The sequence below is a fragment of the Diospyros lotus genome, chromosome 15 (genome assembly GCF_014633365.1).
Source record: "Diospyros lotus cultivar Yz01 chromosome 15, ASM1463336v1, whole genome shotgun sequence".
NCBI classification, from domain to species: domain Eukaryota; kingdom Viridiplantae; phylum Streptophyta; class Magnoliopsida; order Ericales; family Ebenaceae; genus Diospyros; species Diospyros lotus.
In genome coordinates this window covers 10,161,648-10,305,826 of record NC_068352.1, presented here as the reverse complement: position 1 = coordinate 10,305,826, position 144,179 = coordinate 10,161,648, and the positions used below count along the sequence as shown (strand labels likewise).

At 38.3% G+C, this 144,179-nt stretch overlaps 1 protein-coding gene across 6 annotated transcripts; it reads right to left on the bottom strand.

Annotated features, from left to right (window-relative positions):
* Positions 1-25,036: 25,036 nt before the first annotated feature.
* On the bottom strand, positions 25,037-104,891 carry LOC127792530 (uncharacterized). 6 transcript variants are annotated; one of them, XM_052323050.1, is made up of 10 exons: positions 104,136-104,891; positions 103,476-103,954; positions 101,539-101,668; positions 99,558-100,114; positions 90,454-90,534; positions 90,265-90,357; positions 89,796-89,909; positions 89,604-89,687; positions 38,355-38,426; positions 25,037-25,716 (listed from the first exon to the last, which is right to left on the bottom strand). In XM_052323050.1, exons 2-10 carry the CDS (start codon positions 103,794-103,796, stop codon positions 25,447-25,449), a joined length of 1,722 nt encoding a protein of 573 aa, XP_052179010.1. In that variant the 5' UTR covers positions 103,797-103,954; positions 104,136-104,891; the 3' UTR covers positions 25,037-25,446. The 6 variants fall into 6 exon arrangements, 5 of the variants coding, with proteins under 5 accessions (XP_052179010.1, XP_052179011.1, XP_052179012.1 ...); XM_052323051.1 differs by having other exon boundaries at positions 103,476-103,822; XM_052323052.1 differs by having other exon boundaries at positions 104,362-104,891.
* Positions 104,892-144,179: the final 39,288 nt, after the last annotated feature.

The following is a 144,179-nucleotide window of genomic DNA, read 5'->3' as shown; positions in this document are numbered from 1 at the left end:
TCTCTCTCTCTCTCTCTCTCTCTCTCTCTCTCTTTAACTAGGAATAATAACAATATCAACAATAGTACCCTAGATAATAAGAGGGTTCACAACACACCTAAAAGGTAAGGACATGATTTAAGAGGGGTGATGGGTAAAGCGAGGGTTATCAAAGAAATTTATTTTTTATGTAGGCTCAAAAGGGCTTAACAGAAGATGAAATTTTAGGAAAACTAATTAGATTTTAAGGCTCAATTATCAAGAAAATGATCCCACTCTCATCTCCTATAAGACAAATCTACTCAAACATAGCATTCAAAATAGGAAACTTGACTAGAATTCTTTTATTATCATGTTTAGCATTCAAAGTAATGTAGGGTATTGAAGCTATTGAAAAAAAAAAATTCAGAGCAAATAAAAGTATGTTTAAAGTAAATTTTAGTTTACTCGGAATCAACGACAATAGGCTCAAATGCTCATAATGGTCAATAGTCTCCACCTTTATTAAGAATTCATATAATGCACCAATTAACTAATTACAACCTCTTTTGATTTCATGCCATGCAGACAAATGGAACATCCAGTGCATGCACAATCCTTATTCTCAACTCATACAGTTATATTTTCAAACAAGAAATCAAGACATTTATGCGAAGGTTGTGAATTCAGTTTAATATAATCCAATATCGAAATCTAATGCGTAGGGATAGCATTTTTATGTGAAATGACCACACAATCAAACAAAACCAAAACAAAATCAAGCATGTTCATGGGTAAACATGAATTAGTTCCTCACAAAATTGTATCATCCCCCCAACTTGATTTACATATTACCTTTAAGCACTAATGAAACGAAAAGGGATAAGAATACCTAGCAATCTTCAATGTAGGACTGATTCCTTATGCTTACTGTGAATAGTTGAAACTAAACTAAAAAGAAACATTGACTACAAAACATATAAGTAATAACAATTGAAAGTACATCAGCCAAAGTGAACAATTTTTTTTTTTTTATTGTTTTCTTCCCATGTTTTGATCTGAAGGATCCATTTATTCCTTTCCTTCTCATAGTAGGCTTCATCTAATGCCCACTCTTGGCAAGGTTTTTGATGGAAGGATGGCACTGAACTGTTCTGTCAGAAATGCATTCTCATACTCATGAATTTTCCTTTTTATTGTTCATAAATCCTTGAAAAATTCAACAATTGAAGGTGTTTGTATTATTTCAGTTAGTGGGAACACCTCATACCGGTATGCATTTTATTGATCCTTCTGTGTGGTGGTAGACCTCTGAGGGAAAAGAGGTTTAGGCTTAAATTGGGTTTCCTCCATGACATTTTTTCCTTTTTCTCTTTTGTTCTTTTTTTTCCTCCAAGGCTTCATTGACATCTAGCTCACTGTGATCAACCACTCTCTCTTCTTGCACCATAGGGTGTACTATCCTAGGGGCATCAAGTTTTTGAATTATTTCTCCACTCCTTAAGACAATCACTCCTATGTCTTGCTCCTGACTTTCACTTTTGATGATGGGTTTTATTAATGGGATTTGGAGTGAGTTGGGATAGACAAGCTCTGGCATGCTCAAAGTCTGCATTAGCTGTGTCAATTGGTTCCTAATGTCCTCTGTAACTCTATTGGTCTATTCTTGACATTTGGACATTTGTGCAGAAATTTCCATTTGGCCTTGCATGAATAGATTGAGGATACCTTCTAAAGAACTTCCCCAAGGGGGTTGATATGCGTCGAATGTAGACCCTTCCTTCGTTTGAAATGATTGAGGCTGGGAAAGGAAAGGCTCCTATGGTTGGGTTACAAAATCATTCTCCCATGAGAAATTTGGATGAAAGTGCGAATTAGGATGATATGCATCAAAGTTTGAATAGTAGTTTTCCTTATGGTTCTGGTAATACATTCCCTCATAGTTGTGTGTGTGTGTGTTATTGGACTGACCATACAATACCTCCTTAAAAGCAAGTATTATAGGGCAGTCATCCGTCAAATGAGTTGAAGTCTCACACACAACACACCAAACCTCAATTTCATGATAAGTGGGTAATAAATGGATAGTGTCTGGTTGCAAATCAAAAGTAGTTTGCCTAGAAGGGTACAGATAATCCTTAAGAGGTCTAGACAAATCAGATTCAAAAGGATCATTTTTATCATGATAAGTATCTTGTGCAGACAGATTGTAGTAGTATTGAGACATGAGAGTAAAGTTGACAATCAAATTGCAAGTAAATAATCAAAATGATATGAAAATGTTGTTTTAGAACTCTACCCGATCTCAGCCTCATAAACAATGCAATTTTTTTCTTCTTTTCTCTTTTTTTCATATTTTTTTTATAAATAAAGCAACAACAAAATTACCAAATTGTTCTGAAAATTGACTCGAACTCATCGGAATATAAATTTAAAATTGTATTACGCGCACACTCACACACTGGCAAGTATAATCACCCTACACCTTCTTTAATAAGAGAATTAATGTTTGATGAATTTAGTTGTAGTTTTGATGAATAAATGTGCAGGGTAGTGTAATAGTCAGTTTTAAGAACAAATCTAACTGCTACGCTATGGATATGTTTATTTGATTTCTCATAAATCTGAAGCATTGGAATGCTTCAAACTATACACCAATTTGGTGGAGAATCAAATAGGAAAAACGATCAAAACTTTAAGAACAGATCATGAGCGTGAATATCTATTCAACCTCTTTAGAGAGTTCTATGATAAAAATGGGATTGAGACACAATTGACTCTCCCATATACTCCGCAACAAAATGGTGGTGTTGAGAGAAGGAACATGACCCTTTGGAAATGGTTAGGTCGATGATGGCCAAACAAATATGCCAATTTTGTATTGTGGAGATACACTATTGATTGCTACCTACATACTTAATCCAGTGCCCTCCAAATCAATGAATAATACTCCTTATGAGTTATGGACATGAAAAAAGTCTGACCTAACAAATCTAATAGCTTGGGGTCAGCAACATTTGTTCACAACCTTTCACACAATTTTGAAAAATCGGGACTGAGGGGTAAAAATTATATCTTTGTGAGACACTCAGAACACTCCAAAGGATATGTATTCACTGGAGAAAATAAAGATGGGAAAATTACTAATATTGAATCACGAGATGCTACATTTTTGGAAAATGATTTTCTTAGAAGGGGTGAGGTCGATAAGGTTTCCCAACTATATGAGTTAGGAGATCCTAAACTGAGTGTGCCTCAAATTGGATCTAATGAAGAGTATAAGGCAACATCAACTCTTGATCCAAATGGGAGTAATGCACATGAATCAATTCCTCAAAAGGAATTAGTAATAAGGAGTAGTCACAAAAGCATTCCTCGTTGTCATTTTGAGATTGAAGGGGAAGCTTTTATGGTATCTCCTCATGACCTTGACGAGCCTAACAATTTTGAACAAGTTATGAAATCCTCGAATAAAGAAAAATGGATGAGTGCAATGAAAGATGAGATGGAGTTTATGAAATCAAACCATGTTTGGGACTTGGTTGATCTTTTGTCTAATCGTGGAGCTATTAGCAATAAATGGGTCTCAAGGATCAAACAAAAGGTGGAAGGGACGATAGACAGATTTAGAGCTCGTCTTGTTGTGAAAGGCTATACGCAAAAAGAATGTATAGACTATGAAGAAACATTCTCTCCTGTTGTAAGGATAGCGTCTATACATTTAATTCTAGCCATCATCACACATATGGACCTTAAATTACATCAAATGAATGTAAAGACTGTTTTTCTCTATGGAGAATTAGAGGAGGATATCTACATAAATCAGCTTGAAGGTTTCGTTAAAATGGGCCAAAAAGTAAAGGTTTGAAAATTAAAAAAAATCTATCTATGGCCTTAAGTAGTATTCTCGACATTGGTATATATGATTCCATCAAGCAATTGTTGCTAACGGATCTGTAATGATTCAACAAGATCACTGTGTTTATGTCAAAAGGTCAAAAGATTTCTTTGTGATTTTAACCTTAATGTGGACAATATCTTATTGGTTGGAAATAATAGAGAGTTTGTCTTAGCTATCAAAAGTTGGTTGGGTTCCAATTTTGAGAAGAAGGGTATGGGTGAGGTTGCTTATTTTCTTGGAGTTAAGATTCATTGGGATCATTTAAGAAAACTCCTAGCATTGTCTCAAGAATTTTACATTAAAAGAAAACAAATTCCTGATCTCTTCAATATGAGTAAATGTAAACCCATGGATACTCCAATAGCTAAGGGACAAACTTTGAGCCTAAAAATGTGTCCCTCAACTCCAACATAGACAACTCAAATGAAAAACACACCATATTCAAGTGCTATTAGAAGTTTGATGTATTCCATGATGTGTACCAAATTAGATATTTGTTATGCCGTCAGATTGGTAAGTAGATACCAATCAAATCCAGGACTAAAAGAATCAAAAGCTAGCATAAGTATGTCAATCAAACAAGGATCGGTTCCCTCACATGAATAATCACCTCTATCACTTTTGTAGTGAGTAGAGATGAGACAATATTTTTGGAGGAAGTATACTAGAGTATAACATACACATAAATATTAGTGTCGCCTTGGATAGTTACCAAGATGAGGCTACTTTTGTAATAACCAAACATGATAATTCAACAATCATGCAAGTCTAATATGAGCTGGATCTAGCGCATAGCGGAAGGTGCAATTGAAGAGAGATCTATATTGTAACGCCCCGCCTTCCCGGGCGCGTTATAAATTGGGACAATTCCGGGACAATAAAATTTTTCTTTCAAACACTAAAGCTAAACCACATCATACCTCGAATCAGTCCCAGAACTCCCAATCATTTATCCCGAAAGAGAATCACTATACACATCAAATGTGGAAGCAATGATCGAAACCTGATATCTTAACATTAATCGTAAATAAATTCTTACATCTTCAACATTCCTCAAAATGTTTAGAATCTAAAGTAGAAGAACTTAAATGCATGGGCTACATAACATACATTTCATTCTTCATGCACCCTGCTAAATGTCATTTCATGCCTCATTTATCCTTGAATCTGCTACAATCTCCACCTGGAACATTTAAATATTCCAGGGGCAAAGCCCGAGTTAGATGATGAATCATCTAAGTAAGGGTACATAATGTTATGTCATGTTATGTTATGTCTTTCATCGTAGGTGTCAACTGCACCCCTCATGCTACCTATGATTTTTGCGGCCACCTCTTTTGAGACCGAGGTGTATGGGTGCACCCTTGGTAAAGCAGCGGTGCCAGTTCGTACTCCCTACAGCCTCAAATGCGTGTGATCAATGATATCAACGTGTATTTATGCATTTCATGGTCATGTCATGCATGCAGTCTACGTGATGGATACATATCAAGATATGTCAATATGATGAAAACATTTTCGAGGAACATAAATCACTTACAAACAAAGTACTAACTTTAATTGGGGAGTACCACTTACCTTCTCAAGCTTATCAAGCTATCTCGATATCTGCGTCTATCTCGAAGTGGGTGCATTGCCTCGATTTGCGTGCCAACCTCAAAATTTGCACCAGTCACTTCAACTTAAGCCTCAAAGTATCCTAATCACCATAATTATTTAAATAAACATTAAAACCTATTTTTCCATAATTTCTAGCATTTTCTATAATTTTCTCTCTATTTCTTCCTATTTTTCCTCAATAAATCCAGATTAAATATTTCTAAAAATATTTTCTCAAATATTTCACTATGAAAATTCATAAAATAATATTCTTAAATTTCTAAAATTTTCTAAGAAATTTTACTTACCTTAACTTAGCATCTCTGACTTCCTCGATATGCGTGCCACATTCTCAAAACGCGTGCCCGGACAATTCTTCCTGCCAAAATATCCGGAATAATAATAAATCACCAAATCCTATTTTTTTGGATTTTTCCAAGACCTTTTCCTATTTTTTTTCTTTTTCTTTCTTTTCTTTCCTTTTCTTTTTCTTTTCTTTTCTTTTTCCCTTTTTTTCTTTTTTTCTTATTTCTTCTCTTCTTCTCCACCTTCTTCTTCCTCCTGCTCCCGCCTGCAACGCCCTCGTCTTTCTTTTTTTTTTTTTCTCCTTTCTTTTCTTTCTTTCGTCTTCTTCTCTTCTTCTTCTTCTTCTTCTTCTTCTTCTTCCCCTCCTTCTCTTTTTCCTCTGCTTCTTCTTTCTTCGCACAGCACCCGCGTGAACAGAGCATCGCCCGCGGCCATCGACCTCCGCACACTTGCTGCAATCGGCCGCCGCTGCCCACCTCGCCGGACTCGCTGTCGCTTGCTCGCGCCTCCGCTAACGGCCTGCACATAGCCACCCAGCTGCAATGGTCGCGGCTGCCATGGCCGCTTGCAGTGTGGCCAACCCGAGCTGCTTTCGGCCCTGCCAGCAGCTGTACCGGCCTTCACTGGCCTCTATCACCACCTCCTTTCATCGCCTAGCTTTGACGAGCTTGAGGCCTGCGGCCATTACTGCCGAACAACAGCTTGCTGCTGCTGCCATGGCCACTTTTGGCCATCTCCCCCTCTCTCACTATCCCTGTCTCTCTCTCTCAATCTCCCACTTGCTTGCTCTCAATCGGCTAACTTCTTTGCCTATTTATAGGCATTCGATCTCTCCCTCACCTCACCGCCCCATACATCCTTGGCGTGCAAAATCTTTCTTGCGTGTGAAATACTTCATTTACTGCCATTGATTTGCAGAGGCATAGCCTCCACGCACACGCATACACATCACATTTAATGCCTATCCCAGATTTACTGCTCTAATTTTGATTCTGCCACTCACTCTCCAATTGCATTTTTTAATTTCAATTTGGCTCACTACTTGCCTCCAATTTACTCAATTTGCAGCCACTGCTTCACGCCCATGAATATACACACACATATATATATTATATATAACTATATATTACACTATATTATAAAGATATTTACACATTTAATCTCAAATTTTATCTTTATTTCACTTGAGCAATTCCTTAATTATAATTATACCCTCAAACATCGAATTAATTTGTATTTTAATACAGAAAACGCAAAATTAATAATCCAAGATTTACTCGATAAAGACGATTTTGTCCCAATGCCCTCATCAAGCTGTTGTTTCATTTCAAAACCACTGAAGGGTTGATCCTTACAGAAAACTGGAGCCCCCCTAAAGTTCTGTTGATTTTTCAGGAGTCTCCTACCACGATTCAGTTTTACAACCTAAATGGCAGCTGTATTTTAGCTGTATCGAAAACTGTTCCCGATCCGATTTCTTTTGATACCATAAATCCTAACTTGGAATGCATATCGAGACCATATCATCTTTCTTAGGCAATTTCACTCCGAGGCATTCCCTGCAGTTGATTCAGTACCTAAAATTGCTATAAAATCCATTTTTCAGTATTCTAAACTTATTAAAATTACGTGGCAGCCTTATCTAAACATGGGGTATTACATATATGGTGATTGGAGTGACATACGCCCCTTAGTGGGAGGAATTCACCATAGCATGTAATTCATACTACATGTGCTTATGAGTACGACCAATAAGGAAGTGAGAACAAATTGAGACATCCTTCATTCTCCCCATGTGAGTCCCTTGAGACTTTTTTTTTTTTGTAAATGTCTTATATTATGCCTTTTAGAATTCTTGACTAAATTATGAAGTAATGGGTCAGTAAATGCAACTTTGGTATGTTTCCTATAATTGTGGACATATTCAACTCATGGAACATTTCTGGGAGAGCGATTGATCTAAAAGTGATTAATATGTGATATACCCTACAAACTTGAAGAGTCACGGGACCTAAAAGAGTCGTGAGACACAGACATGAAGTCCAAAGGGAAAATGGGCTGCAAGAGATCAAAAAAACAAGCCGAATGAGCAAGAGGTCAAGCCGAGACCAAGTGGGAAGGACTGACTCGGTCATGACTGAGTGGGTGTGGCACTGCTTTGGTTTTCTATGCATAACTCTCTCATCCGAGCTCCGATTGGGGTGATTCAAAATCCTATGGAAATTCAAGAGAATTATTTACAACTTTCATGTTTTGAATTTTGAGAGATACTAGACGCATCAGTCTAAAATTAGTCGAGACAAAGTAAGGAGGACTCATTTGGTCATGACTGAGTGGGGTGTGGCACTACTTTGGTTTTTTAGGCATAACTCGCTCATCCGAGCTCTGACTGAGGTGATTAAAAATCCTATGAAAATCCAAGAAAATTATATACAACTTTAATTTTTTGAGTTTTGAGAGATACTGGCCACATCAAGGCTGAAATCAACCGAGACCAAGTAGGGAGGACTCACTCGATCATGACCGAGTAGGTGTGGCACTGCTTTGGTTTTTTAGGCATAACTCTCTCGTCCGAAATTCAATTGAGGTGATTCAAAATCCTATGAAAATCCAAAATCATTATCTACAACTTTCATGTTTTGATTTTTAAGAGATACTGGTCGAATCAAGGCTAAAATCATCCTTGACCAAGTGAGGAAGACTCACTCGGTCATGACCATGTGGGTGTGGCACTGCTTTGGTTTTTGGGGCATTACTCTATCGTCTGAGCTCTGATTGATGTGATTCAACATTCTATGGAAATATAAGATAATTATCTACAACTTTTATGTTTTGAATTTTGAGAGATATGGGATGCATCAAGGTGAAAATTGGGCTTGAAGGTGAGGCACGTGCATTGTTGACATTAAGGCATGGGAACTGCTCAAGTGAAGACTCACTCGGTCATATGATCGAGTGGGTAGGGGTCTCATCGTCCCTCTCTCTTTTACCCTCCAAATTCATGCAAAAACCAAGTCATTCATTCAAATGACCAAATGGGCAGGCACCTCACAACCCCAAGACTCCAAAATGCTCCAAGAGTTCAATATGCGCCAAGAGTCCAAATTGCGCTGAGAGTCCAAAATGTGCTGAGAGTCCAATATGCGCCGAGAGTCCAAAATTCACTAAGAGTCCAAAATGTAACAAGAGTCCAAAATGTGTCGAGAGTCCAAAATGTGCCGAGAGTCCAAAATGTGATGAGAGTCTAAACTGGGCCACGAGACTCTCAAGATGGGCCTCAACTCTCGGAATCGACCGCAAGACTTTTGGGATGGCCTCCACGTGTCCCCCTCTCCCTTCTTTATAAATAAGAGTCCACGCCTCCTACCTCAGGTATGCTCACACTCACACTTTGAATACATTTTTGCACTCTCGCTCTCAAGAACTAACTTAAGCATCGGAGGGTTAGCGCGGGGACACCTACCCGCGCCCCTAACCTTGTGTTCGTCTTCTAGGTCTCTCAGTCATCAAGACTTGCTCGATCATCAAGGGTCACTCGATCATCATACTCTCTCGATCATCAGACTTTCCCATTCATAACACTCTCTCGGTCATCAAACTTTCCCGTTTATCAAACTCTCTCAGTCACCAAGACTCTCAGTACACATTGGTGATCAGACTCTCAGCGCACTTGGTGACGAGACTCTCAGCGCACTTGGTGACGAGACTCTCAGCGCACCTTGGCGACGAGACTCTCAAGACACTTGACTCTTAGAACCCTCAAGACTCTCAAGTTTGTCGAAACTCCTGTGATCAACCATGCACCTTACATTCTCCCATGAAAAAAAAATAGATTGTTGTATTTTGGAAACAACAATTGGCACCGTCTGTGGGAAGAAGGATAAGAAGTCAACTTAAGATATGGAAAATACCCGTGGACATCGACGAACTCTCTCTCAAGGCGTAGCAACACGCCCACCTCTAGAGAACCCTCAACAACAGGGAGTGCACCCCTCTCCTTGGGACTCTCACCCACAAGGACTACCTCCTTTTATTCCAGACTCTCAGCCATAGGGAGGTGCTTGCTCTACTTCCCTGAATCTGCAGGTGGGGTACCAACCAGCCCCACCTCCACTTAACATCAGTTCACAAGAACACCCCACTGATCAATCTAGGACTTCGCGATAGCAACTGCATATGGTCCCGTGGGATGAGTATGAAACATTAAGACAACAACATGTTGAGAGTATGCAAGCACTTCGAGACATGGCTGGGATACTCCAAGGCATGATGCCCGGAAGGACACTGCCCAATACCTTGAGAAGGTTTATGCCAGAACCTATGTTGTCGCATGAATCACAGCCTGATGTGGGTGTCGATTCCTATCAGGAAGTCAATCTTGATTCTCATTCTCGATCCTCTCCTTGTCGGGAAGGTAGGCCGAGATCACCACCACCAAGAAAGAATCCTTATGTTGCGCCCAAAAGAAATAAAAACTCGCGAATGGAGAACAGGGCTAGGAGCCCACAAAGATAGAGGTACCATGAAACTGTGGCCAGTACGCCAATAAGATAGGATGAACAAACAACTGTAAGTATACGAGATGACATGAAAATGGTAGTCGAAGAAGTTTTTGAACGAAAGAAACTAATCCCGGCCATAGAGGAACAACAACGCAGAACATGTCCCTTTACTATAGATATATTAGAGAACCCATTGCTTAGAAAATTCAAGATGCCCCAAATCACTCCCTATTCTGGCAAAGATGATCCTTATGATCATATTCAAAACTATGAGTCCTTGATGATATTACACAGATGGGACAATGACATAATGTGTCGGGCCTTCTCCTTAATTCTGTCAGGAATCTCCTGAACATGGTTCAACAGTTTACCTGAGCCCTCTCTTCATTTGGGCAGCTTAGAACGGAAATTGTTAAGGACTTTATGATTAATAGTCAAAGGAAAAAGGATACCACATAACTGCTTAGTATTCAACAAGGGAATAAATAAACTTTACGTCAGTTCATGGACAGATTTTGGAACGCCATTCTCAAAGTTCCCAATTTTTTGGCCCATGTGGCATTGTCTGCCATGCTCTAAGGGACACGACTCGCCTCACTTTAGGAGTCACTCTCCTTGGATCCTCCAGCGTCCCTGGCATACTTGTTTGTCAGAGAAAATAGATATATGATGTTTTGCATTTGATATAATTTTGATGATGAAAAACAATTGTATTTTGATGATGAAATAAAGTTATGAGATTTCAATGTTAAAGAATTTTATGATTCAAAATATTCTTTTTCATGTTATCATTTATCGTTTCAGTTTTTATAAAAAGAATAGTCGTCTATGTGTTTATGTTCTGTTGACTATGTCAGTGGATAGTCGACTATGTGGTTTAGTGCTGTCGACTATGTCTGAAAATAGTCGACTATGCTGATTTGATCTGTCGACTATTTAAGGCTTCTGTCGACTATCATGTAAGGATAGTCGACTATGAATTTTCATCTGTCGACTATTTTTGTTCATAAAATTCAAAATCCTCTTCATATTTTTGCATCTGTCGACTATGTTTATGTGTCTGTCGACTATGAAAAATTTGTGTTATAAGATAGTCGACTATGCCTTCTTGTCTATCGACTATGCTTAGTTTTACTTGTAAAAATAGTCAACTATGCATTTTCTTTTGTCGACTATATCTTTTGCAGAAAGCTTCCAACGGCTAGTTTTTCAAACTCCAACGGTCACAAACGGCTACATTTCTCTTCAATCTCTTGGGAAGCTTATAAATACAAGTCATGGATGATCAAGAGAAGGCTAATGGATAGGAACGAGTTGATCTAATGAGTTCAAATCATTTTTACTCGAGTTTATAAATTTATGCTTTCACTGTTGTATTTTTCTCTCTTCAAGGCTTTGATTTAAATCTGTATACATTCATTTAAGCCTTGTTTAATCTTGAGAGACATTGTAACTAAGAGATTCTTCTCTTAGATTCTCTCTAATTATACACTTCTTGTATTTCCTAGCTTGTGTAGCTAGAGGGCCTACTTGGTTTAAGTAAGAGGTTGTATTTCATAGTTTGTGTAGCTAGAGGGCCTACTTGTGTAAGTAGGAGATTTTAGTGAATTGGTTCAAAATCCTTAGTGGGAGCTAAGGTAGTGGATTAAACTTGGTTTAAGCCGAACCACTATAAATCCTTTGTGTTATTTATTCTTCTTACTTTACATTTGTCATTTCATATGTTCTATGTTTTAAATCACTAAAACCTCAATTGGGTCAAAAAGTTTTTAAGTTCTATCGAGTTTAAAATAGTTTTTAATTATACCAATTCACCCCCCTCTTGGTGTGTGCCATAGCACCTCCCGTTCTATCAATATATCCTCCACACGGAGATCATGAGAAATGTGGGGGCAAATGAAAATAGGGAGTGAAAGAGAAAGGAATGCGAAGGAGAAGAAGACTCTATCCGATGACGAGAGAGGGCTAGGAGAGTAGATGCACCTAGACCCCAGTTTAATCACTACACCAGGCTTCTACATCCTTAATAAGCAATAGAGGAGGCGAGTCTTCTCAAGCTACCTCGAAGAGTTGATAGACCCATGGGAAAAAATCAAGAAGAGTATTACAGGTACCACCGGACCCGAGGATATTCTACGGATCATTGTAGAGAATTAAAAATCATATTGAAAAAACATAAACCCTAATTGGGGTCGTGAACGTACGCACACTTGGCTGAACTATGTAAAAAATGATTATGTGTTCACTACTTGCGCTCTTATTTTGTTAGGTATATACTTGCATAACTCACTTGTAGAAAAGAAAACCAAGTTAACACAAGCCCGTTGTCCCATTTACAGCTTGACAATGAGGGATAAACAAATTCAAGCCCGTTGCCCCACTCACAGCCCGATAATAAGGGAAAAACAGATTCAAGCCCGTTGCCCCGCATACAGCCCGACAACGAGGAAAAAATAAACTCAAGCTCGTTGCCCTACTTACAGCCTGGCAACAAGGGAAAAATGAATTCAAACCCATTGTCTCGCTTATAGCCTAATAATAAGGGAGAAATAAACTCAAGCTCGTTGCCCAGCTCATGGCCCGACAATGAGGGAAAAACAAACTCAAGCCCATTGTCCTGCTTATAGCCCGATAACCAGGGAAAAATGAGCTCAAACCCGTTGCCCCGCTTACAGCCCAGAAATGAGGGAAAAATAAACTCAAGCCTATTATCCCACTTATAGCCCGACAACGAGGAAAAAATAGATTCAAGCTTGTTACCCCGTTTACAACTCGACAACGAGAGAAAAAACAAACTCAAACCCATTGTCTTGCTCACAGCCCAACAATGGGGGAAAACGAACTCAAACCCATTATCTTGTTCACAGCCCAACAACAAGGGAAAAATAAATGCAAGCCTATTATCCTACGCATAACACAATAACTGGGAATAGAATCAAACTCATTCTCAAGTGCATAGTTCGACATCTATGGAAAGTGAACTTACTAGTGTATCTATCTCATACTTTTGTAAATGAATTGAAAAACACAAGAGCCCAAAAATTCAAAGGCACGGTGCACGAACAAACTCAAAAGGATGTGCAGAAGATGAAGTGGCTAAAAGAGAAGTAATGTTAAAAAAGTTTACCAAACATGATACTCTTCCACCCGAAACTCCCGGCCAAAATAGTAGGGAGCAATTGATATACCATGCAAACTTGGAGAGTCACAGAACCTAAAAGATTTGTGAGACATGGACATGAAACCCAAAAGGCAAGCGAGCTACAAGAGATCAAGGAAACAAGCTGAAGGAGCAAGAGGTCGAGCCGAGACCAAGTGGGGAGGACTCACTCGGTCATGACCGAGTGGGTGTGGCACTACTTTGCTTTTCTGGGCATAACTCTCTCATCTGAGCTCCGATTGGTGTGATTCAAAATTCTGTGGAAAGAAAAAGAGAATTATCTACAAATTTCATGTTTTGAGTTTTGAGAGATACTAGCTGCATCAAGGTTGAAATCAGCCGAGACCAAGTAGGGAGGACTCGCTCGGTCATGACTGAGTAGGTGTGGCATTATTTTGGTTTTTTTGGGCATAACTCTCTCGTCCGAGATTCGATTGAGGTGATTCAAAATCCTATGAAAATCCAAAATCATTATCTACAACTTTCATGTTTTGATTTTTGAGAGATATTGGCCAAATCAAGGCTGAAATCAGCCAAGACCAAGTGGGGAAGACTCACTCGATCATGACCGTGTGGATGTGGCACTGCTTTGGTTTTTTGGGCATAACTCTCTCGTTCGAGCTCCAATTGAGGTATTTCAAAATCTTATGAAAATCCAAGATAATTCTATACAACTTTCATGTTTTTAGTTTTGAGAGATACTAGTCGCATCAAGGCTAAAATCAGCCAAGACCAAGTAGGGAAGACTCACTCGGTCATGACCAAGTAGGTCTAGCATGGCTTTGGGTTTTGGGGAATAACTCACTAGTCCGAGCTTAGATTGAGGTAATTCAACATCCTATGGAAGGATAAGAGAATTATCTACAACTTTTATGTTTTGAGTTTTGAGAAATATTGTAACGTCCCGCTTTTTCGGGCGCGTTTTATAACTTGGGACAATTCCGGGACAATAAATTTTTTTCTTTCAAACATTAAAGCTAAACCACATCATACCTCGAATCCGTCCCAGAATTCCCATACATTAATCTCGAAAGAGAATCACTATACACATCAAATGCGAAAGCAAAGATCGAAACCTAATATCTTAACATTAATCATAAATAAATTCTTACATCTTCAACATTTCTCAAAACGTTCAAAATCTAAAGTAGCAGAACTTAAATACAGGGGCTACGTTACATACATTTCATTTCTCATGCACTCTTCTAAGTACCATTTCATGCCTCATTTATCCTCGTCTCTGCTACAATCTCCACCTGGAACGTTTGAATATTCCAGGGGTAAAACCCAAGTTAGATGATGAATCATCTAAGTAAGGGTACATAATGTTATGTCATGTGTATATGCAATGTCTTACCTCGTAGGTGTCAACTGCACCCCTTATGCTACCTACCATTTTAGCGGCCCCCTTCTTTCGAAGCTGAGGTGTATGGGTGCACCCTTGGTAAGGCAGCGGTGACAGTTCGTACTCCCTACGGCCTCATATGCGAGTGATCAATGACATCGACGTGTATTTATGCATTTCATAATCATGTCGTGGGTGTAGTCTACGTGTGGGGTACATATCATAGCATGTCAATATGATGTAAACATTTTCGAGGAACATAAACCACTTACTAACCAAGCATTTTCCATAAAACTAACTTTAATTGGGGAGTATCACTTACCTTCTCAAGCTTATCGGGCTACTTCGATATCCGTGCCTTGCCTCGTGCATCGCCTCGATTTGCGTGCCAACCTCAAAATTTGTACTAGCCACTTCAATTCAAGCCTCAAAGTATCCTTGACTTAGCCTCTCTAGCTTTCTCGGTATGCGTGCCCTATTCTCGAAACGCGTGCTTGAACTGATTTCTAGCCCAAAATCTTCGAAATATTAATAAATATTCAAATCCTATTTTTCGGGATTTTTCTGGAATTTTTTTTTCTAATTTTTCCTATTTTTCTTCTTTTCTTGTCTTTTCTTTTCTTTTCTTTTTTCTTTTTTTCTTTTTCTTTCTTCTCCCTCTCTTCTTCTTCCTCCTCCCGCTCCCTCCTGCGCGACCTGCAACTCCCCTGCTTCAACTTCTTTTCTTTCTTTTTTTTCTTTCTTTCTTCTCTTCTTCTTCTTCTTCTTCTTCTTCTTCTTCTTCTTCTTCTTCTTCCTCTTCTTCTTCTTCACCCGCGGCTGCCTGCAACTTCCGCGACGACTGCCGCCCACCGCACCAGCCGGCCTTGCTGCAGCCTTCGCCGCTGCTGGCGTCTCCTGCCGGCCGAGCCGCGCTCGCCATCGTGAGCTGCTCGCGTCTCCACCGTGCACAGCCGCAGCCACTGCGACACTGCACCACGCCCGCGGCCATCTCCCCTGCCTCGCGGTGCTTCCATGGCTGCTACCATGGCCGACTTTGGCCTTCCTTGTTGCCTTCAACGGCCGCTTCTCGGCCTTCGCTCGCCGCCATTGGCCTTGCCGGCCACTGCCAGGCCGCCACCGGCCTCCTTGCAGCTGCCTCAGCTCTGCCCGCTCGCTGCCCACTTTCTCTAGCCGCGGCTGCCATGGCCGAAACTTGGCCTTGCTTCAAACGCTCTCTCTCTCTCGCCTTCTCACTCGAGCTCCCTCTTGGTGCTTTCTCAATCGGCCAAACCCTCCAATTTATAGATCCCCTGCCTTGGCCACCAATCCACCCATATACATATAAATATATATATAGCACTGTTGCATGCTTGCTCGCCACGCCCATCAGAAAATCCCCACAAATCTCGCCTCAAATCTTGCTGCCACAATCCCCCTATTTTGCGGCCAATATCTCAGCCATGAAGATCTCACAGAGGCTGGTCATCACACACACGAGCACTGCCACGCCCACTTATATATTATATATATATATATATTAAACTTATATTAATAGAGAAATTATACTATTTCATTCTAAATTTATTAGGACAATTGCCTAATTGCAATTACATTCTTAAATACTGAATTACATTGCATTCAGATACTGAAAATCCAAAATTAATAATTCGAATCTTAGTTAAAAAAACGATTTCGCCCCAATATCCTTACCGAGCTGTCATTTCATCCCGAAACCACTGAAGGGTTGCTTATTATGTAAAACCGAAGCCTCCCTAGGGTTCCGTTGATTTTTTGGGGAGTTTCCTACAACGATTCGATTTTTCAGCCTAAATGGAAGCTGTATTTTAGCTATACCGAAAACTGTTCCCGATCTGATTTCTTTCGATACCATAAATCCTATCTCGATACGCTCGTCGAGACCATATGATTTTCCTTAGATAATTTCACTCCGAGGCATTCCCTGCAGTCGATCCGGTACTTGTAACCAATTTTTTGGTATTCCAAACTCATTAAAATTACGTGGTAGCCTTATCTAAACATGGGGTATTACAAATATGGGCTGCATCAAGTTGAAAATTAGGCTTGAAGTTGAGGCACGTGCGTTGTTGACGTTAAGGCATGAGAACTGCTCAAGTGAAGACTCATTCAGTCAAGACTCACTCGGTCATATGACCGAGTGAGTAGGGGTCTCATCCCCCTCTCTCTCTTTTACAATCCAAATTCATGCAAAAATCAAGTCACTTTGTTAAATGACCGAGTAGGCAGGCACCTCACGGCCCCAAGACTCCAAAATGCCCCAAGAGTTCAATATGCGTCGAGAGTCCAAATTGCGTCGAGAGTCCAAAATGTGCCGAGAGTCCAATAAGCGCCGAGAGTCCAATATGCGTCGATAGTCCAAAATGTAACGAGAGTCCAAAATGCGTCGAGAGTTCAAAATGTGACGAGAGTCCAAAATGGGCCGCGAGACTCTGAGGATGGGCCACAACTCTTGGAATTGGCTGCGAGACTCTTGGGATGGTTGCCACGTGTCCCTCTCTCCCTCCTCTATAAATAAGAGGCCACGCCTCCTACCTCAGGTATGCTCACACTCACACTTTGAATACATTTTCATGCTCTTGCTCTCAAGAACTAACTTAAGCATCAGAGGGTTAACTCGGGGACACCCACCCGCACCCTTAACCGTGTGTTCGTCTTCCAGGTCTCTCGGTCATCAAGACTCACTTAGTCATCAAGGGTCACTCGGTTATCATACTCTCTCGATCATTAAGACTCATTCGGTCATCAAGGGCCACTCGATCATCATACTCTCCCGTTCATCACACTCTCTCGGTCATCAGACTTTCCTGTTCATCAAACACTCCCATTCATCACACTCACTCGGTCATCATACTCTCTCGGTCATTAGACTTTCCCATTCATTAGACTCTCTTGGTCACCAAAACTCTCAACACACATTGGTGACAAGACTCTCAGTGCACTTGGGTGACGAGACTCTCAGTGCACTTGGGTGACGAGACTCTCAGCGCACGTTGGTAATGAGACTCTCAGCGCACGTTGGTAACGAGACTCTCAGCGCACTTTGGCAATGAGACTCTTAGGACACTTGACTCTCAGAACCCTCAAGACTCTCAAGTCTCTTGAAACTCCCATGATCAACCATGCACCTTACATTCTCCCACGAAAAAAAAAAAAATAGATTGTTGTATTTTGGCAATAACAATATGAGTAGAAGAAAAAGACTTAACCATTTTCATGAATATATATATTCTTTGGTCAGACAATTGTGATACCTTTGTGATATTTGAACAATTGTGAATACGTATATATGAAGGAATAATTTCTCATTGAGCGAATGAGATAATGTTAAGTCTGGCACAATAAGATGTTTCTTTAGATTGGAATGGAAGGCTCTTTGATGAATATTTTGCTCATGTTTTTCTCAATTATATCTCGCTGGTCGCATGACCCATTTTACCGTATGAAACTCTACTCTGATAAGACTGGTTATACTCATATTTAGAGTATTTGTTAACCCATCATGCTCGAGTGGGAGATGTAGATAATTGATCATTGTTAATTAATATTCAAATACGATCAAGATGAGTCAATCTGATTAGCAATAAAATAAGATGAGATGAATCTCATCTTAAAATAAAATTATCTTTAAGTGAGATAATGTAATAAAATTATCTCTAAGTGAGATAATTCTGAAGCTAATTCAAGAGTGGCTAGATCAAAAGCAACCCACGTATATACACAAGCATATATATATATATATATGTGGGGGGGGGGGGGGGGGGGGGTGTATAGATACTACACTGGCAGCTGAATAAATAGGTTCAGATTGTCTCCATGAAATCCAAAAGTGTCCTGTGAATTGATGTGTGCAATTAATTATATGTTGTTCATTCCAATAGTATTGGATTGTTTCGGAAAGGTGAATGAATGGCTGGGGGGGAAGGGGCATCATCTATCAATCACAGCCACAACCACCCCTTTATGGCATCACTTCATATCTTTCCTAGTGTTTGGTTTACGACACCTTCATTTTAGGGGTCAGCTAGCCATGCAGTAGGTTATTGTCCAGTGTATTTATGTCATTAAAGTGAAACTATCTATAAATAGGATTTTTCATACCCCAAACGTGCGAAAAAAATTGTGTATCATATATGCGAAAAAAAATCACATTACTTTGATGTACATAAGATTATGTTGTGACAGAGATAACCCAAGGGCCAGCTCCTGGAATGTTGGTCAGTGATGCAGTTCGTGAGATGGCATATTTTACATGGAACAAATGGATATATGGGACACACAAAATAGGAAAAATATATTATTATGAAATAATTGATGAAGATAAAACTGAAACTTCAAAAAAAAAAAAAAAAAGGGTGACAATGTGACTTCTTTGGTATTTGCAGAAGTGGGTAGTTTGATGAAACACTGACATAATACAGCCAAACATCATTTTGTCACTTATATAGTTTCATATATCTATGTAAAACTTTAGATTCTAGTTTCCTTAATTCTGTCATATTCTTAGGTTATATACATACAAGTCATTTTATGTCCGTTTCTCTATCTTATATTTGGTATGATTAGATTATATATCTTTTTTTTCATAAAGAAGTTGAAAAATATTATGGTCAAGGAATAGTCTGATACAGCCCAAACATCATCGACCTGCAACAGCATACACCTACAAGATCTAGCCATATGTTTTAAGAGTTGCAACAAATTAAGAGGTGTTTGGCTTACGAGTTTAACCACTTATAAGGTAAATGGGTAGTTTATAAGCTATCTAACTTTTTTTGTTACGAGATTTTTAAAATTTAAGAATTTAAACGCTGTCAAACTTATAAGCTATTTTATTAGCATTTTCAAAAGGCTGCACCCCCAACTTTTCCAAATAAGCTCTTGATACCTTATTTTGTTGACCAAGTAAAAGACAGATTTACTCTCACACAACTTCCTAATTTTCAATCTACCCATCTCCTTCGTCTCACTCTACCATCACCATCACCGCCTCTCTATGTGTTCCTCATCACCGCTGCTACCTCCCTCCAATTTCGACTATCGCCATCGATCGTCGCCTCTAGACCCATCCCTATCGCCCACTGCCTCCAACCTCCATCGCCGCTTCCTCTATTGGCCACCTCTGTGTGTGTATATGTGTGTGTATATATATATATATATTTAACATATAAATATATTGTATTAATATATTTTTTAATAATTATGTATAATTTATCAAAGTATAATTTTAATAATTTTATCAGTTAGATATTAATTTATAATTTATTTTTATTAAAAATTAAGACTGCGTTCTCTTTGTGTTTTCAATTTTCAGTTTTAAATTTTAAATTTATTTTTAGTTTTCTATTTTGATAGTCTATTTTTAGAAAATTAAAAATGTATTTTTTTTGTCATTTTAAAAAAATTAAAATAAAAAATTAGAAAACGCATTTAATTTAGAATTTTGAGAAATATTATTTTATGATATTTTATTCAATAAATTTTATTATTAAATGATAAAATTAACTCTTTTTAATAAAATTTTACTATTAAAATAAAATAATAAATTTAATTAATAAATTATTGACATCTAATGATAATTTATATTAAATATTATTATGCATAATATGTGTAATATACTTAATAATATACTATATGTTATCTTATATTTTTAATTATAATATAGATATACTATAATTTTTAAATTTTAAATAAATATATAATTTTATTTTTAAAATTTAAGAATAAATTTTTCTTCTTTTTTTTCCTTCTTTTCTTTTTTTCACTTTTCTTTTTTAGAGCCAAAATATGAAAAATAGATTGTATTTTCCATATTTTGAATTTAGAGATTGTTTTGGTTGAAAACAAACTTGTTATTTTGGGTTTTCTTTACAACTTTTTTTCTTGTTTTTGAAAATAATAAAGTAAACACATTTTTATTAGTTTTGAAAACTAAAAAGTAAAAACAACTTGAAAACATCAAAGAGAACGCAACTTAATATTTTTATAAATATTATTTATATTATTCAGTAACATGTATATTTTCATCTTTTTGATAAATTCTAATAACTTATCAAGATTTTCAAATCAAACACAACTATTTAACTGATAGGTTAAAATATATTTATCCAAATATATTATCAATTTAAATGTTATCTAATTTTTTTTGGTTAACGCACCATTTGTAACATCCCGTTCGAGCGATAGGAATGACCGAAACAACTTACCCTGATGGGCCTACACGAACTTCCCAGGGGGGTCACCCATCCCTGAATTACCCCAGGTCAAGCACGCTTAACTTGAGAGTTCTTTGCCAACATTCAGCCCAAAATGTATCCAGCTGGTGTTGTTTCCTTTCTTACACTATTTTTGATATATCCTAACTTCTCTGGGCTCTCGGGGTATTACATTTTCCCCCCCTTGAGCACATGACGTCCTCGTCATGCGACCTTATAACTGGTCCCAGACCTTCTTCCCTTGGGGGCTGCCATCCTTAGAAGCCTGCCAGAAGCCGCTCCTTGTACAGGCCCTCGAGCCCCGGCGCCACTCCCCGCCCTCATCGGACCGCCTTCACCAAGGGTCGGCTCTGATACCATTTGTAACATCCCGTTCGAGCGATAGGAAGGACCGGAACAACTTACCCTGATGGGCCTACACGAACTTCCAGGGGGGTCACCCATCCCTAGATTACCCCAGGTCAAGCACGCTTAACTTGGGAGTTCTTTGCCAACATTCAGCCCAAAAGGTATCCAGCTGGTGTTGTTTCCTTCCTTACACTATCCTCAATATATACTATTCTCCTCTGGGCTCTCGGGGTATTACATTCTCCCCCCCTTAAGCACATGACGTCCCCGTCATGCGACCTTACAACCGGTCCCAGATCTCTCCCCCCTTGAATGGCCGATGTGGGATTCGCCTAAGGTGCCTACACGCACCCCCCATAGGGGCCTCACGCCCCCCTCGGGACTCAGCCTCCTCGCTGAGGTTTGCCCCACCACCGTGCTCAGAGGCTCGGGGGTCGGCTCTGATACCATTTGTAACATCCCGTTCGAGCGATAGGAAGGACCGGAACAACTTATCCTGATGGGTCTACGCGAACTTCCCAGGGGGGTCACCCATCCCTGGATTACCCTAAGTCAAGTACGCTTAACTTGGGAGTTCTTTGCCAACATTTAGCCCAAAAGGTATCCAGCTGGTGTTGTTTTCTTTCTTACACTATCCTCGATATATACTAACCTCTCTGGGCTCTCGGGGTATTACATTCTTCCCCCCTTAAGCGCATGACGTCCTCGTCATGCGACCTTACAACTGGTCCCAGACCTTCTCCCCTTAGGGGCTGCCATCCTAGAAGCCTGCCAGAAGCCGCTCCTTGTACAGACCCTCGAGCCCCGGCGCCACTCCCCGCCCTCATCGGACTGCCTTCACCAAGGGTCGGCTCTGATACCATTTGTAACATCCCGTTCGAGCGATAGGAATGACTGGAACAACTTACCCTGATGGGCCTACACGAACTTCCCAGGGGGGTCACCCATCCCTGGATTACCCCAGGTCAAGCACGCTTAACTTGGGAGTTCTTTGCCAACATTCAGCCCAAAATGTATCCAGCTGGTGTTGTTTCCTTTCTTACACTATCTTCGATATATCCTAACTTCTCTGGGCTCTCGGGGTATTACATTTTCCCCCCCTTGAGTACATGTCGTCCTCGTCATGCGACCTTACAACTGGTCCCAGACCTTCTCCCCTTGGGGGCTGCCATCCTTAGAAGCCTGCCAGAAGCCGCTCCTTGTACAGGCCCTCGAGCCCCGGCGCCACTCCCCGCCCTCATCGAACCGCCTTCACCAAGGGTCGGCTCTGATACCACTTGTAACATCCCGCATTAAGCCATAGGAAGAATCGGAACAACTTACCCTAATGGGCCTACGCGAACTTCCCAGGGGGGTCACCCATCCCTGGATTACCCCAGATTAAGCACGCTTAACTTGGAAGTTCTTTGCCAACATTCAGCCCAAAAGGTATCCAGCTGGTGTTGTTTCCTTCCTTACACTATCCTCGATATATACTATTCTGCTCTGGGCTCTCGGGGTATTACACCATTACAAGTGCCCCCGTTGTTCGGCCCCACGGTTTCAGTAGAAGAGGTAAATCAAGAAATCCAGCAGGCAAATTTTGACCCCTAGCACAACCGCAAACGTGAGGGCAGCAAGCATTTTTCATTTTTCAAGATCACTCATTGCCTGCTGAACTATCTCCTGGCCAGAGCTCGAACACAGAACCTGGGGGGCCAAAGAGTAACACCCCAGCACATTCATCCTTTACCAGTTAATTTACGTCATGGGGTAATGCTGTCTAATTTTTAAACTTTACACAGCTGAAGAAAGACTTATATGCCTTAAAAAAGGGGGGGGTATGCCAAACACCCTCTTAAAAACCCAGTATCCATCTGATAGAGCAAACAAGAGAGGGATGAAGCCAACCCACATTCAAAAACCCGAGAAGACACCATTCATAATATATATCAAGTTTTAGTTAGAGAAACCAGAACTAACGACGTTGGAAAAACAAAGGCATAACCAACCCCCAGCTAGATCGTAATTAATTAAAAGCCACTACCAGTAACCACATAGATAGAATACGGGAAATCCAGTCCAAAAACCACCCCCCTCAAAGATAAATTAGAATCCTTACAAGGGTACCTAGCAGCACATTAGAATCCAGTCCGAAGATGGCTTGACTTACGAAGAATGGTGAGTAGGAGAAGAACAAGGAGGAGGTGGAGGAAGAGGAGGATGATCTTTACATCAATTTGCGTCTCCATCTTCTAGGTTTTTCTAGATTTGAGGATTAGAGATTTTTGCAAATTGGGAAGAAAATCAAATTTGGTTGGGGGTTGGGGGGTGGTTAGGACTTCTCATCCTCCTCCTCCTTGTGTACACACACCAACACACATATATGTGTGCACACACAGAAATGGCAACGAAGAAGAAGAAATTTGAAGAATAAGCAATGGTCGATGGAACCCATTGATGGGTTCCTCTATCAACTGGAACCAATCGCACGCATGCACACACATATATACAGACATAGAAACGACAAAGAAAAAGAGTGTAATCTAGAGTCTGTGAGCCATGAGGAATCAAGAGAAGTTTTCAATGTCTTTGGCACGATTTTGTATGTTTTGTTGATTTGGGTAGTTTTGGTTATCTTGATATGACTTCTCGATTTGTATTATTTGACTTAATCTACACTACCAAACATATGCCTCGAGAGAGTTACTGAAGGACAACAAAAAGATGAAAATGCTCTTGTTCAAATTGCAAATTTGTAAACCCTCTGATTTCCTTGCCCATCTGCTCTCTCTTCTCTCTCCTTCCCATGGTTGCCGAATATATCAAATATTTTATTGAGTAATTTTAGAAGACAAAAAATTTGTCTAGTGAATCAAATTGGGTGGTTTTGATAATGAGAACAAATTTCAACGGGGGTATAAATAGCAAGACACTAATCATAAAAAAATAGAATAAGAGGAGGAGAGTGGAAGAAAGGAAGGAAAAACAAAAGAAGAAGAAGAAAGAGAAGATATGGTAAATCTTGGAGTAGTCCCAAGTTCTTCTTCTAGTATGTCTCTTGAGGATTTGGTGAATTTTTGTAAGACATGTTTTGAGAATGTTGCTGCTATCATATAATTTTGAACTATTTTTGTAAAAATGCTTGGAGGAATATCATTTATGAGGAGGTTTAATGTATAATAATCCCAAATGCAAGGCCCACTCAGTTTCTTTGAGTCACAAATGACTCAAATCACTTGCGAGTGACTCAATATTTATCTCAATAAAAATTCGTTTAAATTCATTCGTTAAGGTAAACAAATCAAAGTTAAACCTAATTTTAAAAATCAATTTATAAATGAGTTGAGTTTAAACTTAATAAAACTTGACTCATTAAACCTCATGAATATGTTCGATTAAAGAATCATGAATTTTAATAAGCTCAATTAAATTTGACTAAAAATTCATGAATAACTCATGAACGAGTTTGCTCATAAATATATTAATATATTTATTTATAATTTTATAAATATATTATTTAACATAAATTATTAAATTTTAAATAATTTTAATAATATCATTAATTTAAATATATTTAAAATTATTATACGTATGCATTTTATCATTTAACATAATATAACATATATATAGATATATATAATAAAACAAAATAACAAATTAAATTTAAACAATCAAACGAACAAACAAACAACCAATCAATCAATAAACGGCCAGCAATGGTAATCATTCTTCTCCCAGAAAATGAGCCTTTGTCCATACCCAAACACTACGTCCCAAACAACTGCTCTCTTCCCTCAATTTCTATTTACTACCAAGCACAAGCGCAAACTAGAAGGCAGGGAGGGGAGTTCATAATATACACACTTGCTCATGTGTGTGAACCCTAAAGGCCTAAACCCTATTAAGGAGCAGACATCCACATTATTCGTCTGCAATGCAATAGAAGATATGCGACAACAAAATAAATTCTGATGCCATTTACAATTACAGGCATGAAGAAAGAACGGACCAGCCACCAGATGGCAACTTCAAAATGATTTCTACTCAACTTCTTGAGGAAGAATCTGGGGGAATGAGATCGATCCGCGCCCATAGAATCTTCCCTGCTGCACTCATTGAGATGATCGTCGCCATTGTTTCTTCCCTTTCTTTCGATGCAACTTGAACGGACTCCAGCTTCTTCTGCGTTTGGATGTTCCGCAAAAGAGGCCCGAGGCGAGAGCTTGCTGCAGCCACAGTTCAAACTCTTCCTCTTCATCCGTCATTTCAGCATCCAGATCCAAGGGATCTCCGCATGAGTTCGATCTTTGAGTTGTTTTCTCCAGCCCAACCACGTTTACGTGGAAACTAGGCCGATGAGTATTCGGCCTACAAGCCATTCCCTGTTGCAAGTAACAATTTTGAGCTCGTAAACTAACTGTTTAGAGATGGAACTGAAAAAGAATTAACAATTAATTATTCCAGCATCACATGAATGGAACAGATTGATGGGTTCCTGATAGCTTCATAATTTATGCGTCATTGATTTTGTTTGGACTTTTTAATACATTGATATATGTGGAGTCCAGCGAGTTTAGTTTTTTTCTTTTCTGTCTTCCAGAAACAAATTAGTGGATATCAGCAGAAGAATTCCAATTCATCACACTGTGTCATCTCAGGTAATACAGTCGAAGGGAAGACAACAGATTTACCAAGAAGCAACTTACTCAAGGAAGAATTTATAAATGATGAAGACAACTAGCCACCCTCACCCCCACCCCCACCCCCAATTATGAAGGCTTTGGAAAACTCCTCCTGTGGATTAAATAATCATCTTAAAACTTTTAGTGTCAATCAAGTCATTAACTGCTTATCACATCAAATCCCAAGCCTTGATTTAGGTAGCTGAAGCTGATAATAACAGTAAAAACCACTGGATCTCCTAACGTAGATTCTATGCAAAACCATAATTAGTTTGGTCATGGTTTTCTTAATGAAATATTAACACTGCCTGAGTGCAGTGAAAAATAAGCTAGCGTTGGTACGTCAGCACCCTTGTATAGAGAGAAATTCGCAAGGATTCCCACATCTTCTTGAACAAATGCAAGTAAAATGTTAGTCCAGGACTAAAGTCTAGAGATTGGATAATTGAAAGTTGGAACTTTGTTAGAGAAATTTAATGAGGTAGTGGATGTGATGATTAGGAGAATAATCAATATTTTTTGCCTCTAAGAGAGAAAAGAGGGCGGTGCGAAGGCTAAAATATTTTCTTGGTCAAGATACAAACTTTAGCAATCAAGGAAGAATGGTATAATAGGCAAAAGAAAACAACGTGAAAAATTCATATGCATAACATGAGAGATATAATGGCATTATAAAAAATATGATGATAGATAGAAATAATGGTGAGTTAGAATCCATATAATGGATCTTGTGGACTTGAGGCTAGGTGGTGGCGGTGGTGTTGAAAGTGTGAGGAGCATGAATATAAAGGAAAGGAATATGAGAGGAAAAAATATATATAATTAGGAATTCAAAGAGGTCCAGAAAGGCTCTCTCAGAGAAACAAAATCTCCAAAAAATATTTGATTTTCATGTCCCAAATCTTCTTCTCATGATATGAAAATTCTACAAGCGAAACTGAATAGTCAACAGAAAAAGAAGAACTAATAACCAAATACAATAAACAACTAAATTTAAACAAAGTACAATTCAATTAACAAAATAAAGTTCATTATCCTAGGAGATTTGCTCCGAATTTACAGTTGGAAGAAACTGTAGATCATAGACCTTTCTAAGCCCACTCAATCTATGAATGGAACTTGGATGGTCTCGCAGAATACCAACTTATAAAATTGGTTAGACAAGTGTATATTAGTAGGGTATGGATATAAATCAGCTGACAGAATGACTGAAGAAGATGCCTGCAAACACTCAGCCTTTGGTTTTGTTGGACAATTAGATGGTTGGTGGGGTGCACTCCTCGCCAATGAACAAAAAGAATCAATTGTTAAGAGTTTCGAAGAAAAAGCAAAAACCATTCCAAACCCTGAACCCAAGCCCAACCAACCCCAGTTTATTCAAATAACAAGAAAAGAACCAGATGATTATATACTCTCTGTCAATATTCTGCTCCACTTTGCTGGAACAAGTGGAGACAAGAGAGACAATCTGCTCTTGTACACCAAGTAAGATGTAAAAATACGGGAGACTTTTATCGGTACGGAGATGAAATTTCTCAAAAGACTATTCCAAAGACCAGACAGTAGAGCAGTCAATTCGAAAGAAAAATTTATTTCTTTACTCCCCAGGGTTTTAAGGAACATGTCCAGACACAACTCTTAACAATCTGTGACAATCAAACCATAAATTATGATAGGTTTACTCATGGAGACCTAATCTCTATAATAACAAACGCAGGCTTACAAGTCTATATTCAAATAAATTTACAAACAAAAGCCTGAAGGGCAAGACAGATGGGTAGAAACGAATTTGGAAACTGGTGTGAACTGTTTGGTTGGCCCAATTAACTTTCACCTTCAGATTCCAAGAGGAAAAAACAAAAACAAATAAGAGTTTCAAAATATTATATAGCACAAACTCCAAAGGAAAGGTATTACAGAAAGCCTCAGAAACAAAAGATTTACGAAAGACCAAAACCTACTAAGACTATAAACAAAGGAAAAGCTAAAGTAGGAGACCAAGTCTGTTGCAAATGTGGCAAACCTGGCTGTCGCTGGGCAAAACAATTTAGTATGTATTTATCAAAAAATAAGAAATCTAGAATTTGATATAGAGGAAAAAGAATACTTAAACTATCTGTCAAGAAGAGCCCGATTCTGAATCAGAGAAAGAAAAAACTCCTTCAACCTCATCAGAAGAAGAATATATGTACGTGTGATAACAAAGAAATTTGCAGTTGCATAAACAAATTAAATATGTTAAAAAATGATCACTAGAGCTCACTAATAAAAATGATTGATGAAAAGGAAAATTTAAGTCTAAAGAGTAAGTATTTAAAGAAACTAAAAACTCAAATGGAACTTGGAACTTGCCATGCCTTAGCATTAGTCATCCCCATGCACCAAAATAAAGTTCAAACTGATGCGTCAGATTTAGGATTTGGAGGGGATCCTTTTCCAGATCATAAATGATCATCCACACACAGTTAGGTTTCACTCTGGCTTGTAGAAACAAACCCAGAAAAACTACAGCACTATCAAAAAAGAAATTTTATCAATAATATTATGCATTATGAAATTCCAAGATGACTTGCTAAACCAGAAGTTTTATTAAAAATAGATTGTAAAACTGCCAAAGAATTTTACAGCGAGATGTTAAAAAATTGGCATCTAAACAAATCCTTGCAAGGTGGCAAGCTTTACTTTCAATCTTTTTTATATAGAAATTATTAAAGGTGACTCCAAATTAGATCCTGACTTTTTGACTAGAGAATTTTGGCAGGGTATAAATGAATAGTTCTCAGAAAGTAAAAACAATTTTTATGGAAAAACTATAGCTCCGACTGCAGCAAGGCCTGTTACAACTCCTTCCAGACTACCCCAAAACCCTTTTACAGTCTTAGTCGACCTACCAGAACAACCAAAACTCCATTGAAGAAATCCTTCAAAACTGCTAGCCCCCAAAACGTATAACTTTTATCAAACCAGGAATTTCTTCAAAATTAACTCAGGGGAAACACAAATCCTCCTACATCCAACAAATGTCCTAACCAATTTGTATACTCGAACCGATACCTTTTTTTACCAGACTTCAGGAACAACCAAATGTTTTGTTCAGCCACATTATTAACTGAAGGAATTCTCGTGATTCTTTGTGTATTTTCAGAATAGGTTTACAGTCCTATTTAAGGTGAATCTTGACACCTTCATAAAAAACTAGCAATCAAACTTCTAAGGAAACTAGCACAAAGGAAACCTAACTGTGTTTCATGTTTCCCATGTTTCATTCTTCTCCAAAGCTCTCATCTCCTCGTTCATTGCATATGTCCAGTTCTTGTCCTTTAAAGCATCATATATTGTTTTGGATATTTCGATTGAGTTCAAGTTGGGGAGAAAACTTTTATGCTGAGAGAATAATCTATGTAAGGAGATGAAATTTACTATGGGATGTTAAGTACACTTTCGTGTACCTTTTCTCAAGCCAATGGGAAGGTCAAAATCACAATTTGCATGAGCATCTCGAGAAGTAATACTATTAGTTTCAAAACTATGCAAGCTGAAAGTGTTTACATTACCTAAGCTCAGAGTTGATTCTTGAACTCACTGGAGAGGGTGTGACGATTGTACTCTTCTTGAGTATTGTTTCAGTGGCTTTAAAGGGTTCTGGGTTTGAGTTGGTCCAAGAGCTGTGGTAGTGTCATTGGCTGGTTTGAGAACATTAGCAGTATCATTGGCAGGTTCAATAGCAGTGATATCTGCAACCTGTGCAATGGTAATGGCAGGTTCAATGGCAGTGATATCTGTATTCTGTTCAATGGTTTGTTGGGGCAAGACTGATGATGATGGTGGTTTGTCAAGTAGCTCTAGAAAGGAGACGGAACCTAAGCACACATCTTCTCCTCTGGATTGCTCCCCCTGAAGATGGGTGTGAGGAGATCCATAGAAAGGTTGAAACTCATTGAAAGTAACATCAAGAGAAACAAAGGTGCACTGACTGGAAGGATCATAGCATTTGTAACCCATTTGAGTAGAAGAATAACCAACAAAGAGGCACTTCTTTGCTCAAGGCTTAAATTTAGATCATTGAGTTTTATGGATATGCAAGAAAGCAACACACAGCCAAACACTTTTGGATACAAATTTCTAGTAGACACAATATCTGAAAAATGTGTGGACAACATAGTTATAGGACTATGATTGTCTAGGACTCTAGAAAGAAGACGGTTAATGAGATAAGTAGCTGTTAGAACAGCTTACCCCCATAGAAATTTTGGAGCATTTAACTGAAAAAGGACATCTTGCCCCATGAGTATCGAGAATTTTTATTGGCCCCCGATATCAAAATTTATCAAAGTAAAAGGCTGACTGCATTTCATTGAATTTAGAGAAAATGAAGTACAACAATGTTTTACAAATTGACACACCTCACACTGAAAATCTAACACAATCATATCTTTAAACAACAAAGGAAACATATGTTTTAAGAGAGAAAAAGGTGGATGAACGAGTCAAAGATGATGTGCCCAGATCAATTGTTTATTGGATATGGTTAAAAAGGCTTGAGAGAGGGCAAGATGGTTTCCTTTTATTTGACCACCTCCAAGATCTTCAAGGTAGTACAACCCATCACATTCTCTAGCAAATCCAATCATCTTCCATCTTCCCCAAGATTTAATCTTGAAACACAAAATGGGAGTCAAAGAATCTTATTTTGCAATGGAGTTCTTTAGTAATTTTTTGAATAGAAATAAGATTAGTTGAAAGGTTCAGGATATGAAAAACATTTGTAAGAGATATGGAGGGCTTAAGTTGCAAACTAGTATTTCCTTTATTTCCTCCTCTTCTGGTTTCATGGAGTTCTATAACCAAGACATGATCATTGAATCTTCTTCATCCCATGCCCTGAAACCTGGATCTTTTTCTTTTGGCCAGGATCAATAAGATGTCATATCTTCCCTCGTCCCTTGAGAAACGTGCAAACTACTTGACTCTATTGCAGATAGTTAGTTACATTACTCTGGAAAGGATTTATACTCTGGAAATCACTTCTAGTTTCGGTTGTGTTGACCATTGTTGGTGTGGCCAACAGTTCACCCATAGTAACAGAGGTTGAATCCTGAGAAACGGTTAACATACTGTGATAGAGACGGGAAAAAGATTAAGGAAGACTGCAATGAAGGCAGATCTGTAAGTCTGAGGTGGAAGCAATGGAGGCCGGAGAAAGGCACTGAAGGCTAGAGAAAGTTGCCCTAGAACAATGGCTCTAATACCATGAAGGAATTCTCACGATTCTTGTGTATTTTCAGAATAAGTTTACAATCCTATTTAAAGTGAATCTAGACACCTTCATAAAGAAACTAGCAATCAACCTCCTAAGGAAACCAGCTACAAAGGAAACCTGTACAATTGAAAACTACTTGATACAAAAAAATATCTATACATTCCATATTTATTATTCTATATCTCGAGTAAGTCCTCTTATTATTCAGCCTCTTTCAACATTAACATTACAACTTACACCCATGATCCTATGGATCACCCCCAACAACTCTATGAATTCATCCTTTATGGCTCTGGGTTTACTGAATTGGAATTTACACAGGATTCCCAAGACCCCACCCAAATTTCTTTACACAAAGTTGAACTTTTGAAGATTATTACACTTCAAGAGTGGGGGATAGCCCATATAGACTCCAAACTTTTTCAGAATCATATTTACCACAATCTTATAACTACTACCAGTACAAAAATGCTTGAACTTGCTGATTTTACAAGAAGAATATGAATAAAACTATATCTTGGTTCTTTTATTTTGACTAAAACTTCAAAGCCACTGTTCCAAACTATTTCTATTTCAGCCCCAGCAAAAAAATCCTTCCTACCCTGTAAGGCAAGGGTATGAACTTTTTTTTGATAAACTCGTAGGGAAGGAAATAGTTCTTCCTTCACCATGGGAGGAATGCCCTGAACTCTGGACATTTTTCAACACTTCCTACTTTCTCGAATTATGAAAATGTCATACACAGTTCAAACTTCTAATTATAGCACTTAAGTAAACCAACTCTGCCGCACCATTTAAATTAAATGGTGGGATGATATGTGAAGAAACTAGGTAGAAGAATGAAGGAATCAAACCACCGTATAAACTTCCATTGATCTGTCAAATATTTATACACAAAAGTCCTAAAAAATCTGCTAAAAAACCTCCTAACTTTTCTCCTAACTATTCTCCTATTTTATAGGAGTAGATTACAACACTTTAGCTATATACTTTATAGATTTAGATCAACAAGAATTTGGATAACTTGTGATTGAATTATCTTTATTCTTCCTTATCTTTTAGGATGAGTTTCCCCGATTACACTAAATTGTAATCTCGAGCCTTTGTGGTTCCTTATCTTCCTCCAACACTCCCCCCCCTCAAGTTGAGAAATAAATGTCCATCATTCTCAGGTTGCCTCTAAGTGATTCTAAACCTTGTTTTTGCACGTCTTTAGTTAGGAAATCTGCTTCTTGAACTCCAGTAGGAACATAAGTAAGTTTTATGTCCCCTCCTTCCATCTCTTGCTTGAGAAAATGCATGTCTATTCTAACATGCTTTATCCAGTCATGCTGCACTGAGTTGTTTACAATGTCGATAGCTGATTTGCTATTACTATAGAGTAGTTTAGGAGATGATATAGGCATAGAAAGATCTTTCATCAGTCTTTCTATCCATATGATCTCACAAATTCCTTGAGCAATGGCTCGATACTCGGCTTCCGCACTATAACAAGCAACAACTTGTTGCTTCTTGCTCCTCCAAGTTACTAAGCTTTTCCATAGTTTGGTACAATACCATGATGTGGATCTACTATCCTTAATACACCTTGCCCAATCAAAATCTACATAGCCAATAATTCCTCTATCCTGACTTTTCTTGAACAACCACCTTTTCTACTTGTTCCTTTGAGATATCTTAGAATATGGTAAGCTGTTTCAAGATGTCTTTTAGTTGGTAGATGCATGAATTGGCTGATGATGCTCATAGCATAGGCAATATTTGGCCTTGTGTGAGATAAATAGATAAGCTTTCCCACTAAGCGTTGATATCTCCCTTTGTTAACCTGATATTCTTATTTCTTTTCTTTATTCTTCCAATTTGGCTCTAGGGGAGTATTTGCTAGTTTACACCCTAGTTTGCCTATTTCCCTTAGCAAATCTAGGATGTATTTCCTTGCTTCTTGCCACTTCCAATCCAAGGAAGTATCTTAATTCCCCCAATTCTTTACCTCGAATGCTTGTCTCAGTTGATGCTTTAACTTCTCAATCTCTTGGTTGTTGTCTCCCGTGATGATGATATCATCTACATAAACTATCAAAATTGTTCTCCTTCCATCCTTTTCAAATCTTGGCGAAAAGAGTGTGATCTACCTACCCTTTCTTGTATCCAAGCTCGTGTAAGGTGTCACTAAACCTCTTAAACCAAGTTTTAGGAGATTGTTTAGACCGTATAATGATTTCTTTAGCTTGCATACTTTCCTTCTCGTGTCATTTTTCTCAAAACCTGGTGGTATTCTCATATAGATTTCCTCTTCCAGCTCTCCATTCAAGAAGGCATTTTTTATATCCAATTGATGTAGTCTCCAGTCTAGGTTTACTGCCAAGGATAATAAAACCCAGATTGAATTTAGTTTAACCACTAGAGCAAATGTTTCCTCATAGTCCAAGTCGTGAGTTTGAGTGAATCCTTGAGCTACAAATCTTGCCTTGTACCTGTCAATACTCCCATCAGATTTGTACTTCATAGTGAATACCCACTTGTTGCCTACTGCTTTCTTTCCCTCTAGTAGCTCCATAATTTCCCATGTATCATTTTTTTCCAAGGCTTTCATTTCTTCCATGACTGCTGCCTTCCATTTTTCATCTTGTAGTGCCTGATAAATATCTCTAGGAATAGCCACACTATCAAGACTGATAGTAAATGATCTTTATTGTGGAGATAATCTTGAGTATTCGAGATAATTTGAGATAGGATGTTTAATACAATATCTTATCCCTTTCCTGAGAAATTGGAATACCTAGATCATCTTCGAATCTGTTATGTACCTCAGTATACCTTGTAGCCACATTTTTTGGACCCATCTCTAGATTAGATGATTTAGTTGGATGAGGATAGGATCACGAGGCATTCTTGAATAAACCATTAGTGGTGGTTTGTTTTGGACCTGATCATCTTCTTAAATTTTGGTGTTATCTTTCTCTCCTCCTTGATGGTTCCCTAGAGGAATGGAATCTGAGCTGGATTCAAGAATGATTTGAGGTGTTTCAGGATTAAGGACAAGGGTTTGTAATGGATCAACGAGTGTAGTCGGAGAGGAATAATCAGGTAAAGTCATGATTGTACTCCAAACATCTTCTGTTTTCGAGGTACTCCCTGCAGATGGGTGTCTTGAAAAAATGGTTGATGCTCGATGAAAAAGACATCACAAGGGATAATGAATTTTCAGTTAGTGGGGTTATAGCATTGACATCCTTGCTGAGTAGGAGAGTATCCAACAAATATGCACTCGAGTGCTTTTGGGTCCAATTTAGATTGAGTAAGCTGGGTTTTTGTGTACAAAAATAGTACATCCAAAAACCTTAGGAGAAATAGAATTTAGAACCTTGGTATGGTGAGGAAAGGATTCAAGAAACACAATCAAGGGAGTTTTATACTCAATTTTTTAAGGGAGCCTATTGATGAGACAAGTTGTTGGAAGGATAGCTTCTCCCCAATAGACATTTGGAACTAATTGAGTAAACATAAGGGCTCTTGCTGTCTCAAGAAGATCCAATTCTTTCTTTTAGCTACCCCATTTTGTTGGGGATTGTAGGGACATGAGCTTTAGTGAATAATACCATGCTCATTTAGGTATTGATTAAATTTATTAGAGAAGTACTCTCGGCCATTATCAGATCTCAGTATATGAATAGGTGATTGAAAAACATTTTAGACCATTTGATGAAACCTTTTGAAAACAAGATAGATTTCAGATTTGTCTTTCATTAGGAACACCCAACACACTCTTGTCTGGTCATCAATAAATGCGATGAACCATCGTGTATTTGTTAGGTTGGGAGTCCTAGCTAGTCCCCAAATGTCGCTATGGACCAAATGGAATGGTTTTGAAGGTTTATAGGTATGATTAGGATGAGAACTCTTGGTTTTCTTTGCAAGGATACAATGTTCACAGTAGAAATTCTGAATTTAATTGCTAGAAAGGGAAGGATACAAAACTCTAAGATACTCAAGGCTATGATGTCCTAATCGTTAATGCCATAACATTAATTTAGATTCTGAAATAGTAGCTAAAGAGGATGGAATAGATGACCTAAATTCTATAGGATGATCAAGTTTTGAAATTTGATAAAGTCCTCCCTTCTCCTCAACTTTGCCAATCATCTTCCCTGATGATAGATCCTGAAAAACACAATGAGAGTAAAAAATATCACTGATGAGTTCCTTTCTTTAGTTATTTTACTTACTGGTAGCAGGTTGCATCTTAAATCAGGTATATAAAGTACTGATATTAAGGTTAAGCCTGCTATGTAAGTGGTTCCCCTCCCTTGGGCTAAGGAGGTTGTACCATCAGCTATAAAAATAACAATGCCTTGATCACAAGGTAAAATTGGATAAAATTTTAAGAGAACCTATCATGTGGTCTGATGCTCCAAAGTCTATGATCCAAAAGTTTGTAGAAAACCTTTAAGAAAGTAGAGAGTGACTTGTATTACCTTGTTTTGCCAAGGATACCACTGGATTGTTGTCTACACTTTCAGCCACCTTATGCACCTTAGTTTGGCTTAGTAACTGTTGTAGGGTCTCCAATTGATCTGTTGTTAAAGAAACTATAGTTGAATTCTCTTTTTCAGCTTCTACCATGTATGTGGACTGACCTCCTTTTCGTTGATTCCTTGGCTTCCAATTTGCTGGCTTTCCATGTATCTTCTAACAAGTTTTCCTCGTATGATAGGGCTTGTTGCAGTGGTCACACCACTGCTTATCTTTTTGCATCTCTCCTTTAGGTGGGATAGGAAACTTTCCACGAGATATATTCAGGGCAGAATTCTGAATATATACCTCATTGTTTAAATGACTAGAAGTAGGCAGCATCACTTTCTTCCAACTCTCTTCTCTTCTCACTTCACCAAACACCTCTCTCATAGATGGGATGGGCTTAGTCCCGAGTAATCTACCTCTTCATCTAAATTTGAGTTTAGACAAAGCAAGAAGTCAAAACTCTTTCTTTCTCCACCATCTTGTCATACTTTCTTCCATTTGTAGGACACTCTCATGTAATCTCATAGAAAAGATCCATCTCCTTTCATAATTCAATTAAGATGTTATAATACTCAGTGACATAGTTATTACCTTGCTTTGTGGTTCGGATAATAGACTGGATTTGAAAACTTTGGGCTATGTTTTTCAAGTCTAAGTAAATCTCTTGAACAACCTTCCAAATCTCACTAACTATCTTATAGAATAAATAGGTTCTTCCAATCTTGAGTTCCATGGAGTTTACTAGCCAGGCCATAACAATAGCATTCTCGGCCTCTCATACTCCATAAGTTGTAGACTCGGGGCTTGGCTTTGCAATATCTCCAGTTAGATAGCCTACTTTACTCTTCCCTCAAACTACCAGAATAACTGATTAGGACCACTCTCAGAAGTTGGTTCCATTCAGCTTGTGTAGAGTAATTTGGAGTGAATGGCTATCAAGAGCTGTTGGAGTAATTGGAACTTGATCATTTTTCATTGGAAGAGGATTGGTGGTTGAAGTCTCGCTTCTTGTTGGATTCTCAACCATTGTGTGAGCTTAAGAGTCCTATTTGAAATAGAACACTAACTATCGGGTGCCACAAAAATGTGGCTTTGATACCATTAAGAAACTAGGTAGAAGAATTAAGGAATCAAACCACTATATAAACTTTCATTGATCTAACAAATATTTATACACAAAAGTCCTAAAAAATTTGCTAAAAAACCTCCTAACTTTTCTCGTAACTATTCTCCTATTTTATAGGAGTAGATTACAACACTTTAGCTATCTACTTTATAGATTTAGATCAACAAGAATTTGGATAACTTGTGACTGAATTATTCTTATTCTTCCTTATCTTTTAGGTTGAGTTTCCCAATTACACTAAATTGTAATCCCGAGCCTTTGTGGTTCCTTATCTTCCTCCAACAATATGAGACTAGACAAAAATGGTGTCGCAAAGTGGATTCAAGAGAATCATCAACTCAAAGAAAGGGGAAAGCAAGTAGTAGCCGAAACTGAGCAATTATGTCTGGACAACGCCCAATTAGCTGTTGTGTTATCCCAAGGTAGTGCCCAACTCAAAGGAGTGAAGTTTGAGGAAGAACAACTAGCCATTCTCCAAACTTTGCAAGAAACCTTGTCTGCAGAAGACTCAAGATCAAATAAGGGTTCTTCAGCACCCTATGATCCAGCTGAGGACAAACAAGATCCTTGCAGTGGTCCGTTCTCACAACTATAAAAAAAAAAAAAAAAAAAAAGAATTCTAACTTTTTCTTTACAAGAACCACAGGTGATAAATCATCTTATTCATCATCTGAAGAAGACTGCAAATTACATTAAACATTTATGGAGGAGACTAGACTCAAATGAGATTCCAATAAAATGCCATTCAAGCTCAAGGAATAATACTATCAGAAGACTTAAAAAAAGGAAAGAAGACTGTGTTCCATCCAGATCAAAAGCCTGCACGGCAAGAGAAGTTGTCTACAAAACAAACCAAAAGCCTAAAGATGCTTCTGAAAAGCAATTTCAACTTTGGACAATTGGTACCACTATTGATAATTCTGAAAAGAAAAAGTTGAAGAAAAGACGATCACCTCGGATTATCTGCTCAGCTGTTCACCAACTTGACAAACTTTAATAATGTAACTCTTATCATTGTACCAACTAGTATGCTAGCTGTAAACTTATAGTGTCATCCATGATGCACTCCTTCAACTTTTTGCATCTATAAATAACTCAAAATGTATGTAGAAGGCAGAGCCAAAAAGATCCGTCTTTTTCCTTCTCCTTCTCCCATGTATTAGTTCTCCTGCTAAATAAATGCTTGAAAGTTATTTTACATTGTGAGTTGCATTTTAAACTTTCTATTTATTGCTTCTGGTTCTATTTATTTCATCTTGTTATTATCAACTGGTTACTCCCTCCCTCCCTCTCTCTCTCTCTCTCTCTCACGCATGCACGCGTGCACAAAGATAGGAATATGATTTATATACCAACAATCAAAATTTGTTTGCATCCAAACAGGAATTCAAGTAAACACACATTTTCCAGGAAGGTCCATGTTAAACTGACCTGGCAGATAGCCCATTCTGATACATCGAATATCTTGCTTCCAGCACAAACAAAAGCACGTGGTATTCCCATCTAAATGCCAAATGAATAAGTCAGTAAAATGATCAATTAACATCAATAAACATCAAACCTAGTACATAAACTAGTGAGTTTTAGAAGCACACTACATGACAAAAAAAAAAATGACAGAGCATGTGGTTTCCCCAATAAAAGGAAAGCAAAGCAAACAGCTAATGAAAAGAATAATATTTGCTTATCACCAGCACAATATGGGAATCAGAAATAATAACTGCATCAGTGCACCATCTAAATAATGGGAAGCAATGCAGGACTGATGCAGATGCAAAGCACAAGAAGAAAACCAATAGAAGAAGAAGAATATGGAGAGAGAAGGGAAGAAGAAAAAGAAACAGGCTGGGAGAAGAGAAACTGAGAGAGACAGGGAAGAAGATATACTGAGAAGAAAGAAATTCTGTACCAAAGTTAGCAGGAACTTTGAACATTCCAGTCATGGTACAGGAACAGGTATGGGGTACATATGCTAATTTTGTGGTATAGAAGGTCTAGGCTTAATTGGTTCATTACTTTGGTTGTGGTAGACTTTATAGTTCTACTTGGGTCAAAATTAGCTGGACTGACACTTTGTCATTATTATAGAAGCTAGTTTGTTTTGTTATGTTTTGTTATGTTTTGACTTTTTTTTTTCTAATGTTCTGGTACAACTTACAAATTGAAGAATCCTATGCAAACGAAGTCAGGTTCGAATATAATTCAAAATGCAACAAAATATGCAATAAGGAAGGAAGGCAAGCCTTCTTGTAGGAAATCAGAATAATTCTTCCTTACTAGTCGTGTACACAGTTACATCCTCTTATAGAGGAGAAGAGATACAACATAAGGAAACTAACCTAATTACCAGGAAGGAAAGAAAACAAAAAAGGAAAATATACATATGAACATTCTTAGGAAAGTTTCCTAAGTCTGAATTAGGAAATATCCTATTCCAGATTTGGAAACTTCTAATCAGATCTCTTTCTTAATATTCCTTCGAGAACCAACACTCTTCGTCAACCTAGTGAATGAATGTCCATCATTCCCAATTTGCCTATTAGTCCTTCAAATCTTTTTGCAGCAAGCCCTTTAGTTAGTACATCAGCTACTTGATTTTTAGATGACGCATAGGGAATATGAATTAGACATGCATCCAACTTCTCCTTTATGAAATGCCGATCTATTTATATATGTTTTGTCCTATCCCTTGTTAGCAATTCGCCGAATTATTAGCGTATTATAAGCGAATTATTCCCTATTTTTACCAAAAGTATTATACTCGCATACTTTTGAAATATTCGGATTAATTCGTGTATTTTAAACCTAAAAAGTATAAAACATGTATCTGCCGAATTTTTTAAAAATTCAGCTAAAAAATTTGTTGCCTGCTCCCAATGCCATACGGCCATGTGCAGTCTTGCAGTCTCTGATTAGGGAGGTCTTTTCATTATTTCCATAGTGATGGCTGATGGCTGATGATGGCCCCATTATTTTATAATCCGACACTACACAAACATGTCCACTACCATTCCCAATCCCACATCTCGTTTTGTTCTTATCAAATATTAATGAATATTATTATTCATCAATCCCATGCGGCCATGCGCCAATGCCCATGTTGTGTAGTTGTGCCTCTATGACTCTTTCTACCGGGCACAACCACACATATATGTATATAATATGTCGAATTTTTGTGTGTATATATATATATATATTTGTGTACATATATATATAATATGCCAAATTTTTATTGTCGAATTTATTTAGTTAAAACGTATTAAACACGAATTAATTATATCTCGAATATTTGATTGTATTTAAAATATGTCAAGCCGAATAATACTCGTACTTTTACCGTCCCGAATTTTTTTCATTCGTTGAATAGCTAACAAGGGTCTTATCATGCTGAATAGGATTATGAGAAATACTAATAACTGATTGATTATCATAAAATAGCTCAATAAAACCTTGAATCTTGATCTTCAAATCCTCTAGGACAATCCGTAGTCACAGCAACTCACATAAACCAAGGGCCATAGCCCTAAATTTTGCCTCTGCACTAGATCTTGCCATAATGCTTTGCTTTTTACTCCTCCAAGACACAAGATTTCCCCCTAAAAACACACCATATCCAGTGGTATATCTCCTATCAATTAGTGAACCTCCATAGTTTGCATCCATGAACCCTTGGACATTTAATTCAACCCTCGTTTTAAACAAGATGCCTTTACCAAGTGTGGCCTTTAGATAGCTCAAGATCCTCCTTAGTGCCCGCATATGCTCCTCAGTTGGGTAGTGCATGAACTGGATTACTAGGCTAACAGCAAAAGCTATGTCAGGTCTAGTATGAAAGAGGTATATTAGCCGGCCAACTAGTCTTTGGAACCTTCCTTTATCCACTACCTGCCCATCAGGATTTTCCTGCAATTTCATGTTAGGTTCCACGGGTATGCTGGCTCCTTTTCCTCCTGTTATCCATGTTTCAACCAACATATCTAACACATACTTATGTTGGGATAGGAAAATTCCAGCCTTAGAGTAGGCAACTTCTATTCCCATAAAGTACTTGAGGGCCCCAAGGTCATTAATCTCAAATTCCTTAGCCAAATTCCCCTTGAGAATATGTTATTGTTCTTCATCATTTCCAATGACCACTATATCATCTACACACACTAACAAGGTTGTAACCTTTTCTCCTGAATGTTTGAAGAAGAGGGTATGATCCTCTCTGCTTTGGTAGTATCCCATAGACTTCATGGCCTTAGAAAATCTGTCAAACCATGCTCGTGGGGACTGATTGAGCCCATACAAAGCTTTCTTAAGCCTGCACACTTTCCCTGCATCTCCTTCCTAAAATTTGGGAGGTAACTCCATGAACACTTCCTCCTCCAAGTCTCCATGTAAGAACGCATTCTTCATGTCTAGTTGTTGCAGGTTCCACCCAAAATGGGCTACTAATGAAATAAGGATCCCCACGATGGTCATCTTTGCCATGAGGGAAAAAGTCTCAAGATAATCTATACTATAGGACTAAGTATAGCCCTTGGCCACCAGCCTATCTTTATATCTCTCCAAAGTTCCATCAGCCTTGTATTTCAAATTAAAGATCCACCTACAACCTACTGGGGTGACCTTGAGGTCTAGGCACCAACTCCCATGTCTGATTTTTATTTAAAGCTTTCATCTCTTCTAGCATAGGTTGCTTCCAGTTCTGGTCTTTTAGAGCCTTATCCACTGACTTAGGAATAACAATAGTATCCAATGAGGTTAGGAAGCTTTTATGGTTATGGGAGAGATGATGGTAGGAAAGGTAATTAGACAAAGGGTGTTGAGTATAGCTTCTGACCCCTTTTCTTATAGCAATTGGTAGGTCCAAGTCATTAGAAACAGGGCTAGGTAGGGTTGAAACCAATGGTTGAGAGAATTCCATACCTAGGTTGAGGTTTGATGCTGATGCAGGCAAAGAATCCACAATGGGCTGCCTTCTTTTGAACACATAAGGGAGCCCTTAAACCTTACCGAGGATGGTAGCCGTTGGGCTGCTTGCTCATTGCAGTTTGCAACCAAAGGAGAGATAGTAGGCTGAGGAGAAATAATAGAGGAAGTAGGAGAAATAGGAGTGGAGGTAGGCTGAGGAGACTGATTAGTGTCAACTATTTCATTGGAGCTAGTTGGTGTTGATCCTAAGTTAGGAAAGACATCCTCAGAGCTTTGGTCACCATAGTCTCCAATCTCTCCCTGGGAACCAATCTAAGGAGAACCAAAAAAGGACTGAGATTCAACAAAGGTTGACATAGAATTTCTGAGAGGAAGGGTTGTAACATTTGTAGCCCTTTTGAGTAGGAGAGTAACCAATGAAGACACACCTAAGAGCTCCAGGATCGAGTTTGCCTCGGTGAGTTCTAGGAATGTGAACAAAGCGCACACAACCAAACACTCGAAGTGGAAAAAGAGTATGCAAACTTAGGTCTAGGGAAAATGAGGACAGACAGTAGAAAGGACTTTGGTTATTTAAAACCTTAGATGGAACCCGATTAATCACATAAGCTGCTGTTAGAATAGCCTTCCCCCAAAATTTTTTAGGAACGTGGTGATGGTGGAGAAGTGCTCTAGCAACATTAAGGAAATATCTCATCTTCCTTTCAGCTACTCCATTTTGTTGTGGAATATATATGCAAGAAAACTCGTGAATAATCCCCCTCTTGCTGAAAAAACTGATGCAAGTGATTGTTGAAATAATCCCTTGCATTATCAGTGCGGAACTTCTATATGGGAGTGCCAAATTGAGTGAAAATCATTTAGCAAAAGTAGAGTAAGACAGTTCCAATGGAAGCTTTATCTTTTAATAGAAAGATCCAACACATACGAATACAATCATCTATAAAGGAAATGAACCACCTTGCCCCAAAACAGTTGGGGATCTTGGATGGTCCCCAAACATCATAATGAACTAAGGAAAATGGTTTAGATAACATTTTATTACTGATTGGATAGGACACATGGTGGTGTTTAGAAATTACACACACATCACACTAAAACATACTAGGATCTAGAGTCCTAAACAAGGCAGGAAATATATTTTTTAACAGAACAAAAGGAGGAAGACCTAGCCTATAATGATGGAGCCAACAATTGGCAAGGTCAAAGTTTGACTGGGATACAAAAGCAACATTTTGCTGCCTCCCTTTAGGATCACTTTCCCTCTGTAAGAAGTACAATCCATTATATTCCTCAGCCACACCAATCATCTTCCCCGTGCTCATGTCCTGAAATTCACACATATGAGGATAGAAAATGGCATAGCAATTTAACTCCTTAGTAAGTTGGTGAACAAAGATAAGGTTGGTAGCCAAGTTAGGTACATGAAGTACCAGTTAGATAGGGCTAAGGTCAACCTTATCATGTCCAATGATGGGAACTGAGGTTCCATTAGCAATGGTTATCTATTTAGAGGTTTCTAGTGGCTTATATGTCTCAAAAATATTCAAGTCAGGGGTCATATGGTCAATGGCTTCCGAATTTAGGATCCACATGTTATTCCTATCAGTTTTAGAGGCAAGAAAAGAACCAGCATGTAGGCATTTACCTTGCTAAGTAAGAGAGAAGGCTCCATCCTCGATTGTCCTTAGGGAGCTCTTGAGTTTACTAATCTCTTCTGCATTCAATTGAGTAAGATCAAATCCAATAAAATCTGTTTTTTCAATGGATTCAACTTCCTCTTGCTCCTTGCATGAGATATAGGCCCGGTTCTTAGGAGTTAGGTTCTTGAACCATCCCATCTTGCTCAAAACAACTTCTTTCCCATGGAGTTTGAAGCATGTATCCCTAGTGTGCCTAGGTTTCTTGTAGTAGGTACACCACAGTCCTTCATTGCCTGAGTTCTTCATTGAAACCTCTAATTTTCCTATTTTAAATCTTGTCCCTTCTCTGCTACTGGACACCATAGTCGAACTTTCTGTACTGGGTTCATTAAGCATAGCCCCCCTTCGATTTTCTTCACTTCTAATGATGGCAAACACTTCATTAAGAGAAAGTAGTTTCTCCCTACCAAGAACCTGAACTCTCACCTGATCATACTCTGGATTTAGGCCTGCTAGAAACTCTACAATCCTATCTTGCTCAAGAATCCAATTGAGGGTGGCAGCATCCTCACTTCACACCATTTTGATGTCTTGATAGTAGTTGAGTTCTAGCCATAATCCTTTCATCTTATTGTAGTACTTCGTTATAGTCAAGGTCCCTTATCTAGTGCCACTAATTTTAGTTTTAATCTAAAAAATTGCCGAGGCATCTTGGACCTTAAAATAGGTTTTCCTCACTGTCTACCAAATATCCCTTAAAAACATGTAATTCTTACTAACCTCCAGCTACATGGCACTCCATAGCCAAGACATGATCAAAGAGTCTTCAAATATCCCAAATATCCCTTGTTGAAGTTAAAAACATGTAATTCTTACTAACCTCCAGATACATGGCACTCCATAGCCAAGACATGATCAAAGAGTCTTCAATATCCCATGTTGTGAAGATGGGATCCGAGACCTTTGGAGGGGGTGCAATCAAGTGGCCCATCTTCCCTTAGGCTTTGAGGAAAGTCCTCATAAGTTGGGGCCATTGCAAGTAATTCCTACCGTCTAAGCAGTAGGAATGGTGCATTCCAGACAGCTCTCCGACTCCAGTTAGCTAATCAATTAGAGTTGATTCCCCAGTTATCATGGAGGATGTAGCTTCAGATATTTCAAACATGTTCACCGGAATAATCAGTTGAATAGAGTGAAAGCAATGAAGGCACACTAAGGTTTTAGGAAGAACAAGAAGGTATCGATGGCTCTGATATCAAGTAGGAAATCCAAATAATTCTTCCTTACTTCTCATATGTACACGATTACATCCTCTTGTAGAGGAGAAGAGATACAACATAAGGAAACTAACCTAATTACTAGGATGGAAAGAAAACAAAAAAGGAAAATATACATATTAACATTCTTAGAAAAGTTTCCTAAGTCTGAATTAGGAAATATCCTATTCTAGATTTGGAAACTTCTAATTAGATCTCTTTCTTAATATTCCTTCGAGGACCAACACTTCTGTTCTCTATTTTTCATTGAAAATATTTTGAATTTAATTTACTTCCCAAGTTTTAAAGCATTTTTACTAAATTCATGCACTCCTTGGGTCCTCTTGGGGATTCAGATCACATTCCTTGTGATCCGGTGGCAAAAAACAACCACAACCAGAACACACGATTTAGATCACAATTCCATAGCTGAGGAAGTGAACCTGGTAACTATATTCTGAACATAATCAACAAGTTTTCTCTTGATTCTTCATCTAGTTGTGTAGAAGAAACATAATCCTACCAAAAATCAACTACTAGAATTTAACTATAATTATGCTATAAGAAATATTTAAATATGAAAATTAAATAAATGTAATCCTAATTTGTTTTCAAATTGTTGTTTCTCCTTTCCTTCTCATAAAATGCGTCTATCTTCCTTGATCCCTATCAGCTGGTTCTTGACATTCATCTAGGTAAGAAACTAATCCTCTCATATCCAATTGCACTATATTGTTTAGTTTGTAGAATTTCATACCTGTAGATAGGTTAAACATCACTTGGTGTATGATCCTGTTGAATGTGTGGTCCATAGAAGAAAAGACAAAATAAGAAATGAAACCATATGTAATGCAGTTGGAATGGCATTTAAGATGCAAAGAATTAAGATGGTTTTGATATGATAGGCTCACTGAGAAGGCAGTGATCAGCCCAAGGACTTAGACAAATAGAGTGAAGAAGGGATGAACACAGAGAAGAGGTAATTCTGAATTTTCATTGATTTTGCTAAAAGTCTTGCAATCAGTTCTTATACAATAGTTTTGGCGCCAAGACTGGCCATGTGCCAGTCATTCTCTCTTATTCTAGAAACTGCACTTTTAGTTACAAATGTAACTGAAATGCAAATTAGGACAGATTTAGAGCTTTAGAATGTATCTACTTTTAGATAGTCTTCCCTAGAATCAACACTTCATTCTAACAGTTTGGCTGGCCTCTTCTTCATTCTTCGGCTCCTTCTCAGTATTAGTTGTGTTTCCTGAGCTTGGTTCCTATCAGCATCACTCCCCTCTAAATCAAACTTGTCCTCAAGTTTGAAATTTGGGTGTAGTCTTTTGAACTGGTGGTAATCCTCCCAGCTTGCTTCCTCTGAAGGGAGCCCCTGCCATTGAACCAATATTTGTCTCCTTTCCTGCCCCTTGTACCACACCACCCTAGTGTTGAGTACAGTCAAAGGTAAAAACAGGGTCCTGTTTTCATAGTTTTCTTCAGGTAATGGGCTGATTTGCTCCAAATTAGGCCTTCCATGGTAGGGTTTGAGTAGGGAGACATGGAACACTTGTGGAGTATTTTAGAGTTAGTGGGTAGGGCTAGCCTGTAAGCAACTGCACCTATCTTGAATTCCACTTGGTAGGGTCCAAAATACTTGGGGCTGAGTTTATATTACCCTCCGTGGGCTAGAGAGTGTTGCCTATAGGGTTGGAGTTTCACACAAACCCACTCCCCTTTTTTAAATTCAACTTCCCTCTTATGCTAGCTTGTTGGCCTTCAACAAGTTGGTCCTAAGGGATTTCAGTAGGTTAGTCCTTCTGAGTAGTTCATGCTCAGCTGCTTCAATCAGGGTGACATTTTTGACAGTCTACCAATCCAGATGGTTCTCTGTCGTATAAAGCTTGATAGGGTGACATTTGAATAGAGGAATGATAGGCGTTGTTGTACCATAATTCAGTCCCGGGAAGTAGTTGAACCCAGTCAAAGGAAGTTTCTTGGGCATTTGCTTCCAGCACTTTATTGGTAACCTCTGCCTGACCATTTGTTTGAGGGTGGTAGGACATACTATAGTGGAGTGAGGTTCCATTCTGTCACAATAATGCTCGACAAAATTGACTCAAGAGCAAGGGATCCTGTTGCACAAACAGAGAACAAGAATACACACGCACACTTTGGAATCACTGAAAGCCTTTAGACCAAACAGAGACGATCTGAAAAAGCAAAACACAACCAGCAAACACAAACAAAAATGATGGAAAGAAAAATAACACGAGAGATTTATCGTGGTTCACCCAAAAGGGCTACATCCACATTGAGCTCTAGTGAGAAGAGCTCACTGCACTATACGAGAAATAAAAATTACACCCTCAGAGAAAGCTCACACAAAAACACTCTGTACAACACTGATTTGATAACCAAAATCGCCCAAGAATCACTAATACAGATTAGGGCATAAACTATCAAACCAGAAAAATACATACAGAATCATGTACAGAGCTTACAGATCATAAACGAGGGAAGCCACAAGACTACTTCAAGAGAAGAATCCCGAACCACTCACCTTTTCTCCCCCTTTTGTCTCTAAACCTTGACCTTACCCCTTCTTCATCACTGGCGAATGTATTCCTTGTCGCTCAAAATCCCGATGACATAATTAATAACAGATTTGGATGACTGAGATAGGGCTCTAGAAAAGGCGAGATGGAGTGCTGGGATTGAATCAAGCAGCACGATATTTCTCAGCACAGAAGAGAATAATCAGGCGCCATCTGGAATGCACGGATGGTTGCCACGTGGCCTTCCATCAAGCGCCATAGGCAGCCCAAGGTTGCTGATCGTGGCCCTCCAAGTCCTTTGCATAAAACGGCATCGATTGATGCTTCACTTATAACAGATCCCTATCACTTACAATGCTCTTTGGGAATCCACAAAGTCTGACCACTAGGTCTATGAAAACTTGGGCCACTTTAATAGTTGTGTAGTGTGTAGGTAAGGGTCCAAAGTGTGCAAACTTGGTGAGCCTGTCCACCACAACTAATATGGCACAGTTACCCTGAATTCTTGGTAGCCCTAGCACAAAATCCATGGATCAGTCCTCAAAAACTTCATGTGATATCAGGAGGGTGACTCAATGGTTATGTCGTGGCTTTGGAATGCCATGGAGCCAGAGATTAATGACACGTGTATGTTCCTATCTACTGCACAAGAAATTTGGGATATCGTCCAACAAACTTATTCCAAGAAAAATGATTCTACTCAGATCTATGAAATTAAGGTTAAATTAATGGCTGCTAAACAAGGTAATCTGTCTGTTACGGAGTATACCAATTCACTGAAAAATCTCTGGCAGGAAATGGACCACTATCGTTCTCTTCCTATGAAGGACAAAGAGGATGCTACAATATTGCGTCAGTATTTTGAAAAAGACCGTATCTATGATTTTTTGGCTGGTCTCAGGCCGAAATTTGATCAAATTTGGGCGCAGATATTTGGAAAGTAGAAGTTACCATCGTTAAATGAGACTATTGCTATTGTTAGGGCTGAGAAAAGCCAACGCAATGTGATGCTTACAAATCAAGGACTAGAGGGTTCTGCACTGGCCATACATGGTACTAAAGATACTCCCACAACTGAACTTAATGATTCTCCTCCAACAAGTAAGAAGCCTAATCAGAGACAACAGAACAAATCCAATTTGATATGTAATTACTGCGAGAAGAAGGGACATGTTAAAGATGAATGTTACAAGCTCTATGGCAGGCCACATGGGACTGATAGGGGATTTGGTGGACAAGCAAATGTGTCAAAATCAAAAGAAGTACACTAGCCCAAGGAAGAGATTGGATCTATGAGTCGTCTAATTCTGCAGGGCTAGATAGACAGGATATTGAACAGCTGAAAGCTCTTCTCGACACTCTCGGTTCATCTTCTCTTAATCTAGGTGTTTGTTCCTTTGCACAATCAGGTATGTCACTTGCTTCTCATGATTATAGTGCTTCAAATCCTACTTCAAGGATAATTGATTATGGGGCGACTAATCACATGACTTTCACTTCAACTTCATTCTCCACTTGTAGACTTTGCTCTAGTTCCCGGAAAATTCTAAATATTGATGGTTCTTCTATTACTATGGTCGGGTTTCGTGATATTCATCTTAGCCCTTCACTTATACTCCAAAACGTAATACATGTTCCAAATCCCACCACCAATCTTGTCTCAGTTTATCATTTTCTTCATGATATAAATCGTGTCCTAACTTTTCATCCTGATGGTTGTGTTCTTCAGGACTGAAGTCTGGGGAAGAAGATTGAGAGTGTGAGAGAAAGTAATGGACTCTACTTTCTTAAATCACCGATAAAATTGGCAAGTTTGACAAGGTTTGTGGTTATACTTTGTTATTGTCCCATAGTTCTACTTTGCATCAGATTTGGTTCAAACATCATCATTTTGGTCATCCCTCTAATAGGGCCCCTATTTGTCACACTTACCAACGACGTAAAATGAAGGGAGACGCCAGGGTAGTCAAGGAAAAAGACACAAGGGTAGAAGAGTCACATTCGGTTGAGAGAGAATAACAACTCATGTGGCTGCAACAGATTTGGGAATACATATAAAAGTCTAGGGAAAAGGGGAGAGAGAGGTAGCTAGAGAATTCAGAAGGAGTTGTGGGAAAGAAGGCCCTCTCAAATAGGTTAATATTTGTTTTCTTTTTGTTCGTTCATAACTTTGTAATCGGAGATTCCTATCGTTTAATTGTTAGATTCTATCCTTTGTGAGAATTCTATCATTTTTGGTATCAGAGCACTAATCCATGGGAGTGACTGCCTCTGAGAGAGTGGGAGAGTTGGAGGGGAGATTAGAGAGCTACCAACTACAGATGGAGGGGAGAATGGAGGGATTGTAGGTCGGATTGAATTCATTGAAAATTGAGTTTCAGAGGGTGCAAAATATACAGAAGAACATGGCAGTGATGTTGGACCAATTCAATTTGTTGATGGAGAAATGGGAGCAAGAAAAAAGGAGGAAGGGGAAACAGAGTGGGGAGAACAAACCTATGGATTCCTCCCTCACCTTGGAGGACATGCAGGATCTTGGAGGGAAGCGTAGGGACGTAGGCAATGGATCCAATGGATTCTGGAGGCTGAAAATACGAAATAGGTGATTAGAGATGCCACTCTTCAATAGAGAAGATCCTGATGGATGGGTTTTCAGGGCCAAACGCTATTTTGTTGTGAATCAGTTGACGGACGCTGAGAAATTGGATTCTGCGGCCCTTTGTTTTGAAGGTGCTGCTCTTTCATAGTTTCAGTGGGAACAAAAGAGACGAAGGGTGAGGAGTTGGGAGGAACTCAAGGGGCTGATGAGGAGTCGATTTCAGTCCACGCAAGAAAGTACTGTGGAGAAGAGATTTCTAGTTCTCCGCCAGTGGGGATCCATCAAGGATTACTGTCTCTTCTTCGCGACTCTAGCATCACCGATCGAAAACTTGCTAGAGGCTATGCTGGAAGGGCATTTCATCAATGGGTTGAAACCAGACATAAGGGCAGAGATGAGGATGTTAAGACCTACTAATGGACTTGGCCCAACAAATTGAGGAATGAAATTAGGTGATCCATGGAAGTACTTTGGGATCCAACCCAAGTAAAGGTTAGGCCCCTTAAACCCCAATCCCAAATTATCAGCGAATTGCAATTCCTCAACCTTCGCATCCTCCCCCCAAATCGAGAGACGCTCAACCCAACCCCCTCATACCAGCCTCCGACTGCCAGAAAGTTGAGCAACCCACCTTTTAAGCGGCTTAGTGAAAGCGAGTTGCAAGCCAAACGTGCGAAAGGATTGTGTTTTCACTGTGATGAGAAATACACGATTGGGCATAAATGCAAGAATAAGGAGCAGGTGATGACCATTTATGAAGAAGAAAGGGAAAAATAAGAAGGAATGGAAGAGGAGCCAAGGCAAGGGAGAATTCTGGGGATTTGGAAGACACAGTAAAAATGGGAGAAATGGTGGAGTTATCATTGAATTCAGTAGTGGGATTAACACCTCCATAGACAATGAAGGTTAAGGGGAAAATAAAAGGACAAGAAGTGGTGGTCTTAATTGACAGTGGGACTTCCCATAACTTCATAGCCGCTGATCTGGTGCAAAAATTGGGACTATTATGGACACAAACTCAAGGCTATAGAGTGATGAGGTTCAGGCATGGCGATACAAGGGGCTGGAGTATGTAAGGGGGACCCTGTTGTTGCAAAATGTGGAGATAGTTACATCATGCCATTAGAATTGGGAAGCTCGGATGTTATTCTCGGGATGAAATGGTTAGCCACACTTGGGAGACACAAGTGGAATGGGGGGCACGACTATCACATTGCATTGGGATCCCAACCTCACCAAAACATTAGTAACTTTGAAGTCGATGATGAAGGCATTCCAGGAAAATAGAGAAGGAGTGCTACTGGAATGGGGAAGCCTGACGGCTAAAGTAAAAGAGGCGAGGGTGGAAGTTCCTGGCAGTCTGCAAGAGCTGCTAACATAATTCAAGTCTATCTTTGAGGAGCTGTGTGGGCTTCTCCCACACTAGAGGCAAGATCACACTATTACGTTGCAACTAGGGGTCCCTCCGGTAAGTGTAAGACCTTATCATTATCCCCACCTCCAGAAAAATGAGATTGAAAGGCTAGTTAGGGAGTTGTTGGCAACAGGGATCATTAAGTCAAGCATTAGCCCATTTTCCAATCTCGTGTTGCTAGTCAAGAAGAAGGAAAGTGGGTGGAGGTTTTGCATGGACTACAGGGATTTAAACAAGGTAACAATCCCTGATAAATTCCCAATCCCAGTCATTATAGAACTTTTGGATGAACTAAATGGGCCTATTGTTTTTTCTAAGTTGGATTTGAAATCGAGTTATCATCAGATATGAATCGCACCTGATGATATTCCGAATACTACTTTTCACACGCATGAGGGTCATTATGAATTTTTGGTGATATTGTTTTGGATTAACAAACGCACCTGCCACATTCCAGTCATTGATGAATGAGATTTTTAAAGAGCACTTGAGACAGTTTGTCTTTGTATTTTTTGATGATTTAGTAAGAGTATGGCAAAAAATAAGGAGCATTTGAGGTGTGTATTACGAGTCCTAACAGCTCATCAATTGTATGCTAATGAAAAAAAATGTCAATTTGGGCAAAGGGAGATTAAGTATCTGGGACATGTTATTTCATGACTGCAAATAATACTAACGTAAAGGCTGTTATGGAGTGGCCTAGCCCTCAATCTCTGCGCGAACTTTGAGGCTTTTTAGCCCTTATAGGGTATTACCGAAGGTTTGTGAGGAATTATGGCAACTTGGCATGGTTGTTGACAGAGCATCTCCGAAAAGATAACTTCTATTGGGATGAGCTATCGGAGAAAGCCTTTCAATCACTAAAAAGGGATATGACAGATTTGTCGGTGTTAGCCTTACATGACTTCTCAAGGGAATTCATTATGGAGATGGATGCTTCGGGGCATAGATTAGGGGCAGTTTTGATGCAGGAGCAGCGATCTCTTACTTTCTTTAGCCACACCCTAAATCCGATTGGTTGGAATAAATCGATGTATGAGAGAGAGTTGATGGTGATTGTATTCGCAGTGAAGAAGTGCAGACATTATCTGTTAGGACGAAAATTCGTCATTCGAACTAATCAACGAAGCCTTAAGTTTTTGATGGAGCAGTGGGTGGTCAGCCCAAAATGTCCAAAATGGGTGGTGAAGCCAATGGGGTACGATTTCGAGATTCAATATCACCCCGAGTTGGAGAACCGAGCAACTGATGCACTTTCATGCCTCCACTCCCCTGTTACGCTGATGGAACTCATCATTCCTTGAGTCTTACAATTGGATCATCTAAAAAACGAGGTAGAGGAAGATAGTAAACTCTAGTAGATCATTAAAGAGGTATAGTCTAATCCTTCCAACCAACCAAATTTTGCGTGGATAGATGGTCATTTGTTGTTCAAGGGGAAGTTGTATCTTCCTAAAGGCTCCACTTTAATTCCCCTGATGTTGGAGGAGGGTCATGATAAGCAAATCGGGGGCCATTCTGGTTTCCTCAAGACATAAACGAATCTCTGCCAATGTATATTGGGTTGGGATGAAGCGGGACATTCATCAATATGTTCGCCAATGTTCAGTGTGCCAGCAAAATAAATATGTGGCACTTGTCATGTGCTTACTAAATAAAGAAGATGGGAAGTAATAGTAGTTGTAGCACATGGTAGTTAGTGATTGTTAGAATTTTGGCAGGAACTATTCAAATTGTCCACTTGATTGTCCACTTGATTGGTGAGATCAGTATAAATACACACTAATCTCACTCGAAGAAGGCATGAATGAATTGAATCTTGAATTTCCCTCTAAATTCTCCCGCTCTCTCTTTCTTTCTTCTTCTTCTCTCTCTCTCTGATCAAGTCTCTTCTACACAATTCTCCAGAATTCCTTATGGAATTCTGCAGATAAATTGATCAAATCCGTTGGACCTGACAGCACTCTCTTCGAGTGGTCTGTTACAGCCACTCCCTATTCCTCATTAAGTCTGGGAGGATGTGTCGATGGATTTCATCGAGGGGCTGCCAAAATTAGCTGGAATGGATTCTATTTTGGTGGTTGTAGATCGACTAAGCAAGTATGGATGTTTTATTGCTTTGAAACATCCATTCTCAACAACCAGTATAGCAGGGGCCTTTGTGAAAGAAATTATCTGATTATATGGTGTTCCCAACTCTATCATTTCCGATAGAGATAAAATCTTTGCCAGCCATTTTTGGGAAGAACTTTTCCGGTTGCAAGGCACTAAGTTGAAAAGAAGCACCTCTTACCACCCTCAGTCTGACAGCCAAATAGAGGTCTTCAACAGAACATTGGAAACGTACCTCAAATGTTTTTCTTCCTCCAAACCAAAGGCGTGGTATAGTTGGCTTCCTTGGGCTGAATATTGGTATAACACTTCTTACCAAGTCTCCTCTAAATTAACTTTATTTCAAATAGTTTATGCGTGTGAACCTCCCCCTTTGCTGGGATTTGAGAAGGGAACAATGGTTGTCTCGGTGTTGGAACAACAATTGTTGGAATGTGATTTGATTTTGGAGGAGTTCCAAGCCCAGTTGTTGAGGGCGCAAGCAAAAATGAAAGCTATAGCAGATAAAAAGAGGAATGACATTCATTTTGAGGCTGGCGAACTGGTTTATGTGAAAATCTGGCCCTATAGGCAGAAGACATTGGCTTCTAGGCCAAATAAGAAACTATCACCAAAGTTTTATGGACCTTTCGTAGTAGAGAAAAGGATTGGGAAGGTGGCATACAAGCTGTCTCTACCACCCTTTTGTACAATTCACCTCGTATTTCACGTCTCCCAACTCCGCAAGGCTGAAAGAGCACTGCAAGAGACTACTAATATCCCTGACCAGTTGATTGCAGAGCTAGAGATGCCATCAGACATTGCATCAATTTCCCAACTTGGGAGCCATACCATCAGATGCTGCATAAATTTCCTGAATTTCACCTCGAGGACAAGGTGAATCTCATAAGCGGGAGTAATGATAGGGCCCCTGTTCGTCACACTTACCAGCAACGTAAAATGAAGGGAGACGTATGGGCAGTCAAGGAAAAAGACACAAGGGCAAAAGAGTCACATTCGATTGGGGGAGAATAACAACTCACGTGGCTGCAACGAACTAGGGAATACATATAAAAGGCTGGGGAAAAGGAGAGAAGGAGGTAGCTAGAGAATTCGGAAGGAGTTGTGCGAGAGAAGGCCTTCTCAAATAGGCCAATATTTGTTTTCTTTTTGTTCCTTCATAGCTTTGTAATCAGAGATTCCTATCGTTTAATTGTGAGATTCTATCCTTTGTGAGAATTCTATCACCCTCCTTTAAAGTTCTTAAGAGTCATGTTTATGTCAGGACCTCGTGTCCTAACAGTGGAATTCTCCTCGGATGAGGGAAATTAGGGTTTAGAAAGAAAAGGGAAGAAAGAAGAGAACGAGTGAGAGACTGAATAGGAGAATCTAGGGAGAGAAATTAAAGAGAAAGAGAAGGAAATGTATGATTATGCTATGAATTTCGATGCCTCTTTTATTAAATAGGGAAGCCATTATATAGCCCACTCTTCCCGCCACTCTTTGGTAGTTACAGCCCTAACAACCTGGTTGTTATTCTAACAGTACTAAAAGCCCCTTTAACCATCTAACCGCCCCCAACACCTCAACCATCTAACTACAACCCACAACCTAAACCAACTACCGTTACATCCTTCAACCATTTTAGCCATCTATTGTTACAACCATAGTAAGTAAAGATACAATTTGCCTCGGAAACTCAAAACCCATAGGTCCTAACTTCGTTGTTTAAACATGTAACTGTTGAGACATTACATTGTGATACCTATGAATTTGCTAAGAATCGTTGTGTCTTTTCCTCCTAGTGTTACCCAATCTTTTGAGCCTTTTTATCTTGTTCATACCGATATCCGGGGACCCACACCTATACACAATATCTCGAGTGCCACATGGTTTGTCACCTTTATTGATGATTGCACTCGAGTCTGTAGAGAAAAAGAATACTTCTCCTTTCTTAATAAATCCAATATCCACGAGCAAGGTCCTCTTATAGAGGACAGGAACAACCCAAAAAGAAACTATACAAATTTAGAAACAATAGACTCTATAAACATTCCATCTACAAACACTACCAAAAAACATATACACATTTTTAAGAAAGCTATAGTATTAAGAAAGTTTCCTAAGCTTAACTTAGGAAACTTCTTAATCTATCAAGGTAGTTGCCTCCTTGATTGGTAAGCTACTATCATGCACATGCACACATAGATCCCCATATATCACAAACATACTTACTCATATAATCTCACTATTCACAACACCCCCCCTTAAGCTGGGGAGTGGACGTCAATCATACCCAACTTGTTTACTAGAGTTTCAAATTGAGTACTAGGTAGCCTTTTGGTAAAAATATATGCTACTTGATGACTGGAGGGAACATAGAAAATTTGGAAAATACTAGAATCTAATATTTCCTTATGAAAGTGCCGGTCAATTTCAATATGCTTTGCCCTGTTATGCTACACAAGATTATGAGCAATACTAATAGCCGATTGATTGTCCCCCAAAAGTTCAAAAGGTCTTTGCACAGGAACTTTTAAATATTCTAGGATAATCTGTAACCACAAAAACTCACACACACCGATGGCCATGGCTCGAAATTCTACCTCAGCACTGGATCTGGCCATCACCCCTTGCTTCTTACTTCTCCAAGACACCAAATTCCCTCTTAGGAAGACACAATACCCGGTTGTGGATCTCCTATCCATGAGAGAACCACCATAGTCAACATCTGTATATCCTTGGATCTTCAAACCAGCTCCTTGAGTAAATAAAATTCCCTTACCCGGTATAGCTTTTAAGATAGCTTAGGATCCTTCTCATAGCATTCATATGATCTTCAGTGGGGTTATGCATAAATTGACTCACTATGCTGACAGCAAATGCTATGTCAGGCCTAATATGAGAAAGATAAATTAGTCTTTCTACTAAACGTTGAAATCTCCCTTTATCCACTGCCTTTCCACTAGAATTCCCCTGCAATTTTATGTTAAGATCTACGAGTATCCTTGCTCCTTTTCCCCCTAGCAAACCAGTTTCAACAAGTAAGTTTAGCACATATTTCCGTTGGGACAAGAAAATCCCTTCCTGTGAGTAAGCTACTTTACTGCCTAAGAAATATTTCAGTGGTCCAAGATCCTTTATTTCAAATTCTTGAGCCAAATTCTGTTTTAGAAGACCCTGTTCATCTAAATCATTCCCAGTTACTACAATATCATCAATATAGACAAGTAGAGCAGTTACCTTTTCTCCTATGTGCTTGATGAAGAGGGTATGATCCCCTCTACTTTGGTGATAACCCATAGATGTCATAGCCTTCGAGAATCTATCAAACCAGGCCTGTGGAGATTGCTTGAGCCCATACAAGACCTTAAGTTTACACACTTGCTCATGCCCTGCTCCCTCATGTTGAAATCCTAGTAGTATTTCCATGAAAACTTCTTCTTCTAAATCTCCATGTAAAAAAGCATTTTTAACATCAAGTTATTGTAACTTCCACCCATAATTGGCTGCCAATGCTAGGAGAACCTGGACAGTAATCATTTTGGCTACAGGAGCAAATGTTTCAAGATAGTTTATGCCAAAGGATTGTGTATAGCCCTTGGCAACAAAATGTGCCTTATACCTATCAAGTGTACCATCAACTTTGTATTTCACATTAAGATCCACCTGCAGCCTACTGGTTTTATTCCCTTGGGTCTAGATACCAATTCCTAGGTATGATTCTTTTTAAGAGCTCTCATCTCCTCTAACATGGCCTCCTTCCATTTGAGATCTTTCAAAGCCTCTTCCACTGATTTAGGAATAACAATTGCATCCAATGAAGTGAGGAAGCCTCTATGGTTTGGTGACAAGCGATGATAGGATAAATAATTGGCCAATGAGTGTTTTGTATAGGTTCTTACCCCTTTCCGAATAGCAATGGGTAAGTCTAAATTTGTAGGTTCAATTTGAGGAAGAGATGGGTTAGAAGTGCTGGGAGAATCCTCATGATGTGTTACTTCCAAACTAGGATCGAGGGCTGATGCTAGTGTTGGTTGTGGCTCATCAATGGGTTGTCTTCTCTTGTACACATAGAGAGAACCCTTGTATCTGATAGGAGATAACAACTTAGTTTCTGCTTGTTCCTTGCTAGGAAAAACAGAATGCATCGGAGAAGCATGCATGGGGAAAGTATAAAGAATAGAATTAGCAGGCTGATTAGATTGACTAGGACCCAATGGTGTTGTTTCAAGGATAGGGATTCGATGCTCAAGTTCTAAATCAACATGTCTAAGAAATTCCTCCTGATGTCTAGATGGAGAAGGACCAAAGAATGGTTGGGATTCAATAAAGGTCACATCTTTTGAGACATAAAACTTGCGAGTGGTAGGGTGATAACATTTATAGCTCTTTTGAATAGGAGAATACCCAAGAAAAACACATCTAAGAGCCCTACGATCTAATTTGTCCTTATTTACTTTGGGTATGGGGACAAAATAGACACACCCAAACACTCTAAGAGGTAAGGGGGTATGAAGATTAAGATTAGGGAAAAAAGATGCTAAATGCCAAAAAGGGCTTTAATTATTAAGCACCCTAGAGGGAACCTTATTAATAACATAGGCGGCTATTAACACAGCTTCACCCCAAGAATGTTTTGGGACATGATGATGATGGAGAAAGGTTCAGGTGACATTGAGAAGATGTCTCATCTTCCTTTCAACTACTCCATTCTATTGTGGAGTATTGTTGGAACGAGGATAAGAATCTATGGCAAGATAAAGATAGGTTGTTTTATTCTTTTATATTTTGTATCTATTTTGTGTTTTATCTTCTTGTTGTATATTTAAATTTGATGTAATCTAGTCCTAGATATTAGATTAGGAATCTAGTCCTAAAATATAGGGATGTAATCTAGCCCTAAAATATAGGAGAATTCTTTGAAACTTCTTGTATAAATTCTATTATTGCTATCAATAAAATTATCAAGGAATACCGCTTCCTTTTTCCACATGGTATCAGAGCTCTCTGTCGAGTAGGATACCTGCTTCCTTTCAGCATAACCCTAGTGCCTTCATTGCACAGTTCTTGATTTGATCCTCAGTACATCCTCCATTGGTCCTGCCTTCATTGCCCTAAGCCTGGACCATCTCTATTTGCCCCTGACGTGCCTTTCTTGCATCAACGAGCCTGCTGGTTTCAAGAACTCACTGGTAGCCGAAAGCAAAAGGTTTAATGGCGGAACTATCAGATGTCGCAAGCCCAACCAGTGATACAAATCCAGCAGAAGGACATCAGCCAGATCACTCTCCAGTGGTTAGCAAAGTCCCTCTAGCCTCAGAACTCCCTATAGTCCATCCATCTTATTGGTTGGACGGTAAAAATTATCTTCAATGGGCACAACTAGTGAAGACTCTTCTCAAGGGCCGTGGGAAAGGCAACCATCTGATTGGAAGTCCTCCCAAAGAAATAGATTCAATGTACATAGCATGGGACATAGATGATTCTCGCATCATGTCTTGGTTATGGGGAACTATGCAACCAGAGATTAGTAGGAACTTTATGTTCCTAAGTACAGCCAAAGCCGTATGGGAGACAGCGCAACAAACCTACTCAAAAATCCAGGATGCTTCTGTAATTTTCGAAGTCAAGACAAAGATTACAGCCACAAAACAAAGCCAACTTAGCGTCACTGACTACTACAACATAATGAGAGGATTGTGGCTGGAACTTGATCAATATCAGCCCATCAAGATGGTATGCCAAGAGGATGCTGCAACACTCAATCGGATAATTGAACGAGACCGGATTGTTGAGTTCCTCGCTGGACTCAATCCTGACTTCGACCAAGGGTGCAAATTCTCGGTAAGGAGAAACTCCCAAATCTTAATGAGGTTTTTGCAATTGTAAGGAGTGAGGAAAATCGAAGGTATGCTATGTTAACTGAACATACCACTGAGGGATCTGCACTAGTGATCAGCAAACAAGAAGGTAGAGAAAATAAAACTGGAAAATTAAGGTTTCAGAACCCTGGCAAACCAGAATCCAGTTTCCAGCATCATAACCCTAGTCATAATCGAGACTCACAATGGTGTAGCTTCTGCAAAAAGCCTCGCCACACTAGGGAAACATGCTTTAAACTGCATGGGAAGGAGGCAGTCTTGAGTAGGATTGGAGGATTCAAGAACATGAAATCCCAAAGCTTTCATGTAAATAAAGAGCAAGAAGAGGAAGCTGATAAAAGGGAAGCAGAAGCAGATTCTGATTCACTGAATGCTGAGGAATTAGGCAAATTAAAAGCCTTTCTCCGGATGTTTCAAGATGGAGGAACCTGCTCCTTAGCCCATTAAGGTAATTCTCAAGGTAATTTCCTTAATTTCTCTTCTTATACAGTTTTTTCAGCTTCCAAAATTGATAAGAATAGCAGTTGGGTCCTTGATTCAGGGGCTACCAACCACATGACCCCTAATATTCATTGTTTTGTGACTTATGATACCCTTAAGCCTACCAAACATATCCTGATTGCCAATGGAACCACTATTCCTATCCTAGGTAAAGGCAAAGTATCATTAAACTCTCAGCTTTCCCTTGAACAAGTTCTTTATGTTCCAGCCTTAACTACCAACTTGATTTCTATACAGAAACTAACCTAAAATCTTGATTGTTTGGCGGTTTTCTCTCCTTCAATGTGTAAGTTTCAGGACAAGAAAACGGGGCGGATGATTGGTGTGGCTAGAGTTCGAAATGGGCTCTATATCTTGGATAGGGAGAATGATTGTTCTACAAGGAGACAACAGCAACATGTGGCTTATTCTTCATCAGCATCCTCCCAGTCAATCTCATCCTTCCAGTCAGTAGTATCCTCCCAGTCAGCCTCTAAATTATCTTCTATTTGGTTACATCATTTTAGACTAGGTCATCCTCCATTTAGATTGTTAAAACAAGTATTTCCAGATTTGTTTAAGTCATTAGACCCTAGGAGTCTTAGGTGTGATGAATGCATTGTTGCTAAACATCATCGAGTCTCATTTCCAATCAGTAATACTTTATCTTCAAAACCATTCTACTTGATTCATTCTAATGTTTGGGGGCCATCTAGAATACCCAATTGTTCTGGGGCAAAATGGTTTATTACATTTATTGATGATTGCACTCGTATGTGTTGGGTATTTCTTTTAAAAGATAAGACTACTATTGGGTCCACATTGATCACATTCTGCAAAATGATTCAAACCCAATTTGGAACTACTATAAAAAGGCTTAGAACAAACAATGCAAAGGATTACTTTAACATTCAGCTGCAAACTTATTTCCAAAAGGAGGGAATTATACATGAGTCATCTTGCATTGATACACCCCAACAAAATGGGGTGGCAGAGAGAAAGATGCGTCATCTTCTCAATGTCACTCGAACCTTACTTCATCATCATCATGTGCCAAAATATTTTTGGGGGGAAGCTGTGTTAACAGCCACTTACGTCATTAATAGAGTCTCATCTAGGGTTCTAAATGGTCAAAGTCCGTTTCAATCTTTAAAATCTTTTTTTCCAGATTTTATTCTTCATACTCAACTACCCTTAAGAGTGTTTGGATGTGTATGTTTTGTTCACATACTCAAAATCCATAGAGACAAGTTAGACCCTAGGGCCCTTAAGTGCATCTACCTTGGATACTCTCCAACACAAAAAGGGTATAAGTGCTACCACCCAAACACCCGAAAATTCTATGTTTCAAAAGATGTCACATTTAATGAATCTCAGCCCTATTTTTCTCCTATTCCAGCTAGGCCAGCAGGTACAAATCTTGTAGATTTGGATTGGGAATTTCTAAATGCAAGTCTAGAGACTAGAGCAGCCAATCAGGATCCTCCAGAAAATTCCAGCCCTAGTATGATACCTCAACCTTCACCAACTGATCATCCTCACTCCAGCCTCGGTTCTCCTATAAGATACAAAGGTTCTCCCTATGTTTACAAGAGAAGGCAGCCCATTGAAGAACTGCAGCCAGTCACATCATCAGCTCCAGATACCAGCCTGGAAATTATACCAAATAAAAATCCAGCCACCAACTTCAATACCTCTCAACCCCAATCTGAACCCCTGGACTTGAACCTTCCCATTGCCATTCGAAAAAGTGTTAGAACTTGCACCAAACATCCATTTGCCTCTTATCTATCATACCACCGTATATCCGATCAATATTAAAGCTTCCTAATATCATTGGATGCAATTGCTATTCCCAAATCAGTAGAAGAAGCTGTAAAAGACCATAATTGGAAGAAGGCGATGTTAGAAGAAATGGATGCCCTAAAGAAGAATCAAACCTGAGAATTAGTTCCTAGAACAAAGGATACCAAACTAGTGGGTTGCAGGTGAATTTTTAATGTCAAATACAAAGCCAATGGAACTCTTGACAGGTATAAGGCCCGCTTAGTGGTCAAAGGTTATACTCAATCTTATGGTATTGATTATCTAGAAACTTTTGCACCTGTGGCAAGAATGACTACAGTAAGAATTCTAATAGCATTGGCAGCTAAATTTGACTGGAAATTGCAACAATTCGATGTAAAAAATGCCTTCTTACATGGAGATTTAGAGGAATAAGTTTTTATGGAAATTCCACCTGGCTTTACACATGAAGGAGATGGGAAGACTCAGGCTTGTAAACTCAAGAAAGCTCTATTAGATCCTGATTCCTATCTCGAAAAGTGTTTTCTGTTCTTTGATTTCTTTCCTATCTTGCCCCTGCATAACTTCCTGAAGGATTTCCCAGAAGAAATATTTGAATATCAATCTCATCGATATCATCGATCTCATTCGAACAATTTTGAATTCGCCTCCAATAAAAAATGGATTCAGGAGAAGGGGTGCCTCCTCACAAAGGGGGTCACAGTGACCAGGCCCGGGCGACTGTTTACCAAAAACACAGGTCTCCGCAAAGTCGTAAGACCGTGTATGGGGGCTGACGCCTGCCCAGTGCCGGAAGGTCAAGGAAGTTGGTGACCTGATGACAGGAGAGCCGGCGACCGAAGCCCCTGTGAACGGCGGCCGTAACTATAACGATCCTAATACGGACTTAAACAGTCCCCTCGAGCATGGTTTGGAAGATTCTCAAAGGCCATGATTTCTATGGGATATCACCAAAGCCGAGGAGACCACACTCTATTCATCAAACATACAGGAGAAAATGTAACAATTTTGCTTGTCTATGTGGATGATATAGCGGTAATAAGGAATGACACAACTGAACAAGACCGCATCAAACAAAACTTAGCTCATGAATTTGAAATCAAGGAGCTTGGTCAATTGCGCTACTTCTTAGGCATAGAAGTAGCACACTCAAAGGAAGGTATTTTCTTATCTCAGCGAAAATATATCTTGGATTTGCTTGATGAAATAGGGCTATTAGGGGGAAAAGGAGGAAAGATACCAGTTGATCCCAATACAAAATTGCAAGCCAATAAAGGAGGTCAAGAGGTGGACAAAGGGAGATTTCAACGCCTAGTAGGACAATTAATATATCTGTCACATACTAGACCTGACATATCATTTGTTGTCAGTCTATTCAGCCAATTCATGCATGATCCTAATGAAGAACATATGGCAGCAGTAAGGAAGATTCTATGTTATCTTAAAGCTACACCTGGAAAAGGGATCTTATTCACTCCAGGGACAGACTTAAAGCTTCAAGGATATACAGATGCAGATTATGGTGGCTCACTAGTTGACCAAAGATCTACAACTGGGTACTGCGTATTTTTAGGAGGAAATCTGATCTCCTGGAGGAGCAAAAAGCAAGGGGTGGTGGCTAGATCAAGTGCTGAGGCAAAATTTAGAGCTATGGCCCTAGGTGTATGTGAGCTCTTATGGGTAAAGATTATCCTAGAAGATTTGAAAATTCCAATACAAAGGCCTATTGAACTCTTAGGTGATAATCAATCAGCTATAAGTATAGCTTACAATCCAGTGCAACATGAAAAAACCAAGCATATCGAAATTGATAGACACTTCCTAAAGGAAAAGTTAGACAGCGGTTTATTGAAGATTTCATATATCCCTTCCAATCATCAAGTGGCTAATGTTCTTACAAAAGGTTTGCCAAATACCCAATTTGAAGTCCTGATCAACAAGCTGGGCATGATTGATATCTACTCCCCAACTTGAGGGGGAGTGTTGGAACGAGGATAAGAATCTATGGCAAGATAAAGATAGGTTGTTTTATTCTTTTATATTTTGTATCTATTTTGTGTTTTATCTTCTTGTTGTATATTTAAATTTGATGTAATCTAGTCCTAGATATTAGATTAGGAATCTAGTCCTAAAATATAGGGATGTAATCTAGCCCTAAAATATAGGAGAATTCTTTGAAACTTCTTGTATAAATTCTATTATTGCTATCAATAAAATTATCAAGGAATACCGCTTCCTTTTTCCACAAGTATCAATGCAAGAGGATTCATGAATAATGCACTCTTGTTGGAAGTAATGATGCAAGTTATTATTGAAATAATAATCCCTTGCATTATCAGTCCTAAACTTCCTGATAGGAATCCCAAATTGAGTATAAATCATTTTGCAAAAAGAGGGTAAAACAAACTCAATGGCAGCCTTATCTTTTAGAAGAAACACCCAACACATACGAGTACAATCATCAATAAAGGATACTATGAGAAAATAATTATGAGGAAAAACCTAAGAGACTAGCCTCTCTTAGTTTGTTATTTATAATAAGTATAATGGGTCTTAAACCTATGGACTTAATCTAATTACAAAAATAAAACACACATATAATAACTATAATATATACTAATAATTCTAACACTCCCCCTCAAGCTGGAGCATAGATATCATATGCACCAAGCTTGTTACAAATATATTCCACTCGAACACCCTTTAAAGAATTGGTGAAGACATCTGCAAGTTGATCATTGGAGTTAACAAAATCTATAACAATAATACCTTCAACCAGCTTTTCTCTAACAAAGTGACAATCGATTTCAACATGCTTAGTCCGCTCATGAAACACTAGATTAGAAGAAATGTGTAAGGTAGCCTGATTATCACAAATAAGCTTCATAGGAGACACTTCACAAAACTTGAGTTCCTACAGAAGTTGTTTAAGCCAGAAAAGCTCACAAGTTACATTAGCCATAGCCCGATACTCTGCCTCTACACTGGATCTGGCTACTACATTTTGTTTCTTACTTTTCCAAGAAACCAGATTTCCTCTCACAAGAACACAATATCCAGAAGTTGACTGACGATCAAAAGAAGATCTTGTCCAATCTGCATCTGTATAACAACAAATATCTGTGTATCCCTTATCTTCATAAAATAGCCATTTACCTGGCACTCTTTTGATATATCTTAGAATCCGGATAACAACATCCCAATGAGAATCACATGGAGAACTAAGGAACTGGCTAACTACACTCACAGCAAAAGCAATGTCAGGACAAGTGACTATGAGATAGTTCAACTTGCCTACCAGTCTCCTATTCCTTCCAGGGTCTGAATAAAGCTCCCCCTGTCCCGGCAAGAGTCGGATATTCGGATCCATTGGGGTGTCAACTGGTTTGCAATTCACCATACCAGTTTCTTCTAAGATGCCAAGTGCATACTTCCTCTGAAAAATTGAGATACCATCTCCTGATTAAGCAACTTCAATACCCAAGAAATACCGAAGTAGACCTAGGTCTTTGGTTTGAAAGTGTTGATGTAGATGTTCCTTCAGCTTCTGTATTCCAACCTGATCACTCCCTGTGATAACAATGTCATCTACATAAACAACAAGGTAGATACATAAGGAAGAAAAAATGGTGATAGAAAACCGAATGATCAGCCTCACTTCGAGTGAGACCAAAGGCTTGAACCACAGTGCTAAACCTATCAAACCACACCCGTGGAGATTGTTTCAGACCATAGAGAGACTTCTTGAGTTTGCAGACTACATTGGACTCCCCCTGAGCAACAAAACTAGGTGGTTGCTCCATAGATACCTCTTCTTGCAAATCATCATGAAGAAATGCATTTTTAATATCAAGCTGATACAGTGGCCAATGACGCGTAGCAGCCAGAGAGAGAAAGAGGCGAACAGATGCCATTTTTGCAACAAGAGAGAAAGTATTGCTATAATCCAGCCCATAGATCTATGTAAAGCCTTTGGCAACCAAGCGAGCCTTAAGACGCTCCACCTGGCCATCAGGACCCACTTTGGGAGTGAATACCCAATGGTAATCAACGGGAGTCTTTCCTAGTGGTAAAGACACCAAATCTCAAGTACCATTTGAATGTAAGGTGTCAATCTCATCTAACACAGCCTGGCGCCAACCAGGATGGGACAAAGCTTCACCTGTGGTTTTAGGAATGGAAACAAAGGAAAGGCTTGAAACAAATGCACTATAAGAAGGAGACAAACAGTCATAGCATAAAAAGTTATAAATAGAATAGGGATAATGAATAGACCGTGTACCTTTGCGAAGAGCAACAGGGAGATTGTCGAGCTCGGGATCCGGGGCAGGAGGGACCACAGACGAAGAGAGCGAGTCAAGAGAATCCTGGGCTGGAGGAATGCTGGCGCCGGTAGCGGGATGAAGACAACGGTGATATGTAAGAAGCGGAGGAGTCGTGGTAGGTGGACCAGAAAATGGTAGGGTAGACGCCACAGAGGAGACAGATAGACCCGAGGAGGACAGCAGAAGAAAAGAAAAAAGAACAGGCAAAACCTGGTGAAGACTTTGTGAATCAGGCTGAGCAACCAAAAAAAAAGACTAATGTTCAAAGAATGTGACATCAACAGACAAAAAATAGCGATGCAGCTCAGGAGAGACACTTAAAGCCTTTTTGCAATCGGGAATAGCCGAGGAAGATACACTTGAGAGATTTTGCAGCAAGCTTATCATGTCCAGGTGAAAAAGAATGCACAAAACAAATACATCCAAAAACACGAAGAGGAACAGAATAAAGTGGTTGTGTAGGGAACAAAAGGGAATGAGGAATTTGCTCCTATAACGCTGAAGATGGCATGCGATTGATTAGAAAACATGCAGTTAGAACAGCATTGCCCCAAAATTTGGTGGGAAGATTGGCATGTAAAAGGAGCGTCCGTGCAGTCTCAATAAGATGGCGATTATTACGCTCAGCAACCCCATTTTGTTGAGGTGTATAAGGACAAGAAGATCGATGTAGAATGCCATTAACAATCATAAAGGTAGTAAATGGAGAAGAAAAATACTCAGGGGCATTATCACTATGGAAGGCACGGATAGAAACTCCAAACTGTATTTTTATTTCAGCAGTAAATGTCTGAAAAATAAAAAATAACTCGGACCGACTTTTCATAAGAAACAACCAAGTGCAACGGGAAAGTCATCAATGAAAGTAATGAAATATGAAAAACCAAGAGTAGAATTGATGCGACTGGGCCCCCATACATCAGAGTGCACAAGGGAAAATGGAGCCTCAGCCCTATTATTGACTCGACGAGAAAAAGAATGACGAGCGTGTTTACCACGCTGACACGACTCACAATTAAACGTGGACAATGACGACAAACTAGGAACTAATTTCTTCAGTTTGGAGAGGCTGGGATAACCGAGACGATAGTGGAGAAGATCTGGAGAAGCGGCACTGGTGCAAGCTACCAGCGAACTAGGCACAGCAAGATGATAGTGACCCTGTGACTCACGCCCGACGCCAATCGTCCACCCCGTACCCTGGTCCTGAACACAAACAGAGGTAGGAGTAAAGATAACAGAACAGTTAAGGGTTTTGGTAAGTTGGCTAACTGAAATCAAATTAAAAGGATTATCAGGAACATATAAAACAGAATTTAATGAGAAAGACGAGGTGGGTGTGATTTAACCGATTCCTTTAACTGCAGTTTTGGTGCCACCAGCCAAGGTAACAGTAGGTGAAGTATCAGAATACGTAAGTGAAGAGAAAAGAAGTTCATTATCACACATATGGTCAATGGCGCCAGAATCTATAATCCAAGGACTACTAGATGAGCCTTGAGCAACACAAGCAACGGGATTATCAGGATGAGAAGGCTGGGTAGCCTAAAACTTCAAGAAGGCATCATACTCAACTGCAGACGTAGGTACCAATTGCGAACCTGGTGGAGATTGAGCAGGACTAAGATTGCTCTGAAATACATGAGCTGCACTGGTAGATGATACAGGTGGAGCAGTTGGCCGACCATGTTTCTTCCAGCATTTGTCCTCAAGATGACCCAGTTTCTTACAAAAGGTACACTGCAGACGTGAGCAATTATTATTGCGTCCTCTATTTCCTCCTATGGCTTAAGCCTGAGACACAAGAGCTGAAGATTTGACTGGAGGAACAACTGTTAAGACTCCCATTAGTCTTACCTATCAAAGACGTAAAATGAGAGAAGCGATAGGGGCAGCCAAGGAAATTGGGTCAGGGGCAAAAGAGTCAGAAGTTGGTTAGAGGAGAATATTATTTTACGTGACTGAAACAGAATGTGGGAGAGATATAAAAGGGGAGAGTGCAGGAGAGAGAAGGGGTGGAAAATTTGTTGAAGAAACCATTGGAGAGTGAGGCACTCTCGAATAGGCTTGATTTCTTTTGTTTTCTTTCTTGTCTTTGCTATTTTCCATTACTAAAGCTACTGTAAGAGTTTGAATTCAATCAAACAAGAAAGGTTCTATCAATCTAGTATCAGAGCAACGTTCCATGAGGGTGACCGTCTCGGAGAGGGTGGGGGATCTAGAGGGAAGGATGGAGAATTATCAACAGCAGATTGAAGGGAAGATGGAGGGACTATAGATGGGATTAGAATCCATGAAAAAAGAATTCCAAAGGGTGCAGAACATTGGGAAAAACATGGCGACGATGATGAAACAATTTGGCTTGCTGATGGAGAGATGGGAGGACCAGGAGAAAGGGAGGAAGGGGAAACAGTCGGGCGAGCACATACCGGTGGGTTCGACACTCACTGAGGAGGCCACGCCGGAGCTGGGAAATCGGCGTAGGGAAGCTGGAGGTGAGTTCGATCCATATGGGAGGTCCGATGGAAGGGTCCGACGCCTGGAGATGCCAGTATTTGACGGTGACGACCCAGATGATTGGGTGTTTCGGGCTGAGCGGTACTTTGCCGTGAATCAACTATCGGATGCGGAGAAGTTGGACTCCACTGCTCTTTGCTTTGAAGGAGCAACTCTTGCTTGGTTCCAGTGGGAACAGCGAAGGCGACAGGTGAGAAGCTGGGAGGAGCTTAAGGCGATGATGAGGAACAAGTTTAGGCCCACACCGGAAGGCACGGTGGAAGAACGATTCCTGGCGCTCCGGCAGTGGGGGTCCGTCAAGGATTATCGCCTCCATTTCGAGACCTTGGCTGCTCCTCTCGAGGACATGCCAGAGGCGCTGCTAGAAGGCCATTTTATAAATGGATTGAAGGCCGACATAAGGGCGGAGATGAGAGTTTTGAGGCCAATTGGGCTGGAGGAGATGATGGACCTAGCCCAACGAATTGAGGAAAGGAATTTGGTGGTGCGAGGGGGCCATTCCAGTCCAGGCGCAGCCTGGTCACAGGCCCCTACAATTCCAGTCGCCAACCACCAACGAGTGCTGCTCTCTCCTTCCCCGGTGGCGTCACCCCGATCGGCTACCACCATTCCCGGCTTCTCTCACTGGCCACTTAATACCGGTAAGTGGAACAATTTCCCATTTAAACGGTTAAGCGAGAGTGAACTACAAGCTAAACGAGCTAAGGGGTTGTGTTTCCGTTGTGACGAGAAATATATGATTGGGCACAAATGTAAGAACAAGGAGCTGCAGGTGATGGTAATTCAAGAGGGGGAAGAGGAAGAGGAAGATATAGGTGAAGTTGAAACATGGAAGAATTCAGGGGAGGAAGGTGAAATCGTCAAAACAGGAGAGGTAGTGGAGCTGTCCATCAACTCGGTAGTTGGTTTAACCCCTCCACAAACCATGAAGATCAAGGGGAAAATAGGAGGCCAGGAGGTGGTGGTTTTCATTGACAGTGGGGCTTCTCATAACTTTATAGCGTCAGATTTGGTGCAGAAACTAGGACTGACCAGGTCGCAAACGAGGGGCTATGGTGTGATCATGGGGTCGGGCATGGCTGGAGTGTGTAGAGGGGTATCCTTAACATTGCAAAATGTGGAAGTAGTGGAAGATTTCCTACCATTGGAGCTAGGGAGCTCAGACGTTATCCTTGGAATGAAGTGGTTGGCCACTCTTGGGGAAACACAAGTGGATTGGGGCTCATTAGTCATGAAGTTTAGAGCAAGGGGGACCACTATCACACTGTATGGGGATCCTAGCCTTAGCAAAACTTTGGTAACATTGAAGTCAATGATCAAGGCATTTCGAAAGGGTGGAGAAGGGATGCTGTTGGAATTGGGGAGTTTAACTACTCAAGAGGAAGTTGCTGGCTGGGCAGTTCCTGGCAGCTTGCAGGAGCTTTTAGCAGAATTTGGGCATGTCTTTGAGGAACCGTGTGGGCTTCCCCCACACCGGAGGCGGGATCACATGATTACATTGCAGCCGGGAGCGTCACCTGTGAATGTGAGGCCCTACCGGTACCCCCATCTTCAGAAAAACGAGATTGAAAGGCTGGTTCGAGAAATGTTGACCGCTGGACTTATCCGACCAAGTGTGAGTCCGTTTTCCAGCCCGGTGTTGCTGGTTAAGAAGAAGGATGGTGGCTAGAGATTTTGTGTTGACTACAAAGTTTTAAACAAGGTAACCGTTCCCGATAGATTTCCAATTCCAGTTATTGAAGAACTTTTGGATGAGTTGAATGGGGTTGCTATTTTTTCCAAGTTGGATTTGAAATCAGGATATCATCAAATCCGAGTAGCACCTAATGACGTTCCTAAGACTGCATTCCGCACACATGAGGGGCATTATGAATTTTTGGTTATGTCGTTTGGGCTAACGAACACCCCCGCTACGTTCCAATCGTTGATGAACGAGGTCTTTAAGGAGCATTTAAGGAGCTTCGTGTTAGTATTTTTTGACGACATTCTGATTTACAGTAAGGATATGGCTGAACATAAGAAACACTTGAGATGTGTGTTGGGGCTCCTAACAGTCCACCGGTTGTACGCCAATGCAAAGAAGTGTCAGTTTGGGCAGCGGGAAATTGAGTATTTGAGGCACGTCATCTCTCAAGATGGGGTGGCTGCGGATAGCTCTAAGATTAAGGCGGTGATGGAATGGCCCAGCCCCAAATCCTTACATGAACTTCGAGGATTCTTGGGTCTTACAGCGTATTATCGGAGATTTGTGAAAGATTATGGGAAGGTGGCACGGCCACTGACCGACCGCCTCCGGAAGGGTAATTTTTTTTGGGATGAAGTGGCGGAGCAAGCTTTTCAATCCCTCAAATGGGCAATGACCAATATGCCTGTGTTGGCTTTGCCAGATTTTTCAAAGGAATTCATGGTTGAAACTGATGCATCAGGGCAGGGATTAGGGGCAGTGTTGATGCAACAATAGCGCCCAATTGCTTTTTTCAGTCATTCCCTAAGCCCCACGGGTCGAGTGAGATCGGTGTATGAGCGGGAATTGATGGCAATAGTATTTGCAGTGAGAAAATGGCGACATTACCTACTTGGGCGCAGGTTTGTTATCAGAACGGATCAGCGAAGCCTAAAATTCCTTATGGAGCAGCAGATGGTTAGCCCGGAGTGTCAAAAATGGGTCATGAAACTGATGGGGTACGACTTTGAGATTCAATATCATTCCGAATTGGAGAATCGAGCAGCCGATGCTCTCTCACGCCTCCCTTCTTCTCCCACCTTGATGGCCCTTTCCATTCCCCAAATCGTGCAGCTAGACCAACTCAAAGAGGAGGTGAAAGGAGATGCTACACTCCAACAGATTGTTAGAGAGCTGCAGGAAATTCCTTCCAGCAGAACCCACTATACGCTAGTGAATGGCCATCTACTATTCAAGGGCAGATTGTATCTTCCTAAAGGGTCAGAATTAATTCCGTTAATGCTGAAGGGAGGCCATGATGGACTGGTTGGGGGTCATTCCGACTTCCTCAAGACTTATAAGAGGGTAGCCGCCAATGTGTATTGGGTGGGCATGAAGAGAGACATTCAACAATATGTTCAGCAGTGTCAAGTGTGCCAGCAACATAAAAATGAGGCTCTATCACCTGGTGGACTGTTGCAGCCACTTCCGGTTCCTAGTCGAGTTTGGGAAGATGTGTCCATGGATTTCGTCGAAGGGTTGCCTAAGTCAGCTGGGATGGATACTATCTTGGTGGTTGTGGACCGCCTAAGTAAGTACGGACACTTTATTGCCTTGAAACACCCTTTTACAGCAGCTAGCGTTGCTGGGCTTTTTGTGAAGGAGATAGTTCGATTACATGGGGTTCCAAGTTCTATAGTCTCCGATAGAGATAAAAAAAAAATTAGCCATTTTTGAGAGGAGTTATTCAAGTTGCAAGGCACTAAATTGAGAAGAAGTACAGCCTACCACCCGCAGTCCGATGGCCAAACGGAGGTCCTAAATCGCACTTTGGAGACCTGCCTTCGATGTTTTTCCTCCTCCAAGCCCAAGGCATGGTGCAGCTGGCTACCGTGGGCGGAATATTGGTATAACACTTCTTTCCATGTCTCATCGAAATTGACCCCGTTCCAGATAGTTTATGGGCATGAACCTCCCCTACTTTTGAGGTTCGAGAAAGGCACCATAGCTGTGTCGTTGATTGAAAAGCAATTGATGGAACGAGATTCTGTTTTGGAGGAGCTGCAGTCCCAACTATTGCGTGCATAAGCGAGGATGAAGGAGACAGCCGATAAAAAAAGGAGGGATGTGGAATTCAAGGTGGGTGACCTGGTTTATGTTAAACTTCGTCCCTACCGGCAGAAGACCTTGGCTATTCGGATGAATGAGAAGCTGTCTCCTAAGTTCTATGGGCCTTACGTAGTAGAGAAAAGGATCGGGAAGGTGGCCTACAAGCTGTCCTTACCCCCTTAATGTGCAATCCATCCAGTATTCCATGTCTCCCAGCTTCGCAAAGCGGAGGGAGCAGTGCAGGCAATAGCTGACTTTCTCGACCAGCTAACAGCTGAGTTGGAATTAAAGGTACAACCAGAATTCTTGTTGGGGGTAAGGCCAAGCCGGGGAAACAATCTATGGAGCCTTGAGGTCCTGATACAATGGAAGGGGTTGCCACCCCTAGAGGCCACTTGGGAACCCTATCAGCAGATCCTACATCAACATCCAGACTTTCACCTCGAGGACAAGGTGAAACTTGTGGGCGGGAGTATTGTTAGGACTCCCATTAGTCTTACCTATCAAAGACGTAAAAGGAGAGAAGCGATAGGGGCAGCCAAGGAAATTGGGTCAGGGGAAAAAGAGTCAGAAGTTGGTTAGAGGAGAATATTATTTTACGTGACTAAAACAAAATAGGGGAGAGATATAAAAGGGGAGAGTGGAGGAGAGAGAAGGGGTGGAAAATTTGTTGAAGAAACCGTTGGAGAGTGAGGCCCTCTCGAATAGGCCTGATTTCTTTTGTTTTCTTTCTTGTCTTTGCTATTTTCCATTACTGAAGCTACTGTAAGAGTTTGAATTCAATCAAACAAGAAAGGTTCTATCAACAACATGAGAAGAATAGGACATACCATGTGTACTTGTCATATTCAACAACCTTTTGAAAGAGTCCTTCATGGTAGGGCTAGCGGAGCTGGTCAAGATTTGATGCCTGATGGCGTCAAACTCTGGTTTCAGACCGGAGAGAGCAATAACCATAAAAAACTTCTCTCGTTGAGCAATCTATCCGATGCGGGTCGTAGTGAGAGGAAGAAGAGCATCAAATTCTTGCATGAGAGCCCGAACCTGCCCCAGATAAGATTCCATTCACGACTCTTGCTTGAGATTCTTGATATTAGAAACCACAATGTACAAACGTTAGATGTCGTTTGTATAACACTCTCCAGCTTCCTTCCACACATCAACACAAGTTTCAAAGGGGCGAAAGAGCTGCATGATGGAAGGACCAATAAACTGCCATAGGAGGCTACATAACTGGCATCAACTTGTTCCCATCTAGCCCGATTCGCTTCTAGCACACTTTTAACCTTTGTGGTAAGATGATTTGCTTTGCCTTTCCCTTTGAACCACATTTTGACAGAGGCTGCCCATGAGAGATAATTGGCCAACCCTATCAACTTGACAGTGGTAATATTGGTTGTCCAAGATTGGAGACAGTAAAGGATTGAGAGGCGGCAGGGGCAACAGGTACCGAAGCAGGAATAGCACCAGCAGAAACGGCGTCACTAAAATCAGACATGGTGAGGGTTTCGACACTGGAAGTGGCTTGAGGAGTCGTCGGCAATCAAATTTGGAGAAGCTGGAAAAAAGTGGCCGGCGGACACGCTGTCACGCACCGACGCGTGGAGACGGAGGCAGCAATCTATGGCGGCGCGTGGGTGGTCCAGCGGCGGCGAGTCTTCGGCAGTCGACCAATCTAGGGGTGGCGAACTTGATGGTGGTGGCGGTTTTATCCAATGGTAGCCGAACAGTGGGGTTTTGGTATTGGGCAATGATGTTAGGGTTTGACGGCTAGGGTTTCTAAATGCTAGAAAAAAATACACAGCAGGGCTAGGGTTTTTTTTTCTCACTGGTGGCTCTGATACCATGTGAAAAAATAATTACGAGGAAAAACCTAAGAGACTAGCCTCTCTTAGCTTGATATTTATAATAAGTATAATGGGCCTTAAAACTATGGGCTTAATCTAATTACAAAAATAAAACACACATATAATAGCTATAATATATACTAATAATTCTACCAGATACAATCATTAATAAAGGATATGAACCATTTTTCCCCAGAACAGTTTGATATCTTAGATGGCCCCCAAACATCAGAATGAATCAAATTAAATGGTTTTGAAGAAAATTTATTGTTGATTGGATAAGAGACTCAATGATGTTTAGCCATAATACATTCATCACATTGAAAGCTACTAGGATCTAGAGTATTGAACAAAGTAGGAAACATTTGTTTTAACAAAACAAATGGGGGATGACCTAATCTAAAATCATGCAACCAAATAGTAGAGAGATCAAAAGCTAATTGGGAGGAATAAGCCATTATATGATGTCTCCTTTTAGAACAGTTATTCTTTCCTTCCAAGATATAGAGCCCATTGTGTTCCTTAGCCACACCAATCATCCTCCCCATGTCCTTGGGCTGAAACTTACACATGTGAGGAGAGAAAATAGCAAAGCAATTCAAGTCTTTAGTCAGTTTATGAATAGAAATCAGACTTCTTGTTAAAGTTGGAACATGAAGGACTTGATTAAGTGGCAGCCAAGGGTTAAAAAGAACGCTTCCTTTTCCAAAAATAGGAGCAGAGGCTCCGTTTGCAATGGTAATTTGTTTAGTGGTTTCAAGGGTTTCATAGGTTTCAAAAAAATGGAGATGAGGGGTCATATGATCAGTGGCTCTTGAATCAAGGATCCACATATTATTCCTATTAGATTTAGAAGCTGAAAAAGTCTCATAGGTTAGGGTTTTACCTTACTACACTAGTAAGCAAATGCTCCATCTTGAAATGTCCGAAGAAAGACCTTTAGCTTGGCTAGCTCCTCTGGATTTAACTGAGTAGGATCAGCCTTAGTTGAGTCTCCTTTATCAGCTACTTCCTCTGGATCCTTATTAGACAGATAGCTTTGATGCTTCATGTTTTTGAAGCCTATAATCCTGTTCAAGATTACTTCTTTCCCATGCAATATAAAGCATGTTTCCCTAGTATGCCGTGGCTTCTTGCAATAAGTGCACCATTGCCCCTCACGATTAGAACTACGATTTTGGACCGCTGGTTTTCCAGATTTGACTCCCCCTCCTTTGTTGCTAATCATCAGTGCTAATCCTTCAGAGTTATGCTCTGTAAGCATGGCACATCTTTGATTTTCCTCACTCCTAATGATAGCAAAAACTTCATTTAAATTAGGAAGTTTGTCCGCACTGAGAACTTGAATCCTTACTTGATCAAACTCAAGATTTAGACTTGCTAGAAACTCAACAATCTAGTCTCTTTCAAAGATCTGATTGAGGGTGGCAGCATCCTCATTGCACACCATCTTTATAGCTTAATAGTGATCAAGCTCCAACCATAACCCTTTCATCTTATTGTAATACTGAGTGATTGTTGATTGACCTTGTTTAGTAGAGTTTATCTTAGTTTTTACCTCAAAAATCACCGAATCATCCTTGACCTTGGAGTATGTTTGCTGAATTGTCTCCCATATCTCCCTTATTGTGCTCAAGAACATGAAATTCTTGTTGATTTCTAGCTGCATAGCACTTCAAAGCCAAGACATGATGCGAGAGTCTTCGACATCCCAGGCTATGAAGGCTAGATCTGCCTCCTTTGGTGGAAGTCTTGTTAGGTGGTTGCCTTTCCTGCGACCTTTGAGAAACGTCTTGATAAGTTAAGCCCATTATTGATAGGACTGATGAACACTGGGTAATTCCCCAGCTACATTGGATTGATCACCTAAAATTACATCTCTAAATGTTATGGTAGGGGCAGCAACTTCCGAGGTTTCAGACATGATCTCCGAACAAGTTGAAAGAAGCAATAAAGGCCTTGATGAAAGGAGATGAGCTTTAGATAGAATGAAAAAGGGGTTTTGCAAAAAAGGCACTAGGGTTTTAGGCGTATTAGGCCGAGATCAAGTGCTCTGATACCATGTAGAGAAAAAGAATACTTCTCCTTTCTTAATAAATCCAATATACACGAGCAAAGTCCTCTTATAGAGGATAGGAACGACCCAAAAAGATACCGTACGAATTTAGAAACAATAGACTCTATAAACATTCCATCCACAAACACTACCAAAAAACATATATACATTTTTAAGAAAGCTATAGTATTAAGAAAGTTTCCTAAGTTTAACTTAGGAAACTTCTTAATAACTTCTTAATCTATCAAAGCAGTGGCCTCCTTGATTAATCTATTGCTCCTTGATTAGCCTAATATGGTAAGCTACTGTCATGCACATGCACACATAGATCCCCACATATCGCGAACATACCAGCTCATATAATACCACTATTCATAACAGAGTCGCATGGGTTTTTCTACTCAAGAAAAAGTCTAATGTTAAGTGTGTGTTTTTTTCATTTTTCACAATATGATCAAAAATTAGTTTGGAGTAAAAATTAAAAGGATAAGGTCTAATAACGCGCATGACTATTTTAATCATACATTATCATCTTATTTCCACTCTAAAGGTATTATTCATAAGTCTTCGTGTGTTAATACTCCCCAGCAAAATGGGGTGGTGGAACGAAAAATGGACACTTGCTTTCTACTGCTCGATCCCTTCTCTTTCAAACCAAAGTTCCTAAATATCTATGGGGAGAAGTCGTCCTCACTTTAGCTCATTTAATCAATCGCCTTCAATCCCTTCCTCTTGGTAATTTGAGTCTGTGGGACTTATTTGCTCAATTTTATCCTCAATTCACAGCGTCTATCTCCTTGCCCACTTAGATTTTTGACTGTGTTGCATTTGTTCATGCTCACCATCGTACCAAACTCGATCCTCGATCCCTTAAATGTGTCTTCACTAGGTAATCCTTTACTCAAAAGGGCTATAAGTGCTATCATCCTCCTTCTCAGTGGATTTTTATCTCTGCTAATGTCACCTTCATCGAACATTAGCAGTTCCTTGACAATCCTGGTCTTCAGGGGGAGCCTCTTCCTCTGGAAGACCCGGATTGACTTCATTCGTTTTCTTTCCCAACTATAACTTCCTCTTCCTAGTCTAACCCCAGTGTCTCACAAAGCAAACATGTGTTTGTGTCCTTTGATCGAATGTCCCCTTTTCACAAGAGTTTCCTTTCCCATCTTATCTCGATTAAGATTCCTCAAACCCTATCTGAGGCACTAGAAACTGAGAAATGGAAACATGCCATGAATGTGGAATTGGAGGCCCCAAAAAAGAACAGGACATGGGAGGTGGTTGATTTACCTAAAGGAAAGAAACAAATTGACTACAAGTGGGTGTTCTCTATTAAGTATAAGGCAGATGGATCATTGGAAAGGTACAAGGCACGACTTGTCGCAAAGGCTATACACAGACATATGGTGTTGACTACCATGATACATTTGCCCTTGTAGCTAAGTTAAAAACTGTACGGGTCTTATTATCATTGGCAACAAACTTGGATTGTAATATGTCCCAATTTGACGTAAAGGATGCCTTCTTACATAGGGACCTTGAAGAAGAAATCTACATGGTTTGTCCACCGGGTTACAATTATTGTGCAAAAGGGAAGGTATGTAGACTTAAAAAGGCACTAGATTAAAGCAATCTCCCAAGGCTTGGTATGATAGATTCTCAAAAGCAAGGCTGTCAATGGGATACCGGCAGAGCCAAAGGGATATCTAGTCAAATATTTCATAAACTTATTGGCAAACTAGGGATGATTAACCTATATTCCCCAGCTTAAGGGGGAGTGTTAGAATATTTTAAATTTCCTATATTTTTCTAAATATTAGTATTAGCTTATTAGGTTTGATTCTACTTTTAGTTTATTTGGTACATTTAAGTTATTATACTTTGTGGTACAAGTCCTATAATTCATCTTGATCCATGTATATATATTGTCATGATAAATGAATAAGAAGTAACATTTTACTTGGTAGCACGTGTAATACCCGAGATTTCTTAATTCAAATGTTTGAGGAAAAATGACATTTCAAGAGATTATGAAAGTTCTAAGATAAAAGTACAATTTCAGAGCTAGTAGCAAAATCGTAATTTTTTAGCCGAGTAAAAGTGCAATTTCTGAAAAACTCGGGGCACAGGTGTAATTTACCAAAATTCTAGGATATTAAGGTAATAAACCCTTTCTCCAGGGGCATAAAGGAAATTTTAGGATGGCCTAGGAATCAAGTTGCAAGGGGTCTAAGTGCAATTACTGAAAAGTTCGAGGTGAAAGTGTAATATTTGAAAGGTTCGGGCCAAAGAGAAATAACACAAAGGTTGCGAATGTGAAGTCTTATTCCAATATAGCTTCATTGTATATTTAGAAAACGAGGCATTACAGTTGGTATCAGAGTTAAAATATATGATTTTGAATTGGGTCTTCATTTGACTAACCCTGAGGTTGTTTGGATCTATGGTAAGAATGGATCCGAAATTGAAGAGGAATAACTTTGTTGTTGCGAGACTAAGGATTGTATATATACATGTATGTACAGAATGGGTCTGATTCAGGTTTGGGTTTGATATTAAGTATGATCTTGATCTAGATTGATTTGTCTAATCTTGTGGATACTTTGGCCTGATGGCATGTTGGAACTCGTAGATGAACCCAAAGAATGAATTGTTATGTCCCCACCAGGGTTTGAAATCAAAGAAGAATGGTTTCTATTTTTACGAGACTGAGGATTATAATTTATATGTATATACACATATGTACAAAATGGTCTATGTATAACTAAAACATATAGTATATGATGATTATGATGTTGACAGATGTTGCTAATCTTTGAGGTTCCTTGATTTCAAGATAGGTATATGAATACTTGTGGGCCTTAAAGGGACTATCCACGACATCCAATGGGCAAGTAGATGAGGTTTAGTAAAAGCAAGTATTTTGATTATCTTGAAAAGATTAAACTCCAAGTCAAAAATTTTGAGGAAATCACTAGATGTTGGAGGAATAATTTCATACACTAATTGTTGGAATTTCTTTTTAAGAAATTTGAGAGAATTGGAGTATTAGGAGAGAAATTGAACTTTTGAAAATTTGGATTTTGAGATATTTTGATTTGTGGATCGATGGCATTAACAAATGTTTTGCAAGTATTTAAGGGATTTGAAAATCTTGAGAATTTTGGACAATCGATTCTTGGGAGATTATTATGTTACGAAAATTTTGGGGAATCAAAGATGTTTTGCAGTCTTGAGGATAGGATCCTAAAAGATTATTGTCTACAAGGAATTTTGGAGATTAATTGAGTCGAGGTTATTATTAGATAAGCATAGCAGATTTCTCACATGAATATAAGGGGATAGGTATGTGGTGGGGATATGGGTATTAGACATGTAGATGTTTGGTGGACAGATAATCAAAAGGTTAGGAAAGGTGGGAAATTTATGATTAGTTGCTTTGGTCTTCTTGACTGGTTATGAACATTTCGGGGCTAACTTATTACCAATATGTAAGTGTTGATCTCATGATTTCCTATGAGAATATTTTCAGATAGTGAACACTCCGCAAACCCACAACCTTATGCCAAATACTCCTAATCAACGTAGCAGCAACACTCAAGAGGAGGAGTTGCACCCCCATGAGGAAAGGATAGCAGAGCTTGTTGGAAAGGCATGGTAAGTGTTTTGGTAAAGAATAAACCCTTAGATGTAAATTTGTGCGAGACTAACTGGATTTGGGAGATATTGGAATCCGATGAGTAGGGTATACGTAAGCATTTTTATTATTTAATGAGATTAAACCATTAGTCGAAATCCTGAGTGACTCACGAGACTTTTGGAGACATTCCATACATGGTTAGTTAGAATATCTCATTAATAACTGCTTTGTAGAAATTTGATAAATATTGGGAGTCTTGGGAGACCAATCGGATTTGGGGACACGTCTGGATATGGATTGTTAGAATCTTGTATTAACGACTATTTTGCAGGACTTTGATAAATCCAAAATCTTGAGGATTCTAGGTAATAATCGTTTGAGGTATACCTAATTGTTTTACAAGATAGGGAAAGATCAAAGGAATTTGGAAGACTACTTTGTTTGCGAGAATTTTGGAATTTAGGGGATATAAATGTTGGAACATTTGGGTGACGATTAATCGGTCTCACAAAAGCCGGGGAAATAGAAGAAATAATCTTAAGATTTTTGGATTATAATTTATCAGTTTATTGTGGATATTTCGAGACCATTTTATCATTAAGAAATTTTTGGGAGACTAACTGGATCTTTGGAGACGTTTCGATTCATGGTTCGTTAGAATTTACAAATGTTTTACAAGTATTTGAAGGATTTAAAATTTTGAGGATTTTACATAACAAGTGCTCGAGAGACTATTTTATCGTTTAATTGTTTTACAGGAATTTTAGAATTTGGGAAATTATTTAAATTAAGATTATGAACCTGATAAAGGTTCGGTAAGTACCTAGTTCGTGAAATCCTTATACAGACTAGGGATATAGATATTTGGAATTTGTTGGATTAATAGAAAATACTTGATGTTCTCAAAAACAATTTGGAAAAAGACAACTTGAGAACTCGAGAAATAAACTTTAAGCCAAAGGGTAGTGTCACCGATGCTAGGATTGATTGTCGATTAAGAACAATAGGGTTACAAGACGATTATGGGACATGGGAAAGGCTTCAAGGGCAAGTTGTAATGACCTGGATTTTTGGGAATAGTAGGGTGATTAATTTATGATTCACCAATGATTAGTTGGTTATGAATGTTTCGGGAATTATTTTACCATTAAGGTTTAAGTATTGATCATATGATTTTGAGTATGACTATTCCAAGCAAGAAATACTCGACGATTTGGGAAAAGACACAGCCTGGGAACTTAAGAGAGGAAACTGCAAGGCGCCTTAAGGCGCCAGTTTGGCGCCTCGCCTGGGCTGAGGCGAGGCGGTTTTGGCGAGGCCCTCGCCTTGCGCGCTTAGGCGCTGGGGCGTGAAACGCGCCTCATAAAACTTAGGTCTTTTAATTAAAAATGGCAACCCAATCGCTTCTCACTCCTCTCGACTCCAGCATCCAGTCGCGCCCTCATCCTCTCTAGCCTCTCCTCTCCAGCTTGCCCGATCTTCCTCTTCCTCTCCCTCTCCTTTCCATCCCCAACCGCACCCGCCTCCTCTCTTCCTCTCCTCTCCAGCTCACCCGATCTTCTTCTTCCTCTCATCTCTAGCCGCACCCGCATCCTATCTTCCTCTCCAGCTCGGCCCGATCTTCTTCTTCCTCTCCTCTCTAGCCACGACCCCCTCCTCTCCTTTCCAGCTCGGCCCGATCTTCCTCTTCCTTTCCTCTGCAGCCACGCCGCCTCCTATCTTGTTAATTTCCTCTCCAGCCGCGCCCTCTTCCTCTATTCTCCTCTGCTCACCCTCTTCTCCTCTCTTCCTCACCTTTCTTCTCATTTGCTCTTCAAGTTCAAGCTGTTAAGAAGCAGCCCGCTGCCCACCAAAAGTAGCTACCAATCTTGGTTCCATTCCAACCTCCCCTCTTCTTGGTTCCAGCCTGCTCTTGTGAGTTCTTTACTTGTTTTTTATTTGATTATTTCTTGCATTCTTGCTTAATTTCTGTAACATCCCAGATTTTCAAACTCAAATACGATGTAATACCTGAGGTTATTAGGTTCTAATACTTAGGGAAATAGGTCTTTTCAAGGGATTATAGAAACCTTGAGATAAAGGTTCAGTTTCTGAACCAGTGGCAAAATCGTAAATACTGAAATTCGGGTAAAAGTGTAATTTATCTAAAACCTTTGGGTATTAGCGTAATTTATCCATTTTTCAGGGACCAAAAAGTGCAATTAAAAATGGTCTGGGGACCAAGTTGCAAGGATCTAAGTGCAAATTGTCCAAAAAGTTTGGACCAATGTGTAGTTCTTGAAACCTTAAAAATATCTCTTCAAGATATCATGGATTTCAAATTCAAATCAAATGGAGCTTTGGATTCCAAACTCTATTAAATTCAATTAAGAGACGAGTGGTGCATTTGGGTTGGATACACATGGGAGAAATGATGAAGCCTTATCTTCAATGACACATGGCAATCAACCATTGGCCACTTGGAAGATAAGATAAGGTCACATGATGGCTCATAATGACCCTTTGAGGTGGCATTGCGTGATTGGCCAAGGAAAAGCTTACTTAGCTTCTAAGTTTGCAAAAGTCTCCAAACCTTATCCCTAAGGACATGTGACAAGCATTCATTGGCCACTTGGAGATAGGATTTGAAGTATAATGATGAGAAATGTGGAAAATGCAATTAACTGTGTGGGATGTAATTGTAATGATGGAAAATGTAGAAAATGTAATTTACCATGTGGGATGTAATGATGGGGAATCTTGAAAATCTAATTAAACATGTGGAGGCACAAATCTCTAGAGACACGTGGCATATTTTAATTGGATGCTCATGGATGGAATGATGACGCAACACGTGGCGCGATTTGCTTCGCCGAAATTTCCTATAAATAAGGGCTTTGGGGTTATTCATTTTGGGCACCAAACAAGGAGGAAAAGGAAGGGAGTTTGAGAGAGAGAAAACACTGTCGAAAAGAAGGGAGAATAAGCCTTGACAGAATTTTTGGGTCTTTCTCGAAGTTCGTGCCAAACAGTAAGAAAAATTGCGAGAAAACCCATTCTGCTAATTATAAAATGTGCTTCCCAAGGTAATCGATCAAGTGAGTGATTCCTGCATGTTTTGTGACATTTTGAGCATTTGTTGCTTCACTTGTGTGTGGATGTTGGCTTGCATATCATGCATTTGTGGCTTACATGTCATATTTTCCATTGATTATGCATATTCTTTCTGCTTTGTCATATATCATGTTTGTGTTGGTGATTGTGGCTAGTTGTTGGGCCATCATGGAAGAACTCGTGCTCTTGCGGTGAGCCAAGGAGTGACTATGATGACTGCGGGGGTGATTGCAACACCTTGGCATTGCTACCACAGGGTGGATTTCATAATGGCATTATTGCATTTGCACGCACGTACTCTCATTTTCTGAGTCACTCACTTAGATGTTATTATCTAACTTAGGTGTTTCATACCCTTGGGACATTCAACATCCCAGGTATATTAGCATGCCAGGTATCCCGGAGACAAGTAGGAGAAAAAGCTACGAGGAGGCTGATGTTTAGTGTAACCCTATGTTGTTCATGTGTTATGGATCTTATGTAACCTTTGACTTGTGTGTCGCAATTGTATAAACAGGGGTTATGTAAGGCTTGGGTTTACCTTATATGTTATTGAGGGTGTAAGTCGGGGTTACTATGTATTGAACATGGTAGGAGTTGTTTGTTGGATTTTGGAAATTTTCGAATGATGCAGTGTGAATAGTAGCTAGGATACTCAAGGTTGTAAGAAGTGTGTGTGTGGGTGTCCTGCAATTGTACCTTCAGTGATGTATTGTCTTTTGGAGTATTGGAGGTCGTGAGCATTTCTCATTCTTGTAAGGAACTATAGTGGAAACCCCCTTTATTTAGCTTTGATTAAGCTTTCAGGTTCGATCCAACGCTTCCGTTGGTAAGAGTTTCCATAACGCCCATGCGATGTTAGCTTATATTTTGCATCATTGTGTATTTGGAAAAGTGGGGCGTTACAATTTCTCTTACTAGTTGTTGCTCTCTCTTTATAGTTTATATGGTTGTTGTTTTCGTGTAAGTTGGAGAATTTTGTGGAAGTTGGAACTGTGTTGCAGCAACCCAATAAATGTCGTCAACCATTCCAAAACTAACCCGACATGGAATTATTTTGAAGCTGATTCTAATGATAGAAATACTACCACATGTAAATTTTGTCATAAAGTAACAAAAGGTGGTATATTTTGGGCGAAACACCATCTCGTGAGTGGTTTTAGGAATACTAAAGCTTGTCCAAAATATCCTCCATCAGTAAAAGAAGAGATTGGAGAGTACATGCAAAAGAAGAAAAATAACAGGGATGAACGAAATATGGCACTATTAGATGATGATCTTCAATTTGGTGAAGGGTATGGTGATGATGATGAGACACCGCCTCAAAGTAAAAAAAGACCCAATGTATCTACCAAAAGTGGAAGCGGTACTGGTAGTGTTGGTAGTGTTAAAGGGCCAACACAAAAGGGTCCACTTGATGTTTTTCTTAAAGACCCAGAAGTTAATATGTTGAAAAGCAAGGGTAAAGGAAAGCAAACAAGGTTGGGTGAGAATGATTTTGCAAAAAAAGAGTTAAGAGCTCGAGTTTGTAAAAGCTTTGCACGATAGATGTGTGATGCAGGCATTCCATTCAATGCAGTGACATGACAGTTTTAAAATATTTATAGAAGTAGTTGGTCAGTATGGTCCAGGTGTGAAGCCGCCCAGTTACCATGAAGTCAGGGTTCTCTTTCTCAAACAAGAGGTGGAAGCCACTCATGAAATGATGAAAGATCATGAAGAGGCGTGGGCCAAATATGGATGTTCCATTTTGTCAGATGGTTGGAAAGACAAGATGGAAAGGACATTGATTAACTTTTTAGTCAATTCTCTTAAAGGAAGTATGTTTTTGGAGTTTGTTGATGGTTATAGCTATTCAAAGACTAGGGAAAAGATGTTTCAATTATTAAGTAAATGTGTGGAAAAGATTGGAGTAAGAAATGTGGTGCAAGTGGTCATCGATAGTGTTTCAAACAATGTTTTAGCAGGTATGAAATTTATTTTTGTAATTTGTATTATGTTTATAAATAGAACAATTTGAATATTCATTAGATATTTATTATTTACTAATATCTTGTTAATTTCACTCTAAATAATAACATGAAGATTTTTTGAGACAAAATATCCTACGTTGTTTTGGACACCATGTGCAGCACACTACTTGAATTTAATGTTGGAAGATATTTTCAAATTACCTAATATGAAGAAGACATTTGAGAGAATTGTTATAGTGAATAGCTACATTTATACTCATTCGGATCTAGTAAACATGCTTAGAAGGTTTACTAACAAGAAAGAGTTGTTGAGGCCTGCAAAAACACAGTTTGCAACTGCCTTTATTACTTTGGATAGGATGCATAGTCTGAAAAGCAACCTTAGAAGGATGTTTACCTCCGAGGAGTGGATGACAAGCAAATGGGTAAAAAAATAGGGGGCTAAAAAGGTTGTAGAAGTGATTTTGATGCCTTCATTTTGGAACAATGTTGTATATGCTTTAAAGGTGGCTGGTCCATTAGTGCGTGTACTGCACTTAGTGGATGGTGAGAAGAAGCCGGCTATGGGATACATATATGAGGCCATGGATAGGGCCAAAGAAGCAATTGCTAACTCTTTTAATGGGGATGAAAATAAGTATGCACCTATTTTTCAGATCATTGATAATCGATGGGATGTTCAGCTTCACTGCCCTTTGCACGCTGTTGGTTGGTACTTGAACCCAGAATATTTCTACAAGGCTAAACGTATAGATCCAGAGATCATGACTGGCTTATATGAATGCATTAGAAAGTTATGACTATTAGAAAGAGAGTTGAGAAATCACCAGGTACACATATATATATTACATTATGTATATAATCATTCTAGATAATAGATAATAATTAACCCATGAATTTTATTGGACAGCTGAATGGTGGGCTTCAAATGGAATGTCAACACCCACGTTGCAAAATTTTGCAATTAAAATTCTTAGCTTGACTTATAGTTCATCTGGGTGTGAACGTAATTGGAGTGTGTTTGAAAATGTAAGTGCATTGTACATATAACACCTACAACTTTTATTAGTAGTTGGTTTGTTTCATATAATTTATTCTTAGTATGTTTTTGCATAAATTGTTGCAGCTTCATACTAAACAGAGAAACAGGCTTGATCAACTTCGTTTAAAAGACTTGGTGTTTGTGAAATACAATAGAGCATTGAAGCGTCGGTATCAAATGCGTGATACCATTGACCCTATCATATTAACCCACATTGATGAAAGCAATAAATAGTTGACTAGAAAACTTGATGAGGAGAATGATAAAGATGATGAAATTGTTTTTCCAGATGACGTTGGGGATGGGTTGACATGGAGTAATGTCGGTGCGACAGCAAGAGTTGGAGAGCCTAGTTATCGATTTAGAATTAAACAAACTCGATCACAATCAGGTTCAACTTCGGCTTCGACTTCAAAGTGGCGAGTAACTCAGGAGATTGAAGAAGAGGAGGAAAGTGAGGCAGAGACCGAAGATGATGAAGACTTGGAAGAGGGAGAAGAATTGGGAGATGAAGAAGAAGATGGAGGGGTGATTGAAAGGGATGATGAAGATATTGACCTTGATGTTGATGATCTCCTTGATGATGATTGATTAAAACTTCTTTATATTGATTGTGGACTTGTAGTGTTTATGCGTTTGTTTAGAACTTTGCATTATGATTGGTACTTGTTTGAGTTTGAGACTTTAAGTTTGAACTTTGATAATATTTCTGGTTTAGAATTTGCATGATGAATGAATCAATTTTGATGTTGTTAGTTTAGAATTTGAAAATAATGAATCATGAATGATATCAATGTGTTATTATTGATAATTTGATAGTTGTTTATGATTTTATAATATTTTAAGTTTTTTTTCTAAAATGTGCGCCTCGCTTCGCAAAGGCGCACCTTGCCTCGGGCACCTCAGGCTCCAAGACCCTTTGCGCCTCGCTGCGCCTCTCGCATTTTAGAACTATGGTTGGAGGTTGAGTTTTCCTTGAAAACTCTGGCGACACTATATGAAAAATTCGAGGTCTTCACGGATCATGATTGCTTGAGGTACTTGTTCTCTCCTGGGATTTGAGTGGGGGCAGCGAGGGTAGATAGAGTTTTTGAAGGATTGCGATTGTGTGATCTAGTACCATCTCGAAAAGGTGAACATGGTGACTAACGAGCCTGCTCTAATAGCCTGTTTTGAGTAAACATGGTGGCTAATGCCGGAACGAGCTTGCTCTGATAACCTGTTCTAATGACCCGAGAGTGAGAACTGGTGGAGGCTTTTAGTCTATGGCACTGGATGTGAGTCTTGAGGGAACATCTATTTAGGTCACTAGCCTAGTGATTCACTCCCATTTGATGAATAAACCTGGCAAGCTATTTTGGAAGACTCGAAGATGTGGTCATGTGTTAACAATTAGGAATGGGTCAAAAACCCTGATTTCAGTTTTTAGATGAAATACTTCGATTTCTAAATCGACTTTATGTGCCTAGGGCCAAGAGTGACAAACCATATTGAACGAGGCACACCAAGCCAAATAAATCATTCACCCTAGTGTAAAAGCTTGAGGAATGAAATAATATCTCTTGAAAAAGGTGTCCTGGAGACACCATGATTTTGAGGAATTTGCTTGGGATGTGAAAGCCGGATAAGCCATAAGGTGAAATTTCGAGGACGAAATTTATTTTAAAGGGGGAGGCTGTAATACTAATACCCAAGATTTTTGACTTCAAATGTTTGAAGAAAAATGACATTTCAAGGGATTATGAAAGTTCTGAGATAAAAGTACAATTTCGGAGGTAGTGGCAAAATCGTAATTTTTGAGCCGGGTAAAAATGCAATTTCTGAAAAACTTGGGACACAAGTGTAATTTACCAAAATCCTAGGATATTAAGGTAATGAATCCTTTCTCTAGGGGCATAAAGGAAATTTTAGGATGGCCCAGGGACCAAGTTACAAGGGGTCTAAGTGTAATTATTGAAAAGTTTGAAGCGAGAGTGCAATATTTGAAAGGTTCAGGCCAAAAAGCAATAACACAAAGGTTGCGGATGTGAAGCCTTATTCCAATATAGCTTCATTGTATATTTAGACAACAGGGCATTACAATATGAATAAGTAGTGGGCCAAAATGGGCTAAGGGCTTAGGGAAAACAATGCTTGGGCCAAGCCACAAGGGATCATAAAAAAGGCATTCAAACACCCCCATGTGAGGGTCACCGGGGGTGTGCTTGGGTAGGGGCCCCCCGAGTGAGTGTCACTCGGGGGTATGCCTCCCCCAAGTGCGCAGCCACCACGTGGTCGAGAAAGGGCCACGTGCCACACACACGTTGCACAGCCAAGCGCAGAGGCCTCATGGTTGCTCGAGGGGGTCACCCCCAAGTGAGGGTCACTCGAGGGTGTGCTCGGATGAAGGCCACTTGCCCTCCCCCCCCCCCCCCGGTGCAACCTGCACACCGAGCTCCATGTGCTACATCCCAAACGCCTACAAGGCAAGGGCCCAGCAAAAGCCCCCCCCCCCCCCCCCCCCCCCAACCAACGCAATCCGAGCGCACATGGCCACCTCGAGGGCCACCCCCAAGTGAGGGTCACTTAGGGGTGGCTAAAAGGTTTCCATGAGGCAAAAGGGGCACCCACACACCCTGCACCCACGCCCACATGACCATGCCAAGCCACACACCACACCATGACCCCCCCCGAGCCTCTCTCATGGCACCACCAAGAGACCCTCCTAAGGGATCTACAAGTCACACATCTTCTTTGAAGACACTTGGGAAACCCTCATGGGCCACCTCACCCTGGAAGCCTTTCTAGGACTTTCGAGAGACCCTCCCAGAAAGCCGCAAGCCCTGATCAAAACCACCTCCAGGATACCTGCCAAGAATAGCGAGGCATGCGCCACTTGTTAGCCTCCTCCATCACTATAAATAGAGGTCCCCCCCCCCCCCCCTTCAAGTACGCCAACTCTCCTACTCGCATTTCCTTCTTGCACTCAAATACTCCTTACTTTCAAGGGGCTTAGGCATTGGAGGGTCTACACAGAAACACTCACCCACGCCCTTAACCAGTTTTCTTTCTAGACAAGTCATCCATCGGAGTCATCCAACCCCGGGAGAGTCATCCATCATCCGGAAAGGTCACCCGTGTGCCATCCTGAGACGGTCTCCCATACCCTAAATTCATTGTTGTAGTTGAGCAACAACGCCTAGTTTGTGGCTATAGGATCTTTGGAAGTATATCCACGTGTTGATAGGCCAGGCCATATTAAACACTTCTGTAAATGTTTTACGTTATAGACTTTTAGTTTGTAATCATATATCTCTATATATAATCTGCAAGATCATACAGCTTGCTTGCTTGGAGTACGAGTTATTATGTGACTTTCAGACTTTTTATGCTACCAACCTTCATACGATATGATAACCCTTGAGGTTTAGTGTATGCTACGATTTGTAGCGTGGATAGTTTTCAATCTTTCTAACAAAAGACACAGCATTTTGGTAGTGCACATACAATTTAGCTTCTAACTACCAGCCTACAGTAAGGGCAAATCTATTATGAGTTTTCAAAAAGAATAAAAATTGTTTATTGAAGACACTTGGGCTCCTAATTGTACCATTTATCTTGCTACATCCTTCTTGAGAGAGCTAGGACCAAAGCAAACATGGTATCAAAAATTAGGAACTCAACAAAGTAGAAGTTACAATGAGTATCAATTTAGAAGATGCTCCAAAAGAAAATCAATTTTAATTATTAAAAAGTGAATAAAGAACCCAAACAAAATATGCAAGCAACAAAAGGCTACCTTTTGAGGCTGACCAAGTACCAGTGAGCCTTTATATTCAACCCATCCATCTCCATTGTTTGCTTGGTGATGTTGACAGCAATCCTAAATTCAAAACAAGTCTAAAGTGTTATTAGAGGAAGAAGTTTGTCCATTCAGATGCAGAGACTGAACACAAGCATTAACATAAAGCAAAGTCAAAAGAAGTGTGACCTGACACCATCTTGCCTTGGCCTTAGTCCTAGTGGTGCAAAGCCAGATGTGGAAACCGCAGCACTTTGTGCATTGTATATGCCTTGACTCCTCAAAGCAGTAATCTTGGCCATCCTGCGAAGTGTCGAGAGATGCTTTATAAACATGGCTGGAGCACAGAAAACAAGCAGTGGAATATCAAAGAAACAAAAGGATGGATCATGGGCCACTCAACATGGCTGGAGCCATGAACAATACCTTTCTGGTCTGGAAACAGTATCACAACATATATTTCAAGAGATGTCAGATATTCTATATAAGCCAAAATGCGCACCCCCCCCCGCGCGAGTGTTGTTACCATCAATTAGAAGATAAATGAGTTCAACAATTGATGGTAAGACTTGTAAAATTAACCCCAAGGGGTAACTCAACTGGGGTTGGAGTTGTAAAATCTTTGAGTTGATCAAAAAGCTAGCCAACATAATGGTACCTCGCATGAAGCATTCTTCTCAGATACACTCATGGATTCTTCCTTTCTTAGTTGCTCATCATAGTCTCTCTTCTTCAAAGAATCTGAAAGGACCTGAATTTAAACCATTGTAAAGCATATTGTGTATAGCATCACCATATTTTCTGAGTAAGCTAACAATAGAATTAACTTGAAAGCATTGACCCTTGCCTCATATGCACATTGAAGTTTCTTAAAAGATTCACTTGCTAGTGGAATTCCCATATTTTTATCAGGATGCACAAGCATGGCCTAATGAAAAGAGCAAGTGTAAGCAAAGAGATGAAAGAACCAAAAAGGAGAGATCATAATTGAAAAAAGATGACAAGGAAAATTATTAAAAACTGAAAAACCATCAGATGATATATCAGTTTACATGAAATAACATGGTGTCTACTTGTGGGATATCAAGTCTATATACTACTCCATTCTAATGAATTCTAATTCTACTCCAGGATATCATATGCTACTCCATCCTCCTGATCCTTATCAAGTCCTTTATCTTGGAATTGGCGCATCTGTCACATCCAAATGAATACCTAAATGTCTAAATGAATAAATATGACTATTCAAACAAACATCATGATTTTCATGAATATTCTATGTCAAATCTCCTTGAATCGTCAAGTTCATAAGAATAGAATCTTGTTTGAATATAAAAGGGGAAAAGATATGGCCATATATAGAAACAATTGGCAAACTAAAATTCATGTAGCCAACTCCACCTAGTGGGGTTAAGGCTTGATGTATTGTTATTCATGTCGGAGCTGGACATAGAAGGGGAAAAGGCTTATTACTAACTGAAACTGATAAAAAAAAGTAGTTCCTGGGAGCATTCGTCACCTCTCACTAAGTTTATTTACAAGATTTTCATCAATTAACGTAATAGGAAAACATCAAAAACATGAGAATTTTTATTTTTCAAGTTTTTAATTTCTTGACTACTCAAAACTACTTAACTCCAAGGAAAAGGAAAAAAAAAAAAGAAATATAATAAAATAACTCTCAATACAGAGCCTAAAAGAGTTCACTTTTGGATCAATGTTGGGAAAAAAATGTCAGAACGCAAAAACCCAAATTTGACACTTGAAATAAAAAGACCAGCTTTACAATTATTTAATTACAAACCAAATAGTTGGCATGCAGGGTGGTGGGTGTATGAAATTATTGGTGTATGAATTGCATAACAAAGCAAATCATGCTGAAATTAGGGTCTTAGAAGGAGAGGTAAGAGGCAAGCAAGAAGACTAGAAAGGGAGAGGTAAAGTACGGGTGTTCCAATATTAATTCAATCATGCCTGAGCTTGGATAAAGTCCCCAATAGAGAATAGCAATTCACTCCAGAAATTTCATTTCTACCAAGGATAAGAACAAACCCAATCTTAATTTACAGATTTAGCTAATCTCTTAAACACATTCCAATAGGATAGAGACAAAAATAAACTCTATAAGTCAATTTGGCCTCAGCACACTAAACTATTAGTTAGGTGCAGTGCGAAGACAAACCTCTAGCCAAATTGTTAGACTAGCAAAAGTACCATGACACTAGCCAGCAGATCTAATTTCTCACGACCTGATTTGAATGACCTCTGAACCTGTATTTTATCATTCAGTGACACCTTATGTGGCCAACTTTGTTATTAACATGTGTAGTCATCTAAGATTGTCATGTGGTTCAAACGTGATGATATGATCATGTACCTATGAGGAGGTAATCCATAAAATAGATACTAGCAAAGCTAATTTACTAATGCCCAATAAGCATTTGATCTCTTCTCTGTCTGATGAACCCTCCACAAGAATTCATAAGTGGTGTAAAAATTGATTGGCCATAATGCCTTGATACCAACCATGTAAGGGCCCTTACCTATCATTGTAAGGAATCCCAGCAGTTCATAATATACCTTGGCTATAATACCAACTGCTGTTATGACCCCTTGAAACCCCTTTTGGCATGATATTGCCATTGTGACAATCCTCTAACCTTTGATATACTTCACTAGAGGTCTGTTCCTTCCAACCAACAAAATCTCAAATGAGTTTGTGTAAGTCAGGCTACACTGAATCCTCTAGTCATAAGCCACATACCTGAATCTAACCACTGATTTACTCAAGTTTTACATACCATACAAGATACCCTAATAAGCCTTAACTTACAGACCTCAAAATCATGTCTTATACAAAAGGGGGTATATATGTATATATATGTGTGTGTGTGTGTACTGTCCAAAAGCCATAATATCATTACACTATATGCAGATCAAATTTACAGCTCAAAACAGTGGGCATATCATCAGCGTATTTTCTACAACAAGGAAGCTCACTGTTCTTTTCCCTCGCATGCTAACATTTCCTGAACACATTTTAGCACACATAACATAAATGAGTATGGCCCTTTCCCCATGCCTCAAGCATCTTTCTTACCATGCAATCACAATGCAACAATACAAACTTGAGGGTATCACAAAACACAACCTCACCCCAGCTGATAAACCAGCTAGGCTCTTGGCTGCCTTTCATTCCCACTCACAGCCCTTTCCTTCTTAAGTTCAAAACCATGCATCACATATTTCCTCATTATGTATTAGTATACACATGCTAACCTTCACATTTAACACATCTATATGCATCAAACAGGCCACACAAGGTGACTGCTGCTGCAATGTGTTCAGCATAAGAGTGCATTCTCTTAATTCACTCAAAAGCTACCCTTTTTTGTTGGTGCCTGACTGAATTCAACCAACTAATCCCACAATTTCTGAAGAAATAACTAGGGTAAAAATAAATCTTTCACCCGTAAATCATACATCAGCTTTAGGAAGAATTTATACAGCAAAAGTCCTAAAAAATCTCCTACAATCTCTCCAAAGATATCTCCTAAAAACTCTCCTACTTTACAGCAGTAGATAATATATATTTAAACTAAAACTATGCATGATAAATATCTGAAAACACTTCTAGATTTTAGCTAGCATTATCTTCCAGAACTCCTCCTTAATCTAGGAGTTTAATCCATGCCATGTATGCCACCTTTCATGCCTTGGAACTCTTCAGGCCTCGGATTCTTCCAACACTCCCCCTCAAGTTGGTGAATAGATGTCAATCATTCCCAGCTTGCTTCTAATCACTTCAAAACCCTAATTTTGCATTGCTTTGGTAAATATGTCTGCTTCTTGATCTTTGGTGGGAACATAAGTCAAGTCTATGTCTCCATTTTCCAGCTCCCCCCTTGACAAAATGCCTATCAATTCGAACATGTTTCATCCGATCATGCTGAACTAGATTATTTACTATACTTATAGCTGATTTACTATCGTTATAAAGTACTTTAGGTCCAGTTATAGGAATAGATAAGTCTTCCATGAGCCTTTCCACCCAAATTACCTCACAAATACACTGTGCAATGGCTCTATATTAGGCTTCAGCACTGCTACGAGAGACAACTTGTTGTTTCTTGCTTCTCCATGTGACCAAATTCCCCCAAAGTTTAGTGCAATACCCTGATGTAGACTTGCTATCCTCAATGGATCCAACCCAATCTGCATCTGCAAAGCTTCTTATTCCTCTATCCTTGTTTTTCTTGAATAGCATTCCCTTCCCTAGAGTCCTCTTTAAATACCTTAGGATATGATGGGCAGCTTCTAGGTGTCTTTTGGTCAGGAAATGCATGAATTGACTAATTATGCTCGCTGCATATGCAATATCTGGACGTGTATGTGAAAGATAAATCAATTTCTCCACCAAACGTTGATACCTTCCAATCTCCACTGGTTGTTCCTCATTGTCTTCTTTTCTATTTTTCCAATTGGGTTCTAATGGAGTGCTTGCAGGCTTACACCCAAGCTTTCCTGTCTCTTTTAACAGATCAAGAGTGTATTTTCTTTGAGATATGAAAATACCTCACTGCTTCTTGCTACTTCAATCCCCAAGAAATATCTCATCTCTCCCAAGTCTTTTACCTCAAATGCCACCTTCAGTTGCTGCTTCAATCTTTCTATCTCTTGATCATTGTCTCCGGTGATGATTATATCATCTACATAGACTATTAGGATTGTTTTCTTACCCTTGCAATCAACTTTTGTGAAGAGAGTATGATCCACTTGCTCTTGTTTGTATCCTAGGTGGTTTAGTGTGTCACTAAACCTCTTGAACCATGCCCTAGGAGATTGCTTTAGCCCGTACAAAGATTTTTTCAATCTACATACCTTTCCTCTTGTATCTTTTCTTTCAAAACCAAGGGGAATTCTCATGTAGACTTCTTCTTCCAACTCACCATTCAAGAAGGCGTTTTTTATGTCTAGTTGATGGAGTCTCTAGTCCAAATTGACTGCCAATGACAATAATACACGGATAGAATTAAGTTTGGCCACCGGTGCAAATGTTTCCTCATAGTCAAGACCTTGTGTTTGGGTAAAACCTTGAGCTACAAGCCTTGCTTTGTATCTATCCACTTTTCCATCTGAGTTGTATTTTATGGTGAACACCCACGTGTTGCTAATTGTGTGTTTTCCATACGGAAGATCCATTATTTTCCACGTATTATTCTTTTCTAGGGCTAACATTTCTTCCATAACTGTTTTCCTCCATTTTTCCTCTTGCAGTGCATTGTAGATCTCTTTAGGAATCACCTCATCATCAACATTTTCTGTGAATGCCTTGAATTTAGGAGACAACTTTGTATATCCCAAAAACTCTGAAATAGAATACTTAGGACACTTGGTGCATGATCTGACTCATTTTCTCCAAGCAATGGGAACATCTAGATCATATTCCAGCTCATGCTCCTGCTGTACTTCATCTCTATTCTCCCTGTTAGTAATATCAACCTCCATTTCAGTCTCTTTTTCCTTTGCTTTTTCTGGACTTACCCTCGGTTTAGATGACATGGGCTGCTGCTGATGCTGAGGGTCATAAGGCCTTTTTGAATATACCAATAAGGGTGGATCAGCTTGAATTTGATCACTCTTCTGGGCTCGATTATGTTCTCCCCCTTGATCAAGTTCAGGCACAAGATTAGGATAAGCAGTAGGAAGAGAAGGAGAGGGAGCTATATCCAAAAACAGAGAGTTCCAACTGTTGGCTGTTTCTGGAACATGGGCTGGTTGAGATTGAGGCTGAAAGAAAGGCTGGTTTTCAAGAAAAGAAACATCATAGGAAATAACAAATTTGTGGGTACTAGGATTGTAGCATTTGTATCCTTGTTGTGTTGGAGAGTAACCCACAAAAATGCATTTGATGGCCTTAGGATCGAGTGTGGATGGAGTGGATGGATTTTGGTGAACAAAAACAGTACATCCAAACACACGAGGAGTGAGAGAGTTTAGAACTCTAGCATGATGAGGAAAAACAGCAAGGAGGACAACCAAAAGGGTCCTAAACTTTGGGATTTTGGAAGGTAAGCGATTAATAAGATAGGCAGAGGTCAAAACAGCTTCCCCCCAATATGAATTTGGAACGAAAGTAGTAAACATCATTGCTCTAGCTGTTTCCAGCAAATGGCGATTCTTCCTTTCAGCAATTCCATTTTGTTGAGGGTTATAAGAACATGAGCTTTGGTGAATTATACCATGCTCAATTAAGTATGTGTTGAATTCATTAGAAAAGTATTCCCTACCATTATCAGTTCTCAAAACATGGATTGAGGATTGAAACACATTCTGCACCATATGATGAAACCTTTGAATATAGAAAAGGCTTCAGATTTCTCTTTCATCAAAAAAACCCAGCAAACCCTTGTATGGTCGTCAATAAAGGTGATTAACCATCGTGTATTAGGGAGGGTTGTAGTTCGAGAAGGCCCCCAAATATCACTATGAACTAAGTGAAAAGGTGTGGAGGAAGTATAAACATGATTAGGATGAGGTATCCTGGTCTGTTTTGCAAGAATACACTCTTCACAAGAATAATTGTGAATTTTATTGCTTGATAAAGAAGGATACAAGTGCTTAAGATATTCAAAACTTGGGTGTCCTAACCGCTTATGCTATAACATAATGTCTGAATCTGAAACAAGAGCTAAAGAATATAAAAAACCGAGTCCTAGAAGCAACAGAATGATCATGCCTTGGTGTTTGATAGAGCCCTCCTTTCATCTCAGCACTGTCAATCATCTTCCCCGATGATAGATCCTGAAAAACACAAGAATTTTTGGAGAATATCACATTGCAGATCCTGTCAGTGGTAAATCTGCTTACTGATATTAAATTAAACTGCAAGTTTGGGACATAAAGGACTGATTTAAGTAGTAATCCTCCTACCACAGCTGTTCCTTTTCCCTTTGCAAAGGATATTGTACCATCAGCCATAGTTACACTTATAGGTTTATCACATGATTCAAAATTGGACAATAAATTTAAAGAACCTGTCATGTGATCTGAGGCACCAGTGTCTATGATCCAACTGCTAGTAGGTATTTTTTGAGATATAAAAGAATAGGCAATATTACCTTTTGTGGCCAAAGAAACCGTAGGATTAGGATTTTCTACATTCTCTGATTTAGTCACCTTTGTTTAGCTGAGAAGTTGTTGTAATAATTCCAGTTGATTTGTTGTGATGGTAAGAGGTGTTGGATTCCCTTTCTCAGCTTCCACCGTATAGACTGATTGGCCTCCAGCTTGTCCTCATTTTCTTTGATTCTTAGGCTTCCAGTTAGCTGGTTTTCCATGGATTTTCCAGCATGTCGCTCGTGTGTGATAGGGCCGGTTACAATGGTCACACCATTGTTTTTCTCTTGCAGTCTCCCCTCTAGAAGATAGAGGAGTCTTTCCCTTAAACGTATTTAGGGCTGATGCAGGGGATTAGAAGAGTGTCCCAACTCCGAGACTATGACTTTCTTCCTGCTTTCTTCCCTCCTAACTTCAGCAAATACTTCCCTGATGGTTGGAAAAGGTTTCATCCCTAGCAGCCAACCCCTAACTTCATCTAAATCTGAGTTTAATCCATGGAGAAAATCAAATACTCTCTCCTTCTCCATCATCTTTCCATATTTTTTACCATCTGCTGTGCATTCCCATTTAATCTCATAGAAGAGATCCATCTCTTGCCACAAAGCTGTTAGAATATTAAAATAATCAGTAACCGAGCTTGTACCTTGTTTTGTGTTTCGAATGAGAGATCGAACTTGAAAACATTGAGCAGTGTTTTCCAAGTCAGAATATATCTCTTGGATAGCTTGCCATATCTCACAAATTGTTTTGTAGAAGAGATATGTTCTACCGATTTTAGGCTCCATTGAATTAACTAACCAAGCCATAATAATGGCATTCTCAGCCTCCCATATGTTTGAAGCAGCAGATACTAAACTTAGCCTTGCTGTAACTCCAGTTAGGTACCCTTCCTTGCCCTTGCCTCTAACAACCAACAAGACTGACTGGACCCATTCTCGGAAATTAGTTCCATTCAGTTTGTGTTGTGTAATCTAGAGAGACGGATTGTCTAAGGCTGTTGAGAGAGGTGGAACCAAAGGAAAAATCCTCACCGGAGGAGGATTAGAGGTGGTCACTTCACTGTTGGAGTCGTCTGCCATCTTGGAGTATCAACCCGACTTCTTGAGATGGATTAATGGGGAAAATCAGGCGCCATAGAACCTGGCTCTGATACCATGAAGAAATAACTAGGGTAAAAATAAATCTTTCACCCGTAAATCATACATCAGCTTTAGGAAGAATTTATACAGCAAAAGTCCTAAAAAATCTCCTACAATCTCTCCAAAGATATCTCCTAAAAACTCTCCTACTTTACAGCAGTAGATAATATATATTTAAACTAAAACTATACATGATAAATATCTGAAAACACTCCTAGATTTTAGCTAGCATTATCTTCCAAAACTCCTTCTTAATCTAGGAGTTTAATCCATGCCATGTATGCCACCCTTCATGCCTCGGAACTCTTCAGGCCTCGGATTCTTCCAACAATTTCTTTACCATTTTAAGCCATTTAGTCATTCATTTGAGTACCAGCCTCTCAGCTATGTAAGTTTTGGCCAAGTGATCAGCCATGTAAACCAGAATTTTGGCAGGTTGCTGACAGTGACTTCATTTTCCTTTCTTAACTAAATTATAGCTGCTTTTCATGCTCTAACTGGATCCAAAATTTTAGCATACATCTTACATATTATCTTGGTTCTCTTAAAATCCAGACAAAGCATGACCAACCAGTCATGGACAGCCACCTAACAGAAATGCTGGCATCATACTATCAGTCCATTTAAAGCACTCCAAGCATGTTCTCTAAGGGATTTGCATGCTTTAGCCAAGTTCAAAACTTAGGCATAATCCTTAATACATTGGCGCTAAATTTCCCTCCCAGAATCCTCATGAAACACACCCAAATAGCCCCAACAGCCAGTTAACAGCAGACAGTCCAGGTCCCTTGCTGCCATGTTAGTTTTCTCAAGTTTTTGGCCCAATTCCATCTAGTTCTGCATGCTGCACTCCAGTCCATCCACTTTTGTTTTTCCAGATTATGCAAGGTTTAGGCCTCACAAAGCGCAGCTGTACCTTGCAGAAACTGTGGCAACTACAGCTGCAGCTGCACATTTGGCTTGCTGTTACTGCTGGTTCCTATTGGTCTAAGCCCACAGTTTTGGCCCCATTTTAGCCTTACAATGGCTTCTAAATATGGCCCTTTAACTCAGGTATAAGCTTTTCAGCATTACCTTACATTGACTGGACGTAAGCTAGGTTGGAAGCATCCTGTTGTGGTAGCAACCTGCTGCCATGTTGCAGCAGCCTTTTAGGCTGTTTGCAGTCCTTGGCCAACCCCTCAGCCACTAGCAGCCTACCTTCCCCTTTCTAGCCAACCCATAGACACCTTCCATTTTCTGGAGTTAAGCTACGTTAAAAGTTAAAAGTGTGTTGTCACAGCAGCTTGCTGCAACACTGCAGCAGCCTTTGTTGTTTTCAGTATTTGGCCAACTCCTCTGCCATTGCAGTCAACCTTCCACCTAACCTTCCACCTTTCTAGCTAAACACACAATTTCAACCCTCAGGCAACCCTATTTTTGCAAGAAACTTGCAGCAGTCCTCCTAGGCTTGCTGCAGTTATTTTTCCCAATGACAGACCCTGTGTGGCTTTCCCAGTCCCCAATAAACCTATTCCTACATACATTAGGGTGGGGGCACTACATCATCTAGGATAGCGAAGGAGTGTCAGAAAGGTCCCCGTAGAACACAGCCACAATGAACTTAATTAGTTTCAATTTCACCAATCAGAAATCATGTAGACAAGCTCAGGCAAAAGGAAAAGGAATCAAACAACCAAAAGTAGCATACTTTTCTCCGATATTCCTTTTTCAGCAATACAACATCAATTGTCTTGCGGCAGGGGAAACCCAGTGCTTCATAGTGATCCATGCTACTTAAAATCCGCTCCATTTCACTGATTGAACTTGTATCTTCTTTGACCATCTGTTTAGCATAGGAGTCTTTTTGCACATTTACAAAAGATGAAGTAGCAGCAGTTTCCCTAGATGATTTACAGGATGACTTTTCAGCTTCACCAATAGGAACAGAATATTCACACTCCACAGATAAGTCATCTTCTATAAACTCTGACTTTTCAGCTTCACCAATAGGAACAGAATATTCACACTCCACGGATAAGTCATCTTCTATAAATGCTTCTGATCCCTTTTGCTCCTCAAAGTGCGTGCTATCACTCAAATTGTCACACCGTCGGATCAGATAATTCAATACATCATGAGAAAGGAATGAAAGGTTTATTGAAAGAAGCACTCCAAGCCATCCAACTCGAATTTTGACACAGCATATAGCATATACAGTCACCATTAAGACTACCAGACGTGCATGATTTAAAGAAAACAAATAACCTGCACAATGGAACATGGATTTTTTGTCAGAGATGGAACAGATGAAAGAAGGAACGAAGACTATTCAAATGCAACAATTGTTCTTCATCCTAACGCAATTGGGTAAGGAGTGTCCCCCTAGCACACAACGCTCCCCACTTTATAAGGGTCAGGGAAGGGCTTTTGTTTGTGGTCTGACCCTGACTTTGCAATAAGGTCATTTCTATAACTAAAACTCAAGTTATGAACAAGCAATCTTGTATTGCTAATCAAGGGTTGCTCTCAATGCAATTGGACAAAGGTTGAAAAGAAGACATGGGCATAACATTTGATACCTTGATTCTCAAGAGCTTCAAAATAAAAATAGCGCAAAATAGAATCAACCATGACTTTATTCAAGGTAAGCAAAGCCTCAGAGGTACTTAAACTCACTTAGGGTGTTTCCCGAGATTGTAACTCTGCAAGTACTCTATTCAAGATCGCATGGGTACTGAATAGTGAACTAATATTCATGATTGTAACTTTTCATCACAAACAGATACCTTAACAAGAGGTTCTAACTGAACTAGCAGAAGTATTGTTAAAAACATTCAAGATTGACACGTGTATCAAAAATGGGCTAATGAAAAATGGATACATCAAAATAAAGGTTCTCTTTTATAAGCAAAGGTATAACCACCATAAGTGGGTGAATCTTGTACAAAAGAACCTGAGAGGCTACTTAATCAAAAAGGCCAAATATAAACTGAAAAAAAAATCTTAATCTACAGAGAAAGGGAGATCACTTCTCAACCACCTCAAAGAAAAAAGATAGGAAGCAAGAATGGTTTCCCTTAAGAAGTCTGCCTCTCTCTCCCTCTCTCTCTCTCTATATATATCTATCTATCTACACACCCCACATAACACAAAAAGGACAGACCAAACATGGCACTGAAACCTATTTGGGCATGCCTGCTCCCTCAGGTACAAAACTCCACAGACACAGGCATCACCTATGGCACACCAAAGAGGTTTAAAATGAAAAACTCCAAATGTCATACGCCACAGAACAATGTACAAGATCGTTGGGTAGGTCTCCCACCTTCCGAATAAAGGGTTATGAGAAAAGGGACAACAATGATGTAAATTATTTGGTTAACATTCTGTATTGAACTTTTAACTCCCTCTCCATCTCCCCACACAAACACCACCCACCCACCCACCCCCCCCAAAAAAAAAGAGAAAGAAAGAAAGAAAAAAAAAATCAAAATCAAAAAGAGAACCCACGATATTTTCCTTCTTGGTTGATATGCAATACAGGGACTATTGCTAATGTCATTGAATAGATAATATTCCCTAAAATTCATGTTAAGAAGGAATGAAATAAAAATGAGCAAACCAAAACATAGATCATCTCCCCATAATACAGAAAACCAAATCTAGTTGAGTAAGAGACCATGGCATACCTCCTACTATAAGCAATGTACCAGTTATCCAGAAGTTAGCATACATCCATAAAATCAGAATGGAAAATAGCCCTACAATAAAAAATCCAGGTGTATAACCCAAGTACCAAACAGCAGACCCAGCAGCACCCTGGGAAACAGATCTAAAGTCAGTGGTTTTGTTCTCAAAATGAAGTGAGAGATATATATGTAATTGCATTTACAACCTCCAATATTTTACCCGAATAAAGATCTATGTAAGTGAAAAATAAGGAAATGAAGTAGAAGTTCTAACTTTAGAGAGAATAGAAGCAAAGAACAAAATGTGAAAGAAGAGAACATGAAGCAAACTGTATTTGCTGACTTCTTGTTGTTCTGATATTTCTTCCTTCAGTCCTTCTGAGATACTACTTCAAATGAGATTGACACACCATGCTCCCCATTTTCCCAATTTACATGCAGTAAATTATAAAATGTTCATGCCAAACCAAAAGGTCATATGAAAAATACAGCAGCATGCACCAATAAGCAAATAGATCCTCTAGTTCAACGAAGGGTGCCAGCAGGATGTCTTCCATAGACGTCAACAGACTATAACAACTAAGGAAGCTATTCATAAAAGACATGCTGAAACTTGAAAAACATAGAGCAACTCCTTCCATGTCAAACAAACAAGGCAACTTCACAACAAACACTAATATAAAATGCAAGTAGCAATTTGCCAATTCATCCATTTTTTTTCTTTACCGTTATTCTTTTCACACAATAATAATTAGTCACTCCTTATACCACATTTTATTTAGTCCCTGAATTTTGCTACTCCCAACCTTCCAGTAATATTTCCACATGCCTATATTACTACAGAACAACCAATAGTCATTAATTTTGTTTTATATTACAAGATAGACAAAAAATTGTCATCCATATTGCTGTGTTTTTTTTTTTTTCTTTTTTGCATTGATTTCCCAGGCTATACCAGGTCAATTAGGTCATTTGAGCTATTTTGAGTATTCCATCTACAATACCAGCCATTTCAGCCTATTGGGGTGCATCAAAACTGCAAAGCAAAAGATTTCTGAACTCCAAAAAGCCTCCTAACTTTCAGCGCAATGCATCATGAAGACAGAGATCTGGAGGCTAGAGAGGAGCATTGTGGTGCTGAAAATCTTCATAGAAAAAATTATTTGTGTGGCCATGTCCTACCAGTCATGCCATGAGGAAGATGAGATTGTGTGTCCGTTTTTAGATGCAGAGTGATCTGTAAAAGCTCTGGTCAAGACTAGGGTTCTGGATTCTGGAATTCTGTTGTCTTTCATTCAGGTTGGACTTTATAGGGAATCAATGCAAGACGAATGTGTCAGGTTTGACTGATCATGTACGTTGGTGATGATGTGATGTCACAAGTTTAACTGTGAAATTTTAAAAATATCAGCTAAACAAAACTGGAAAAAAATTATAACCAGCTATTAATAAGAATGCTTCCTTTTTGAAATATTAAATTACTTTCCAATTATGTTTCTTTTTACAAATAAATAAAATACAGACTATACATATATATAGGCGTATTCATGTAGAATATCTGTAATGAGATCTCTACTCAAAAAAGACAAATCTGAAACAGTGAAGTACACTGAATTTACAACTATGATCAAATCTCATATTGATGAGCATTGAACTTGTATTGCATCAATTAACTCTCTACTAAACTTCAATACTCCTTGATGTAAAGATTAACAAAATTTCAAATACATATACATATTATATATATATATAAATCAATAATGGAAATGAAACCATTACACAAATAAAATGCGCCATAACAAAATCAATAACATCTGCACCTTCAAAGTGATTAAGGAACAGGCACATTATGCCAGTGACAGAAGCCAACAAAGAGATTCCATAAAAAGACCAAGGATGGAACATGAAGCCATACTCATTTGAATTTAAAGCCATACCATACTCATAAGTAAACAGATGAGGCAAGACATGGATGTCAAACTAAGAAAGCAACTCCACATAATAATGAGCAAAGCGGTTGGGCCCAGCCGAACCAGCGATCGCACTCCCCGAACAACACAGTCCCGCCAGAAAATCAATAACAAGAGCAAGATTCTGCCCAATCGTTCACACCCATTGCACATAATCAGCCAGTGACGCTCCATAAATTTGACCATTTTGTCCGGGAAACAGAGAACTGCAGTTCTTGCCACTGGATAACAATACCTCCTTGATTTCGACCATTTCCACCCTTGCTTGAACAGCCCAATATCCTCCATCTTAGAAGAAACCTTTGTGGTCACAACTACATAACGCCAGAAAATATTCAATCTAAACCCGGAACTTCAATTGATTCTCTTGAAACAGGTTATATCTCCAGAGATATGGTGATAAAGCATCCAAAACTCCCATAACAATCGAAGAGGGCCAAAATTACCTTCAATGTTCATTTATCGAAAGACGTTAAATGTGATTTTGCCTACTTACAGAAAAAAAAAATATGATTTTGCCAAAAAGAACAAAGAAAGCGATTCAGAATCTTCCATCGTCACGGAGTAAAAGTTGGGATTCGAGTGGACTCAAACAGTAGAGGTTACAAATACAACGCATTGCTTCACCTGTACGTCTCCGAAAAAGCACGTCTAAGAAGGTCTGAATGTTTGTAATTCCACCTTTTCGAGGTTAACAAATAGCAATTTCTTCACCTATAGCGAGCTATCTCTCTTCACATGTTCAGTTTCGGAAATATTCAATTGAAGCAAATGCAACGCCGACAGGGCTAGGGCTGAGTCACTGAAAAGATTACTGCAAGAGAAAAGAGAAAAGGATTCATGGAGGCTCCACCTTGACTCTGCCGGATTTCAGGCAAATCAAGCTCGTGAGAAATGAAAGCGAGGTCGAACGCTTTCTATCCCCCTCCCCCCGCCGAATGAACACTTCATTGCTAATGGCATTAAGAACATTCAGAAGGTTTCTTAAAATCCATTACATACCGAAAACCCCGCCGAATGAACACTTCATTGCTAATGGCATTAAGAACATTCAAAAGGTTTCTTAAAATCCATTACATACCAAAAGTACATAAGTAAATCCAACACTTAATGGATTAACTTTTACTCCATTACCGACTGTCTGGAGAACTCCTCGCTTCTCAACGACTATTTCATGTGCAAACACAAATGTGTGATGCAGCACACAAATCTCAAATCCAAAAAATAAGATACTGATCAATTACATTGATCATCTCAATAACAAATACTTATTAAAAACAAATACGGAATAAGTATTGAAGGCTTAACACTTTATTCGCTTGACTCTCAAGCTCTAAAGATATCTAGGGCAGTCCCTCTTCTAGTGTTCATCCCTCTGGCATTGAAAATATTTTTCTTTGTCTACTCTTATACTCTTGACTTGTAACACTTGCAATTTAGTGTCACCCGAATACAGCTCTTGTAATCCTTTAGCCAATCCTTTAATTAGATCCAATTAAGTGGTTTTGTCCAATAAACAAAAAATTGGGTCTGCCGTAGGAGAATATTGTGGAATTTAGAAAACATATTGTCGATTAATTTTATCTTACTTAATCACACAATTTTTGTCTCAAACTAAATGGTGTCTTCCACTAATTTTTTCGAACCCACACCTCTCAGGTGATAAACACGAGTGCCATTAGAAGACTCATAATGGGTAATTGAAAAGACAACTCCTTGCCCCTTTCCACATCTAATGTGGAGTTTGATCTTTGACCTATATGCCAGTGAATCATCACATAATAATTTTTATGGACCGATAACACAATTAGACTTGACTTGTCACACCAGTCAATTAGCCATTTTCAACGTCTACCCCCTCACATAATAGCCTTTTGGGAATGATCATATAGGGTCACCGACAACATCACATGCTTAATAGGTCAACAAATCAATTCTCTTTAAATGCACCTTCCCATGTATCCATAATCAGGGTACACCCATTTGAGCAATGGTCTTCCTATGGTGACGATGGACCACGATGAATCCAATTCACCGATTTAATCTAATATTACTTTGCACATATTGTGAAGAATTCCAAGCTTTACTTAGATCTCACTTTGCACATGCATTAAGTTTTCACTATGTATCATATACATCGCTGTTGAAAAATTTGTATTTTAATTTATGTAGAAAATAATTTTAAAAAATATATTTTCAATAAATTTGGTCTAGTGATGATTTCTAAAATATTTTATAAATCCTTTTATATATGTATATTAAAAAACCTCATACTCATATATTTATATATGTTTTTCAAAACTACTAAGTATTGTTTTTGATTGATTAAAGAGTATGAAGTTTACAAATATATGTTTCTTTAAATTGGAGAACTTCAAACTCATATACTCTTATATTCTCTTCAAAATTGAAAAATATAGTTTTACATAAATCAAGCTTGATGCATAATGTTCAGTGAAAATATTTTGAAAGTTTGACTAGGTATAAAAGCTTTTTGATAAGCTAAATATATGTATTTTTGAAGTTTTTGAAGGCAGAGTATCCAAACATTCTTTTATATCTTCTACATTTGCCTTCAATCAAAATAGCTTTATCATTCTTTTGTACCAAGTGAGCGTACCTGAGGTCGAAGGCGTGGCTTCCTATTTATAGAGGAAGAAGAGGGGAGACGCATGGTGACCGCACCGAAAGTCTCATAACCCATCCCAAGGATTTCGCGACCCATATGAGAGTCTCGGAGCCCATCCAAAAGTGTGAGCATGATACTCACTCGGTCATGACCGAGTGAGTGCCCTTGTCGCTTCATGCCTTGAGTCGCTACGCGAGGCAACAAGAGGGGGAGAGAGGTCTCCCTACTCACTCATGACCGAGTGGGTCATGACTGAGTGCGTCTTCAGCGCAGGTGCAACAACTTCAAGCCTGAGTTTCACCTTGATGCATCATGTATCTCTCAAAACTCAAAACATGAAAGTTGTCGATAATTCTCTTAGCTTTTCGTAGGATTTTGAATCACTTCAATCGGAGCTCGGACAAGAGAGTTATTGTAATGCCCCATATTACATGGTGATGAAAGAAATATGATTTCTGGTTATTTTGAAAAAAACCTTGGGTGGTTCGAGAATGGTCAATTTCAAGAAATTAATTAATAAAATTTACCGAATTGACGTAGAGAATGCCCCAAGACTCGGATTTTCAGGGAAGAGGGCATGAAATTGATGAGCTTCTCGAGGTGAGGTTAATGATGCTAGAAGCGATCAGACTGGGAATAATTTTTGGAATAAATTCTATATAAGCCCAAATGGGTGTTAGTACCGAATGATCACAGTGGACCTCTGGGAAGTTGAGAGGACCCTAGAAGTGGTCCAATTTTGTGAGTGAGGTGACCCTAGGGTGTTTTTAGGTGGAGTGAAGGTCCCGTGTAAGCGCAAGGACAAAAACAACCTTTAACGAGTAAGCACCGACAATTAATTTTTGAGAAATCAAGTTATTATATGGTTTGGTGATATTTAGTTTAAAGCTTGGAGGGTCCAAGTGTAATTAAAAATTCCTCAAATGGAATTATAGAGGAGGTAAATGTGTAATATACACATATATATATAGTGGCTTGGGCGCCAAGTGTTGAACAGTGCCCTTTTGTCTCTGAAATTGAATAAGAGAGAGACAGAGAAGGGCTAGGAGGTTGGAAGCAGGGAGTTGAGAAAAATCGAGAGATAAAGGAAAAGAGAGTGATCGAGAGAGAGAGAGAGCAAGAGAGGTCGACAGCTGGCCAATCATGAGATGATGGCCGGAGGCAGCGTTGGAAGCTACCATGGTCGATGAGGCAGTAGCTCGTGGGGGAGGCAGCCAATAGCGGCGACCTTGCAGCAACGAGGAGCAGCGGTTCCGGCGGTCGGAAGAAGCTTCGGTGGTGGCATTGGAAGCCACAATGGCCAGCAATGGCCGCTATTTGCAACGGTGGCTAGTTGCAAGCAGACGGATGCGCAAGGCACGGGTTGCGGTGCTCGCAGTGGTGGCGGTCATTGACAGCGGCCCGGTGCAGTCGGTGGTGTTGTTTTACCTTTGTATGTATACTTAGCTTTTTATGAAAAACAATATTTTGTTTAATCCCTAAGTCATGAGTCAATGTTATGGTTTTCAATATAAATCAATTTCAATATCATGTATTTCTTTGTGAAAATGAAAACCAAAGCATTTCAAGTATCAAAATTTCAAAACCCTGTTTTTGACTAAGTCTAGAAGGTTAGCACCTTATAAAGAGACATATAAAAAAATATTTTCTTTTTAGAAAATTATCTCCCGATATTTTAATAGCTATCATTTACTAGTGCTAAAACGATTTTTAATGAATTTTTCATTAAATAGAAAGTATATATTTTAGAAGTGGTAAAATCGTAAAATTTTAAGTTTGTACTAAAACTCAAATTCTACTTTCTTATTCTTATGGATTGTGATATATTCATACTATGAATTGTATCCTCAAGCAATTCTAATATATATTCTAATCTGCCGACCATTTGTTCCTACCTGTCTATCGATTATATGGACTTATTGATCGATTTTAATCATGCTATCGACCGATTGCTCGATATGCTCTTAGTTGTTTGCTGTCAACCGCCTCTGCATCACAACCTGTCGACCAGTTAGACAAACCTGTCAACTTGTTCGTCACAGATATCATGTAACAGCTAGTTTTTCCACTCTCTCAAAGTGGTTTTTCCACTACCAACGGCAAAATTCATGAATGGGCTCTCAAGACTCTATAAATACAAGTTAAATGGGTGATTCAAACCAATTAAGAGATTACATTACAAGCTCCCAAGTGCTAAACTCATTATTGTGCTTCATTTGGTATATTTAGTTTCTCTCCAAGGCTTTGTATTTATTTTGTTAAATTCATTATCGAGCCTTGTCTTTATTTTTGAGATAATTTGTAACTGAGAATATTGTTTCTCAGATCCTCTCTTATCTTGTATCTCTTTGTATTTTTTCTAGCTTATTTTGCTAGAGAGCCTACATTGTTTGTAGGAGGATTTTGATTTCTAGCTTGTTGTGCTAGAGGACTTGCTTATTGAAGCAAGGGATTGAAATACCTAGCTTGGTGCTAGAGGGCTTGTTTGTCTAAGCAAGAAGTTGTAAATTCCTAACTTGTTGCTAGAGGGCCTATTCGGAGAAATAAGAGGTTTTTAGTGGATTGGCTGAAAAATCCTTAGTAAGGAGCTAAGGTAGTGGGTTAGGCTTGGTTTAAGCCGAACCACTATATATCGTTGTGTCTCTTCTTTGCTTATGCTATTTCTTTCATTTATGATTCCGAGTATTTCAATAATCCTCACTTGCACTAAAATCTCATTTTTCATCAAAATGATTTTCAAGTTCAATCAATTTTTAAATAACCCAATTCACCCCCCTCTTGGGTATTGGTGCCATAGATACTCGATTCTAACAATTGGTATCAGAGCCTAACTCCTTGTTTTTAGGTTTAACAACCTAAGGAGAGATCCATGGCTCTTAAGGAAGGTTATCATATTAATGTGGCACCTTATTTTGATGGCTCATACTATGAACATTGGAAAATAAGAATTTGTGTTTTCATGACATCCATTGATTGCTATTTGTGGAATATTGTGAAAAATGGTTTTATTTCAAAATCAAAGTTGGGATGAATGATCATGACAAAAAGAATTTTTCCTTAAATATTAGAGTTATGCATATTTTACTTCATGCCTTAAGTGATGATGTTTATCTTGAAGTTTCTAAGTGCACTAATGCTAAAGATATATTGGATACTCTTGATTCAATCTATCTATCTAACAAATGTGGTGAGCATGATGATGAAAATGTGCAGGGTGAAAATCTTCTGAATCATCGACAAATAGAGGAGGAAGAAAGACCAACATCAAATATGTGCTTCATAGCTCAAGAAGAAGAGGTAACCTCTACTTCTACTTATGATAGTGATAATGATGATGATTGTGATGTTGATTTTTCAAAAGGAGAGTTATTGCATGCTTTTGATGAATTGTGTGTTAATTTTGATAAACAATGTTTGAAAAATAAAACTCTTCAACTCCCAAAGTCTTCTTAGGTCTGCCTCTACCTCTTTTTTTGACTAATTGTTCCATTTCATCAACTCTCCTCACAGGAGCGTCTTTTGGTCTCCTTTTCACATGACCAAACCATCTTAGTTTAGTCTCTCTTATATTCTCCTCTATTGGCACTACCCTTACCTTATTACGAATAACTTCATTTCTCATTTTATCTTTTCTTGTATGGCCGTACATCCATCTTAACATTCTCATCTCCGCTACGCTCGTCTTTTGCTCATGCTGGTATTTGACTGCCCAACATTCTGAGCCGTACAACAAAATTGGTCTTATAACTGTCATATAGAATTTTTCTTTCAGTTTTAATGGGATTTTACCATTACATAACACCACCGATGCATTTCTCCATTTTAGCCAACCTGCCTTAATTCTATGTGTGATATCCTCGTGAATTTCTCCATCTTTTTGAATCACTGATCCCAAATATCGAAAATGATCTTTTCTTTGTAAGATTTGGTCTTCCAATTTTATTATAACATCCTCCACTCTTGCATTCTTACTAAATTTACATTCCATATATTCTGTTTTCTTTCTGCTTAATTTAAATCTCTTAGATTCTAAATTGTTTCTCCATAACTCAAGCTTAGTGTTCACTCCTTCTTTTGTTTCATCCACCAATACTATGTCGTCAGCAAATAGCATATACCATGGCACCTCTGTCTGAATATCTTTAGTGAGTTCATCCATTACTAAAGCAAATAAGTATAGACTTAGTGCAGAACCTTGATGCAATCCTATTGTAATTTTAAACGATTCAGTATCCCCCCGCATGTTCTGACCCTTATCTCTGCACCATGATACATGTCCTTAAGGGCTTGTATATAGGCTATTCAGACTCCTTTCTTCTCTAAAACCCTCCATAATACTTCTCTAGGGACCCTATCATAGGCCTTTTCTAGATCTATAAACACCATATGTAGGTCCTTCTGATGCTCCCGATACCTTTCCATTAGGCGTCTCAGTAGGTATATAGCTTCCATTGTTGACCTACCAGGCATGAAACCAAATTGATTTTTCGAGACCTCTGTTTCTTTTCTGAGCCTCTGCTCTATTACTCTCTCCTAGAGTTTCATGGTATGGCTCATTAACTTAATTCCTCTGTAATTTTCACAGTTTTGAACATCTCATTTGTTCTTATATATAGGGACCAAAGTACTCTTCCTCCACTCATCTGGCATCTTTTTTGATTTAAGAATCGCGTTAAATAATTTTGTTAGCCAGGAGATGCCCTCTTCTCCCATGCATTTCCATGCTTCTATTGGTATATTATCCGGTCCCACCGCCTTATGATTTTTCATCTTTTTTAATGCTTGTCTTATTGCATTTGGACTTATGCGTTGATAAAATGTATAGCTCACGTTCCCTTCGGAGTTACTAAGATGTCCCAACCTAACTCTTGTGTCGCCATCATCATTGAATAATTTTGTGAAATACTCCTTCCATCTCTCCTTAATCGCTCCCTCATTCACTAATACATTTTGATTTTCATCTTTTATGCATTTCACTTGATTTAAATCCCTTGTTTTTCTTTCTCTTGCTTTAGCTAATTTATATATATATCCCTTTCTCCATTTTTTGTATCAAGTCGTTTATATAGATTCTCGTATGCTTTTGACATGCTTCACTAACAGCTTTTTTTGCTGCCTTTTTTGATTCTTTGTAATTTTTTTGATTTTCTTCATTTTTGCAATGATATACAGCCTTATAGCAATTTTTCTTATTTTTAATTTGCAATTGTACTTCTTCATTCCACCACCAAGACTCTTTAAGGTTAGGGGCTCTACCATTTGTCTCTCCAAGCACTACCTTTGTTGTGCTTGTAAGGAAGAAAGAAAGAGATTGTGAGAAAGAAATTGAGCTTGTGAAAGAGATTTGGGAGGAAGAAGTAATGAAGAGAAATTTGGGCACATCAAAGAGAAGCTTGAAAAAAGTATTACAAGGTAAGTGTAAATATCTCAAATAGATGGAAGTTGATAATATTTTATTTTATCTTATTATGTTTAATTTTTTGAAAAAAGTCCACACAAAAAAAAATCAGGTGTTTTATTTTATGAATTATTATGGAAGAAATTTTTGGAGAATATGGAAGGAAATATTTATTTGATAATTTTTGGGAAAAAGGTAATTTCTAAAATGTGCCCTATGATTTGATAATTTGCCTATATGTTAAATACGATGTATGTTTCAAAGTATGCTTCGGCATGTTGACATGATATGATGCGTGCATATGTCACCTAGATTCATTTACATAATATGATAATGATATGCATCTGTCCATATGTAATCCATCATTACTCATGCATCGCATATGTTTGAGAGTACGAACGGGCATTGCTGCTTTATCAATGGTGCACCCATACACCTCGACCTGGAAAGAGCTGATTGTAGAAAATGGTAAGTGGTATATGAAGTATAGATGCCCGTCGGCTCAAACGGGCCAAATGTCATGACATTATGCATTTACACTCATACACGAATATTATACTCCTACTTAGATGACCGATCATCTAACTGGGCGATGCCCCTGGAATATTTAATGTACCAGATGGAAGTCATAGCAAAAATGAAGGCATGTGATGGCACTCGTTGAAATGCGTAAATGTATCGGTTATGCATATAACCTATCATGTTTATGTCCTACTATGTCATCCATGATGTTGATTATGATATTTTCGACATGTAATATCAAGGGATGATCATGATTATGTTTAAACACTAGTACGTTTGAGAATGATGTTATGATTTTGTTATGTATATGAATCTACCATTTTGATGTTATAAGCTTGTTAAGTATTATGTTAGGATCTATCATGTTTCCGCTATTAGCTATGGTTTACCCCAATGAGGAGAATGAGAAAATATATATATATATATATATATGAGGTTGAATTGATAAAGTAATTATTAGCTAATAAACGTTGGGGTAAGAAATGCTTCAAGAAGATCAAGGTGTTACAATTATTCTTCCTCACTCGAGTTTCGGGTTCTATTCCTATGTGTTTCCTTTTATGTTTTGGGACCGATTTCTCGAGTAGAGCGAAGGGAAGGACGAGGCCTAGTGCCTACCTAGGACGTTTCCTGTTAAAACATAGTCTAACCCTTCAGTTGTTGGTTTATTGTGTGAGTAATTCAATCGATTATTCACTGGTAGCACTCGTAGGTGGGAGCGGGTCGTTACAGTTATGCCCAAAAAACCAAAGCAATGCCATACCCACTTGGTCATGACCGAGTGAGTCCTTCCCACTTGGTCCCGACTGATTTTAGCCTCTATGCGACGGCTAGTATCTCTCAAAACTCACAACACAAAAGTTGTAGATAATTCTCTTGTATTTTCATAGGATTTTAAATCACCTCAATCAGAGCTCGAATGGGAGAGTTACACCTGAAAAACCAAAGCAGTGTCACACCCACTCGGTCATGACTGAGTGAGTCCTCCCCACTTGGTCTCGGCTCGACCTCTTGCTTTTTCGACTTGTTTCCTTGATCTCTCCAAGTTTGCAGGGCATATCAATTGCTTCCTACTCTTTCGATTGGGAGTTCCGGGTGGAAGAGTATCTTGTTCTGTAAACTTTTGAACATTACTTCCATTTTAGCCACTTCATCTTCTGCACATCCTTTTGAGTTTGTTCGTGCATCGTGCCTTTAAATTTCTTAGCTCTTGCGCTTTTCAATTCTTTTACAAAAGTATGAGATAGATACACTAGTAAGTTCACTTTTTATAGATGTCGAACTATGCATCGGATAATGAGTTTGATTCAACTCCCAGTTATTGCGTTGTGCGTAGGATAATAGACTTGCCTTTGTTTTTCCCTTGTTCTTAGGTTGTGGGCATGATAATGGGTTTGAGTTTGTTTTCCCTCGTTGTCGAGCCATAAGCAGGACAACAGGCTTGCGTTGGGTTTTTCCCTCATTTTCAGGCTATAAGAAGGGGCAACGGGCTTGAGTTCATTTTTGCCTCGTTGTCGGGCTGTAAGCAGGATAACATGCTTGAATTTGTTTTTCCCTTATTATCGGGCTGTAAGCGGGACAACGAGTTTGAGTTTGTTTTTTCCTCATTGCCAGGTTATGAGTAAGGCAACGAGCTTGAGTTTTTTTTCCCTCGTTGTTTGGCTATAAGCAGGACAATGGGCTTGAATTTGTTTTTTTCTCGTTGTTAGGCTATAAGCAGGACAACGGGCTTACATTTGTGTTTCTCTCATTGTCGGGCTATAAGCAAGACAACGGGCTTGAATTCATTTTTTCCTCGTTGCCAAGCTGTGAGTGGGGTAACGAGCTTGAGTTTATTTTTCCCTCGTTGCCGAGTTATAAACGAGACAACGGGTTTGAGTTTGTTTTCGCTCGTTGTTGGGCTGTGAATGGGGTAACGGGCTTGAGCTTATTTTTCCCTTATTGTTGGGCTATAAACAGGACAACTTTAACACCCCGCGTTCCAGGGTATTAAAATATAGCTAGGATTTTTTTTTTTCATCAAACATAAACCGGCAATAAATCCTCAATAGAACCTTTATTTAATAACACTCCCAAACATAGTAAAGGAATGATACACTTTAATCATAAGCGGAAGCAAGATCAGAACATGTAAGAAACCAAAAACATAACATGGGTTCATAACATCATTTACCTAACACATTATTTAAAATCTAAATAATACAGCCAAATGAAATATATGGTCCTGGCCTTACATGGGACCCACAAAATTTTCGTTGCGATCAGGCCTTGATCACCTCCTTGCCCTTCCAGTCACTTGCCTTGCCTGGAATGTGGAATATTCCAGAGACATAGTCCAATATTAGAAGATGAAATCTTCTAAGTGAGGGTTAGATATGCATGAATGAATGAATGATGCATGGATATTTATAAGCAGATACCCTTAGTGTAACTTCCCTGGCCTACCAGCCCGGCAAGGAACCCTAGGCAAAATCCCGAACCTCTGCAGGATAACCCTAACGTTGTTTCATCAATTACCATTGGGGAATTACGACTACACTCTTAGGGCAACATCCCAATCTCATGCACGAGTTTCAATATGATGATGATATCATGCCATGTGAGTATCACAACTTTCCATGCAACAGAATATGAACAAATATGACGAAATTGATCATAACATATGTAAATATCATGCATAGAAAGGTAATCATATCGAATATGGGTTATAGGGATAAAACCACCCACCTTTCACAATTATCGGGATACCTTGAAAAATGTGTAAATTGCATCGATTTGCGTGCCAACTTTGAAACTTGCACCAAATATTTCACTTCAAGTCCAAAAGCACCCTAGGCAAGATATTTACTTAAATAATCAATAGAATCTATTTTTCTTTAATTTTCTTGCATTTTTTCCTATTTTTCTTCAATTATTTCTCTCTGATAAACCAAAATAAATACCTGCATAACTTATTTTGCAAATCTTTTTTCATGAAAAATCATAAAATATTTTTTCAAGATTTTTAAAAAAAATTACAAAAAATTCCAAGGCCAATCGTCTTCTCCGGCCACACCTTGCCAGAAAAATGGGATTTTTGCACCACTATGAAGCTTATGCCAAGTCGATCACGAGGGTACCTAAATCAGCTCGAAAGGAGGCTCGAAAGCCGGTCAACGGAGGTCTTGAAGTCTCAGTCAGGCGGACCGCCTAGGGCTCCGGCAAGGTTTCGAATCTTGCTCGATCGGGCTCCTTTGCTCACCAAATGCCCCAAAATGCCTCTAGTACTCACAAGGATCAAAAGCCCTCGATTTCAAGCTCAAAGTTTTAAAATTTTGGGCTTCTTCGAGCTCTATTTATAGGCAATGTTGAAGCTCCAAATGACCTTGGCTGCCTTAACCATTGTCTTAAGCATCCTCATCACCCCTGGATCGACCTAAAGGCCTCCATAATCGGCTGCAAAAGCTGGTTGCAGGTCTTAACTTTTCGGCTAGCTTTCTTGTTTGATTTTTTCGAAAATCTGGCCACTTCGATGGCCATTGTCAGCTCATCATCACCCCTTGGCCCTCCCTAACCATTGCCCATGTAACCCCAGAAGCTTTCGGCGACCCTCGTGGCCTAGTCGGTTTCCCATTGTTGCCATCTTTGAGTTTTTTGCATTTTGGCCCCTCAATTTTTGGTCTTTACTTTTTTTACCCTTTTTACTTAACCCCTGAACTTTCTAATATTACATTTGAGACCCTTAAGTCCTAAAACATTCGTTTGACCCCCAAGATTCTGAAAGAAATATCGTTTTGACCTCCCTCTAGTAATTTTTGAAAACTGCACTTAGGACCGAATCTTCGTTTTGGCCCTAAACCTCTTCGTTTCTTCCTGAAACCACTGAAGGGTTGTTCTTTATGAAAAACCGAAGCCCCTTTAAGCTTTCGTTGACTTCCCGGAAGTTTCCTTTAAAGATTCAGTTTTTGCAGCCTAAATGACAGTTGTATTTTTTCTGTACCGAAAATCGTTCCCAATTCGACTTCTTTTAGTTTTAAAAATCCTGTCTCGATATGCTCGTTAAAGGCATTCATTTTCCTTAGACATTTAAGCTTTAGGGTTCTCCCTTCGGTTGATTCGGTAATTTTTTTTGGCTTTTTAGATACCTATTTTCCCCGAATTTCTATTTTTCCTTTAAAATAACAACCCAAAGTTCTTGGGTATTACAACATCGAGCTTGCATTTTTTTTCCCTAGTTGTCAGGCTATAAGCAGAACAACGGGCTTACATTTGTTTTTCCCTCGTTGTTGGGCTATAAGCAGGACAACGGGATTGAATTCATTTTTCCCTCGTTGTCGAGCTGTAGACGAGGCAATAGGCTTGAGTTTATTTTTTCCTTGTTGCCGGGCTGTATGAGGGGCAACGGGCTTGAATATGTTTTCCTTCATTGTCAGGCTGTGAGTGGGGCAACGGGCTTGAATTTGTTTTTCCCTCGTTGCCGAGCTTTAAGTTGGACAACAGGCTTGAGTTTGTTTTTTCCTCATTGTCGAGCCGTGAGCAAGACAACGGGCTTGAGTTGATTTGGTTTTCTTTTCTGCAAGTGATTTATATATGTATATATCTACAATACTTTTCTTATTTTTTTTTCCATGGGTCTATCAACTCTTCGAGGCATCTTGAGAAGACCTGCCCCCTCTATTACTGTGAGTATGGCTAATTGAGGCTATAGATGCTTGGTGTAGTGATTAAATTGGGGTCTAGGTGTATCTACTCTCCTAGCACTCTCTTGTCATTGGATAGAGTCTTCTTTTCCTTCGCGTTCTTTTCTCTCTTGCTCATTGTTTTCATTTCCCCCATATTTCTCATGATCTCCGTCTGGAGGATATATTTGTTTGCTCTAACAAATAAGTCTTTCAGGGACGTTGGAGGATCCAGGAAAGCGACTCCTAAAGTGAGGCGAGTCGTGTCCCTTGGAGCATAGCAGACACTGCCACCTAGGTCGACAAATTGGGAACTTCAAGAGTGGCATTCTGAAATCTGTCCACGAACTAACGTAAAGTTTCTTTATTCCACTGTAGAATACTAAGCATGTATGTGGGGTCCTCTTTTCTTTGACTATTAATCTCAAAATCCCTTAACAAATTCAATTCTAAGCTGCCCAAACGAAGAAATAAAGGTTTTAAGTAAATTGTTAAACCATGTTCGAGCGTGCCCCGATAGTGTTAGGGAGAAGGCTTGGCACATTATGTCATCTTTCCATCCATGCACACATAATCAAAGACCTACTATAGATCTAATATGTAAATAACGGCTACATCTCAAAAACTTTTTTTCCCTTGGCGTCGTTGCCTTCACCTGAAACGTTTGAATATTTTAGGAAAATAGTCCAAATTAGATGTTGAATCATCTAAGTGAGAGTTCAAAATATTTTCATGAATATATGCAAGACCATGAATAAACTGACTTATCCCGACATGTCCTAGCCTAAGAGAATCTCATACAGTGCTTAACCCATACCACAAGAAAAGAACAATCTCTCTAAAGGTAACATAACTACATTTACACATTAGCATAACACATCACAACCCAACCCTGGCCACAAGAGGATGACATCAACAGTAACCCTCAGAGAACAATGTCCACCTCAAAAATAATACTATCGCTCAAAGGAACTTGGGGTGGTGTTCACTCTCAGCCCTACCACTTGTGGACCACCCAAGGTGGTGTCCACTCTTAACCTCTGCCATAAGTGGGCATTACTCCTTGACATGCATCCCTAGTGCTATCACTTAAGGGCTACATCTCAGGTTGACATCCCACATAAACGATACACAACATACCAATGCCACAACGCATACCATGATTCGATGCATCATATAAATCAACATTTCAATGAACATAATTTTAAACACAAAATTCAATGCACATGTAAACAAACATTTTGGGACGAACCTCCCACATGAAACCAACCATTAACAAGTCAAAACCATTTGTATAAATCAAACCAAGTTTTGATAGTAAAACCACTCATAATAAGCCAAGTTTTAGATAGGAACACTCACCTTAAGCGAAACTTAGAACACCTCGAATCTCGTGCCCAACCTCGATTTCAGTGCTAGGCTTCAATAATCGTACTATTGCTCAATTCTTAGCTTTAACAATCCCTAAACATCATATTCATTCAAAGGAATATCAATATCTATTTTTTCATAATTTTTCTCCATTTTCTTTCTATTTTTCCTTCAATAATTCCAAAATAAATACCTGCTCAAGAATTTTCTTAAATTTTTCACCATTATAAATCATAAAATAATTTTTTAAAAATAATAAAATTAATTTTGAGAAAATACTTAGTTTCACTGCACGCGTTGTAACATCCCATATTTTTGTAAGGTCACCACATGATTTATGACATTGAAAGAAATAGAATCCAAGATAGTTTTCAGTACAACTACGATTTGGGCTGAAAAATCGAATGATAGTAGGAGACTTCCAAAAAATCAACGGAAGGCTTAAGGGACTTTGATTTTGTTCTTAGAATGACCTTTAAGTGGTTTTGAGTTGAAATGAAAGGATTTACGGTCAAAACAAATATTCAGGCTTAAGTATAATTTTCTAATTTTGCCCGAGGGAGGTCAAAATGATGTTATTCCTAAATTTTCAGGGATGGAATGGAAATTTTAGAACTTATGTGCCTTAATGGAATAATTGAAAAACTCAAAGGCTTTTTGGAAAGGGTAAAACTAAAATTTTAAAAGTTTGAGGGGAAAAAAAGTAATTTGGCAAAAGCCTGGAAGTGTGAACACTGTCGTGGCCGCCAGCCACCTCCCATCATCGATTTTGATTGTGGGAGGCTTCTAAAGAGGTCGTAGGAGCTCCAAGGCTAGGCCTAGGGCCATGATGGCCAGCCCTTAGACAAGAATTGGCCACGATGGTGGCCGATTTGACCAGATTTTTGGCCATGAAGTTCGTTGAAAAATCAGACTTTTGGTGGGACATTTGTGGCTAGAGTAGGGCATGGTAAGGCCATTTAATGGTCTTAATGGTGATAGAGACCTTGGATCGGACAGCCATGGGTGTTTGAAGGCTCAATTTTGGCTATAAATAGACGAGTATGGCCGAGAGTTTCAAAAGAAAAATCGAGAGAAATTACTTGTGCTTTGGCTTGAATCAAGCATAAAGGATAGAGGTCTTTTGTTACTCATATTTTGAGGATCGATTATGGAAAGTTTGGAGGGGTTTCAAGATGTTTTGAAGCTATTTTCAAAGGAGGCCGGAAAGGCACATGGGGGCCGAAACTGGACTGAACTTGGCCTATTATGAGGCTTTTCCCGTGGATTTTTTAGCTCCAAGGCATGCCATGGTGATCGACTGGAATAGGGCTTCGAGTTGGTGAAGTCACGGAGAAATTCCGGTCGTCGGCCAGTAAGCAACTCGCCGGAGAAGAAGACACGCATGGGGGAATGTGCCAAAGTGATTTTTTTTCTAATTTTTATTTTAAAATTTTTAGAAAAAAAAATTATGATTTATGGTGGAGAAAAATTTGGAAAAATACCTGAGGAGGTATTTAGTTTGGAATTTTCTAAGAGAAAATAAAGAAAAAATTATGGAAAAATTAGAGAAAATAGAGATTGATATTCTTTTGAATAATTATGATGGATAGGGATCGTTGAAGCTCAAGGTTGAGCAATAGTATGCTTGACACGAGAATCGAGATCGGGCACGAATTTTAAGGAATCCCGAATTAAGTCAAGGTGAGACTCCGATACTCAAACTCTTATTTTTGTGTAAAACTCCTATTGCATGAAATGTGTTTTGTGTAATGTTCCTGTATGCTAAATCCTATTGTTCTTTTAAGTGAAATCCTATTGCATATATGAAATGTGTTTTCTTAAAAATATATGCCATTGGTTTTTCAATTTTGTTGCATTTATAAAAATCCGTGTGACCATACTGTTATACCTATTTGTTGTTGCCCGAAAGCAAACGTCTGGATATCCCCGAGAAGCTCTATGTGTACGCCATCGAGAAAGCTCTTGTGGGGAAAACCGTGAACCTAAGGGACAACGGATATGGTGCTTGCATGAGTTCTAGGTCGGGCCAGGGTGGCATGGTCAGGGACCTCTCAAGAGGGGCTATGCGTGCGCCGTTGAGAAAGCTCTCGTCGGAGGAGCCTGACATGTTCATGAGGCACTTCGGAGTAGTCCCCGTTGTTTCCTCATACCTCATACATTTTATATCTGTTCATGCATGTATATAAATTGTTTTGGAGTTCTTACTAAAAGATTCATCTTCTAATTGGACTATGTCCTTGGAATATTCAAACGTTCCAGGTTCGACAAGCGGCTCTAAGGGAAATGAGATAGCTGAAGAATAGACTTTTTTCACCGCATGTAGTATGTTTAGCATGTTTTGATTATGTGCGAACCTATGTATGTTTCGATCATGTTTAAGACATACGGTTGTTGCTTCAAGAGATGACATCCATGTAATGCGTTTTGTAAACGTCTAGAACAGCTTCTTATTATAAATAAAGCATTATGATTATTAACCATATTAGGTTCGATATAACTTCCATATTTAAAATTTTAACATGTGTTAGCTATTCGATTATTAGGTTTGTTAGGTTGAGAAAGTGAAATTAGGATTTTTGGGAATTTGTGTGATGTATGTTAGTAGATGTGGTGAAAACAAAAATTATATTCTTGAAATCCTAAGTTATTACACTCCTGGAAAATTTTGGGTGTTACACGCGCCAGTTGTCTTCTCAAGCAAGCCCCTCACTGTCGGTGATCGAAAATTTTCCCCGATCACACCACCTTGTAGATCTCTTCAAGTTAATCCAAGTGGTACCTTCATTTTCTCAAAAAACTCACTCAAAATGCTCCAATCGAATGGCCAAAGTCTCGGCTCCGATGACTGGTTCGATTTCGGCTAAGTTTAAATCCCACTCAAACTTGCATCAAAACCTCTCAAATTCTCCAAAAAAATTCTCCAAGACACAAGGAACAAAATCCATCTATCCAATCTCTCAAAAACACTCCAAAACACGAGTAATTTATGTGTAAACCTTCGACCAAAACCCTTACTATTTATAAGCAAAAACTAGTCATCACTCGGCTAATCAACAACCAAAACTTGATCCCCAAGTTTCTTAGGCCATGATGTACCTATCCCTGGCACCCTACGGCAGTCCCATCACCAAAATTGTGGACTTCCACCGGTGGCCACTTGTTGTTGTGTTCACATTACAGTTTCAAAAATTACAATTCCACCCCCAAGCTTATTCCAAATACCATTTTTGTTAGACCGGGAGGTGTTATGGCATACACCAAGAGGAGGGTAAATTGGTTAATTTAAAAACAATTTTGAACTTCAAAAACTTTTTGATACAAATTGAGGTTTTAGTGATTTAAAACATAAAGCATATAAAATAACAAATGAATAAAGATAAGTATGTGAACTAAGTGAGGAATAATAAAATGCTTGGAAAGATAAAAAGATCAAAGAATACAAGCACGAGAAAACACAAGGATTTATAGTGGTTCGGCTTAACCCAAGCGTAATCCACTACCTTAGCTCCTCACTAAAAATTTGAAACCAATTCACTAAAACCTTTTACTTATACAAGTAAGCCCTTTAGCTACACAAGTTAGGAAATGCAACCTCCTACTTATACAAGTAGGCCTTCTAGTTCGCGACTAGAAAAATTACAAAACCTCCCATTCAAATGGGCCCTTTAGCTGCACAAGCTAGAAAAATAAAAATAATACAAATGAAAGAGAAAAGGTAAGAGTTAACATTCTTAGTTACAAGTTCTCTTACAATAAATACAAGGCTTAAGAATATATTAACAATAATTGAATGAAGCCTTGGAGAGAAAAAATATAACAATGAAAGCACAAATACTATAAGCTCGAATTAAAAGATTCATAATCTTTAGATCAACTCGTTTCCGTCTATTAGCCTTCTCTTGATCATCCTTTATGAGTATTTATATGCATCCCAAGAGCTTTGCCTGAACTAGCCATTTTTGAGCTATTGGAGATTTGAAAAAAACTAGCCGTTATACTTTTTTGTGAAAAGAGTTAGTCGACAAAATAAAATGGATAGTCGACAGAATCAATTAACAAAACAAGACATAGTCGACAAAACCATACCCATAGTCGACAGATCAAAAATATGAAGAAAATTTATAACATCATACACATACATAGTCGACAGAAGAAATTTCATAATCAACAAAACCTGCACAATAGTCGACAAAACAAAATATAGTCAACAGATGCTTGGGCATAGTCGACAGAAGCTTAGCACATAATCGACTATGCACATGCATAGTCAACAGAGCATAAACACATAGTCGACTATTCACAGGCATAGTCGACAGAACATAAACACATAGTTGACTATTCATAGGCATAGTCGACAAAGCATAAACCCATAGTCGACTATCCATTTAGAAAACCTGAACACTTAACATTTTCTAATTTTGTTTCTTTTGAAAGCAAGTTGAGATTATCAAAAAGATATTTTGAATTTAAACACTCAACCTTACTTCCTATAGAGATCAAGATTGATTTTCATAACTTTGCTTCAAACTCATTCATATAGATTTAAAGATTGATTTTCATAACATTTAGTTATTATCAAAACTATTTTAATTTCCAAGAGTAAAATATCAATTTTGTCCCTCATTTCAAGTCCTTAAACTTTGATATTTTACCACTTAAACCCCTAAGTTCCATGCTTCTCAATTGGCCCAACAAATTTGAAAAAATATAATTTTCAACCCTTTTCAACTAGAATTAAAAATTACACGTACGCCCGAAAATCATACTTAGGCTTATCTTCCAAAATTTTTCATACGAAACTGCTTGAGGGTTGTTCTACTTACAAAACCAAAGTCTTCTTAGGGTTCTGTTGATTTTTTGTAAGTCCCTTATGATCATTCGATTTTTCAAGCTAAATCATAGCTATACCAAAAACTATATCTATTTTCATTTCTTTCAGCGTCATAAATTTTGTCTCAAGATACTCGTTAATGATTTACATTTTTCTTATATATTTACTTTCTGGGATATTCACTTCCATTGATTCGATAATTAACTAACTATATTCTCAAACCAATTTTCAGTTCATTGAACTTACTTAACATTACGCAATATGGGGTTTTACAACTATGACAAGTTATCCCAGAAAGACACATGATGCACAACATAATCCATCCTAATCGAGCTAACCTCCTAGGGAAGAACACGAGAAAACCTTCTCCTTGACAACTCTGCCCACCTTGTATTAGACAATGTGGCCCACCTGATCATAGGCTCTCCTTCCTCTAGGGGTTTCTCATGAAGGCCATCTTTTGAGCTTAACTCTGGGACAACTACATGCGGTCGGGACAACACCATGTTTTGTGGCCGAAAAACACTACGTTCTCAGCACATGAGTGTAATGTGTTCCAGTCACAACTGAAGGCTATAAATACCCCTCGACCCTCCATGTTGTGGGGACTCTTTTCCAGACATTCCTCAATAGCACTTGTACAACCATAATTCTCCTGAAAAACTGACTTCTCGTGGAGAACCCATTACATACACATTGCATACTTTATTCACATTTCATCCACATCTTTACCTTACCATGACTTTTTCTTACTTAAGCATTGGAGGATCTATGCAAGGAAAATCCACATGTGCTTTTTAAACTACTTTTGTCTTATAGACCACTTCTCTCGAACTGACTTCTCCTAAATATGAAAATTCACATGTAAGCTTCTAGCCCGTTTTAGCTTGGATCGCCACATGCAAAACCTCCCCCACATACTAGAGGTTCCATAACAATAGATTTTAACCTCAAATTGATGAAACTATGGAGCAAGGCTTACCAAAATTTCACTTGAAGTGGTAGTGTGCTGATTAAAAAGGCTGCTTCCTTTCCACTTCAATTTTCTTCAACACCATTTTCCCTTTTGACACATGTAAAGCCAACCTACAGGTCGTAGTGGTGTAAAGAATAATATTATAAGGAATTGAGAAATAGTAAGTTTAAACTTATGGACAAGTTGTCGTGGCTTGTTGTATTTCTGGCAACTCTTCCTTTTATTCAATGGCTTCTCTAACTATTTCCTCATTTTTCTTTTTTTGTTCTTATTTTTTCTCTTTGTTTCTTTTATTTCTTCTTCTCGGTGGAATAACCTATATGTGCTAATGCCTATATAAACCCTCAACTTTTGGGTTTAATGCATATTCACCCTAAGTTCCACCTTATTTAATAAGGTTGCAATAATTCTCACATAAACACCCTTTGGTTCTTTAAATTTCACTTGGACCTCATCTTGTTTTCTGAAATTCCATATATGTCCTTGCCATATATCATGAAATTTATTAGTTTCCTTATTCAGACCCCAAACTTTAAATCATAATTTTCTTGAGCCGTCGAGAATATTTGAAATATTCTTAAATTCACCCTACAAGTCCACTCATATTTATTCGAGCTTTTCGAATTTCACCTTTTATATTTCATTTAGAGTTGTCAAAAGGGCCTGCCCGGCCCGGCCCGGACCGGTCCGGATCGGCCCGTGGGCTTTTTAAACGGGCCGGGCCCAGCCCGACCCACTTTGCTATGAACAGGGCCCGACCCGGCCCACGGCCCCCTTATAGGGGGGCCGGGCCGGGCCAGCCCGTGGGCTATAGGGCCGGGCCGGGCCCTTAGCCCACAAGGCCCAGTGGGCCGGGCCCCATTTTTTTTTCTTTTTTAAATAATACATATAATATATACATATATAAATATTAAAATAATGCATATATAAAAACTAATTTTTTTTCTTTTTAAACAATTTTCTATCTTAAGTGTTAAATATTATTTTATTATTTTATTATTTTATATTTCAAAATTCTATATGGCTTATAAATTTTCTTGTGAATTGATATGAAAAATAATACACATAAAAAGAAGAATATTTTTTATAATTTAAATATATAAAAAATTTAGCTTGAAAATTTTAAATATATTGATGGTTATTATTTATATATATTGCAAAATGTAAATTTTTTAGCATCCAATATTAATAATAAATAAAAAATGACATAATTAAAAAAATAAATAAGCAAGGGACACTGCAATTTATAGAGGTTCGAACCATTTGGTAAACAAATGGCCTACTCCTCTCTCTTCAAGCCATCACTTAAAGAAGTTCAATTAAATAATTTTTTTACCTTTTTTACATGAGCTAGCAATCATCCCTAATGATCCTAGTCTCTTTTTAGAGGTAGGAAATTTTTAAATTCATTGCTGCAGCAAGATCATTATCTTGCGGCTAGCAAAAAACTCCATCACTCAAATGGCAATTGCCAATATTGATTGGTGAGGGAGTACAATAATTAAATTGAATTTTTACATCTTTTCGATTAAATAAAAGAAAATAATACAAAATTGCAAAGGTAAAGTGGTTTCAGCTAGTTATCAACATCATCTTCACTTGATTCATCTACTAACTCGATCCCTTGTTGTTCGAACTCCACATCGAGCCAATCTTTAAAGCAAACACACATTTCCAATATTTTTGGTGATAATCTTGATCTTTTTGGATCTAACACCCTGTTACCTGCAGAGAAAGTAGACTCCGACGATACTGTGGACACCGGAGGAGTTAGTACATCACGAGCCATGGCAGCCAAAACAGGATATGTGTGTTGGTTTAGGCGCCACCAGGCCAAAACATCAAAATTATTTATTTCATCATCAGAAAATTGCATATCTCTATTTAAATAAAAATCTAATTCATTAAATGCACTACTTGACGTTGTAGTTGTTTTTTTTTATTGTTTACTTCTCAAAAATTTTGAAAATTCAAATTTTAAATTTCCTTTGGATTTTGTTTGTTTTGATGAGTCTTCAACTTGTTGTCTAGGTTTAAAATGAAATTCGTACAAATTATACATTTCATATACTAATTGTTTAACTTCATATTTCGTATCATCTATATCAATATTCATAGCATTGCCATAAAAATCTAAAAAACCATCTACAGCATTCCACTTTTGTGTGGGATCTAACGTACTAGCTATTAGGTAAAGTGGTGGAATTTGTGTCCAATATTTCCTAAATTTTGCTTCCATTGGGTCAAGAAATGGCATGTAACTTTGATGTTCTCTATATTCATTGAAACAATTTACTATACTATATATTTCTCTTAAAAAAAGGTGAGTTGTTGGGTATTTACAACCAGAAAATGTAATTGTAGCATGATAAAATTGTTCTAATATAAAAATAAGTATATCTAACAAATTCCAATCAAGTTCAGTTATGTGATAAGATGGGGGCATTTCTTTATTCCAAAACATTGTTAAAAGTTCTCTATACGGTGTTATCATTTGTAATAACCAAAATGTTGAGTTCCATCTAGTTTTAATGTCTTTTGGAAATTTTTTATAGGGAAGTTGATAAGCATGAACTAATTGTTTCCATTCTCTAAGTCTAGACGTATTAGTGCGTATGAATTTTAAACAACTTTTTACTTTTTCTAATGACTCTGAACCTACACGAAGACCATCTTGAACACATAGATTTAAAATGTGACATGTACATCTATTGTGAAATAATTTTCCCCCTAAAATTAAGGGCACAGAAAGTTTTAATCGTTCCACTGCGACATTATTATTACTAGCATTATCAAAAGAAATAGCAAATAATTTTTCCAAAATATTGTAATCTAAAACGGACTGTGAAATCGCTTGAGCTATGTAGTTTCCACTGTGTGCTTCTACAAGTTCTTTAAAAGTAATTATTCTTTTTTGAATAGCCCACATGTCATCTATCCAATGGGCCATCACACATAAATAATGATTATTTGTTAGTCTGTCATACCATATATCAGATGTAAGTGAGATTTTACTAGTAAGTTGATTAAATACATTTTTTAGATTATCTTTATATATTAAAAATAATCTCATTACTTCATTTCTAATAGTGTTCCTAGAAAAACCTCTAGACTGTGAATTGTGTACAGTTTTACAATACCACTTAAAAGCGGGATCTTGTGCAAATAAAAAAGTGCATTCTGATTTAGTTATCATTTTAGCTAAACACTCCTTGTCTAATTCTGGATTATAGCGATGAATATTACCTGAAAGATTTAATTGAGTTTGTGTACTACCTTTTTCACTATAGGCCATTGCCTCCTCATGTTTTGTCGCGTGCCTTTTTAGATGACTTGTTCCATCTCCACACACAAGACGTTTTTTACATACCTTACATTGGGCTTTTTCACCCTCGCCTTCAACCTGAACTATTTCATAATAGTTCCAAACAGCACTTGTTCGCTGTCTTTTCCTAACAGCTCCCACATTTGATGGACCTGCATCATCTTCTTCATTCTCTCTGGGTGTTGGTGGGGGTGGAAAATCAGCAGGCCCAACAAAATTGATGTTGTCATCTTCTTCGAGTGAGTCAGGTGGAAGTGTTTCATTCTGATCTACATAATTTGTGTTATACAAATCATGAATGAAATCCACTGGGGGTTGGGGCTGAGGATGACGAGGTGGACGAATTATGGGGTTAGATGTGCTAGACCGTGGTGGATCTATAGAACCAGAAGGAGTCCCACGAGAAAAACGGGTGGATTTTGAGCGACGAAAGAAAGACATTATTATTGATAAGAATACTATCTAATTTGAGAATGGATAAAACTTATAAAATAGAGAGGCAAAAATAAGTAAGAATTAAGAAGTGAAAACTCAAGAAAAATTGAACAACAGAATTGCATGGAATTCGAGAGCAAATGAAAATAACTCATATTTGTTCTCCTATTTATAGACAATCAAGAGACTTACAAATTTGAATTTCAAATTCAAATGTTATGAAAAATTTGAACTTCCGTAAATTTCAAATTTTCAAATGTTGTGATAGAAAAGTTAGAGAATATTTGTCAGGCAGCCTGACAAACGTGGGTGACAACTGACAACCTGACTCAGCAGCCAAATGCACCATTGGTGGTCATCATGAAGGATATTTTTTCTGAAATTTTTGATGGCGTTTGATGCCTTCAGCCTTCCCACCATTTACTTTCCTATCAATGATACTGTAGGGAATCTCATTGTCACTTTTTGTATTTTATGCACTTTTCTGGGAAAATACTTGAAAATTCCAAAAATAACTCCTATGACTTAAAATTGATATATAATATGTTATTATATTATATTATACATAACAGATATAATATTATATTATAAATCACATATATTTATAATATAATATAATAAATATAACAAAAGAAAGTAGCATATTTAAATTTTAAAGCTTTTATAATGTTAATAGTCTCAGCCTTGCCAGCCTTGTCATTGTCAAATTATATATGCTAGCCTTCAAATTTTCAAACGTTGTCAAGCAGCCCTTATGGGTGAATATTTGTCACAAGTCATACTTTATCTTTATGTCAAGTTGTGGGCTCACAAGCACAATAGTGAAACACATGCAAATTGCTTTTCCTTTATGTCAAGTTGTCAACTCACAAGAAAAGTAACATGCAAATTGCAAAATCATTAATTAATTCCTTTAGTGTGGGTGATGCGCCCATGATTAAATTGGTAACTACAAATGATGGGTGATGTGCCCATAATTAAAGCTAATCATCAAGCCCTCTGCTTGTTTTATTCTATTACTCTTTCTCACAATCATTAATTAATTCGCTTAGTATTTGTTAGGGCCTAATGATAATACTAATTAACTTGCACTGGGTCGAACTTTGATGAAAACTTAGTTAGTTAGATAAAATTATTTTGGAAAAATTAACTCAATATGATGATTGAAGGCCATCAATTTTATAAGCCCATAAGGGCCTCACGGGCCAGGCCCATAAGGGCCAGCCCATAAGGGCATCACGGGCCGGCCCATAGGGTCCCAACGGGGCCGGGCCCTTAGACGGGCCGGGCCGTGGGCCCAAATTCTGTGGCCCAGCCCAGCCCAGCCCCCCTATGGGGGCCGGGCTTGGCCCGGCCCACTTGAACAGTCGTGGGCCGCCCGGCCCTTTTGACAACTCTAATTTCATTCTTTGTGATCAAAAGAAGTATGTAATACAGGATATTACACTAACATTAATGAAAAAAAGTAAAGATGGACAAAATTTTGGTAAGAAATCAATGTATAACCGATGTGTAAAGATCTAGAAAAAATAATAAAAAAATAGTAATAATAATAATGATAAATATAATAGTATTAATAATTTAATTCTGAAAAATGAATAAATAAAAAAAATATATAATAAATAAAATAAAATAAAAATGGGAAAATATAAAAAGAAAAGGGGGAGGCGCGCGGGCAGCCCCTCTCCAAAATCTGCAATCTCTCTCTCTCTTGCTATCTCTCTCGAATATTTATCGATTATTCGCGATCTAACCGTTCGATCTTCTATCCGACTTCATTTTTACCGTTTAAGAGCCCATGATTTACAAAGAGGTAAGTGTTGTGCTTTGATCTTCGTTGGTTTTCTGTTTTTTAGTGGGAGGTATGTATGTATAGGCACGATGTGGGTTTCGACCGGTTGTTTAAGGTCAGATTTACGAAGATCCAACCTTTGGATTTCATTGGTTTTGGGATATGTTGGTCGGATTTCTAGAGGGTGTCGGATGGCGATCTCAGATTGTCAGAAATCGTCGGCAACGGTGGCCGGCGACGTTGGTAGTGGGTTTTTCTCTTTTTAGCTGAAAATTAAATCTTAGATCTACGAAAATCTAGCCGTCCGATCTTTCTCTTTTTTGGGTATGTTGGTTCCCTTGGTGCTGCGCACCTTGTGGTAGCCTTCGATCATCAAAAAATGGCAGGCGGTCGGCGATGGCTAGAATTCGTCCTTGCATTGGCCAAAAATTAATTTTTAGATCTGTAAAGATCCAACCGTCCGATGGTTCTCATTTTGAGATATGTTAATGTTCGTGGCGAGAGCTTCGAATCGGTAGCTGGTCGGCCATTTTTCGGAGGCTAACGGTGGTCGCCGATGGCAGCAGAATATCAAGGAAGGAAAAAAAAAAGAAAGAAGAAAAGAAAAAAAAAGAAGAAATAAGAGGGCTTTTAGGGTTGGGCAGGTTGGGTTAGGTTTTGGCCTAGGATGGCAGGGCCCAATTGGGTTATAGGATGACCCAATGTGTTGGGCATGGCTTGACCCAGTTATGGCAACCCTTGGGCTGGCCTACTCAGCCTGTTCTCCCTTCTTGTTGCTTGTCTGTGAACCTAGATGACTTGGTTAGGTTGGTCCCACTCAAGATATCGACATCGGTCTAATTTGGATTCTCCTTAGAACGCTTGGAATTGGCGATGTGACTGGCGAGTCACTTTGTTAATCAGAGTCTTAAGGATGAAGCCCTATTAGATGACTCGAGGCCGAGCAAGACTGACCCCGAGTGCGTTCTATGCTAGCCTACGATGATGACTTGGGTTTATCTCGAATCTTGATTTCTGATGGATTCATTTTATTCTGAGGCTAACATATTGCAAATCATTCTTTTAAGCCATTTATTAAATAACTAATTAATTAATTATTATATTTTAAAAATTTATCAATTGAGTTATAAATATAAATATATATATATGTATTTTGAAAAGAAGAGAAACTTTAAAAATATTATCCATATTAATAGAAATCTAATTTATGGATGAATATAGAAATATATATATATTATTTTATTACAGCCTATAAGTGGGTGTGTAGTTCCACTATACACTTACGCGTAGCATGCAAGGCGAGGCATGATGACGTAGTCCATGGCTAAGTTTGAGGAATTCCATGGCGCCAAATTCGAATATTGTGCGGACCAAGGTATAAAATAACCGATTCAGAGTGTTAGGCAATGGTTAGGAATTTCAGTAATTCTTATTACGTCGCTATTTTTATTACCCAAATGTGACCACCCCATTATATTTATTGTAGATTTGGATTCCCAGGATTTTGCTAAATCTTCTCCCTAGATTCGAATTTGAGTCATCATTTCTCAGGCAAGTAGAGAGGATATGTTATGTTTACCTTATTCTATGCACATAAATATATATTGTTCCATGCATAATTTGTATATGATTTTTATATGAAAATCACAGAAAAACACTTTTAAATGTTTCTAAATTGCATGAAATATTTCCATCCTATTGGGAGAGATAAAAGCAGAAAGATACCCTAACTGATTTCTTATCTTGAGAATGTGAAATATTGAATGATATGGTGTATTTTAGGCATCTCATGAATTGATAAATGGTTATGACTTATGCATAAAGTAGAGTATCATTTGCATTATTATTAGAGAACTATCTAGTAGATTTTTTGGTGACTCATAGCAGGAAAAGATTATGGTACTGTGAGGCTTGGCATGCCAAGGCCATGAGAGACACGGATAGTATGTTTCAACACTGCCATCACATGGGATATAATGGTATTATAGTGTGATGATGATGTATGTGCCAGTATATGTACTTGTGTGCATGTGGATATAGGCGTTAGGCTAGTTTCTACTAATGTGTCCTCAGATTCGATGCATGCATCATATAAAAAGGTATATGAGACTTAAGTGGTTAGGTGAGCAAGTTATGGGGGTTGTCTCTAAACACCTATTTTTCCTACACTAGATTTTCCTTTGAACCCCACATTATTTAAACTTATGATACATATTCTCGTTGCGCATATTATTGTAATATTATTTTATCAATGATGTTCATCCTAACATTTTTATTTCATACTCTCCTAGTGGGCATAACATACCTTATACTCGCGAGTTCACAAGACTCACCCCCTTTTATTAAAATATTTTTAGGGGATTATTCTTTTGAATATTGGTCCAACAAACCTTCTGATATGATGTCAGACTCCTTTTTGATTCCTGATGTGATATAGGATGCTCTGTGGAGACATATATGTACTGTTGAGTATGTTCTTTTAATTTGTCTTTTATTTTTGTGGTACATAATTGTGCCAAAAGTCCAAGATATGAGACGGTATATGTATTTTTGACAGCAGGATGATGGATATTCATATTTTTGTGTAACTGCTGTATATGAGATATTGAAATATTTTGTAGAAAATTGAAAATGTATTTTACTCCACATTTCTATATTTTGTCATTAGTATTAATGCTTTGTAGCAAATCGAGTTAGAGAAGAGGTTTACTAATCCACGGCGGGGCTGTTGAGTTTAGGGATCAGTGCCGGTCATGACTTATTAGAATTCGGGTCGTGACACTATGTATATGCATAAATGTGTGTCAACTAATTCTTGGAAATCCTTTGGCCATAAAATGGAGGCCTTTTCTTCGATCTTGAGACACATAAGCAAGACGAGGAGCGGGAGGGGAGGGGTTGATACATTTCATGCACGTGAAGTTTCGTTAGAAAGTGTTTGGTAGTTGTAATTTATCAATTTAGAAAGGAAGCAGCCTATTTAACTAGTCAAACATAACAATGTAGACAAAGGAATCAATAGAAAAAAACAATAATATATAAACTGACAAAGACTACTAGAACTGGATCCAAAATATCCAACAGCTGATCCAAACACAGTATGGGATAACGAAGATGATACGACCTTCAACAGAAACCATCACAGCAACTCTCACGTCAAAACATGAACAAAATCTTGGAACCGGCTGCCAATGAAAGGGCAAAATGGTGTGAAGACAGAAATCTTCAGACCAAAAATGGTAAACGGTCTCTTCACTATTGACATGACATGTTGAGGAGCTGACTGATTTAGGGTTGAAATTGAGGATGAGCTGAAGTTTTGGTCTGGTAGATTTAGGTCTAAAATCGATGTTTTGCCCATAGAGATGGGAAAGAAGCAAGGGGGCGGGAAAGCCATCGTAGGATGGAGTAGTTTTGCTCTGGCACAAAACGTTAGTGGCTTAAACCAATCATGCAAAACTGGATGATTTTAGAACAAATATGGTTTCAATTTTTTATTTAGAGGCTCATTGTTTTGCATTCTCCTTCCAAATAGAAATTTTTTGAGTGTAATGAGTTCATTTCATTGTTAGAAGATGGCCAAAAGATCACTGAAACCTGGAAAATAATGGTCATAATGGACTGTCAATAGACCACCTAAACAGTACATAAGTGACCATGTAGTCATTCCATAGGGTTGAAATTAAGGTTTGGGCCATTTATATAATGTAGGAAAAACCTACAGGGGACATAAAATGAGCTAAAACTATATCACTTAGTGGGATGTTATTTTGGGCCTCCAGGAGGTGTTTTAACCCTTGTTTAGTGCTAGGGTTGGTAATAGTTCGATTTAGTTTTGATTTTTACCAAAATTATAATCAAACCAAACTTACTAAAACCAAAATCAAACCATTATCCATTAGTTTTAAAAATTAAAAACTATAATCAAATCATTCGATTTTGGTTTTACCCATGATTTTTTTAGTTTGATCTATAATCTCTCGTCAAGTTTTATTTTTTTTAAATATTGAATTAGTTATTTTTATTAATAATTATTTGATTGATAAAAATAAAATAATTTAATATTATGTTTTAATTTTTAATTACTTTATAAATGTTAAATAGTTTATATATTTGTAATGCATTAGTTAAAATACTTGTAAAAAAATGCATTAATAAATATATATATTATGTGTATATATAATATATTAAATAAATAAATATATAATTTGATTTGATTCGGTTACCCACACATTTAGTTCGATTTTGATTCGGATTTTAGTTTGAATTTAATAAAAATTATAACCAAATTATACCTATTGAAATAGTATTCGATTTTTTTCCAACTCAAACTATTACCCTGTTTAACGATTTTTAACCATGTTGATTAATTTGATTTCGATTCGATTCCCCACAATTTCATTTGCAATTATCACCCTTATTTAGCGGGCAAGATAAGTGCATTTCAGTATAGATAAGTTTAGCTCAATTTCAACTTAATTAGCGTCGGGAATTAAAAAAAAAGGGGGGGGGGGGGGGGGGGGGGGGCTGAAAATGGGCTTGAGGGGAGCTCAAAGTAATAACGGGTAATGGGCTACTTTGAGCCCAAATTTAATAAATTAAAAGTGACCTTTAAATTAATTGGGCCCAATTCGGTTTTAAGAGTAATGAAAAGATTAATTTACGTTTAGGCCCATGTTAATGTTATAGGTTAAAACGGGCTTGAAGGAATTTTAAATGTATAGGTCCTTTGCCATAATTAAAATTCCAATCTTAAATTTAGTTAAAGTCTCAAGTTAAACTAACTTGATTTGCCTAAAAGTAGGATAAAGCTCAACACCAAATGGATAAGTCAACTGTTTAACCTCTGGTTGTATAAAGATTAATCCAAGTTTAGGGTTGAAGTGAGTTAGTTTAACCATAGGTGGTTAAGCATTAACTCTAGTGAGGTTTACGTGAGATTAATGATTTTTAACCAAATATCGTGTAATTAAAAGGTAAAATAATTTCTAAATAAATTAATTAATAGAAAATAATAAGTTTACTAAAAATTTATTAAACAGTGATGTCATGGAGATGGGTCATCATTGTCGATATTAAAATGAACTTCAAAGGTCAAAATTAAACATGAAGAGTGACACAAGGCAGGAGGATAAGTTGTTTAGAAATAAGGAGGTGTGAATGCTCTTTAATTAGGGTAGGTCAAGTTTTCGAGGAATCATATGGGACCTACCATAAAACCTCATGCAAGACACGACGTGTCAGGAGTGATTAGTTATGAGATATCACATTGGTTTGAGGATATGAGATATCACATTGCGGGAGGAATTTGAGACTAATGTTAGGGTGTATTTGATAGTTTAGAAATTTAATAAAAAAAATGTTACTAAAAATTAAATTTTATTTTTATTATTTGAGATATTAAATTTTATGATACAATCATTAAAGTATATTTTAATTTATTTTTTATAAAAAAAATTATATAAAAGAGTAATTTTTATTTTTTATAAAAATTAAAAAATAAAATATTAAATATTATCAAACACACCCTTAAATTAGATTATTGGTTTGGGCACGGTGACTTGCAGTAAAGGAACAAGGGACATTGGTACTAAGCTAACACTCCATGTGCGACGCTTGTAGCGATGGGCGTAGTACCAAAGGACCAAGGTAAAGCATGTGGGGGTTGGCCCGCTATATAGACTTGGGGACTGACAAGCCACGGCAACACAGTCAAGTTAACGTGCAGAAATGATTAATGCCGAAGACCTAGAGCAACTTTGTAAATGGTTATGCTGGCTATGGGATAGGTTTGAAGTGACAGGAGGAGTATGATAGAGGTAGTAATTTAAAAAGAATATTTGAAGGCTTAAGCCACCTAGCAATGAAAAATAAAACCACATGATATATGATTACATAATACTTTGTGAAATACCTTATTTATGATATGACATGATATGATGTGTTGAGTCCTTGATTTTGATGTTTTTTATAAAATATATACTTCAAATATAATTTGTTGAAATAAAATTAAAAATAAGTTATTAATTGGGTAATAGCGATCATTAATCGATTAAGATATTTTTTACTCGAATAACATACCATCTTAATCGAGTAATTACGTTAGTGAATGTTAGTTTTAATTAATTTTTAAATATTACTTAAATAATAAATATTATTAATCGAGTAAGACATATTAGTATATGAAGGTTCAAATAGATTAATTAGCTAATATATTGAGCTTAATGGAGTAATAATTTTTAATTAAGGAGACATTTTAGTTGACTAACAACCATTTTATTCGACTAAGTTCTCTTTGTAATCAAGTAAAGTCAAGACACTTAAAATATTAATTGATTACTTATTTACATTACTCAAATAATGATGAAATAATGCTAATCGAGTTATCAAAAAATTAATCAACTAATAGATATTTTAGTCAAAGTAATATATCTTTTTAATCGAATAATTATTTTGTGAAAAAAATGTACTCAATGGATTAATTGATTAAGACTTATTCCTTAATCAAGTAACATCTTGTTTATTCAAGTGACAATAATTTAATTGAGTAATAATATTTTGACAGAAAGGTACTTAAGAGACTAATCGACTAAGAATTATTCTTAATTGAGTAATATCTTAATTAGTCGAGTAATTAAATTTCTTAATTGAGTAATAATTCTTAGATAAAAATGGGTGTAATTGAGTATTATCATTTTTAGTTGAGTAACAAAACTTTTTAGTCTAGTAATGATTTATGCACCTGATAATTAATCGAATAAAATTATTCACCAGTCAAGTAATATTACACTTAATTGATTAAATGTTAAAATCACTCAAGTAATTGATGTGCCTAAAATGTAATAGCAAGTGAACAGTCGATCAAGTAATAAATTGAATGAGTAAAGTATTGTTCCTACAAGAATTGTCGAAATAAGTACCGAAATAGGGCAATCATATTCTTTATTTAAAAAAAATTGAATTAGAGATAATATCAACTAACTATGAAATAAAATAAAAAGAATACGACGTATCGAAAATAGTAAAATAAAGAGCAATTGGGCAAGTTAAAACAGAGAGATAAGATAGTCAAGAAATTCGATTCACCTACAAGAATATTATAATACTTACCAGATAAGTTAATTAGATGGATTTCACTTATATATGACGACATAATTTTATAATTTATTTATTATTGTTATGATATAGATTTTTTGAAAAAATCCACCTAGGGTGTTTTTAATTAATAAATTCAAAAGAGCATATTTTTAACGAGTGATTCTAAGTAAGAGTATTTTTTTCGAAGAATAAATCATGATTAAATGATAAGAAAATAATTAATAATATTTATAATGTAAATATTCATAATTTTGAAGGTAAAATGGTCCAAGAAAAAATATGATACTATTTTTTATAAATTAAAAATTAAATAAACAATAAATGGATCCTTTTGGCACGCTTCCTAAGATATAAAATTTCTTTATGAATCATGGCAGAATTTTCCACCCAAAGGGCATAATTTTCCTACTGAAATAGTCATTTTTGTTCCTTTCAAATGGACATAATTTCCCTTTTAAAAAAATATTTTTATTCCTTCGGAAAGGCATTATTTTTCACGTGAAGGTGGCATTTTTCCTGCCAATTCTCCCTTCCGAAATGCTGGCGCGCCTTGTTTTTCTCTAGAAATTGCCAGCGCGTGCCACGTGGCACGCGGTATTTCTTCCCCAAGCCCCTTTCCGAATTGGCCCGCGCGGACGCAATTTCCTTCCCAGCTCGCGCCTGCATGCTATGCTGCCCCTGATCGCGCGCCACGTGGCTACACCTTTGTGCGCCACGCGGCGCCACCGGAATCGGCCACGTGGCAACTCTGGAAAATAAAATTCCAGCGCTGCCTCTCGATCCCGCGTCAGCCAAGCTGCCAGGTTTCATGCGCGCGCGCGCTAGAGCCGCGCTATTTGCCAGCACCATCATTCATGTTGCGCATATTTTAATTATAACGTAATCTGCACACTATTTTCACAAATTACACTTACTCTTCAGAATTTTTTAAACTTATTTAGCGCCCTGCAACATCATCGAAAGCCACATAGACCCTTTTGGTTCGGCCACGTGGCTTTTTCAAAACCCTCTTTCTGTCAATCAAACTATATGTAAAGATCCCACGCATTACATTGACTCTTAATCTTCAACGAGGAATAATCCATCGTAAAAATATTATGAAACCTTAAAATAATAAAAAATGCTTGGAAACATCCTATAATAACCTAAACTCTGTCAGAATACGCCTCTTAAAAGATAAGAATCTACTTCGTCAGCTCGCCATAAGGTCTCCCTTCCCTCGGAGGATTCCCTAGGCTGTTTAGTCTTCTGGGGGGATTCCTTTAAGGCCGATCCAAGTGTTTCGGACACATGTTCGCTCCTGATATCTAGTATTATATTATGATCAGGTCCCTTTTATCGAGAGAGGTATCTCATTTGTATTTATTAAATACATCGTTCATTTATTGTAACTATTTTCTTACACGTATTGACTTAAGCATCGAAAGGCATACGCGGGTGAGGAATCCTTGCTTGTCTTCTAACTTGCTTATGTGAGTGCAGTTATGTCTCGAACAGATCGGAGGTTACTCATGAATGGATTAATTCGCTACCGAAAATGCCCCCGATGGTGTATTTGAGACCCCAGCTAGATAATCGGATACTGAAGCTACCCAATGTACATTCCCACAAGCAGACATCTGTCAGCTGTCCACCACACCTTACTGCGACTTCGGCATTCTAGCCTTATAAATTTTAATTGTTGTATTTTTAGGAACAATAATTATTCTTTGGTCCGGATATAACAAAACTATTGCTAATCAATAATTCTACACTTGGTTCATATAAAATTAATTAATTAACGTCGCATTAAGTTTTGTAAAATTCACTAACTCAAATCACTAATTTAAACAAATTCAAGTTACTGCAAAGATGAATATTCATAGTTAGTCCGTTTCAATATCCAATCTAAGTTATGTGATATACAAAACATAACATAGAATTATTTGGTATGTATTATTTATGTTCATAAAATCATTTAACATGCGATAAAGTTATCCAAGCAATAATACCCATATCACATAATCACATGAAATAAATATTAATCAAATTAACTAACAATAATATCAATCACAATATTGTCTCGCGGCTATTTTGCTACCGTAGCTAACAAAGAAATTCAACCAACTATGATAACAGAAATCATCATAATTAAATTCTAAGAAAATATAATTAAAAATAAAAAATTAATTAAAAAAATTAAAGAATTAACAATTAAAAAAATTAATTCAAAATTATTCTGTAAAATTGGTGATTGCCACGGCTAGACGTTGGATCTGCACCTCACTCCTGTTCTCTGTTTCTCTTCAATTTATTCTTCTTCTCTGCGCTGCTTCCCGTTCCCGCGCCGCAAAGCCTCTTCACAATTTCTTGCCTTCAGTTTTGCCGCAGCCATCCATCCTCCCTTTATTATAATCTTTCTCTTACATATATAAACTCCACGCACAGCCCTAATCCTCCCATTTGAACTTATATTATTATAATATTATAATTAAAATGCAACCCCCTTACTCCACATTCACGTTAGTATAATATATAATATAATATAATATATATCTAATACATAATATGTAATATATGATATAATAAAATATATTATTTAATATTTTATTAATTATATGAACTTTAATTAAATTATAATATTAATTATTTATAATATTTATTTTTTATTTATATTATACTATTAATTTATAGTATTAATTTTGAAATTAACTTTATAATATCTTATTCTTTATTTATTTTTATTTTTTAACCCAAACACCAAATAGTATTTCTGTAAAATAATAAGAAATACTAGAAATTAAATGCATATAAAAGAAATTCAAAACACTAGACAATTCTAAATAAAATACATATAAAATACTAAAAATACTATTCAATTATGATCAATAAATATGTGAATAAATTTCTACATCAGTAACCTTGTATCTTACTCAAGTAACAATCTGTCTTACTTGACTAATAGTCTATGAAAATTCAAAAATATTATCGTTAGGACTGTATTAAATGCGATTATTCTTTATTTTCAGACAATTATACCTTCATTAAATTCATTATTTCATGAAAATTGTATGCAGATTGAGTTTTAAATTAATTACTAACCATTGGAAAGACAACAAAGAGGAATGTTCTTGCAAATTAATTACTAACCATTGGAAGACAAGAAAGAGGAATTGTAGTACTCGGGATTTTTCTAAAGAACTTAAGAGTAATTTATCTAAGGGCAAAAATGAAATTTTCAAAAATTTTGAGGTTATAATGTAATTTCTTACATTTATAAGTGACCGAATTGACTGTAGGGGATGCTTTGGAATGTAAATATCTAAGAAAAAAAGATATGTCATTGATGAACATCTTGAGACATGATTTATGGCATAAAAGGCAGTCAGAACAAATACGATTTTCAATACAGCTACAAGTTAGCCTAAAAGACTAAATGATGGTAAGGACTTTCAAAAAGTCAATAAAATCCTGGGAAGGTTCATATTGTGCATAAAGAGCAACCCTTAAGAGGAAACAAGAGGGTTTACGGTCAAAATGTGCATTCGGGCTTAAGTGTAATTTTTTTATTTTGCCTGAGGAAGGTCGAAAAGATTTTTTTTCTGAATCTTTGGGGGTGACATGAAAATTATAGAGCCTATGGGTCTTAATAACATTGTTGGAAAACTCAAGGACTTCAAGGAAAAGTGTTAAAATGCAATTGGAAAGAAGTTGAGGGTTAAAGTGTAATTTTACAAAACCTTCAGTGTGAACATTGCCATGGCCGACCAGCTGCTCTGTCACCACCGGCCATCGTCAGGAAGGTCACCCAAGGGGTCCCAGAGCATGCTTCAAGCCATGATGAGTTGTTTGAGGCTTGCTATTGGCTGAGAACGACTGTGGATGGGACGAATTTTAATAGTGATGTGATCGAAAAATTGGCCAAAAAAATCAGAAGGATTTTATTGTGTTTCAAGGATTCTCGAGCCGCTTAGTGGCTAGATGTAGGCCTTAAGGATTAAGCAAGCTTGGATTTGACAGATTTCAGCATAGAAATGGCTATAAATAGTCGGGTATGGCCGAGGGTTTCTTCATTTGAAACTTGAGTTTAAATCGGTAGTTTTTGGAAGAATTGAGGGAAGATGATAAGGGAATTTTGTTCCCCATGTCTAGAAGGTCAATTTTGGAGTTTTTGGTAAGGTTTCGAGTTGGTTAGAAGCTGTTTCGAGGGATGGCCGGAAAGTCGGGCGATTGTCGGAGCTGGATCTTTAAACGGTCAGTTGAAGGCCTTCCAGTGGTGTTTTCAGACCAAGGAGGATACCATTGTGATTGATGTGATGAGTAGGTCAAGGTAGGATGGAAACCAACAAGTTACTAGTAACTGGTGCTAGAAAAGATGATCGGGGCGTGCGGTACACGTGCTGGTCATTACGCGCAGTACATGCACCTGGCGCGTGAGGGCGCATGGCCTATGGTTAATTTTTAGAATTTTTTTATTATTTTTTTAAAATTATTTTATGAATTATGGTGGAGAAAAATTTGAGAAAAACACTGAAGAGGTATTTATTTTGGAATTATCGAAGGAAAAATAGGGAGAAAATTGAGAAAATTATGAAAAAAATAAGATATTGATATTCTTTTAAATGATTATGATGTCAAGGGTACGTTAAGTCTCATGATTGAGTAAATGTACGATTATTGAGGCCTGTCATGAAAATTGAGATTGGGCATGAGATTCGAGGTGGTCTAAGTTACATTCAAATGTGAGTGATTTTTCCCGAAAGCTTATACATGTTATGTTTTGTCTATGTTGAGCATGATATTTATGAAGGTTGCTAAGTTATATGCAATTTATGTGCATCTTGACATATCTGTACATGTATTGTTGCATCGATAGTCATGATTTTTCACATAGCATGATATTGTTAGCATATCGATACTCGTGAATGAAATGAGATGTTGCCCTAATAATGTAGTCATAATTCCCAATGAAAGTTGTTGGAACAACGTATTGGAGTATCCCGTGGCCTTGTGTGCATGCTGGGATAACTGCCTAGGATCTCGTGCTGGGCTGGATAGCCAGGGAAATTATACTAGGGTATTTGTTTATTCATATTTGTGCATCATGTAACTGTTTTAAACCCTCACTAGAAGGTTCATCTTCTAATTGGTTCCAGTTGAGACTTGCAGTTAAGGTAAGGAAATGGCCAAGATGTATCGGCACAAGATGACGTGTTCGATGGGTTTGTCAAGTTGTTCAAGTATTTTGTTCCTTTATGAAGATTTAGATATGTTGTAGTCATGTTGAGAAACTTATGTTTTGTATGATGAACAGTCTTATTAAATGTAAGAATGTTACGTATTATGTGTAGTGCCCTGTTTTTCCTAAAGTGTGTTTTAACCCGAGATTTTGGGAATATATTTTTTCAACGTACACTCAATGTAAATTAAACCTCGATAATCCCGATTCTATCTTCTCAACATATCAAACTTAATAATTAATAGGGTAAGACAGTTATTTCAATCACATCAGCGAAAGCAAGATCGAAACATCGATAATACATAACTGAAATTCCTTTATTCATAATATATAATTCATACCATCGATGTACAACATGACATCATCAAAATAATACACCTACAGCTGAATGTCTCATCCATAATAAAAGACCTACAAAAGATCTAATATGTAACTATCAACTACATATCTCATTTCCTTTGGCGTCGCTGCTTTCACCTGGAATGTTTGAATATTTCAGAGATAAAATCCAAATTAGATGATGAATTATCTAAGTGAGAGTTCATAAAATTTTCATGAAGATATGCAAAACCATAAATAAAACAGACAAATCCCGACATATCCTAGCCCAAGAGAATCCCACACAGCATTTAACCCTAACCGGGGAAAATGCCATATCTCTAGAGGTAACACAACCACATTGACACATTAGTATAACACAATCTTACTTAAAGGGGACGACCTCAACACATGAACCCACTATCATGTCAGGCTTTAGGGTCCCACTCAAAAGCATTTTGGATCTCAACACAACCTTACCCACAAGCAGATTAATACTATCCTTAGAATCAATGTCCACCTAGGCAATAATGCTATTTCTCAAAGGCACTTGGGGTGGTGTCCACTCTCAGCCCCACCACTTAAGCTGACATCCAAGGTGGTGTCCACTCTTAACCCTGCCACTTGGGCACCATAGGGTAAAGTTCGTCTCAGCCCCGTCCCAAGTGTTGGAGTCAGAGGTGCTATGGCACACACCAAGGAGGGGGGAATTGGTTATTTTAAAAATTTAGTTTGAAACTTGAAATCCTTTTGATGGAAAATAAAAATTCAATACAAGTGAGGATTGGATAGGTGTTTGATAATAAAGAGAATTTAAAGAACACAAGCACACAAAAACACCAAGATATATAGTGGTTTGGCTCAACCCAAGTCTAATCCACTACCTTAACTCCTTACTAAGGATTTTCAAAACAATTCACTAAAACCCTACTTAAACCAAGTAGGTCCTTTAGTCCTAGATTAGGAATTACAATCTCCTACTTACACAAGTAGGCTCTCTAGCTACATAAGCTAGGAAATACAAGAAATGTACAATATAAGAGAATCTAAGAGATAAATCTCTTAGTTACAATGTATCTAAAAAATGATACAAGGCTTGAAGTAAAAAATTACAAGTGAAGATCAAAGCTTTGAAGAGAGAAAATTGAAGCACAGTTAATGTAAATACAAATAAATATAAGATATAAGCTCAAATCAATTTCTTTTTCATCAATCGACCTTCTCAAGACATCCTTGATTTGTATATATAAGCATCCCAAAAGCCTTGCCCAAAACTAGCCGTTACAAGTTTCTATGAAACAAACTGTTGACAGACTAAAGAGGTTAGTCGACTATATTTTTTAATAAAACTAAGGCATAGTTGATAGAAAAGTAAGCATAGTCGACAGATAACCAACTAAATCAATTGATAGTCGACAAACACTTTCACATAGTCAACACACCAAAAACATGAAGAAAAGTTCTAACATCATACACACAAATAGTCAATAGAAGAATTTTCATAGTCGACAGAACCTGCATAATAGTCGACAGAATAAAATATAGTCGACAGATGCATAACACATAGTCAACAGTTGACAGGCATAGTTGAAAGAAAACAAACACATAGTCGACTATTCACTTTAGAAAAACCGAACACTTAACATTTCCTTACTTTGTTTCTTTTGAAAGCAAATTGAAATTATCTAAATGATAATGATTTTGAATTTCAAGAACTCAATGCGCAAGTTGAAAATTTTCAAAAATGATATGAGTTTGAATTTAAATACTCAAACTTATTCCTATAGAGTTCAAGAATGATTTTCATAACTTTGTGTCATTATCAAAACTATTTTAATTTTCAAGAGTAAAATATCACCAAGTGGGTCACATAGCATTAATTCTTTGCACGCATCCCGAGTGCTATCACTCAAGTGCTACACATAGGTTGACAACCCACATCCCACATAGATAACACATAAACATGCAAATGTCATCACACATAACATGCATCATATACAATAAACATTTCAATGCATAAGTATAAAACAATTTGGGACGAACGTATCACATGAAACTAACATATTGCATGTCAAATCATTTGTATAAACAAATCAA

Bases quoted from the DNA above. Each gene is read 5' to 3' on its own strand.
- LOC127792530 (XM_052323050.1), bottom strand. From the start codon at position 103,796: ATGGAGGATATTGGGCTGTTCAAGCAAGGGTGGAAATGGTCGAAATCA. The intron at 89,688-89,795 runs GTCACACTTCTT...TTTTGAATTTAG, and splicing joins CCAAGGCAAGATGGTGTCAG to GATTGCTGTCAACATCACCA. The intron at 38,427-89,603 runs GTAGCCTTTTGT...TTTGGCATTTAG, and splicing joins TACTTGGTCAGCCTCAAAAG to ATGGGAATACCACGTGCTTT.